The 144,179-nt window shown below is 38.1% G+C and overlaps 7 protein-coding genes, 4 long non-coding RNA genes and 4 pseudogenes across 16 annotated transcripts in view; 10 read left to right on the top strand and 5 right to left on the bottom strand.

Moving 5' to 3' along the window:
• The window catches only part of LOC148195462 (large ribosomal subunit protein cL38-like), an 18,043-nt pseudogene extending 15,680 nt beyond the window's left edge, over nt 1-2,363 (top strand). Inside the window, exon 3 of the transcript XR_015780923.1 lies at nt 2,092-2,363. The product of XR_015780923.1 is annotated as a large ribosomal subunit protein cL38-like (transcript). The remainder of the gene's footprint in view (nt 1-2,091) is intronic.
• Nucleotides 2,364-10,205: 7,842 nt separating this feature from the next.
• LOC148195463 (pentatricopeptide repeat-containing protein At4g38010 pseudogene) lies at nt 10,206-13,653 on the top strand (annotated as a pseudogene).
• A 29,879-nt stretch (nt 13,654-43,532) lies between these two features.
• LOC148195464 (APO protein 3, mitochondrial-like) lies at nt 43,533-46,486 on the bottom strand. Its single transcript, XM_088093785.1, has 4 exons — nt 45,736-46,486; nt 44,932-45,328; nt 44,190-44,620; nt 43,533-44,097 (listed from the first exon to the last, which is right to left on the bottom strand). Exons 2-4 carry the CDS (start codon nt 45,303-45,305, stop codon nt 43,688-43,690), a joined length of 1,215 nt encoding a protein of 404 aa, XP_087949911.1. The 5' UTR covers nt 45,306-45,328; nt 45,736-46,486; the 3' UTR covers nt 43,533-43,687.
• A 1,292-nt stretch (nt 46,487-47,778) lies between these two features.
• Nucleotides 47,779-48,348, top strand: LOC148195465 (uncharacterized). Its single transcript, XR_015780657.1, has 2 exons — nt 47,779-47,848; nt 47,943-48,348. It is a non-coding gene; the product is annotated as an uncharacterized LOC148195465 (long non-coding RNA).
• A 5,003-nt stretch (nt 48,349-53,351) lies between these two features.
• LOC148195466 (uncharacterized) lies at nt 53,352-59,650 on the top strand. The gene is made up of 5 exons (XM_088095214.1): nt 53,352-54,565; nt 54,782-55,172; nt 55,626-56,034; nt 57,076-57,267; nt 59,562-59,650. The coding sequence occupies exons 1-5, from the start codon at nt 53,352-53,354 to the stop codon at nt 59,648-59,650; spliced, it is 2,295 nt and encodes a 764-aa protein (XP_087951340.1).
• Nucleotides 59,651-68,145: 8,495 nt separating this feature from the next.
• Nucleotides 68,146-70,550, top strand: LOC148195467 (pentatricopeptide repeat-containing protein At4g38010 pseudogene; annotated as a pseudogene).
• Nucleotides 70,551-70,974: 424 nt separating this feature from the next.
• On the top strand, nt 70,975-83,852 carry LOC148195468 (large ribosomal subunit protein cL38-like). Of its 2 annotated transcripts, XR_015780869.1 has the most exons (3): nt 70,975-71,436; nt 79,793-79,856; nt 83,659-83,852. XR_015780869.1 is itself a non-coding variant. In XM_088094653.1 (2 exons), the coding sequence occupies exon 1, from the start codon at nt 71,135-71,137 to the stop codon at nt 71,423-71,425; it is 291 nt and encodes a 96-aa protein (XP_087950779.1). In that variant the 5' UTR covers nt 70,975-71,134; the 3' UTR covers nt 71,426-71,436; nt 83,659-83,852. The 2 variants fall into 2 exon arrangements, 1 of the variants encoding a protein (XP_087950779.1); XM_088094653.1 differs by lacking the exon at nt 79,793-79,856.
• On the bottom strand, nt 72,736-78,304 carry LOC148195469 (uncharacterized). Its single transcript, XR_015780951.1, has 3 exons — nt 78,063-78,304; nt 77,854-77,938; nt 72,736-72,990 (listed from the first exon to the last, which is right to left on the bottom strand). It is a non-coding gene; the product is annotated as an uncharacterized LOC148195469 (long non-coding RNA).
• Nucleotides 83,853-84,901: 1,049 nt separating the features above from the next.
• Nucleotides 84,902-87,324, top strand: LOC148195470 (pentatricopeptide repeat-containing protein At4g38010 pseudogene; annotated as a pseudogene).
• Nucleotides 87,325-91,930: 4,606 nt separating this feature from the next.
• LOC148195471 (uncharacterized) lies at nt 91,931-94,095 on the bottom strand. Its single transcript, XM_088095216.1, has 5 exons — nt 94,067-94,095; nt 93,992-93,999; nt 92,582-93,909; nt 92,274-92,497; nt 91,931-92,180 (listed from the first exon to the last, which is right to left on the bottom strand). Exons 1-5 carry the CDS (start codon nt 94,093-94,095, stop codon nt 91,931-91,933), a joined length of 1,839 nt encoding a protein of 612 aa, XP_087951342.1.
• Nucleotides 94,096-99,024: 4,929 nt separating this feature from the next.
• On the top strand, nt 99,025-102,272 carry LOC148195472 (uncharacterized). Its single transcript, XM_088094845.1, has 6 exons — nt 99,025-99,223; nt 100,256-100,314; nt 100,536-100,579; nt 100,672-101,298; nt 101,383-101,517; nt 101,611-102,272. The coding sequence occupies exons 3-6, from the start codon at nt 100,568-100,570 to the stop codon at nt 102,175-102,177; spliced, it is 1,341 nt and encodes a 446-aa protein (XP_087950971.1). The 5' UTR covers nt 99,025-99,223; nt 100,256-100,314; nt 100,536-100,567; the 3' UTR covers nt 102,178-102,272.
• Nucleotides 102,273-104,176: 1,904 nt separating this feature from the next.
• On the top strand, nt 104,177-110,038 carry LOC148195473 (uncharacterized). The gene is made up of 4 exons (XR_015780675.1): nt 104,177-104,401; nt 104,475-104,604; nt 104,730-104,810; nt 109,720-110,038. It is a non-coding gene; the product is annotated as an uncharacterized LOC148195473 (long non-coding RNA).
• Nucleotides 110,039-111,978: 1,940 nt separating this feature from the next.
• On the top strand, nt 111,979-116,309 carry LOC124825847 (exosome complex component RRP41 homolog). Its single transcript, XM_088095217.1, has 12 exons — nt 111,979-111,993; nt 112,242-112,307; nt 113,142-113,188; nt 113,274-113,334; nt 113,503-113,538; nt 113,630-113,697; nt 114,469-114,547; nt 114,633-114,669; nt 114,789-114,905; nt 115,030-115,115; nt 116,072-116,161; nt 116,262-116,309. Exons 2-12 carry the CDS (start codon nt 112,254-112,256, stop codon nt 116,307-116,309), a joined length of 723 nt encoding a protein of 240 aa, XP_087951343.1. The 5' UTR covers nt 111,979-111,993; nt 112,242-112,253.
• A 9,406-nt stretch (nt 116,310-125,715) lies between these two features.
• Nucleotides 125,716-130,292, bottom strand: LOC148195474 (putative glucose-6-phosphate 1-epimerase). Of its 4 annotated transcripts, none has more exons than XM_088094245.1 (9): nt 129,666-130,292; nt 128,914-129,127; nt 128,655-128,729; nt 128,133-128,189; nt 127,887-128,050; nt 127,594-127,728; nt 126,874-126,976; nt 126,550-126,649; nt 125,716-126,434 (listed from the first exon to the last, which is right to left on the bottom strand). In XM_088094245.1, the coding sequence occupies exons 2-9, from the start codon at nt 129,022-129,024 to the stop codon at nt 126,226-126,228; spliced, it is 954 nt and encodes a 317-aa protein (XP_087950371.1). In that variant the 5' UTR covers nt 129,025-129,127; nt 129,666-130,292; the 3' UTR covers nt 125,716-126,225. The 4 variants fall into 4 exon arrangements, with proteins under 4 accessions (XP_087950371.1, XP_087950370.1, XP_087950369.1 ...); XM_088094244.1 differs by having other exon boundaries at nt 128,914-129,351; XM_088094243.1 differs by lacking the exon at nt 129,666-130,292 and having other exon boundaries at nt 128,914-129,659.
• Nucleotides 130,293-140,398: 10,106 nt separating this feature from the next.
• The window catches only part of LOC148195475 (uncharacterized), an 8,395-nt gene continuing 4,614 nt past the window's right edge, over nt 140,399-144,179 (bottom strand). The window contains exons 3-4 of the long non-coding RNA XR_015780686.1: nt 141,435-142,004; nt 140,399-141,343 (exon numbers count right to left, since the gene is read on the bottom strand). This is a non-coding gene — a long non-coding RNA (uncharacterized LOC148195475). The remainder of the gene's footprint in view (nt 141,344-141,434; nt 142,005-144,179) is intronic.

Consider the following 144,179-nt stretch of genomic DNA (forward strand, 5'->3'; position numbering starts at 1 on the left):
GAGCTGGACGAACGCTCAGACCATCAACTGGAGACGCTCGCTCTCGAGCAGAATTCTTTCCAAATGAAGGAATTCCATTCTAAGTTGTTTTAAAGAAAAAAAACCGAACGGTCTAAGACCGTACAGTGACGAGCGTCAATTATCAAGGGGATAATTTGGGTTTTCAGACTTCTCAAACTTAACAAATTTCCAGATTTCAACATCTCAGAATATACTTTATACTTCAAACAATTTTCAAATCTTTAAACTTTATAAATTCTACTTCCAGATTAATTCCCATTCCACAATCAACCTATTAAGAACTCATACATTAACATATTCATCCATCACTCATACGAATCAAACCAACATGCAGTTTCAAACCACCCAAACATATATAATACAGTCAACAGTGCTCGTTCATGACAGATAAATCAAAATCAGAATCACAATCCATAACAGTGGTCCTCCATACAGCTCAAATATCATGCTTCTATCACATGCAATTCAGTTTACACAACATACAAGTATCAATTAAAAATTATAAGCTTCCCTTACCTGGTCTAGCAGTGAACTCCCTATGCAAACACTTGTTAACTTGCCCAAATAAAATTTCCTACCCGCAACGTGCTTTCTCAAGCGTTTCACTAACTCTATCCAGGAAGAACGTAAGAAACTTAGAGTATATTCTAACATGCAGCTGTATTAAGGTCTGCATGCAACTTAGAAAAGGGTTTCTAGGGTTCGAGAGCTTACCAGTCCAGATCTTGGTTCTGTTCGGTTCAGAACGCTGCTCACGGTGCAGGGAACGTTTCTGCAGTATCTGAAATGGATTAGGAGTAAGCTTTGGTAAGTTACAGAAGAGAGAAGCTTGGGAGTTCCTAGAGAGAAGTTGGAGGAGATGAAAGGGTGAATTCGGAGGAAGAAGATGAGTGAGTGCAGGTGAAAGGGTTTTTTTTTTCTAAAATTTAGAGTTTTGTTAATTTCTTGTTCGTTTGAACGAACGTGTCTCAAGCCGACACCTGCACACCAACCTCTGATCAGGAAGCTTCTTCCGCAACACGTGGCGTGCTTGCATGCAAGGATTGGTGCGTTTTTAATGCACTGAGTGCGTGTGACGTGGAGCGGTTTCAGAGAATTATGGGGGCTTGGTTTCAGTGCACTGCAGAGGGATTTATCAGCTTTTGAAAGTGGGTTTTTAACGAGAATAAGCGTTGATTGTGGTGTGGATTAATTATGATGACAGGGAATTACTACTACTAATTATTTAGGGTTTCACATTTTATATATTATTTGAAATTTTATTTCAATTTTATCTTGATAATTTATAAAAATATATTTTTAAAATATTTACAGATATCTGTGGGTATATGCGGGTTTTAAAATATTCGCAAATATTTTTTAAGTAGGTAGAGAATGAATTTTTTTGTGAGGTTGGATTGCGGATAAACTATCTGTGCTCGACTCAACCTGTTGTCATCTAAGGTGATCATGAATATTAAATGTCAAAATAACTATATTTCTATCATCAATTTAATCATTTAGTTAATAGTTTATAAATACACATTAATATTAAAAGAAGTATACATTTAATACTCTTTATTATTATTATTATTGTTTAATTTATTTATTTTTACTTAAGTGAATATGTCTATTTCATTTGGATTTTCATTTTATATTGGACAATGAATCATTGTCAGTCTTCAAAGTGACTACACTATAAAATTGATCTTATTCCTTCTACAACTAGTTCATAAAATTGGCCTTTATTTATGCTAATGTTAGATCATAATTCTAACTTATTAATGAATCATTGGGGGTAAAGAAATGTAGGGACTAATCTTGAGAGGTAACCTAAGATATATTCAAATTAATTGTAAAATACAGGTATACTACTATTGAAATTTTGTCATATTTTAACACTAATCAACTTTCGTTGTGTGTTCTTTTGTACTAACAATTTGCATTCAATTTTGTTTGGCTTTATTAAATTAATGTTAAAACACTTTTTGTCCTTTCATAAGGAAAACAAGTTGTCAGTCATAATAACATCCAGTTTTTAATCATATGCATTTAGGCTGATGGCTATGTATTCTTTCTTGTTTGTTTCAGGTAAAGAACAAGAATATTGGGAGCAGGACAATATAAGAGAAGAGTATGATCCAGTAGCATACAGGTTTGATAAGATTTCAGTCCTATCCATAGTGATTACATGATTACAGTAGTCACTAGTGAACCTTGTAATTTAATTTATTACCATCAGTTTATTTGTGCAATATTCCTTTGATTGTTTCGGTGCCCTGATTCTCTTTTTAGTTCTTACGAAACTATAAACCATTGATATCTATATTTCTTATATTATAAGATATTCATTTTAGTCCTTATACTATTTAAGAAACATCAGGTGTTCTGTAGTAGATGGTTGTCACCTCAAAATTATTAGTTACTGGACATCAAAACCATAAAATAAAATTTGATGGAGATCAAAACCATTAAATTAGTATATTACAGATACAAGAAACATATTTAAGTCTGTTTTTTTTTGTTTCCTTATCTTAGTCGGTTTCAATCTGTTAGTGCACTAGGGATTTTTGAAGCTGCTCTAGTACCTGATCTAATTAGTAATTATTAGAATAAATAGAAGTTTTAAGTTAAGTTATTTCTTGCATAAACTTATGATGTTTTCCAATGTGATACAAAAACATATAAAATTGGCCTTTATTTATGCTAATGCTAGATCATAATTCTATCTGATTAATGAATCATTCGGGTAAAGAAATATAGGGACTAGTCTTGAGAGGCAACCTACGATATATTCAAACTAATTGTAAAATACAGTTGCTGCTATACTATTGAAATTTTATCATGTATTCCAACACTGATCAACTTTCGCAGTGTGTTCTTTTGTATTAACAATCTCCATTCAATTTTGTTTGGCTTTATTAAATTAATGTTAAAACACTTTTTGTGCTTTTATCACGAAAAAAAGTTATGATTACAAGTGTTGTAACATCCCAATTATATAATAACCAATAGGTTTAATCCTTTTCGACATCCCTATTTATGTACGAATGTCTCAATTGGGTCCTCGTTTTTTAAAGTGTATCAAAATGGTCCCTAATTTTGAAAATTGATATCAATTGAGTCCTTTCCGTTAAGTTGGCTGGACGGCGTTAAAAAAATTGATGAGTGGATGCTGAGATGACGAACGAACGCCCGTCCACCAGCGAACGAACGCTCGTCCACCAGCGAACGAACGCTCGTCCACCAGAGAACGAATGCTCGTCGACCTCTTACTACTGGACGACCGTTCGTTCCACACTGGACGACCGTTCGTTCGGTGGTCGACGAGCGTTCGTTCGCTGATGGACGAGCGTTCGTTTGCTGGTGGACGAGCGTTCGTTCGTCATCTCAGCATCCACTCATCAATTTTTTTAACGCCGTCCAGCCAACTTAACGGAAAGGACTCAATTGATATCAATTTTCAAAATTAGGGACCATTTTGATACACTTTAGAAAACGAGAACCCAATTGAGACATTCGTACATAAATAGGGATGTCGAAAAGGATTAAACCTAACCAATATTATATAATAAAGACGTCAACATTCAAATATAGAGAACAGTCAGCATATGACGTGTAATTTAAGTGCAGAATTACAGTCATCCAAAAAAGAAAGGAACGAAAATTTAAACTTAACAGTTTAAATTATTGAACACTACAACAAGTGTTCGAATAGGAAAGTTCTTAGCAGACTAAACCAGAACCTCGGTATCCTCTAGCTCTTGCTCCAAGGGAATCTCCTCGACAACATCTGCTCCCATCCAAGTGGATGATCATCGCCAAAGGAACGAAAATTTAAACTTAACGGTTTAAATTATTGAACACTACAACAAGTGTTCGAATAGGAAAGTTCTTAGCAGACTAAACCGCAACCTCGGTATCCTCTAGCTCTTGCTCCAAGGGAATCTCCTCGACAACATCTGCTCCCATCCAAGTGGATGATCATCGCCAAAGAAACGAAAATTTAAACTTAACGGTTTAAATTATTGAACACTACAACAAGTGTTCGAATAGGAAAGTTCTTAGCAGACTAAACCGCAACCTCGGTATCCTCTAGCTCTTGCTCCAAGGGAATCTCCTCGACAACATCTACTCCCATCCAAGTGGATGATCATCGCCAACGAAACATACCCAAACAGCACATAACAAAAACAATGCAAGGGTGAGCTAGATATAAAAAAAACATGTTATACATATAGCACAGTTAATTCATGTCATCATACGTAGTTATATATATATATATAAGAACAATTCAAGCATACTCATTAAACCACAACTCACACTCACACGACTCATCCGGATTTGTATAACTCTCGAACTAGCAGTCGTCTTTGCACTTGCATAGTTCTGTTGGCACTCTTCAACACTAGCAAGGTGAATCCCCAAGCTGCCTATCTCTGCCATTAAAGGCTATAGACGAGGACCTCCCTCTACTCTCACCACAGACACTGTTCTTCTCTATGTGAGCATGAACAATGCTTTGAGTGTAGGGATAGAGAGACCGAGCCCAAAGTTCACTACAGTTATACAGAACAACCACAACACCACATATCACTTTCATCCATCTCTCCCCGAGATGTCCAAATCATACTCAAACTCATCATTTACATCCACAGTCATCTCTCCCTGAGATGTCCAAATCATACTCAAACTCATCATTTACAACCATAGTCATATTATCAGAGTAATTTATCATATCTCATGCATTCACATGTTTTTCACATAAATCACATCAGAGTACATATTCCAACCACATTGCACACTTAAAACAAGAGCAAATAACCTTGGAACCGAACACTATTTGCCGAGCACTATTTGGACGAATACATTTGGACGAACGCTATCTGCCGAATGCTATTGTTGAATAGGCTTAATTACCTACTTAGTCCCCATGTTCGGAGGTAATTTGCTGTTTAGTACCCGGTTTTAAAAATGTAGGCATTTGATACCTATGTTTTGAAATTTGTATCAATTGAATCCTACCCACTTAACGCCGTTATAAATCTAACGTTTTTCTGACATCAACTTTGAATTGTGGACGAGCGGTTGTGGACGATCGTCCAAACAGAGGAGGACGCTCGTCCAACACTGGAGGACGCTCGTCCAAACAGAGGAGGACGCTCGTCCAACAGTGGAGGACGCTCGTCCAAACAGAGGAGGACGCTCGTCCAACAGTGGAGGACGCTCGTCCAACAGTGGAGGACGCTCGTCCAAACAGAGGAGGACGCTCGTCCAAACAGAGGAGGACGCTCATCCAACAGTGGAGGACGCTCGTCTAACAGTGGAGGACGCTCGTCCAAACAGAGGAGGACGCTCGTCCAACAGAAGAGGACGCTCGTCCAACGATGCTCGGACGCTCGTCCACTACCGCTCGTCCACAATTCAAAGTTGATGTCAGAAAAACGTTAGATTTATAACGGCGTTAAGTGGGTAGGATTCAATTGATACAAATTTCAAAACATAGGTATCAAATGCCTACATTTTTAAAACCGGGTACTAAACAGCAAATTACCTCCGAACATGGGGACTAAGTAGGTAATTAAGCCTGTTGAATACTAGTTGGTTGAATACTATTTGGACGAACGCTATATGACCGAACGCTATCTGCCGAACGCTATATGCCGAACGTATTTGGCCAATGTAAGACCCTTGTAAACTCAAAATTTTACCAAGTTGTAAAAATTTCAAGTTGTAGTGTAAAATAGAATGCTGTCAAAATTTGACATGGTTTACTATTTTATGTATAACTTTTTATACAATTAATATTTTGGGTTAATTCTTTTTCCATTAGAAAGTAGACTCAAAGAGCTTCGATTTGAGTACTCATACGTTTTTTTTCAACATCGGGAAGGGCCTCAACCAAATCAAACAAGTCACGAAAAACGTTATTTTGAGTTTTCTGCTGGTTAATCGATTAACAGCTGTAGTTAATCGATTGTTACAGAGAAAATTCGTGTTTTAGCCTCTGGACTCGAGTTAATCGATTAGCACTTTAGTTAATCGATTAGCTACGTCAGTTATGGAAACATAACAGCCTGGAACACGTTTTTTTGAGCGTGCAAGGTTGGGGAATCTTCCCACAAACCATTCTTTCCGGATTTTGGGGCTGGAAAATGGATTAGTAAGGCCAGATGTCGGTCTTTTATTGCTAAATTACAATATCTTGGGTCCTTGCTTGTCTTGGAGCCATTTCTTTAAATCCAAATCAGACTTGGAAGTTTGGGGAGAGTGGAGAGCTTTTTGGTGTGAGGAGAACGAAACTCTAAGTGTGCAGAGGTATTGGAGCGTGCTTGGTCTACCAGAAGGGAAGAGTTACTCTCTTGGAAGAAGAAGTTAAGATCTTCAAGAGGTAAGGGGAGCTAATCTATGTATTTTACTTTGTGGAAAATTTGTATGAATTGGATGAAATGTTTTAAGCATATGGAGATGATGTTAGATTGATCCTTGATCTTTGGTTTTCTGTTTGAATCTATGGACTTGTTATTATCAATATGATAAGGTGAGATAATTAAATGATGGATTGAGAATTCTGAATATGAAAGAAGCTTGAAGGTAAAGTTGTAAGGGGAGTTAGATTTAATCTATGAATTCTGCATAAGTTGAATGATGAAATAATTGTGTAAGGTGATGAATATATGTGAATTGGATGATGGAAATTCGTTCTAGCATGTTGGTATATGCGTAAATGAAGTTTTGATGGATTTGGGTGTGAATTAGGGTGGTAAACAAGGAAGTTTTAACTCACTTTTCATGAATACGAAAATTGTGTGTTTTGCTTAGTTAATGAATTTTTGGTTGGATGAATTGATGGAAGTATGAGATGATTATTGGAATTGTGTATGTTGGATCTGTGTTGACATGAAAATTCGGTGGTAGTGCTGTTAGAAAGGAAATCAAGTGTCTTTATGGTCAATTTGGGCTATTTTAGAGGAAGTGAGGTAGGAATTTTGAGTAAATGAGGGCTGCAGTGTTCCTGGACTGTTTGGGCAGTCTAGACAAGTCCATTGTGACTTGTTAGAAACATAAAAGTGGTCTAAAACATGTTCCAAGTAGTAGAATCAAATTTGGGTCCCTAAGTTGTTGAAGTTAGTGTTTTGGAGCTGAAAGTGAACTTTAATCACTTAAAAAAATGGTAGTAGAAATGCTTAGAATCATTTGGATAAGTTTAATTAAGTCTAAAACGAGAATTAAGAGTCTAAGAAGTTGAGAAAAGTGGTTAGAAATGGTCAAGGGAGGTTCTGCTACCATTCTGCAGAATTCTGCATGATGTGAAAAACTGACCGTTCGTCCATGTCGGATTTGGACGATCGGTCATGCCATGTGCTGAGTGGCGTTCGGTCAAATGTTGGTTTGGTTAACGTCCATTCTTGGTAGAAGCGTTCGGTCATAATCATGCTTTGGCTTAGGCATTTAGCGTTCGTCCATGTCTGGAGAGCGTTCGGTTTTCGGGGATGATATTAATAGCGTTCGGTCATTGGTTTAAATAACGATCGCTCAAGTTATGGTTTAGTAACGATCGCTCAGGTGTTGGTTAGTAGCGTTCGTTCATTCGCTGGTTTAGTAGTGTTCGGTCAGTTGATGGTTTAATTATCGTTCGGTCTTCATAAGGTTTGATAGTAAAGCGCTCGTTCAAGGAGTGTTGAATTCAATATGGTGTTCGGTTCTGAGCGTTCGGCCTAGTGTTTGATCTCACAGTGTTCGTCCATGAAGCGCTAGCTTTAACAGCGTTCGTCCCAATAGTGCTCGACTAAGAGTAACAACGCTCGTCCCAATAGTGCTCGACTAAGAGTAACAGCGTTCGTCCAAACAGTGTCCGTCCAATGGTTTATGACGTTCGTCCAAATAGTTAACTCGCACCTCCACTTTGCAGAATTTGTTTTCGATAGTTTTGGGGGTTCTGGATGTCCGTTTTGGACGTTCTCTAGGTCGTTTTGGGGGTTCTTGACCCTTCCGGAACTGTTGGTAATGGTTTCAAACCTGTTTGAGTTACCTAAAAATGAGTATTAAAAAGATATTAAAAAGATATAAAGAAAATGTGTTAGGTGTACACTGTTTTGAGTTGTTTGATATATCTATTTGATATAGGAATGTTGGGTGATCTGTTTGAGATTGCAAATTGATAGGAGAATGATGTTTGAATGGTTAAGTACTGTTGAAATCATGGTTGTATATGATTTGATTATAAGTTTCATGTTAAATGAAGAACTTGAATTGTTTAAAATTTGGTATTGTGATGATTATGTGATGATGATATGATATGTGCGTTATGGTATGGTTGGATTGGTATTGTGAGGATTATTGGATATGTGTATTTTTGGCTACTTGGTGTCATTAAATGAGTGGTGGATAGTAAGCGTTGTGGTTGCTGGCCCGGGGAAGCTCTATAGAGTGATGGGAAGTAACCCTATACACGGGTGACGTGTGTAACCGCCCGGGGAATCTCTTACATTTATGTAAGAGTGATGGGGTGACGTGGGGTACTAGTCCGGTGAAGCTCATTACAAAATTTGATTGGCGTCGTGCTTGCGGGCCCGAGGAATCTCTTTAGGCGAGTGATGAAGGGTATACTTGTACTTGTCCGGGGAAGCTCTTGATTAGAGTGATGGAGGGTGACTTGTGTACTTGCTCGGGGAATCTCCCTATAGAGTGATGGGAAGCAGCATTACACATTAGGGTAATGTGTAACGGCCCGGGGAAGCTCTGAAAAGAGTGATGGGAGTGACGCTAGTACAAATTGGTGTATGTATTTTGATTGATCTGTAATATTGGTGGATGTAGTTTGATTTATTTTGTAATGTATATTGGCGTATGCATTCTAATTTGATATTTTGATACATATTGGTATATGCATATGGTTGAAGCATAATTCGTACTTGGGTATATAGTTTGATCTGGTTAAGGTGTGGATGATAGTATGTTATTATGAGTATATTTATGATGTATATGAATTGTATTTTGTTAGCTCACCCTTGCTTGTTTGTGCATGTGAATGCGATGATCGTGTAATGTGTGATGTTATACGGGAGCAGATGTTATTGCAGATGTGATGGCTGATATTTCTGAACATGCATAAAGGATGAAAGAGAGATGGGATAGATGACTGGGAATGTATTTGTTTGTATTCGATCCTGACTATTTAAACGTTTTATTTTCGGAATAATCGGTTTGTAATAAATAACGTACTATTTTTCCGTGGAAGTTGAATATTAAAAATTTGAATTTTTACTTACGTGTTTTACGGAAAAATTAGTCAGCGTAACACAAAATTTCGGGGTGTTACAGCCAACACTATTCACCGCGCTATTCGGACGAACGCTATCTGTCGACAGCTAAATTGCCGAACACTATGCTATTTGGACGGACGCTATAAAATCCATCATAATCAGGCCGAACGCTAAATACCGAGCACCATATTAGATTGAACACTATTTGGCCGTACGTCATGAGATTAAGCACTATTGACCGAACGCTAAACAGGACACCATATTAAATCGAATACTATTAGGCCGAACGCTAAAACCAAACACCTCATTCAAATCGGATACTGCTTGGACGAACGTTAAGATCAATCTCTTGGGCTCAACACTAAAACACCAAACGTTATTAGACCGCATACCATTAGTTCGAACACCAAAAGAACGAACGCTAAGATCAAGGACTTATGCTGGACGCTAAAACTCCAAACGCTGATAGACAGAATACTATTAGGTCGAACACTATTGAACGAACGTTAAGATCGAGCACTTAGACTTAACGCTAAAACAGCGAACTCTATTAGACTGAATACTATTATTTGAACACTGTTTGGACGATCGGTCAAACATCAAACCTCATCTAGATCGAACGCTAAGTTTTTACGAGCATTACCTGAGGACAAACATCATCGAGACCGAACGTTCTCTATGAATGATCACTAACTTAGAATAATCACCATCAGGATCGAACGTTCACTATCAGATCAAGATCAAACGCTAATCATAATTCATACATCAAGACCGAACGCTTACAATCTAAACCTCAAAATACCTGATCCAGGTCGAACGCTATCAATCACTAATACCCAAGACCGAACGCTTATGATCCAAACCTAATAATCCAAATTAAGGACGAACGACTACAATCACTAATGCACCAAAACGAACGCTCAAGATCACTTCCTGAGAATACCAATTTAGGACGAACGCTTATAATCACTATTGCACCAAAACCGAACGCTCTCGATTCAAACCTAAGAATCCAATTTAAGACCGAACGCTCAAAATTACTAATACACCAAGGTTAGAGGGTGTGGGAACGTAAACTCCTTGTGATTTTGATAACCTTGTGTGCCAATAACTAAGCGTGGCTATGTCCACTCATAAACAGTGAAAGATTTTGGATGGATTGTTTGAGCACTGATCACTACCATGAGCAAGGCTGGGCAATCTCTGAAATCGGTTCTCTTGGATTTGATTCACAAGAGCAATGGCTTGAGATCCTTCAAGCAAATTCATGCGCATCTATTGACTTCTGCCCTTGTTGCCAATGACTTGGTTATTTCCAAGGCTGCAATTTTTTTGGGAAAACATGTTACAGATGTTCATTACCCTTGCAATTTCCTGAAGCAATTTGATTGGAACTTGAGCTCTTTCCCTTGCAATTTGCTGATTTCTGGCTATGCCTCTGGCCACTTACCCTGGCTTGCAATCCTGATTTATAGATGGACTGTTAGGAATGGTTTTGTGCCTGATGTGTACACTATCCCAGCAGTTTTGAAATCTTGTGCTAAGTTTTATGGGATTGTAGAGATTAAACAGTTTCATTCCGTAGCTTTGAAGACTGCCTTGTGGTGCGACATTTATGTGCAAAACACTCTTGTCCATGTGTATTGCATTTCTGGGGACACTGTTGGTGCTGGCAAGGTGTTTGATGACATGCTTGTGAGAGACGTGGTCTCTTGGACTGGCTTGATATCTGGGTATGTCAAGGCTAGGTTGTTTAATGAGGCCATCGCATTGTTTTTTAGAATGGATGTGGAACCTAATGTGGCAACCTTTGTCAGCATACTTGGGGCTTGTGGGAAATTGGGTTGTTTAAATTTGAGGAAAGGAATTCATGGGTTGGGTCTCAAATGTCTGTTCGGGAAGGAGTTGGTGGTATGCAATGCTGTGTTGGATATGTATATGAAGTGTGAGTCTGTCACTGATGGAAGGCAAATGTTTGATGAGATACCTGAGAAAGATATTATTTCTTGGACTAGTATGATAAGCGGGTTAGTGCAGTGCCAGTATCCCAGTGAATCGCTGGACTTGTTCTGCCAAATGCAAGGCTCAGGTTTTGAGCCGGATGGAGTTATACTTACTAGTGTGCTTTCTGCTTGTGCCAGCCTTGGGCTTCTTGACTACGGTAGATGGGTCCATCAGTACATTGATCAATGCCGTATCAAGTGGGATGTTCATATAGGAACTACATTGGTTGACATGTATGCAAAGTGTGGTTGTGTAGACATGGCGCAGCGTATCTTCAGTGGAATGCCTTCTAGGAATATCCGTACTTGGAATGCCTATATAGGTGGCCTAGCAATAAATGGACTTGGGAGGGAAGCATTGAAGCTATTTAAAGATTTGATAGTGTCAGGTGCAAAGCCTAATGAAGTGACATTTCTTGCTGTTTTAACAGCTTGCTGCCATTCTGGCTTTGGTCAGCAAAGGCCGAAAGTATTTCAATGAGATGTCAAGTCCCCTCTACAACCTTTCTTCCTGGTTAGAACACTACGGCTGCATGGTTGATTTACTCTGCAGAGCTGGACTGGTGGAGGAAGCTGTGGAGTTGATAAAGACAATGCCCATGTCCCCTGATGTGCAGATCATAGGAGCGCTTTTGAGTGCCTGTAATACATATGGGAATGTTGGATTCACCCAAGAAATCTTGAAATCACTGCAGAATTTTGAATTTCAAGATAGTGGCATATACGTGCTTCTTTCTAATCTGTATGCCTCTAACAAGAAATGGGCTGACGTGAGAAATGTTAGGAGACTGATGAAGCATAAAGGAATAAGCAAGGCTCCTGGGTCTAGCATTATAAGGGTGGATGGTAAGAGTCATGAATTTTTAGTTGGAGACAGTAATCATCCTCAAAGTGAGGATATTTACGTACTATTGGACATCCTTGCCAATCAAATATACTCTGAGGGGCATATTAATACCCTCTGCTAATCAGACAAGCACACTTGACCCTGAGCTCACGTATTTTGTCTATGGACTTGAACAACTTCTAATGGTGCATTCTATAAAGTGTCTCTAAATCATTTTAGACTTGTCTTATTTATTATGCTCAAACCAGGCCAGATTGGGACTTGATATGGAAGTTCATAATAGTTACAACGCGAGAGCACTGCATTTATGGAAAAGATACGGGGTCACTCCTTGCCAAATTAAGCTTAAGCTTATGCATTGAGAAGCAGCTCAGGAGCAAGATGGTTTCATAGGTACCCTCTTTTAGGGGCCAAAGGGAAATTTTGTCTTGCCCGTGACAGTGACAACGTTTAATGTTTATGATTGTGAGCGATCGGTCAATGGTCACCTGAACTTTGACGACAGTAGTTACTATGCCACAAGCTCTGACATGAGACAAACATAATAGAAATAGAAGCCACTTGGGTAAGTTCAGATACGGAATGCGTCAACTCATTCAATGGCACGTAGTCATAATAATAGAAGAACTCTACCATTACTGGTAGTAGTTTTCCTGAAGCATGAGCATGCTGAGTTTTTTATTTTCTTCCAAATGAGATTCCAATTTTATAGAAGATAAATTCTTGAAAATAAACATAATTTATACAACTTGTGTAAATTAAAGCAGTTGTTTGACCAAGTACTTGCATAGTTAGTTAAGTGGTGGTTTCAGAAATGGAAAAGGTTTCTTCGACAACGTCCATTTGACAACGATTTAACAACGACACGTGGTGTTCTCTGATTTGCTGTTGTAATTGGGAATTTGAAAAGGAGAAAACCTGATTTGGAGGGCAGTTTCGGAATAAGCAGTTCGCGCAGTTGGCGCGTAAGAGAGCCATTCACTTTCCCGAAACTGTGCGTCCACCGTTCTAAACTCTGGGCACGACAAAAAAGATGGTCTTTAGGAAAACCTTGGAAATCGTCGTTCGCAATTGTGTTTGCAACTATTGAAGTCCGACATTGAAGTGGTTTGTCTCCGTCGGCCATTGAAGTGGTTTGTCTCCGTCAGCCATTGAAGCATTGAAGTGTTGGTTGGAAGTGTATTGAACGGGCAAGCGTGTTCTCAGATTTTGTCGAAAGGAGTGGTTTTTTGGGTGTGGCAGTAATGTACAAAGTTGGTTGTGTTGACTGTTAATGGGAAGGTATTTTGTATGGCTTTGTTCGCTTTCGCCATTTATGTATGTGGTTGTTTGGTTTTTCCTTTTTTATTATGAGTTAGATTGTGTATGGTATGTTTGATGGCTGAGTTAAGGATTCGTGACTCCATGGTATGGGTACTTGCGATTTCGAAGGTGTTTAACTAATAGTAAGTTTATCAGCCTTTGCTATTGTAGGTGAATATTTGACAGACTCTATTATTAGAGTTCAAAATGGAATCCTGTAATAACAATGTAAGTAGACCGTAAACATGAATGCTTTCTTTGTTGTTTTTGAGAAGTGAATTGATTGTTATGATTTGGAAACTGTTTTATAGTGGCACCTTCGAGCTTGGATAGATATATCGTACATTGCCAACATGAACTCCTTACTGGCAGCGACACATAAGATGCGCATTTTACAAACTCCGTTTAAGTGGTGTTTAGAAATTGTAGATCCTTTAGAGGTGAACCTAAAATTGTTGAAAAAGATGGTTCGTTGATGGGTTCCCCACCATCAATTGTTTAGAGTTAGCCAACATCTGGTGCCTTTCGATGTGCAGGATGTGTTCATGAGTTTAGGGTTAGGAGTAGGGGGTTTGGATGTTCCTTTTGATGAATCAGTTGTGGGTAAAGTTGGTGAATCCTTTAATTCAAAATGTACGAAATTGAAAGACCTCATAGATATGTTCAATGTGCTTGTAGGTAATGATGATAGTGAGGTAGATGTGGTGTGTCGCTTGTATGTATTAGTTTGTTTTGTGGTGTTCTTTTTTCCTAGGAAGGCAAGATATGTGTCGAACATGCCTTGTTTAGTCTTAGATGACTTAGACAGTTTGTCTAGTTATGATTGGAGTAGTGTTGTACATACATATCTTGTAGATAGTCTAAATAGATGTAATAAGAAACTACTTTCTGGATGGATTGCTGATTCATTGAGCATAAGTGGACTGCCGAGGTAAGTAACTTTGTTATGAACTTATGTTGTTATTTTTTATGATTTTTGCTGTTGTTATGTGATTGTTTTATATTTATTGTCATTGTCAAAGGTACAGTTTGATTGGTACAATCCATAAAATTGTACCAATCAAACTGTACCTTTGACAATGACAATAAATATACAACAATCACATAACAACAGCAAAAATCATAAAAAATAACAACATAAGTTCATAACAAAGTTACTTACCTCGGCAGTCTTAAACAAAACATCTATTTTTTTGTTGTATAATTTAACGAAGAAAATCGCCTAACGCGCGGAAATTCCTTGGCAGAACAATCATCATGCAAACCAAGCCGTTCATACGCCCAAAGCTACAGTTAAAACAATCCAACTAATCAGAACAGTTATTACTATGGATTGACTTAATACAACAAACAACCAATATAAATCATACCTGCAAAACAATAGCATTCCCACTTATGCTCAATGAATCAGCAATCCATCCAGAAAGTAGTTTCTTATTACATCTATTTAGACTATCTACAAGATATGTATGTACAACACTACTCCAATCATAACTAGACAAACTGTCTAAGTCATCTAAGACTAAACAAGGCATGTTCGACACATATCTTGCCTTCCTAGGAAAAAAGAACACCACAAAACAAACTAATACATACAAGCGACACACCACATCTACCTCACTATCATCATTACCTACAAGCACATTGAACATATCTATGAGGTCTTTCAATTTCGTACATTTTGAATTAAAGGATTCACCAACTTTACCCACAACTGATTCATCAAAAGGAACATCCTAACCCTAAACTCATGAACACATCTTGCACATTGAAAGGCTAACTCTAAACGATGGATGGTGGGGAACCCATCGACGAACCATCTTTTTCAACAATTTTAGGTTCACCTCTAAAGGATCTACAATTTCTAAACACCACTTAAACGGAGTTGGTAAAATGCGCATCTTATGTGTTGCTACCAGGAGTTCATGTTGGCAATGTACGATGTATCTATCCAAGCTCAAAGGCGCCACTATAAAACAGTTTCCAAATCATAACAATCAATTCACTTCTCAAAAACAACAAAGAAAGCATTCATGTTTACGGTCTACTTACATTGTTATTACAGGATTCATTTTGAACTCTAATAATAGCGTCTGTCAAATATTCACCTACAATAGCAAAGGCTGACAAACTTACTATTACTCAAACTCCTTCGAAAACGCAAGTACCCATACCATGGAGTCACGAATCCTTAACTCAGCCATCGAACATACCATACACAATCTAACTCACAATAAAAAAGAGAAAACCAAACAACCACATACATAAATGGCGAAAGCGAATAAGGGCATACAAAATACCTTCCCATTAACCGTTAACACAACCAACTTTGTACATTACTGCCACATCCAAAAAACCACTTCTTTCGACAAAATCTGACAACGCTTGCCCGTTCAATACACTTCCAACCGACACTTCAATGTCCGACGGAGACAAACCACTTCAATGCCAGACTTTAATAGTTGCAAACACGATTGCGAACTACGATTTCCAAGGTTTTCCTAAAGACCATCTTTTTTGCCGTGCCCAGACTTTAGGATGGTGGACGCCCAGTTTCGAGAAAGTGAATGGCTCTCTTAGGCGTGAACTGCTTATTCCGAAACTGCCCTCCAAGTTTTCTCCTTTTCAAATTCCCAATTACAACAGCAAATCAGAGAACGCCACGTTGTTAAATCGTTGTCGAAGAAACCTTTTCCTTAATTTAAATATGGAAAACGTTTCTTCAACAACAGATTTTTGACAACAATTTGACAACAACACGTGTCTCACTGTCATTGGTTGTTTTTATTAAATTTTGTTTAAAGATTCATTTTGTTTTGGAGGGCATTTTTGGAATAATTTTCAGAAACTTTTTGGCGCTTTTCAGAAACCCTGCAAAAGTCTCTTTCCTCATTTTCGAAACTCTCTCTCTATCTTTTCGAAACTTTCTCTCCCCCTTCACCGAAAGATCCTTCAAAATTCTATCTCCGTCATTGAAGTTCCTTCCTTTGAAACTCTCTCCGTCATTGAAGTGGTGTCTCTGTCCACCGTTGTTCGTCCGTCGCTTGGGTCCACCAGTGTCTTTGGAGGAAGTCGTCTCTCTCTCTCTCTCCGCCATTGAAGTGCTTTCTGTGCGCCATTTCTCCAAAGCTCTCGTTTTTCCGCTGACCCCGTTGTTCCTTCGTCGCTTAGGTGCATTGTTCCTTCCTCTTTGGTTAGCGAGTGGTTTTGTTGGTATCATTTCTCCAAAGGTATTGTTTTTTCGTATAAACAACCTATAAACAATGGTGCAGAACGTCACTTCTCAACCTATAAACAACCTTCGTGGGTCTTCCATCCACATAGGACTCACCAAACTCGAAATTGCTTGTTATGGACACCTTAAACCATGGCCAACAGGGGGATCCATCCATAAAAACTTGAAAACACAGTCGTCAGGACTGTTGGGGAGTGCTTCAGCCATGTCTGGGTAGCACTCCTTAACTTTTGGTACAAAAGGGGATTTTCCACTGGTGCAGGGAGCACACCCAATAACGTTTAACTCACTCACCCATCTCAAAAAATGAAAAATTCAACAAAAATAGAGAATGGGGAGTAGTGTTCATCTAGCTAGGGAGTACAGTTGAAGTTTCTGTACAAAATACCCATTTTCTTTTGGTAATCGATTACAGGGGTCTTGTAATCGATTAGCAGAGGAAAAAGCGTAATTTGTACAGAAACTTCAACTGTACTCCCGAGCTAGATGAACATTGCTCCCCAACTCTGTTTTTCTGACCTTTGCTACTTGTTTTGTTCTTAAATTTCTCCACCGAAATCCAAATGACTTGATTCTTGTTTTGTTGGAATCTAGACTCAAAGATCTTTCAAACAAAACAAGAATCAACTCATTTGGAGTTCGGTGGAGAAAGTTTTGAGGAAAACAACCAGCAAAAGTCAGAGGTGGTAGAAATATATAAAACGTTAACTTTAAGGAATTAACTGCACCTACTCAGGTGTCCAAAAATTATAAATTAGTAGTCATTGGAAAGATATTTGAGTCTAATTTCTAATAAAAAAATAATCACATCATTTGGAGGTCTGTGGAAAAAGTTATGATTAAAATAGTCAGTAAAGGTCAAAGTTGACAGCATGAGTTATGCACATCACCTCAATTGGAGAAAACCACCTAAATGAACATTTTTATTTTGAAGAAATCAATGACCTAACCTCATTATTGGTGCAGAGAGCTCACCGAATAACATTGAACTCACTCACCCATCTCAAAAAAGGAAAAATTCAACAAAAATAGAGAATGGGGAGCAGTGTTCATCTAGCTGGGGAGTACAGTTGAAGTTTCGATACAAATTACCCTTTTTCCTCTGGTAATCGATTACAGGGGTCTTGTAATCGATTACCAGAGGAAAAAGGGTAACTTGTACAAAAACTTCAACTGTACTCCCCATCTAGATGAACACTGCTCCCCAACTCTGTTTTTCTGAACTTTGCTACTTGTTTTATTCTTAACTTTCTCCACCGAACTCCAAATGACTTGATTCTTGTTTTGTTGGAATCTAGACTCAAAGAGCTTTCCAACAAAACAAGAATCAACGCATTTGGAGTTCGGTGGAGAAAGTTATGAGCAAAACAACCAGCAAAGGTTAGAGGTGGTAGAAATATATAAAACGTTAACTTTAAGGAATTAACTGCACCTACTCAGGTGTCCAAAAATTATAAATTAGTAGTCATTGGAAAGATATTTGAGTCTACTTTCTAATAAAAAAAGAATGGTTTAATGTCTCCGTAGGTCCCTATTTTTGTCATGAATTTCAAATAGGTCCTCGTCATTTTCGGCGTATCAATTCTTGGTTGCTTGGGATTCCTTTGTAAATCTGGCCTGGATCTTTGGACAAATTGGTCCTGAAAATGATTGTATCTTAGCCCTGTTTTTTGCCCATCTTTGCATTATGTATACCCTAATTTCTTCCAGCATTGTTATGATTGGTTTAGTCCTGGTGTGAACCAAGACACTGTTGAAAGCCTCACTGATATTGTTGACCAATGTGTCACATTTTGGTGTTGGACTGAATCTGGACCTTGACCAATATCTACAACAGATGATATATGTTAAAACTGCAACTAATATGGACAAACATAAAATAATATACAAAGGGCAAAAATAATTAATACAAATTGTCAACCTTGGAGGGATGGCAATCAAATGCTTGAATGCGTCTTCATTTATATCTTTAATGTTTCTCATCTCCCTTTCCCAGTTTTGTGGATGAGTGGCAGTAGCTGCCCTCCACATCAGCTGTTTAAGATTTTTACCAGGAAACTTTTTCCTAAAGTTTGAATATAAGTGTCTGACACAAAATCTCTGGTCAACACCTGGGAGTAACTGTTGAATGGCTGGTAGTAGACCCTGTGGTGTTAACGTAAATGATTTATCATCATATCAAATTAATGAACCAATATACGAAAGAAGCAATTTAAATATGATTATTACCTTTTGTTGGTCGGAGACAAAAGTAATTGAACAACACACTTCTCCACCACCAAGATCATCAATCAAAAGTTCCATAAACCACATCCATGAATCTTTGTTTTCGACTTCTACCACCGCATATGCAATGGGCAACATTTGATCATTTCCATCCCTCCCAACAGCCGTCAATAGCTCACCACCATACTTCCCTTTCAAAAAGGCTCCATCTAATCCAATTATTGGCCTACAACAGACAAAACTGTCTTTGCATGCCTTCAGACAACAGTAAAATCTCTTGAAAATTAACTCACCCTCATTATTCTCAACATGGACCTTAACTGTAGATCCTGGATTTCTTTCCAACAACTCATGCGCATAATCATATATCCTCTTATATTGCTCATTAAAGGACCCATCAATTTCATTAGAAGCAATAGCTTTGGCTCTATAAGCCATAGACCTTGATATACCTATGTTCCACTTCCTTTGAACTTTTTCACGAATATCAACACCCTTCATCTTAGGATTTTCCTGAACTGTTTTCACCAACTTTTTGCTCAACCACTTGGCGTCAACTAACTTCAGGTTGAACTCCCTGCTGCATGTATGAATGTCTTTTTTAGTTCTCAGCTGCCATGATTTTACAGCCTCCATATAACCAAAGTATATGGTCCATGGGCATTCTCCTTTTGCACCAAAGCACTTCATCCTCAATCTTCTCTTGTCATTTTTTACAAACTTTATATTCCTCCCATTTTCCAAGGCATACCCTTTTACAGCATCTAAAATATCTTGCTTTTCTGCAAAAAAGGTCCCAACTTCCCATGTAAAGTCTACCATACTTTTTGGCATACAAAAAATACCAAACCTCCCATAACCTTCACTGTCATTAACCTCTTCATCACTATCTGTTGCACTAAGAAATTCCTCAGATTTCCACTCAAAATCTGACAATCCTCTATCGTCATGATCATCACATTCAACACTGACATTATCACGGTCATCATCACTATCATAAAGACTTTCTACTTCTACTTCTACTTCGACATTACAATCTACATCACCATCTATATCACATTCAACACTCACATCTACTAGGCCCTCTAAGCACTCATTAATTCCATGTACATCACCTTCTTCAGTAGATGTACTCCAACTACAAAGATAAACTTCATCCTCCACGACTCCTTCACACACATTCAACTCTTGCTCTTCTTCAACCTCATGCAACTCTTGTACGTGACCATGACCTTCAACCTCTACTTGAACAGCACCACCATCTTCTTCACCCTCGTTCACCTCTTCTAAGTCACCATCAACTACATCATTTACTTCAACACCGTCACCATCTTCTTCACAAACATTCACCTCTTGTAAGTCACCATCAACTACATCATTTACTTCAACACCGTCACCATCTTCTTCACAAACATTGACCTCTTGTAAGTCACCATCAACTACACCATTTACTTCAACACCCTCACCATCTTCTTCACAAACATTCACCTCTTGTAAGTCACCATCACCTTCACCATTTACTTTAACAGAATCACCATCTTCTTCAACCTCTTTTTGTACTGTACCATTACCTTCAACTTCTCCTTCATCATTAGTAATGTCTTCAAGCATATGAATGACTTCGGGATCAGAAACTACATGGACAACGTATAAGTGAACTTCACCATTAAGCCTAGCTAAGTTAGCCATATGCATGGCACCTCTGTCATCAATCAATTGTTCCAACCTATTTTCCAACACTAAACCCCCTCCTAAACAGTACCATAAATCTTTAAAATTCTCATATCCTAAACTTTTGACTACACTGACAACCACAAAAAAACTCCACGTGTCAGGGTCAAAGGACAAAGTTGTTGTCTCCCCTTCATACTTTACGGTACTATCATTAATGAACTTTCCTCCATGGTGGAACACACATACAATAGCGTCCTCCATTACGCACAACACAACATAAATATATCTACAGACCTATTATGAAAACATATCACGACAAAAAAAATATATATTAAAACAGGCACAGAGATCAAATAACTTTAAACATACGCACTCAGACAAAGTCAAATAACTTTAAACATACATGGGGGACCACCAAAATGCAATCAAAACCAGAGACCAAACCATACATCAATGGGGGACCACCACCGAATATTGTAGTTTCGATTGAATAAAAACGAATACAATAAAGCACAAACACTTACCTTCATTTAGATGAACCTCCACTGACCACGTGCTTCAGCTTCTTGCTTCCAACAACAAAAGGACCCACAGACACCGCCCACTGCATGCACTCTGCCGCTTCAGCTCGAACTTACGATCGCGATTTTTGGCCTCTCACGAATAATAAAAACCCTCAAATTCTTTCCCCAATCTCAGTTGCCCTTTAATTTTTTCAAATTTCCTACTTTGCCCTTACCCAAAACTGAATAAACATACGTGCATACCAATTATTTAATACAATAATCGTTTTAAATGCCACGTCTGCACTCAACCATGCCACCTAACCAATACCGTAATGGGCGTTTGTCCAAATTAACGGCAGGCCTGTAATTGATTCAATTTTACAAAAACAAGGACTCAATTGAGACGCCGAAAATGAAGAGGACCTATTTGAAATTCAAGACCAAAATAGGGACCTACGGAGACATTAAACCAATATTTAAATTTAAATTTTATTTTTTGTACACTTGAAATTATTATTTTTATATATAAGATTGCTAAATTGAATTTTATCTTTAATAACAAAATCCCTATGATTAATTAACATAATTAATATATAATTTAACTGGATGAATATATATATATATATATATATATATATATATATATATATATATATATATATATATATATATATATATATATATATATATATATATAACATGGGTTATGGCATAGAAACTCTCCTAGATCCAACATAAATGCATTTTAGACTCTCTAAACACATCATGCTACAACCAATCAACGAATAATACACAATTGAATGAAAGAAAAAAACTTGTACTTCTTTTTTGGAACAAAAAAAGTGCCTATTATTGTCAGAACAAGGCAAAAGCTTAAGAAATTTCACAATCGTGTCAGATAGTGTTACAAGAGGATTTTAAAAGACTAAGAAATACTATGTTTTTATCAGAAGGGTTAATACGATAGCAGAGGAAGGAAGATTTATACTCACATATGATAAGGATATTTAAGTGAAAGAAGTTATAGTGAGTCACATGGAACCCACCAACATTGGTTCGACAACATCCTTTATATATAGGCTCCCCATCTACAAACTGGAAATATATATTTGAACAAATTATTATTAAGAGTTGTCACAGTTCATACACATGATGAGGTTATCTATATCTAAATCAGCAACTATGCAATAAAGCAGAATGGTCATTGAATTTATTTAAATATTTTGATGAATACTTTTCCAATTTATTCAACGGTATTCTTATACATGATTTTATTCCCCCATAGAGGGACATGTCCCTTACCCCATGGGCTACCTTTTGAGGTTAAGTATGAATCAGACTCAAACTCAAATTCCTATACTTACAATTATAGAAAGCATGTTTTTATTTTATTTTTGTAAAATGTAGTGATAGTTTTTTATGAAAAAGTTAGTCAAGGTTATTTCTCATATTAATAAAAAATGTTTTTTTCCGGTTATGATGTTTTAAAAATAACGTTATTTTTCATAAAAATAAACTATAACAAAAAGCTCTACATCTGTAACATCCCAAAATATAGTAATACCATAATTCAGAATTAATTACAATTAACAGTGAACAGTAAACAGTCTTAATATTAACAGGAAACCAAGGTTCAAAGCCTAACGGCTGGTGTACAATTAACGAGCGTATCCAAGTGCAGAGAAAATAAAGCAGAACAACTTAAGGTTTCAGAGTTACAAATTTCAGCTCAAAAATAACGAGCACTAATAACGAACGGTTTTACAAAAATGATAACCGAACGTTCCAAAATGAACTAATATATATACAGTACTAAACTAACGAGCGCTCTAAGGCTCGGCTTTAACTTCAACTTCCACCAGATTTGCATCCTCCAAATTTTCTTCTTCCAGCATGACTTCAAGGGATGCATCACCATCTGCTCACATCCACAACGGATGATCATTGCATTTTGACAAGACGAAAGCACATGGACAGTAGACAACACAAATGGAAAACGCAAGGGTAAGCTTATACTGTTTAATTAATACAACACACATACAGTTCGTAATTCGATTCACACATACATCAAGTAACTTAATCATGTAATTTAACATAGAAAGATATATATGACAGACCGTCCGGACTGTATGAACCATGTAGTTACAGGCGTCCTTGCACCCAAGTGGTGTAATAGCCGGGATATACCTAATCAGCTTCCACTTGAGGTTAATCCTTCGCCCCTGCTAAGTGAGGGATACGAAAGACCTCCTGCCATTCCCACACATGACTACCCCCTTCTACGTGAAGATGAGCATCACGGAATATCAGGATGGACCAAGCCAGCATTAACTAACCACAGTCATACTTTACCAATTCAATATTCAATCATATAAGAGACGTTCCTCCCTGGAACGCTCATCCAATATCCATAATCATAGATTCGATCCATATAGTATTCACACTGTAATTCAATACGATGTAACATCAATTTCATCTTTGACTGTAAAAGAATAACATAACGAACGTAATTTCTGTGGATTCGGTTATATGAATATGACTCGACTTGAGGTGTATTGGTACTTAGAAAATAATCATGATAGAAACTTGAACCAGATTTAATTTACAAAGAAGGGTCAAGAACACTTAGAATTATTTTTCAATAGATTTACATATGAATCCAATTCCAGGAATGGGACGAACGCAAAGAAAATGAATATTTAAATACTTTGAACGAACGCTATTTTATCAATTGAATATTCACTTAGTACGAACGCGAGGTAAGAGACCTAGCGAGATTCAGAACGGACGCTCGTGATAAGACCGAGCGCTTATTGAGAACGGACGCTCGACATAATGCCGAACGCTACAAATGACGAACACTCGACATAAGGTCGAACGCTTATGAAAAACGAACGCTCAACATAAGGACGAGCGCTATCAGGGACGAACGTTCAACATAAGGCCGAACGCTAATTAGGACGAACGCCTCGGTATAAGACCGGGCGTTACTTATTCATAAAGTTTTAAATATTTAAATATTGCTGAGCTAGACGAACGCTCAGACATTCAATTTGGGACGCTCGTTCATGAGCAGAATTCTTTCCAAATGAAAGAATCCCAATCTAAGTTACTTTACTGAAATGCCGAACGGTTTAAGACCGTACAGGGACGAACGTCATTTATCAGTGGGAAAGAATGAAATTTCAGATTTCTCAACCTTAGCAAAATTTTCCAGATTTCCAATTTATAACTTTATAACTTTCATTCCAGATTTAATTCACCTTAAACATCATCATCATACCGATTTCAACATTTGAATCATTCCAACTATACAATCACCATACTCCATTTATACATGATCAGATCAACATGCATTTAATCAAAATCAAAAACAACATATATAATACATACAAGCAGTATTTGTTCATGACAGATTAAACCAACATCAGAAATCATATCCTATATCAGTAACCGTTCACAACAGCTCAAACATCAGACTTTACATACATTCAACTCATATCACAAAATCAAGCAGTATGAATTAAACTTATAAGCTTCCCTTACCTGATCTAGCAGTGCACTTCCAAAGGCTTAGAGTTTCTCTCGTGCTCTCACGGCTTTCTATCAGAAATTCACTCAACCACTTCAACTTAATCTAACACACCAAAACCGTAAACAGATCAGACTTCTAACTCATGCATGCAACCAGAATTTTGGTTTGCAGGAACTAAATGGACGAAAGTGCAAAGACGAGAACTTACCAGTTCAGTTCTCAATTCTGTTCGGATCAGAATGATGTTCACAGTGCAGGGAAGGTTTCTATGGTGTCTGAAATGAGATCAGAGGTTTGATAGTGAGTTATCTTAGAGAAAAGATGAAAACGGTTTAGAGAGAGGGCAGAGAATTTGGATGCAGAAATTCTGAGAAGAAGATGAAACATGCAGGAGGAAGAGGGAGAGTTTTTCAGAATTATTTTTCTCTTCCCAATGCAGAATAAACTCCCCAACCTCCACACGCCACTTGTCTCCCCCTAACCTTCTCAGAATGCTCCAACCGTGACACATGGCAGGCGCATGCAGTGGAAGTGTGAGTGCATTTTGACGTGTCACGGTGCATTAAAATAGTGATCAGAGAATGAATTAGTGTGTATTAATTTATCAGGTTCTCACATTCCCCCTAACTACAAAAATTTTCGTCCTCGAAAATTCTAAAGCTTACCAGGGAATAGATGAGGGTACAATTTCTTCACAGCCTCTTCCACCTCCCATGTTGAGTCACCAGTCTTGGCATTCCACACCACTTTCACAAGACGAACATCTCTGCCTTTGTAGAGTCTGGTGCGGCTGTCTTCCACACAAACAGGTTGCATCTCCAGTGTCCGGTCTGGGCGAATTTGGATGTCTTCTAACTCCAGTACGTGTGATGGATCAGCTATATACTTCCGGAGTTGTGAAACGTGAAAGACTGGATGAAGGTTGGACAGTTGAGGAGGTAAAGCCAGCTCATACGCCACTGATCCAATCTTCTTCAGAATCTGATAAGGTCCTACGTACTTTGGTGAAAGCTTCTTTGGACGAAGAACTCTTCCCACTCCAGTGATTGGATTCAACCTTAGAAAAACATGATCACCAGCAGAGAACTCTAAGGGTCTTCTTCTCTTATCAGCATAAGATTTCTGCCTGCTTTGAGACGTTTTCAACCGTTCCTGGATCAGTTTCACCTTCTCGGTTGTTTGCTGGATCAAGTCAGGTCCGGTTAACACATTCTCACCTTCTTGGAACCAACACAAAGGAGTTCTACACTTCCTTCCATAAAGAGCTTCAAACGGTGCCATTCCTATGCTTGCTTGAAAGCTGTTATTGTATGTGAATTCAACAAGCGGCAGAACTTCATCCCATACTCCCATATGATCTATAACGCAAGTCCTCAACAAGTCTTCAAGAGTCTGGATGGTTCGCTCAGATTGGCCATCCGTCTGAGGGTGATAAGCAGAACTCATTTGCAGTTTGCTTCCCAATTCTCCTTGCAATGACTGCCAAAAACGAGATGTGAATCTCGTGTCCCGATCTGATATAATACTTGAAGGAACTCCATGCAGTCTAACAATCTCCTTAATGTACAATTTGGCCAAGTTTGACATGGACATCTTTAAATTAACAGCCAAGAAATGGGCGCTCTTAGTCAATCTATCCACAATTACCCAAATTGAATCATGGTTTCGGACTGTACGTGGCAGATGAGTCACGAAATCCATGGAGATGCTATCCCACTTCCATTCTGGAATCTCCAATGGCTGCAGCAATCCTCCTGGTCTTTGATGTTCAGCCTTGGCTCTTTGACAGGTTAAACAAGATGACACAAAACGTGCAATGTCACTCTTCATCCCAGGCCACCAGAATGACAAACGAAGGTCCTGATACATCTTAGTCATGCCAGGATGCATGCTAAGACGGCTGTGATGTCCCTCCTCCATTATGATTCTCTTCAGCTCACTGTCATTTGGAACACACGTTCTCCCCATATATCTCAGTAGACCATCCGTTCCAGCATTGAACCCCTTAGCCTGATCTGTACCGAGCACGCTCAAGATTTTCACCAATTCTTCATCCTCACGTTGCTTCATCCAAATTCTGTCAAACACATCACTGGAAATTCTAAGATTACAACACTTTATAACGTTCGCTCCTAAATCAAATTGTAATCTTAGATCTCTAAAACTTTCCACCAAATTCAGCTCCTTCACCATCATTGCAGAAACTCTTACGGCCTTCCTACTCAAGGCATCAGCCACCACATTAGCTTTTCCAGGGTGATACAACAGTTCGAATTCATAATCCTTCAAGAATTCAAGCCACCTCCTTTGCCTCATATTCAATTCCTTTTGATCAAAGAGGTACTTGAGACTCTTGTGATCACTAAACACTTGAAACGTTGCACCATACAGATAATGCCTCCAGATTTTTAATGCAAACACGACTGCTGCTAGTTCCAGGTCATGAGTGGGATAATTCTTCTCATGAATTTTCAGCTGTCTGGAAGCATAAGCCACTGCCCTCCTTTCCTGCATCAGCACACAGCCCAAACCTTGATATGATGCATCACAATACACTTCAAAAGGTTTGGCTGTATCTGGAATGACCAACACAGGAGCGCTTGTTAATTTCCTCTTCAATTCCTGGAAGCTCTCCTCACATTTATCTGTCCAAGCAAACGGCTGGTCCTTCCTGGTAAGGTAAGTCAGAGGGGCTACTATCTTAGAAAATCCTTCAATAAACCGCCTATAGTAGCCCGCAAGTCCCACAAAGCTCCTAACCTCCGTGACAGAGCGTGGACTCTCCCAATCCAGCACTGCCTTCACCTTGGCTGGATCTACTGCAATACCACCAGCAGAAACAACGTGCCCCAAAAATTGGATCTCCTTCATCCAGAATTCACACTTTGAACGCTTGGCATACAGCTCTTTCTCCCTCAACACGGTCAAGACAATTCTCAAATGGTCTTCATGCTCTTCAAAGCTCTTGGAATAAATGAGGATGTCATCAATAAACACCACAACAAACTTATCCAAGTACGGTCTAAAGATTCTGTTCATGTAATCCATGAAGATTGCAGGTGCGTTTGTCACTCCAAAGGGCATCACCACATACTCATAATGACCATATCGAGACCGGAATGCAGTCTTCTGAATATCCTCCTCTTTCACTCTAATTTGATGATAGCCCGAACGTAAGTCAATCTTAGAAAACACACACGCACCATGCAACTGATCTAGAAGATCGTCTATCCTTGGCAGTGGATACTTGTTCTTGATGGTCAGCTTATTAAGTTGCCTATAATCAATGCATAGCCGTGAGCTGCCATCCTTCTTCTTAACCAACAACACAGGTGCTCCCCATGGTGAAGCACTTGGACGGATGAACCTCTTGTCCATCAATTCTTCAATCTGTTTCTTGAGTTCGGCCAACTCAGCTGGTGCCATTCTATATGGTTGAACCGAGATGGGTGCAGCAGTGGTTACCAAATCAATTGTGAATTCTACCTCACGGATGGGAGGTAGACCAGGTACTTCATCCGGAAAAACATCTGGAAATTCATCCACTACTGTTCGTCCTCCACTGTTATCAACATTGGATGAACGCTCCATCTCATTGCCTTCATACGTCATGATAAGGAAACAGCTTGCCCCCTCCATGATGTCCTCCTTAAACTGCCCAAGAGTGATTGACAGTTCTTCCTCTTCTTCATTTGGAAAGACTAACTCCTTCTTCCCACAATCTATAATAATATGGTTGGTAGCCAACCAATCCATTCCTAGAATTATTTCCAAGTCCTTCAAAGGTAAACAGATTAAGTTCACCTTATAACTATGCCCCTCAACCACAATAGGACATCTAATGCACACGGTAGATGTCCTAATCTCTCCAGCCGCTGGTGTTGATACCACCAAGTCAAACTGCATATCCCTCTCCACTATTCCCAGCTTTTCAACACACGCCTTCGAGATGAAGGAGTGCGTCGCCCCAGAATCAAACAGTACATGACAAGGCATTCCAAACAGCAAGCATTCACCAGTTATAAGATTACCTGCGCTTGCTGCCTCCGCTCCAGTGATAGCGTACACACGACCTACTGCTTGTGCTCGTCCCCCCCTGGGCTGACTTCTTCCAGCGTTTGGTGGTCTCATCACTGCTCTTCCACTCATGTTACACTCGTTCCCCACGTGTCCGTTTCGTCCACATCGGTTGCAGTGTTTTCCTCCCACTAGCTGAGGGCAGGACGAACGATAATGCGGCCCCCCACATTGAAAGCAAGTTACATTTCCTTGTCCAGTCTGTCCGACAGGAATCAATGCTTGAGAACCACTCGTATTGGCTGATTGATTCGGACGAGAGTAAGGTAGTCTCCTTTGAACAGAACCTCCCCTGGACACCATTGGTCCCCTACTAACTTGTTGTTGCTTCTTGTGTAGTTCCGCCTCTGCCAAGTTCTTCTCCAACACCTTGGCCCTCTCAACCATAGCAGGGAACGTTCTGATACACAAACTGGAAATCACAACCTTTAGATCACTGCGTAGACCGTTCTCAAATTTTCTGCACTGCCACTCCTCACTAGCGGCCATTGTATTGAAGCGAATCAAGTGTTTGAACTTGTTCGTATATTCAGAAACTGACATTCCCCCCTGAACCAGCTGTAAAAATTCAACCTCCTTTGCAAAACGGACACTGTCAGGGAAGTACTCTTCATAGAATTTGTTTCTGAACACTTCCCAAGTAATCTGCTGGTGAGCGTCTGTTAAAATGGCTCTGACGCTTGCCCACCAGTGGCTCGCCTCTCCAGTTAGCAAGTACTCTGTATACGCCAAGCGGTTTTCATCCAGACATCTCTTGGCGTTGAAAATTCTCTCCATGTCCCTCAGCCACTGATCAGCTTCATCCGGTAGACCCTTCCCACTGAACTTGGCAGGGTGATGCTGAAGGAAACTCTCCAGACTCCATTCAGCGTTCGGTTGAGCAGCGTTTGAAGAAGATGCTCCAGGCGCACCTCTAGTTGCAGCCAAGATCTCCATCAACTGCCTTTGCGTGTTTTCAGAATTGACACGCGAGGCCTCCAAACCTTGCATAGCAGCTTGGTTTTGCTGCATCAGAGTGGCGTTCTGCTCCAGCAACGTTGTGTTCTGTTGATGTAGCCTTTCAACCACAGTTTCCAACAACCTAGTGTTGCTGGACGTATCTGACTCACTCGGTTGGGGAGGAGGAGGAAGTCTAGGCGCCATTAGTTCTCTGGATCAGAGAAAAACGAGCGTTAGTAAAGTTCAAGAGTTAAAACAATAACTCCTTAACACATAATAAGCACACAGCAAAAACGTAGTGCACTCATAACCTACAGTGTTCCTTAAAAGAACAAAACTGCTCTGATACCACTAATGTAACATCCCAAAATATAGTAATACCATAATTCAGAATTAATTACAATTAACAGTGAACAGTAAACAGTCTTAATATTAACAGGAAACCAAGGTTCAAAGCCTAACGGCTGGTGTACAATTAACGAGCGTATCCAAGTGCAGAGAAAATAAAGCAGAACAACTTAAGGTTTCAGAGTTACAAATTTCAGCTCAAAAATAACGAGCACTAATAACGAACGGTTTTACAACAATGATAACCGAACGTTCCAAAATGAACTAATATATATACAGTACTAAACTAACGAGCGCTCTAAGGCTCGGCTTTAACTTCAACTTCCACCAGATTTGCATCCTCCAAATTTTCTTCTTCCAGCATGACTTCAAGGGATGCATCACCATCTGCTCACATCCACAACGGATGATCATTGCATTTTGACAAGACGAAAGCACATGGACAGTAGACAACACAAATGGAAAACGCAAGGGTAAGCTTATACTGTTTAATTAATACAACACACATACAGTTCGTAATTCGATTCACACATACATCAAGTAACTTAATCATGTAATTTAACATAGAAAAATATATATGACAGACCGTCCGGACTGTATGAACCATGTAGTTACAGGCGTCCTTGCACCCAAGTGGTGTAATAGCCGGGATATACCTAATCAGCTTCCACTTGAGGTTAATCCTTCGCCCCTGCTAAGTGAGGGATACGAAAGACCTCCTGCCATTCCCACACATGACTACCCCCTTCTACGTGAAGATGAGCATCACGGAATATCAGGATGGACCAAGCCAGCATTAACTAACCACAGTCATACTTTACCAATTCAATATTCAATCATATAAGAGACGTTCCTCCCTGGAACGCTCATCCAATATCCATAATCATAGATTCGATCCATATAGTATTCACACTGTAATTCAATACGATGTAACATCAATTTCATCTTTGACTGTAAAAGAATAACATAACGAACGTAATTTCTGTGGATTCGGTTATATGAATATGACTCGACTTGAGGTGTATTGGTACTTAGAAAATAATCATGATAGAAACTTGAACCAGATTTAATTTACAAAGAAGGGTCAAGAACACTTAGAATTATTTTTCAATAGATTTACATATGAATCCAATTCCAGGAATGGGACGAACGCAAAGAAAATGAATATTTAAATACTTTGAACGAACGCTATTTTATCAATTGAATATTCACTTAGTACGAACGCGAGGTAAGAGACCTAGCGAGATTCAGAACGGACGCTCGTGATAAGACCGAGCGCTTATTGAGAACGGACGCTCGACATAATGCCGAACGCTACAAATGACGAACACTCGACATAAGGTCGAACGCTTATGAAAAACGAACGCTCAACATAAGGACGAGCGCTATCAGGGACGAACGTTCAACATAAGGCCGAACGCTAATTAGGACGAACGCCTCGGTATAAGACCGGGCGTTACTTATTCATAAAGTTTTAAATATTTAAATATTGCTGAGCTAGACGAACGCTCAGACATTCAATTTGGGACGCTCGTTCATGAGCAGAATTCTTTCCAAATGAAAGAATCCCAATCTAAGTTACTTTACTGAAATGCCGAACGGTTTAAGACCGTACAGGGACGAACGTCATTTATCAGTGGGAAAGAATGAAATTTCAGATTTCTCAACCTTAGCAAAATTTTCCAGATTTCCAATTTATAACTTTATAACTTTCATTCCAGATTTAATTCACCTTAAACATCATCATCATACCGATTTCAACATTTGAATCATTCCAACTATACAATCACCATACTCCATTTATACATGATCAGATCAACATGCATTTAATCAAAATCAAAAACAACATATATAATACATACAAGCAGTATTTGTTCATGACAGATTAAACCAACATCAGAAATCATATCCTATATCAGTAACCGTTCACAACAGCTCAAACATCAGACTTTACATACATTCAACTCATATCACAAAATCAAGCAGTATGAATTAAACTTATAAGCTTCCCTTACCTGATCTAGCAGTGCACTTCCAAAGGCTTAGAGTTTCTCTCGTGCTCTCACGGCTTTCTATCAGAAATTCACTCAACCACTTCAACTTAATCTAACACACCAAAACCGTAAACAGATCAGACTTCTAACTCATGCATGCAACCAGAATTTTGGTTTGCAGGAACTAAATGGACGAAAGTGCAAAGACGAGAACTTACCAGTTCAGTTCTCAATTCTGTTCGGATCAGAATGATGTTCACAGTGCAGGGAAGGTTTCTATGGTGTCTGAAATGAGATCAGAGGTTTGATAGTGAGTTATCTTAGAGAAAAGATGAAAACGGTTTAGAGAGAGGGCAGAGAATTTGGAAGCAGAAATTCTGAGAAGAAGATGAAACATGCAGGAGGAAGAGGGAGAGTTTTTCAGAATTATTTTTCTCTTCCCAATGCAGAATAAACTCCCCAACCTCCACACGCCACTTGTCTCCCCCTAACCTTCTCAGAATGCTCCAACCGTGACACATGGCAGGCGCATGCAGTGGAAGTGTGAGTGCATTTTGACGTGTCACGGTGCATTAAAATAGTGATCAGAGAATGAATTAGTGTGTATTAATTTATCAGGTTCTCACAAAGGACTTATAAGAGAACAACTAAGAAAAACAAATAAACTAATTAACTTGTCAAAATTAGGTTATACAAACTAATTTGTAAAAGTTTTAACTTGTCTTAAAGTAATTATTTTAAGTTGAGTACAGAAGAATTTTAGTCTATCAAAAAATTATAGGCTTAATTACCTACTTAGTCCCCATGTTCGGAGGTAATTTGCTGTTTAGTACCCAGTTTTAAAAATGTAGGCATTTGATACCTATGTTTTGAAATTTGTATCAATTGAATCCTACCCACTTAACGCCGTTATAAATCTAACGTTTTTCTGACATCAACTTTGAATTGTGGACGAGCGGTTGTGGACGATCGTCCAAACAGAGGAGGACGCTCGTCCAACACTGGAGGACGCTCGTCCAAACAGAGGAGGACGCTCGTCCAACAGTGGAGGTCGCTCGTCCAACAGTGGAGGACGCTCGTCCAAACAGAGGAGGACGCTCGTCCAACAGTGGAGGACGCTCGTCCAACAGTGAAGGACGCTCGTCCAAACAGAGGAGGACGCTCGTCCAAACAGAGGAGGACGCTCATCGAACAGTGGAGGACGCTCGTCCAACAGTGGAGGACGCTCGTCCAAACAGAGGAGGACGCTCGTCCAACAGAAGAGGACGCTCGTCCAACGATGCTCGGACGCTCGTCCACTACCGCTCGTCCACAATTCAAAGTTGATGTCAGAAAAACGTTAGATTTATAACGGCGTTAAGTGGGTAGGATTCAATTGATACAAATTTCAAAACATAGGTATCAAATGCCTACATTTTCAAAACCGGGTACTAAACAGCAAATTACCTCCGAACATGGGGACTAAGTAGGTAATTAAGCCAAAATTATTTTGTTTTATTTTTCTTACTTTTCTCTAGTAAAAGTTTTTATATTAAAATTTATTCAAATAAATGTGGGCAAAATTTGGATTTGACCAAAATTATGAATTATATGAAATAGGTGACTAATTGTCTTTATTATTTAAAATAGAATCAAAATCGTACAGACCGAATAAAATAGAGAAATCAAAATTCTACGACATAAAACTAAGGTTTAATCATTCACTAAGTCCCTATTTTCGCATGGAATCTCAATTTCGTCCCTTTCTTTCTGAAAATCTCAATTGGGTCCCAATTTTATGAAAATTGCAACAAATCGATCCTTTCCGTTAATTTGGCTGGACGGCGTTAAAAAAATTGATGAGTGAATGCTGAGATGACGAACGAGCGCTCGTCCAGCAGCGAACGAGCGCTCGTCCATCAGCGAACGAGCGCTCGTCCAGCAGCGTACGAACGCTCGTCCAGCAGCGAACGAGCGCTCGGCCACCGAACGAATGGTCGTCCAGTGTGGAACGAACGGTTGTCCAGCAGTAAGAGGTCGACGAGCGTCCGTTCTCTGGTGGACAACCGTTCGTTCCACACTGGACGACCGTTCGTTCAGTGGACGAGCGCTCGTTCGCTGCTGGACGAGCGCTCGTTCGCTGCTGGACGAGCGCTCGTTCGTCATCTCAGCATTCACTCATCAATTTTTTTAACGCCGTTTGACACTATTTAACGGAAAGGATCGATTTGTTGCAATTTTCATAAAATTGGGACCCAATTGAGATTTTCAGAAAGAAAGGGACGAAATTGAGATTCCATGCGAAAATAGGGACTTAGTGAATGATTAAACCTAAAACTAATAAGGCTTACTGTAGTAAATATATGAAACTTTCAATTAATATTTATCATAATAAAATCAATGATATTCATAACTGTCGAGTTATTATGTTATTTAAGTATATCTTTTAAGAGTTTAGAGTTTTTGATGAATGAAAAAGTATTTATTAATTTTTTAATAATTTCCACCAATGATTACTGTCGTGATATTTTAGTGAACCGAATAAAATATTTTACTAAAAGAATTTGGGTATCATTATTTTTATTTATTTATTTATGACTATTATTATTATTATTATTATTATTATTATTAGTATTGTTGAAATATATTGTATTGTATAATGGGCTTTTAGGGCTGGTCCATTGTTCCTTATATAGGACTTTTCTGTGTAATAGAAACTTGAACACAGTAATAATATTTTTACCATCTTTCAAACTTTCACATGGTATCTAGAGCTGGTTAGGGTTCGCCGCTGCTCACTGCCCGCGCCGTCGTTCTCCGTCGCTTTCCGCGCCGCTGCCGCCGTCCGCCACCGCCGTCCGCCGCCGTCCGCCGCCGCCGTCGCTGCCTTTTCTCCGGCGAAGTTAAGGGTTCGGTTCGCCTCGACGAGCGCGACCCATCCCTGGTGGTCGCCGCCTCATTCTTCTCTCGACGCGCCGTCACGCGCCGTTTCTCTCTGACCACTCTCGGGCGCGTGGGCTTCACGCGCCGCCTCTCCCGTGCCGGATCTTCACCGCGCCACTGCCGGTCGTTTCGCCGCCGTCTCCTGAGTGTATTGTGGTCTCTGATTTGCTGTTCCGTTGAGGGTTGCTCCGTTTAGGGTTTCTTCCCACACCTTTTTCCCCTCTTTTCTTGTTTGGCTTTATAATGGCTGGTCTTGGAACACCGTCTCTCTCTGCTACTCCAACCATTACTTCTGCAAAACTCAATTGGAAAAACTATCTATCTTGGTCTTCTTCCGTGGAGTTATGGTTTCTTGGTCAAGGACACCATGATCATCTTGAACAAGATGTTTCCACCGTTCCTGAAGAAGAGAAATCTCAATGGCAAAAACTTGATTTTCAACTATGTGCTGTCCTATGGCAATCTGTTGAACCAGAAGTGTTAGAAATTTTAAGACCTTACAAATCGTGCTCTTCCTTTTGGAGAAAAGCTCAAGATATCTTTGCTAACGATGTGCAACGTCTCTTTGATGCAACTCAAAGAGTGACTTCCCTTAAACAAAACAATCATGATATGGTTACTTACATAGGAACGGCCCGTGCTGCTGTAGAAGAATTGAAGAATTTCTTTGTGGCTGATTCTTTAGAAGGCTTAAACAAGAAGCTTGATAAGTTTTATATGGTCTTAATTTTGAGAGGTCTACATTCAGATTTTGACCATGTTCGTGATCAAATGTTAGCTGGTGATCAAGTTCCATCAATGGACAGCTTAGTTACTCGACTTCTTCGGGTACCTTCATTAGTTAAAGACGAAAGTTCAATTGGTGGTATTGAAACATCAGCTATGGTAGCACCACAAGGAAGAGGAGGAGGCAGAGGCAACCGAGGAGGACGTGGTGGCTGTGGTATGCGTCCTCAGTGCACATATTGTAAGAGGATAGGCCATACTCGAGAGAAATGTTATGCCTTACATGGATATCCTGACAAAGTCGCTCATGTTTCGAAATCTGATGATCTCGAACCCAAAATTTCAAATGAAGAATACCAAGAATTTTTGAAGTATAAGTCTGGAAAATCTTCTCATCCTGACCAATCCTCTTCCATGTCCAATGTGTCAACTGCCTGCATATCTCAATCTATGGAAGGTCACAATCCATGGATCCTTGACTCAGGTGCCTCAGACCATATCTCTGGTACTATTTCTTCATTTTCTTCCATGTCCTCTCAGAAAATTCCTCATTTAATTACTGTTGCCAATGGATCCAAAGTTGCATCTCAGGGAATTGGCAGAGTTTCCTTATCTCCTTCACTAAATTTAAATTCTGTTTTGTATATTCCTCATTGTCCTTACAATTTAATCTCCTTGAGCCAATTGACTCGTTCCTTAAATTGTTCTGTAACCTTTACGGCTAATTCCTTTGTTATACAGGAACATGGTACGGGTCGCCTGATTGGAGAAGGACATGAGTCTCGAGGACTTTATTTTTTGAAACATAGCTCTTCAGTTTCCTGTTTTACCACTTCATCTCCAAAACTTTTGCATGATCGGTTGGGCCATCCAAGTTTATCCAAGTTGAAGATGATGGTTCCAAGTCTCAAGAACATTCAAGTCTTAGATGGTGAGTCGTGTCAATTAGGAAAACATGTTAGATCTTCTCATCCTAAAAAGTCTAAGACACTATGTAATTCTCCTTTCTCAACTATTCACTCTGATATTTGGGGACCAAGTCGTGTTACTTCTTTTGGTTTTAATTATTTTGTAACCTTCATTGATGAATTCTCTCGATGTACTTGGGTTTATTTAATGAAAGAGAGATCTGAACTTTTGTCCATATTTGTGTCTTTTATTAATGAAATTAAGAACCAATTTGGGAAGACAATTAAAATCCTTCGTAGTGATAATGCTAAGGAATATTTTTCTTCAGCGTTTTCTTCATTTTTATCTTCCCAAGGAATTTTACATCAGTCAACATGTCCTCACACTCCACAACAAAATGGTATTGCAGAGAGGAAGAATAGACATCTCATTGAAACTGCACGCTCCTTGATGTTGAATACTAATATCCCTGTACATCACTGGGGCGATGCAGTCCTCACTGCCTGTTTTCTAATCAATAGGATGCCTTCTTCCTCTCTTGAAAATAAAATTCCTCATTCTGTCATTTTTCCAAATGACACTCTATATCATATCTCCCCACGTGTATTTGGGTGTACATGTTTTGTCCATAATGTTTCTCCAGGTCTTGATAAGTTATCCGCAAAGGCTATTAAGTGTGTCTTCTTGGGATATTCTCGTCTTCAGAAAGGGTATAAATGTTATTCTCCCTCCACCAAGAGATATTATATGTCTGCTGATGTCACATTCTTTGAGGATACACCGTTTTTCTCGTCCTCTGTGGAGGATCGTTCATCTGTTCAACAAATGTTTCCTCTACCATCGTGTGATCCCTTGGTTATTCCTGCTTCTATACCTCAAACTCAAAATGTGAATGACATTGTTCCTCCACCTCTTATCACATATCAGCGTCGGAGACAATCTCAAGCTCAGAACAATGAATATCCTCTAGACTCATCTCCTCCTCCCTCAGCTCACCAGACCATGGATCCTTCATCCTCCTCGTCTTCTACTGACTCAGATGATAATTTGCCCATTGCCCTTCGAAAAGGTATTCGTTCTACTCGTAATCCATATCCTGTTTATAATTTTTTGAGTTATCATCGTTTGTCTTCTACCTATTTCTCTTTTGTTTCTTCCTTATCCTCCCTTAAGACTCCTAATAATATTTATGAGGCACTTGATCATCCTGGATGGCGTCAAGCCATGATTGATGAAATGCAGGCCCTTGACCACAATGGTACTTGGGACCTTGTTCCTCTTCCTCCTGGTAAGAAGCCTGTTGGCTGCCGATGGGTTTATGCTATTAAGGTTGGTCCTACTGGTGAAATTGATCGTCTAAAAGCTCGTCTAGTAGCTAAGGGATATACTCAAGTTTATGGCATTGATTATTGTGATACTTTTTCTCCTGTGGCTAAAACCAGTACAGTTCGTATTTTACTTGCTATGGCTGCCATTCGTCATTGGCCACTTTACCAGTTGGACATTAAAAATGCCTTTCTTCATGGTGATCTGGAAGAGGAGATATACATGGAGCAACCTCCTGGGTTTGTTGCTCAGGGGGAGTCTGGGTTAGTTTGTAAATTACGTCGTTCCCTCTATGGCTTGAAACAATCACCCCGTGCTTGGTTTGGTAAATTTAGTCGGGTTGTGCAAAATTTTGGATTGAAACGATGTGAGGCGGATCACTCAGTGTTTTATGGTCATTTTTCTCCTGACAAATGTGTTTATCTCATGGTGTATGTTGATGATATTGTTATTACAGGGAATGACAACACTAAAATTACTCAATTAAAGAATCATTTGTTCAACCACTTTCAGTCTAAAGATCTGGGTCGTCTAAAATACTTCCTTGGTATTGAAGTAGCACAGTCAAAAGAAGGTGTCATCATTTCACAAAGGAAATATGCTCTTGATATTTTAGAGGAAACAGGCTTGACAAATTGCAAGCCTATTGATAGTCCTATGGACTCAAATCAAAAGCTAATGAGAGATCAAGGTGAACCTTTCTCAGATCCAGAGAGATATAGAAGGCTGGTTGGAAAACTCATATATCTTACAATAACAAGACCTGATCTTTCTTATCCAGTGGGAGTTGTGAGTCAATTTATGCAAAATCCACATGTTGACCATTGGAATGCAGTGATTCGAATTCTCAGATACATAAAAGGAAATCCAGGACAGGGATTGTTGTATGAGGACAAGGGAAGCACTCAGATTGAAGGATATTGTGATGCAGATTGGGCTGGTTCTCCAATTGATCGAAGATCTACTACAGGATATTGTGTTCTACTTGGAGGGAACCTTATATCTTGGAGAAGTAAGAAACAAAGTGTTGTTGCTAGATCTAGTGCTGAAGCTGAATACCGATCTATGGCTTTGACTACATGCGAACTTGTGTGGATCAAGCAACTTCTCCAAGAGTTGAAATTTTGTGGAAATGAGTCTTTGAAACTGTACTGTGACAACCAAGCAGCCCTTCATATTGCCTCCAATCCAGTGTTTCATGAGAGAACAAAACATATAGAAATTGATTGTCATTTTATTAGAGAGAAGTTGTTGACTAAGGAACTTGTTACTGAGTTTGTCAATTCTAATGAACAACTCGGAGACATTATGACCAAATCTCTAAGGGGGCCTAGGATTCAATGTATATGTTCCAAGCTTGGTGCATATGATCTATATGCTCCAGCTTGAGGGGGAGTGTTGAAATATATTGTATTGTATAATGGGCTTTTAGGGCTGGTCCATTGTTCCTTATATAGGACTTTTCTGTGTAATAGAAACTTGAACACAGTAATAATATTTTTACCATCTTTCAAACTTTCACAAGTATTATTGTAAGGACCTTGTTTTCTTAAAGTGGTGGGTAAGCATTTAAGGCTGGGGGACACTAGCTGCCATAGGGGGAGGTGGGGTTTTGTTTTATTTGGAAAAATGGGGAGCATGGGTGTTGAAAAACAGCAGCAAAGGGGGAGCAACGTCCGGGTTTTTTTTCTCTCATGATGGGCACCATTCAACAAAGCTGCAGGACGTAGGAGATAAAAGGGGGATACTGGGTTCTGAAATGGGGGGAGTTCTTGCTGCAAAGTTTGTGAAAGAGGTGAAGCTTAGAGTTGCTGGAAATTGCTGGGTGCTGCAAAATCTTGAGGGGGATAGATTCAAAGATTCACAAAGGAAGTCTTCAAGAGGTAAGGGGAGCTAGATTTTTCGTTTTGATTGTTGAATTATGCTGTGTTTGATGCAAATCTGGGAATTTTGGGGATGAAAATGGGTTTCTGCGTTTTCTGGAAAACTGTTTGCGATTCTGCAGAATTCTGCAGAAACGCGCGTTCGTCAAATTTGGTCAGCCCAATTGGACGCTCGACCAAATGGCTCGACCAAATTTCTGAACGTTCGTCCAAAATAACCAAATTCTGAACGTTCGGTTTTTGTTCTGAGCGTTCGTCCGGATCGGCCAATTCGGGACGTTCGTCCACGTAGCTCGGCCATAATATGCTGAGCGTTCGCTTTTCAGTTCGACGAGCGTTCGCGTTCGTCCTGAGTGTCGCGTTCGGTCTTCAGTTTGACAAGCGTTTGCGTTCGTTTTTAAAGTGTAGCGTTCGTTCTTCCATATGAGTGTATCGTTCGTCCTTCAATTTGAGCGTAGCGTTCGTCCAGAGAAGTGTTCGGCCTCTTGTTGAGCGTGCGTCCTCCCATAGGAATGTAGTGTTCGTCCTACCATATGAGTGTAGCGTTCGTCCAAAGCCAATATATCCTGCACGTTCGGTTTTGCTTAAAATTTGATATTCTTAAGTGTCAGTCTCGACCGTTCGGTCTTAGTAAATTAGTGTTGAGTGTTCGTCCAAATCATCCACATTGAGCGTTCGTCCAAATCATCCAGTGGCCGTTTGTCCGTGCAGTGTTCGAAAATGGTAGGCTAAATAACCGTTCGGTTTTTCCAGTAACGAAGGTTAGTGTTCGTTCTGGGTTTGTTTAGTGAAGATCGGCGATCGTATCCTTAGATTGTAGCGTTCGGCCTTAATTTAATTCTGAATGTGAGCGTTCGGCTTTAAGTTAGCATCTTAGATTCCCATCTTGAGCGTTCGGCCTGGTTCTCATAGTGTCCGTCCAGTTCGTTGAAAATAACGTCCGGTCAAGAAATGTTTAATCTAGAGCGTTCGGTTTTGGCGTTCGGCTACCTACTGGAAATGTTCGGTTTTAGCGTTCGGCCTGGTTTCATTAGATCTCTTAGCGTGCGTTCGGCAAGATAGCGTTCGGCAAGTTGCGTTCGACATTCGGTTTTGAGCGTTCGACCTAGTAGCGTATGATTTGAGGACGTCCGTCCAAATAGTGCTCGACCTGTCAATTGGAAATGGCGTTCGTCCAGTGACGTTCGTTCCAGAATGGGTTAAGTGAATAGTGGTCTTCCAAATAGTATTCTACAAATTATGTTGTCTAAGTTTATTTTTCTTTTGAGTTGAATTATGTGTACTAATATTTGGAATATATATATATATATATATTGAGAAGTGATATGAGTGAAAGTATGTGAATGAATGAGAAATATGATAAATTACTGTGATGATACGATTGTAAATGTAAATGATGTATGTGAGTATGAAGTGGACATCTCAGGGAGAGATGACTACAAGTGACTATGTGATGTTGTGGTTGTTGGGTATAACTGTAGTGAACCTAGGATCGGTCTGTCTATCCCTATACTCAAAGCATTGTTCATGCTCACCTAGAGAAGAACAGTGTCAGTGGTGAGAGTAGAGGGAGGTCCTCGTCTATAACCTTTAATGGCAGAGATAGGCAGGTTGGGGATTTACCTTATATAGTGTTGCGAAGTGCCAGCAGAACTATACAAGTGCAAAGACGACTGTTGGTTCGACAGTTATACAAATCCGGATGAGTTGTGTATGTGGATTTACCTTGCATAGTGTTGGGGAGTGCCAGCAGAACTATGCGAGTGTAAAGGTGAGTCGTATGTGTGGATTTACCTTGCATAGTGTTGGGAAGTGCCAGCAGAACTATGCGAGTGTAAAGATGTGTGAGTTGTGGTTCAATGAGCATGCTATAATTGTTCTTTTATATGAATCTATGTATGATGCCATGAGTTAACTGTGATATTGGTATAACATGCTTTTTATATCTAGCTCACCCTTGCATTGTTTGTGTTGTGTGCTGTTTGGGTATGTTTCTCTGGCGATGATCATCCACTTGGATGGGAGCAGACGTTGTTGAGGAGAACCCTTTGGAGCAAGAACTGGAGGATACTAAGGTTGCGGAGTAGTCTTCTTAGGAGTTTCCCATCTGAACACATGTAGTGTTCGAATCTTTAAACTGTTTAAGTTTGAATTTCCGTTTCTTTTATTTCTGGATGACTGTAATTTCACATTTAATTACACGTCATGCTCTGACTGTTCTCTTTATTGGAATGTTGACGTCTTTATTATGTAATAATTGTTATTATATAATCGGGATGTTACAATTATTATTAGGTTTAATCCTTTAGTACATCCCTATTTATGTACGACTGTCTCAATTGGGTCCTCGTTTTTTAAAGTGTATCAAAATGGTCCTTAATTTTGAAAATTGATATCAATTGAGTCCTTTCCGTTAAGTTGGGTGGACGGCGTTAAAAAAATTGATCAGTGGATGCTGACATGACGAACGGACGCTCGTCCACCAGCGGACGAACGCTCGTCCATCAGCGAACGAACGCTCGTCGACCACCGAACGAACGGTCGTCCAGTGTGGAACGAACGGTCGTCCAGCAGTAAGAGGTCGACGAGCGTTCGTTTTCTGGTGGACGAGCGTTCGTTCTCTGGTGGACGAGCGTTCGTTCGCTGGTGGATGAGCGTTCGTTCGTCATCTCAGCATCCACTCATGAATTTTTTTAACGCCGTCCAGCCAACTTAACGGAAAGGACTCAATTGATATGAATTTTCAAAATTAAGGACCATTTTGATACACTTTAAAAAACGAAGACCCAATTGAGACATTCGTACATAAATAGGGATGTACTAAAGGATTAAACCTTATTATTATTATTAATGGCCAAAATATGAAGTTATAAGTGTTTTAAAAAGATGTTATAAGTTTAAAGAAAATGTGTGGACAACTAAAGTTGTCATTAAATAATGCAGAAGCCACCACCTTAAAATCTCTGACACATGGCACAACAATTTTCCATTTTTGCTTCCACGTGTTACCTCTTATTAATATAACTTTCTTTTTAGGTTTTAGCCTACCTTAGTTTTCGTTATAGATATAAAAATGGCCTTCTAGTTAAAAAAAATAATATTATATTAGGTAAAAAATTAACCTAAATTGAATCGTTGTATATGGTTAATTTCAATGTAAATAATTTTGAGTTATGTTTTATAGAATAATTATTGAAAAAATTAATCATATGCATAGACTATGAATATGAATACTCTATTGTTTAAATCAAGTTAAAATTGAAACATTTCATTTAGATTAATTTTGCAAAACTTGCCTAGAAGTCTTAACATGAGAAAAGTATTTCCAAAAGTTGGAAACAATACTAACAACATTAGAGGGAAAAAATCAACGACTTTGACTAAATGTGGTAGCATGTAGAAATTTGTTGGAATTTTTTTTTATCAGTTGGACTTGTATTTAATACTACAATCTTTTCACAATATAAATGAAAAGGTCATAATTCTTAAAGACCGTGATAGTTTCACACTTAATCGCGACAGTGATTTTTGTCTGATTATCCAGAATTTTTTTTTATTGATCAGAAAATAATTAAAAATGAGAAGAAAAAGATAAACCTTTGACACGCGTGACATATACACGAGTCCTAAAAAAGATATGTTTTGTGTCTGTGTTCTGCTGTGTTTCTTGTATTCAACTTCCATCCATATAGCATTTATATGGATAATTGCAAAGCTTCTATGCATTATGTATTTTGATTTTGAGTGGTAACATAGTTAGGCTAACTTAATGTAGCATATTTGGGGGAAAAAAGAAAAATGAAAACCTATAGACTAATATAAATTAGACCCTAAATATAAGATTGATTTGGTTTAGCTTGAGATATTATATTATATGTCTTGATACAAATTTTTACAAAAAGAGTGGTAACACATGATTAAGAAGTGTTCGATTGTGTCCATGCAGAAGAAGTCACTGAATCCAATGATTTAAACAACCCATTTTTCCTCATCCATTTCAGGGATTGCAACATCTTCCCTCATCATAGATGCATAATTCTTTCCAACCGGTGCTCCAGCCTGAGCAAATAGCTCAACCACTGCTGGCAGCATACCGTAGTACCTTTTCAACTCATTTACCAAAGGTTTATTTCCTTGCTGATCTCGAATGTGATAGACACACACTGGAGGTGCCAGATCATTAATTGTTGCCTTCTGCCATGCATGTTGTCCATCCCTCATCTGGTGTTTGAAAGCTTGACAATTTTGAACTCTATGACCTTTGGGCCCCACTTGTACCTCTGGACAATATCCACAAGTTTGGACATCATACTTCTCCATAAGTTTTGAAGCTCCTGTGCACATTTTTTCCCAGGCTTTCATGCCCAGAACAGCAATAGCTGCACAGAAGCAAGCACATAGTCAATACAGTTAACAAAGGATACAACTTAGTAATGTCTGGGAAAAGAAAAAAGTATTTGTTTCCAAAAACCTTGGATATCGTCAGAATGCATCACCATGGAATTTGTGCCTTTATTGAACTTTTTTTTCTTATGCCAAAATCCATGTGCTTCTATATCTGCCCCAAGAGACATTTCTTTCGGAAATCTTTTCTCAAAATCTATAATCCTACCAGCAACACAGTAAACAGGGAAGGTCCTTCTCCTGGTAGGGTACTCTGGTATGTCAAAACCTGCCTGGACACACAATTCCACAATTGCTGGAATTCGGTCGACTTCAAGCATTTCATTATGTGAAACAGCCCTCCCTATTCTATCATACAGATGAAATGATTCTACAAGTGGCAGAACATGTTCAACACCACCTTTGACCCAACTATGTTCTTTGCTTGATGGGCTTCCTCTAACATCACATGTTTTAATTTTATGTGGCGGATGACCAACATGAACTTCTCCACATAAGCTGCAAAGCATCTAACATTAAAGCAACAATAATGCACATTTAAACCAAGTGATGAATCATTTTAACATTATTCACATTATTCATGTTATAAATCTTGTTCACATTATGAATTCTTCTAAAACCCAGAATGCATTGAAAAATGGTATAATATTACTTAGTTGACAAGTTAAAAATACAAGTCAATTCCAAAAATACCAGAAAAAGAAAAATACTTCTGATTGGAACTCGATCGTACTTGAATGGAAGTTTTGTAGGCAAAATGCTAAATGCTTAAACAACCACAATGAAAAATACTAGGGTTACAGCACTACCTGCATACATAAATAGCAGTATAGTTGACGAGTCTTGAAACACAGGATAATAGTTCACATCTGGCAGCAAAAACTTCATGAGCAACAGGAATCAGATTCTTAACCAGCATGCCATTTTCAGGAGGTTGTAATATAGTCTCATGCACCTTTTGTCTCTCCTTTTTCTTTAGTCTAGCTTCTCGCTTAAGCTCGTTAAAACTTGTCACTAGCGGTTTCCGCTCAAACTTGTTGAGCTTTTTTGGCATCTCATTGCAAGTCGACAGAGTGGAGTACCAAAGACAAAAATGTCCATGTATACCTCTGAGTTTTGAAAATCGAACAAGTGTAACTCTCTCAAGGAGATCACTAAGAGTTTGAACATGTCTTGACAGCATCACTGCTCATTACAAGAGGATACCTACATACATGGACAAATTTATATATACGTTAAGCAAACTAAAAATTTGTGGCAATTATTTATTTTATATTTTTATAAGTAAAATCCAATTCGTTGAAAAAACATGCATTATGATTTAATGTCTTCATGTTGGCTTTCCAACAAAACAGAAGGTTGTTAAATCCAAACTTTACGGCCGAAGTTACACATGTAACAGAATCATGACTACAGCTAGGAAAAAACACCCACACAAATATGAGCTTCAGCAGTTAACTTCATACACATAACCTACTTAGATTATGAAAATTGTAAACTCAATCAACAAGCAATTATTATTCACATGCTTGGATCGAAACCATTTAATCATGCAGCTTTTGGGGCAACCAACATTCTCTTATTTCTAGGTCACGATTTATGCAGAAAAGCACCTAGGTAACAATTTCGTGGTTCACCAGTTCACTCTTGCAAGTTTCTGTCGTTTTGTGTTGATGTTGCGTTCTCCAATTTCACGGACATTGATGCCTTGTGAGCCCAATCAAAGTACAAATGGTGGGAGGAAAAGAAAGGAGAAAGCGTGAGTGACTATGGAAGGCAACGCGGCGGAAGGAGCGATGTCTGTCGCGAATGGTGAGCATCGCGCCACCAGCGAGCTTGAGAAGTGGGATCAGTACTGTTGACGTACGACTGGATTCTTGACTGTGGCGGAAGACCGACGATGGACTCGTCGCTATCGCGGCGGCGACCTCCAGGTTGCACGGTGGTGTTCTCGGGGAAGGGGTATGTTCATTCCCAATTTGAGTTTCAGAATAGGAAGGGTGAAGGAGAAGATGGAGCCGCTGAAAGCTACGGCGGTGGCTCGAGTTTCGAGGGCTGTGATGGCTCCGGCGTCGCCGGAGAACTTAGCTGGTTAGGGAGGTGCAGCCGTGAGTGGATGTTGTGTCCTTGAACCTGTGCAGGCGAAGGAGGAGACACGTTGAAAAGATGAAGTTAGGGTTTGGGCAAGCCCAACCCATTTATGTGTCTTCTTGCACCACCTCTATTTTTATTTTACTTCATGCACTTCCATAATTGTTAACTCCACGTCCCTTATGTATTTTATTCTGTTGTATAGTTAAAGCATGCTTTGACTACAATATCTGTTTTAATATTTCCTGATTTAAAAGAACCTTTCACATTTGAAATTGATCAGATAATAGTATTTTTTACTGTAAGTTCAAAATTCACATATTGAGAATGGTATTTTTGAAAAAAAAAATAATAAAAGAAGATACGTTAATGAACAAAAGACAAACAAAAATAATAATCATCTTTATTTTTTAATACAACATAAACTTTTATATAAATCTTCACTTGTTACCTAACCTAGCTCTCAGAACATCCCCTCTCCCGATCAACATATATTTGAATGGTAAATTTAGAATTTTTAATAAATTCAAATATATTGAATTTAAGTTATTTTTATTTTAAATTATTTATTTTTAAAAATACGTTAGTTATATAAAATAATTTAAATTTATTAAATTTTAATTTTTATAGAAAATGTTTATACTACCATGTAAAAAATTGTCCCCGTTATTTTACTATTTTATCAATTTAATTGATTTTTAAACTAATTTACCATAAAAATAACAATATATTTCAACTTTATAATATAATATCTAATAAATTATTATTTTAGTTTTTAATTATTTTCTCAATTTTAAAATTTTCATATCAATATCCAAAATGTCAATTATGTATAAAATTTGAATTATATTATTAATTGATTTAATTATGATATATATTCCTAAAAGTTATTTTAAAAATTTGTTAATTTTAAAAATAAATAGATAATTACTTATTTTAATGTGTGCCCTTAAACACATTTTAATCATCTTAAAAAAATTTCTAATATATTTTTAATATATTTATTATTAAAGAATAATTTGTATTAAAAACATTAACTCATATGTTCTATATTTTTTATTTTTAGTTTTATTACCTTACAATTTCTAATTACTTAGTCATTTAATAAATTATTAAATAATAACTTATATTAAAATATTAATTATTTTTAATTTTGTTTCTTAATAATTTCTAATTATTTGATTGGTCATTTAATAAAGTTAAATTTAGAGAAATATATTTTATTTTTACTTATTAAAATATTATCATTTAAAAAATAATATATATTTATTAACCATACAAACTGTTTATATTGTCATATAAAAAATTATCTTCCATATAATTATATTGGTCATTTAGTAATTATTTTGACTTTTATTTAATTGTTATTTGATATTCTTATTTAATATTTATAAAATTATAATGTTTATTTCATATTTGACATTGAAAAAAAGAATATGTATTTTTTTTTACATTGGATATTATATGTTTCTTGATCAGATTTTTTATTTTTGTAAAAAAATAATAATTAACATTTGAAACAATAAAAAAACAGAACGGAATAGTAGGGTTTATCTATAAATAAGAAAGATTAGGTTAAGAAAACCAGAAAGAAAAGCAAAGAAAACAGAGAACGTAAAGGGGAAGCTCATCCGGGTAACGTTCAAACTTGGTTTCTTGGTGATGAAAATCTGTTTCTTTTGCTATTTGTTTGGGTTTTAATCTTTTGCTATTGTATTGTGGCATACAGGGAATTATGTTTAAAGATTTTCATTATGATAGGAATTCAGCTTCAGCTTTCTTAGAGCAACTGGAGTTGCAGAAAGAATTCATTCCTGTGTTCTCGTTATCCCTCCCTCCTTGAGAACAGGACGAGGAAAAGTAAATGTTTTATTGAATGTTCTCTCAATTCACTGGGTTAAGTTCTTTTTTTTCTGAAGACTAAGAAGATTAAAGACATTGATGATCTCCAACGTGCATGGGAACAGGTTCAGTGTTTTGAATTTGACCTGAATTGGCTCAAACCTTTTGTTGAGTCTGTCCTAGAACTTGGTGAAAAAAAAATCTTTATAAAATTAGATATGGATGCAGTACTTGGATTTCCTTGAATAATTTTTAGTTTTTGTTTTCAATTTAAAAAACTGAACTTTTATATCCGTAGTTAACTGCTTCAGTAACTGCTTGCTTGCTTTATAATATAAAAACTTAAATAAAATTTAATTGCATAATTTACATAAAAAAATTGATCAGAAAAACCTTAACAAAATCTATCCATTTATAAATTGCAATAATATAATAATTTTTAGTAAAAATAAATACTTAAATGAAAAATAATAATAAATTAGTATGATATATAATTATGAAAAGTATGATATATATAAATATAAATTCATACAAATGACTAATTTACATGTTTTATTAGAAAAAAATAATTCATACCAATTTGTAAATACTATTAAATGTGTCTTTTCTTTTTTGTCTTAACATTTTTTTAGAATAAGTTTTGAAAATTTATCTGATTTAATTTATGATTTCATTATTTTAATAATGTCTTATAAATAGTATATAAGTTTTTCCTTCCCCAATTTCGTCTTCCTCATCTACAACCTGCAACGTCAATAAAGTTTTGCATATGTTAACCTGGACTTGAGTTAGAATTATATAACTTGCAAAGACTAAACTAAACATTGTATGATAAATTAGTTAAGGTTAAATAGTTGTTGTTTAGGTGTATAATATTTATATTATATAAATTCTCATGAAATAGTAATTATATATTTTTCAAAAATTTAGTTTTGATTTTTTTTCTTAAGGAGAATTTGTAAATACATTTTATATAATTATAAATTAGTTTTTAATTTTTTTATCAACTATATAATGCTTTAAATTAGCAAAGTCATTTTACTAGATTGGGTGTTAAACTCCTTCCTTGTGTTTCCACTTGTTGATTTTTCACTCAAGTGTATTTCCTCCTTTAACCTTAACTTTGAATGGTGCCAATTTTCCTCACCATATTCCTCCTATCAAGTTCATAGGAAGCGCAACCAATAAAAAAACAAAAATAAGAGGGATTGATTTAAGAAAGCGGAGAAAAGGGGATTTGAATGATAAGAAAATTGAGGAATGAAAATTATAGTGTCTGGAGAGGAAAAAAAATCGCTAAAAAAGAAAAGGCAAAATACCCAATGTAATTTGTCATTTGCAAGACCGAAAGGTGAATGTAAAATCTACTGTCCTTTGCAAGACCGAAAGGTGAATGTAAAATTTCACCAATGTAATTTGTCATTCATCAAGTTTACAACATCTAAATTTACCTTCATTGGTCCTTGATCAATGGTCATAATTTAACCATATTAGTGTAAATGTAGATTAGGGATGACAAAAATATCTGGTCTGCGATATCTACGGATAAAACCTGCGACGGATAGTTAATATTTGTGGATATATAGATAGCGGATATTTTAATACTCGCTTATAAATGGGTTGGGTGTGGGTATTATACTATCCGTACTTGCGGATATCCACTATTCCAAAAAATAAAAATAAAAATTTAATTTATATTTTATTGAGTTAAATTTAATTAAAATTAACATTAATTTATATTTTATGAGGTTAAATTTAATTAAAATATAATTTTAATTTGTATTTAATTTAATTTATATTATATTTTATATATTATTTGAAATTTTATTTCAATTTTATCTTGATAATTTATAAAAATATATTTTTAAAATATTTACAGATATCTGTGGGTATCTGCGGGTTTTAAAATATTCGCAAATGTGAGACCCCGAAAAATTAACTCTGTAAATTACATGTCATATCACCATTAATGCACACCACAATCCATGCTTATCTCTTTCAAAAAAAAACCCACTCCCAACTCTGATTTTCATCTCTGTTGTGCACGGAAAGCTGAGCCAAATCATTTCTCTGAAAACATTAAAAACGCACCTAGCCTTGCATGCACACACGCCACGTGTCACGGGAGAAACTTCCAATTCAGAGTTTGGTGTGCAGGTGTCAGCTTGGGACACGCTCGTTCAAACGAAACGAGTTTAACAAAACCAGATTTTTCTGAAAAACTCTCTCACCTGCATCACTCATCTTCTTCCTCGCGAAACACACCCATTCATCTTCTCCAACTTCTCTCTTGAACTTCCAACCTTCTCTCTACTGTAAAACTCACATCTATTCTCCGATCACGTTTGCAGCACCGTAGGAGTGTTCGTTCTGCTGTGATCTTCCTTTTGGACCGAACAAAATTGGAATCGAAGCTGGTGAGTCCCCTTTCCGTAGTTCGTCCTTAGGTTCTGGAAAAATAGGGTTTTTAGTTTCAGGCAAGATTGTATTCTAAGTGTTCTGTATTCCGTGGTTAGATTTTGTTTTGGAAGAGTCAAGAATATAAGAAAAGCTTGTTGAACGAAGCCACTTTTACATCTAGGACAAGTTTGGTTGCCAATCCGGGTAAGGGAAGCTTTTATGTTTAATTTATACTGCATGTTGTATGATCTGGTCTGGATGTATGAAAATATGATGTTTGAGCTGTTATGAACGAACCCTGTTGCGCTGTATGAATCTGCTTTTGATTGTATGTACTGCATGCTGATTTTGATGAGTATGAAGGATAAATGAGTAGTGTATAGTTGGATTTGATGACGTGAATTAATGTTATAAAGTATGAAAATTATGTGCATATGAAATTTCAGAGTTTGATTCATGTGAAAAATGTTAAAGTTAAGATATTTGAAAATCTGGATCTGAGAAATTCCCTATGATAATAGACGCTCGTCATCGTACGGTCTTATACCGTTCGGTTTTTCTGGAAAATAACTTAGAATGGAATTCTTTCATTTGGAAAGAACTCTGCTCGAGAACGAGCGTCCCCATTTGAATGTTTGAGCGTTCGGTTCAGCTCAACTATATATAAATATTTGAAACTTTATAAATACGTAAAGTTCGGCCTTATGTCGAGCGTTCGTCTTTGATAGCGTTCGGCCTTGTGTCGAACGTTCGTCTTAAACGGCGCACGGTATTCTACCAAGCGTTCGTCCGAAATAGCGCTCGGTCCTATAACGAGCGTCCGTTCTAAATCGCGCAAGGTCTCATATCAAGCGCTCGTATTAATTGAATAATTATTTGATAAAATAGCGTTCGTTCTAAAGTATTAGACATTCATTCTCTGTAAGTCCGTTAAATCTCTGGCCTTAGTTTTCATCATGCAACCATCTTCAAATATGATTCTAAGTATTCTTGACACTCCATTGTGTATTAAATCTGGTTCATGTTTTATTCACAAATATTTTCTAAGTACCAGTACACTTCAAGTCGAGTCAGTTCATCTAACTGGCCAAATAGAAAATTACGGTTGTTGTATATTTCCCTGAGTATCCAGTAACTTTATTTGGACGTTCGTCCTACTTCTTCAATGGATTGAGCGTTCGTCATTTTTGACTCCTGAACCTAATGATGTAAAAGATGATGGAATATGATAAGTTAAAGTGTGAACACTATGAGAACTGAATTTATGATGTTGGATTTTGGACGAGCGTTCCAGGGAGGAACGTCTCATATATATATATATTGAAAGATTGAATTGGTAAAGTATGACTATGGATAGCTAATGCTGGCTTGGTCCATCCTGATATTCCGTGATGCTCATCTTCACGTAGAAGGGAGTAGTCATGTGTGGGAATAGCAGGAGGTTCTATTCCTTAGGGGTACTTTGGATAGAGCTAACCTCGAGTGGCAGCTGTTGAGGGTATCCCAGTTACTACATCACTCGGGTGCAAGGACGCCTGTAGCTACACGGTTCATACAGTCCGGACGGTCGTCTATTATACTTATAAATTACTATAATGAATTATGTTAAATTGTATGTTGTGCGTGTGCATTGAAATGTTTAATGTGTATGTTGGATGTATGAATTAAATATTATAAGCTTACCCTTTCGTTTTTCCTTGTGTTGTCAATTGTCCATGTACGTTCGTCCTGTCTTGCAATGATCATCCGTTGTGGATGTGAGCAGATGGTGGTGCGTCTCTTGAAGAAATACTGGAAGAAGAAGATTTGGAAGACGCAAATCTGATTGAAGTAGAAGTAAAGGCCGAGCCTTAGAGTGCTCATTATATTAGGTTGTAAATGTTTAGTTTATTTTTGGACGTTCGGTTAAATGCTTTGTAATATCGTTCGTTATTTTAGCGTTCGTTATTCGAGCTGTAAAATGAAACGCTGTAGCTTAAGTCGTTCGGCTTTTAACTCTGTTAATTTTAAAGACTGCACGGTTTACTGTTAATCGTAATTAATTCTAATTTATGGTGATTACTGTATTTTGGGATGTTACATTAGTGGTATCAGAGCAGTTTTGTTCTATTAAGGGACACTGTAGGGTTATGAGTGCACTGTGTTTTTGCTATGTGCTTATTGAATGTTTAATGAGTTATTATTGTTTTAACTCTTGGACATAACTAACGCTCGTTTGTTTTTCTCTGCATCCAGAGAACAAATGGCACCTAGGCTACCTCCCCCTCCTCAACCAAACGAGTCTGATACGTCCAGCAACACTAGGTTGTTGGAAACCGTGGTTGAAAGGCTGCATCAACAGAACACAACGTTACTGGAGCATAACGCCACGCTGATGCAGCAAAACCAGGCTGCTATGCAAGGTTTGGAGGCTTCACGTGTCAATTCTGAAAATACGCAAAGGCAATTGATGGAGATTCTTGCTGCCACCAGAGGTACACCTGGAGCATCCTCTTCAAACGCTGCTCAACCTACTGCCGAGTGGAGTTTGGAGAGCTTCCTGCAGCATCACCCAGCTAAGTTCAGTGGAAAGTGCCTCCCTGATGAGGCTGATCAGTGGCTGGGAGATATTGAGAGAATTTTCAACGCCAAACGCTGCCCAGATGTGAACAGGTTGGCGTACGCTGAGTATTTGTTGACTGGTGAGGCGAACCACTGGTGGACGAGCGTGAAAGCTCTCTTGACAGACGCTCAAACTCCTATTACTTGGGAAGTGTTTAGGAGTAAATTCTATGAAGAATATTTTCCTGATAGCGTCCGGTTTGCAAAAGAGGTGGAGTTTCTTCAACTGGTCCAAGGAGGGATGTCTATTTCTGAATATACGAACAAGTTCAAACACTTGGTTCGTTTCAACACGATGGCCACAAACGAAGAATGGCAGTGCCGTAAGTTTGAAAACGGACTGCGGAGTGACTTGAAGGTTTTGATCTCCAGCTTGTGTATACGGACGTTTCCTGCCATGGTGGAAAGGGCCAAGGTTTTAGAGAAGAACATGGCAGAAGCGGAAAGGCACAAGAAGCAACAGCAAGTGAGTAGAGGACCTATAGTTTCCAGGGGCAATGTTACTCCAAGAAGAGCCCCGTACGCTCGTCCAAACCAGCCATCTAATGCGAGCGGTTCTCAAGCTTTAGTTCCTGCTGGACGAGCTGGACAGTATGGGAATGTTACGTGTTTCCAGTGTGGAGGACCACACTACCGTTCGTCCTGTCCTCAATTGGTGGGAGTGAAGCACTGTAATCGTTGTGGGCGAAACGGACACTTGGATAATGAGTGTAACATGGGTGGACGAGCAGTGATGAGACCACCAAACGCTGGCAGAAATCAACCTAGAGGAGGACAAGCCCAAGCAGCAGGACGAGTGTATGCCATAACGGGTGCAGAGGCAGCCAACTCAGGTACACTCATCATCAGTACATGCCTTGTGTTTGGTACATCTTGCTGCGTGTTATTTGATTCGGGAGCAACGCATTCCTTCATCTCGAAGGCGTGCGTTTGCAAGCTGGGATTAGAAGTGAGTGAGATGCCGTTCGATCTGGTGGTGTCAACACCAGCGGCTGGAGAGGTTAGGACATCCACTATGTGCGTCCGGTGTCCTATAGAATTGGAAGGGCGTAAGTACAAAGTTAATCTCATCTGCCTACCTCTTCAAGGGTTGGAGGTGATTCTAGGAATGGATTGGTTGGCTACCAATCACATCCTCATAGATTGTGGGAAAAAAGAGTTGGTGTTTCCGGATGAAGAAGAAGAAGAATTTTCAGTAACGCTCGGTCAATTAAAGGAGGATATAATGGAAGGAGCAAGTTGTTTCCTGATCATGACACATGAAGATCAGGAGTTCGGAGAATTGGGAAAAGAACGAACGTCCAGGGAGGGCGGTATTGAACGAACGGTCGTGGACGAGTTTCCAGACGTCTTTCCGGAAGAGATCCCTGGACTGCCTCCTGTTCGTGAAGTTGAATTCACCATAGATTTGGTGACGACAGCAGCACCTATCTCGGTTCAACCGTACCGAATGGCGCCTGCGGAGTTGGCCGAACTGAAGAAACAAATTGAAGAACTCTTGGACAAGCAGTTTATTAGACCGAGCGTGTCACCATGGGGAGCGCCTGTACTATTAGTGAAGAAGAAGGATGGCAGCTCTCGGTTGTGCATAGATTACAGGCAGTTAAACAAGCTGACCATCAAGAACAAATACCCATTGCCGAGGATAGATGACTTGCTAGATCAACTGCATGGGGCTGCAGTATTTTCAAAGATTGATTTGAGATCCGGATATCATCAAATCAGAGTTAAGGAGGATGATATTCATAAGACAGCGTTCAGGTCTCGGTATGGGCATTATGAATATGTGGTGATGCCATTTGGAGTGACGAACGCTCCAGCCGTGTTCATGGAGTATATGAATCGCATCTTCAGGCCTTATTTGGATAAGTTTGTAGTCGTCTTCATAGATGATATTCTTATCTATTCCAAGACAGAAGACGAGCATGAGGAACATCTTAGACTTGTACTTGGAGTATTACGTGAGAAGGAATTATATGCAAAGCTGTCCAAGTGCGAATTCTGGATGAAGGAGGTGCAGTTTTTGGGGCATGTGGTGTCGGCTGGAGGCATCTCAGTAGATCCAGCTAAAGTGCGAGCGGTGTTGGATTGGAAGAGTCCGCGTACGGTCACTGAGGTTCGTAGCTTTGTGGGACTCGCGGGCTACTATAGGCGTTTTATTGAAGGATTTGCTAAGATAGTAGCCCCGCTAACTCAGTTGACTAGGAAGGATCAACCGTTCGCCTGGACTGATCTGTGCGAGGAACGTTTTCAGGAGCTGAAAGTAAAATTAACGAGCGCTCCGGTATTAATCATTCCAGACACGTCCAAGCCCTTTGAAGTATACTGTGACGCATCTCATCAAGGGCTTGGCTGTGTGCTTATGCAAGAGAGACGAGCGGTAGCGTACGCGTCTCGCCAACTGAAGATTCACGAGAGAAATTATCCAACGCACGACCTGGAATTGGCAGCGGTCGTTTTTGCACTGAAGATTTGGAGGCACTACTTGTACGGGTCTACATTCCAAGTCTTCAGTGATCACAAGAGCCTCAAGTATCTATTTGATCAAAAGGAGCTGAACATGAGGCAGAGGCGTTGGTTGGAATTTTTGAAGGACTATGAATTTGAGTTGCTCTATCATCCTGGAAAGGCTAATGTAGTGGCGGACGCTCTAAGCAGGAAGGCAGTACATGTGTCGGTGATGATGGTGAAAGAGCTCGGTTTGGTTGAGAGTTTTAGAGATCTAAGGTTACAGTTTGAGTTGGAACCGAACAGTATTAAGTGCTGTAACCTTAGAATATCTAGCAATATCTTTGATCGAATTAGAATGAAGCAACGAGAGGATGAAGAGTTGGTAAAGATTCTAAGCGCGCTCGGTTCGGATCAGGCCAAACATTTCAATACAGGAACGGACGGCCTACTGCGTTACATGGGTAGGACGTGCGTTCCCAATGATGGCGAGTTGAAGCGGATCATACTGGAGGAAGCACATCACAGTCGTCTTAGCATACACCCCGGTGTGACTAAGATGTACCAAGATCTTAGAAGCTCGTTCTGGTGGCCTGGAATGAAGAGTGATGTCGCTCGCTTTGTGGCATCTTGCTTGACCTGTCAACGTGCAAAGGCTGAACACCAACGACCAGGCGGTTTACTTCAACAATTGGAGATCCCTGAATGGAAGTGGGACAGCATCTCCATGGACTTTGTGACTCATCTACCACGCACGGTCAGGAATCATGATTCAATCTGGGTGATCGTGGACAGATTAACGAAGAGCGCCCACTTCCTGCCCGTTAACTTGAAGATGTCAATGACAAATTTGGCTAAGTTGTACATCAAGGAGATCGTTCGTCTTCATGGAGTGCCTTCAAGCATAATTTCTGACCGAGACACGAGATTCACATCTCGGTTTTGGCAATCGTTACAAGGCGAGTTGGGAAGCAAACTGCAGATGAGTTCAGCGTATCATCCTCAAACGGACGGTCAGTCCGAACGTACCATCCAGACGCTGGAAGATTTACTGAGGACGTGCGTCCTAGATCACTTGGGCGCCTGGGATGAAATACTGCCGCTAGTGGAATTTACTTACAACAACAGCTTTCAAACTAGCATTGGGATGGCGCCGTTTGAAGCTCTCTATGGAAGGAAGTGCCGAACGCCACTTTGCTGGTTCCAGGAAGGAGAGAACGTGCTAACCGGACCTGAGCTCATCCAGCAAACGACTGACAAAGTTAAGTTGATCCAGGAGAGATTGAAGACGTCCCTGAGCAGACAGAAATCATATGCGGATAGGAGAAGAAGACCTTTGGAGTTTGCTACAGGAGATCACGTATTTTTGAGACTTAACCCAATCACTGGAGTAGGCAGAGTCGTTCGTCCAAAGAAGCTATCTCCCAAGTTCATAGGGCCGTACCAGATTTTGAAGAAGATTGGACCAGTAGCTTATGAACTCGCGTTGCCCCCTCAACTAGCAAATCTTCATCCTGTTTTCCACGTATCCCAACTCAGAAAATACATAGCTAATCCCTCTCATGTCTTAGAACTGGAAGACATTCAACTACAACCGAACCGAACGCTGGAGTTGCAACCAGTCCGCATTGAAGACGTTCGCACCAAGCTACACAAGAGAAAAGACGTTCGTTTAGTGAAGGTGGTGTGGGATGCCAAGACTGGAGATTCAACGTGGGAAGTGGAGAGTGCAATGAGGGACTTGTATCCGCACTTATTCACGGGTAAGTTCTAAATTTTCGAGGACGAAAATTTTTGTAGTTAGGGAGAATGTGAGACCCTGAAAAATTAACTCTGTAAATTACCTGTCATATCACCATTAATGCACACCACAATCCATGCTTATCTCTTTTAAAAAAAAACCCACTCCCAACTCTGATTTTCATCTCTGCTGTGCACGGAAAGCTGAGCCAAATCATTTCTCTGAAAACATTAAAAACGCACCTAGCCTTGCATGCACACACGCCACGTGTCACGGGAGAAACTTCCAATTCAGAGTTTGGTGTGCAGGTGTCAGCTTGGGACACGCTCGTTCAAACGAAACGAGTTTAACAAAACCAGATTTTTCTGAAAAACTCTCTCACCTGCATCACTCATCTTCTTCCTCGCGAAACACACCCATTCATCTTCTCCAACTTCTCTCTTGAACTTCCAACCTTCTCTCTACTGTAAAACTCACATCTATTCTCCGATCACGTTTGCAGCACCGTAGGAGTGTTCGTTCTGCTGTGATCTTCCTTTTGGACCGAACAAAATTGGAATCGAAGCTGGTGAGTCCCCTTTCCGTAGTTCGTCCTTAGGTTCTGGAAAAATAGGGTTTTTAGTTTCAGGCAAGATTGTATTCTAAGTGTTCTGTATTCCGTGGTTAGATTTTGTTTTGGAAGAGTCAAGAATATAAGAAAAGCTTGTTGAACGAAGCCACTTTTACATCTAGGACAAGTTTGGTTGCCAATCCGGGTAAGGGAAGCTTTTATGTTTAATTTATACTGCATGTTGTATGATCTGGTCTGGATGTATGAAAATATGATGTTTGAGCTGTTATGAACGAACCCTGTTGCGCTGTATGAATCTGCTTTTGATTGTATGTACTGCATGCTGATTTTGATGAGTATGAAGGATAAATGAGTAGTGTATAGTTGGATTTGATGACGTGAATTAATGTTATAAAGTATGAAAATTATGTGCATATGAAATTTCAGAGTTTGATTCATGTGAAAAATGTTAAAGTTAAGATATTTGAAAATCTGGATCTGAGAAATTCCCTATGATAATAGACGCTCGTCATCGTACGGTCTTATACCGTTCGGTTTTTCTGGAAAATAACTTAGAATGGAATTCTTTCATTTGGAAAGAACTCTGCTCGAGAACGAGCGTCCCCATTTGAATGTTTGAGCGTTCGGTTCAGCTCAACTATATATAAATATTTGAAACTTTATAAATACGTAAAGTTCGGCCTTATGTCGAGCGTTCGTCTTTGATAGCGTTCGGCCTTGTGTCGAACGTTCGTCTTAAACGGCGCACGGTATTCTACCAAGCGTTCGTCCGAAATAGCGCTCGGTCCTATAACGAGCGTCCGTTCTAAATCGCGCAAGGTCTCATATCAAGCGCTCGTATTAATTGAATAATTATTTGATAAAATAGCGTTCGTTCTAAAGTATTAGACATCCATTCTCTGTAAGTCCGTTAAATCTCTGGCCTTAGTTTTCATCATGCAACCATCTTCAAATATGATTCTAAGTATTCTTGACACTCCATTGTGTATTAAATCTGGTTCATGTTTTATTCACAAATATTTTCTAAGTACCAGTACACTTCAAGTCGAGTCAGTTCATCTAACTGGCCAAATAGAAAATTACGGTTGTTGTATATTTCCCTGAGTATCCAGTAACTTTATTTGGACGTTCGTCCTACTTCTTCAATGGATTGAGCGTTCGTCATTTTTGACTCCTGAACCTAATGATGTAAAAGATGATGGAATATGATAAGTTAAAGTGTGAACACTATGAGAACTGAATTTATGATGTTGGATTTTGGACGAGCGTTCCAGGGAGGAACGTCTCATATATATATATATTGAAAGATTGAATTGGTAAAGTATGACTATGGATAGCTAATGCTGGCTTGGTCCATCCTGATATTCCGTGATGCTCATCTTCACGTAGAAGGGAGTAGTCATGTGTGGAAATAGCAGGAGGTTCTATTCCTTAGGGGTACTTTGGATAGAGCTAACCTCGAGTGGCAGCTGTTGAGGGTATCCCAGTTACTACATCACTCGGGTGCAAGGACGCCTGTAGCTACACGGTTCATACAGTCCGGACGGTCGTCTATTATACTTATAAATTACTATAATGAATTATGTTAAATTGTATGTTGTGCGTGTGCATTGAAATGTTTAATGTGTATGTTGGATGTATGAATTAAATATTATAAGCTTACCCTTTCGTTTTTCCTTGTGTTGTCAATTGTCCATGTACGTTCGTCCTGTCTTGCAATGATCATCCGTTGTGGATGTGAGCAGATGGTGGTGCGTCTCTTGAAGAAATACTGGAAGAAGAAGATTTGGAAGACGCAAATCTGATTGAAGTAGAAGTAAAGGCCGAGCCTTAGAGTGCTCATTATATTAGGTTGTAAATGTTTAGTTTATTTTTGGACGTTCGGTTAAATGCTTTGTAATATCGTTCGTTATTTTAGCGTTCGTTATTCGAGCTGTAAAATGAAACGCTGTAGCTTAAGTCGTTCGGCTTTTAACTCTGTTAATTTTAAAGACTGCACGGTTTACTGTTAATCGTAATTAATTCTAATTTATGGTGATTACTGTATTTTGGGATGTTACAGCAAATATTTTTTAAGTAGGTAGAGAATGAATTTTTTTGTGAGGTTGGATTGCGGATAAACTATCTGTGCTCGACTCAACCTGTTGTCATCTAAGGTGATCATGAATATTAAATGTCAAAATAACTATATTTCTATCATCAATTTAATCATTTAGTTAATAGTTTATAAATACACATTAATATTAAAAGAAGTATACATTTAATACTCTTTATTATTATTATTATTGTTTAATTTATTTATTTTTACTTAAGTGAATATGTCTATTTCATTTGGATTTTCATTTTATATTGGACAATGAATCATTGTCAGTCTTCAAAGTGACTACACTATAAAATTGATCTTATTCCTTCTACAACTAGTTCATAAAATTGGCCTTTATTTATGCTAATGTTAGATCATAATTCTAACTTATTAATGAATCATTGGGGGTAAAGAAATGTAGGGACTAATCTTGAGAGGTAACCTAAGATATATTCAAATTAATTGTAAAATACAGGTATACTACTATTGAAATTTTGTCATATTTTAACACTAATCAACTTTCGTTGTGTGTTCTTTTGTACTAACAATTTGCATTCAATTTTGTTTGGCTTTATTAAATTAATGTTAAAACACTTTTTGTCCTTTCATAAGGAAAACAAGTTGTCAGTCATAATAACATCCAGTTTTTAATCATATGCATTTAGGCTGATGGCTATGTATTCTTTCTTGTTTGTTTCAGGTAAAGAACAAGAATATTGGGAGCAGGACAATATAAGAGAAGAGTATGATCCAGTAGCATACAGGTTTGATAAGATTTCAGTCCTATCCATAGTGATTACATGATTACAGTAGTCACTAGTGAACCTTGTAATTTAATTTATTACCATCAGTTTATTTGTGCAATATTCCTTTGATTGTTTCGGTGCCCTGATTCTCTTTTTAGTTCTTACGAAACTATAAACCATTGATATCTATATTTCTTATATTATAAGATATTCATTTTAGTCCTTATACTATTTAAGAAACATCAGGTGTTCTGTAGTAGATGGTTGTCACCTCAAAATTATTAGTTACTGGACATCAAAACCATAAAATAAAATTTGATGGAGATCAAAACCATTAAATTAGTATATTACAGATACAAGAAACATATTTAAGTCTGTTTTTTTTTGTTTCCTTATCTTAGTCGGTTTCAATCTGTTAGTGCACTAGGGATTTTTGAAGCTGCTCTAGTACCTGATCTAATTAGTAATTATTAGAATAAATAGAAGTTTTAAGTTAAGTTATTTCTTGCATAAACTTATGATGTTTTCCAATGTGATACAAAAACATATAAAATTGGCCTTTATTTATGCTAATGCTAGATCATAATTCTATCTGATTAATGAATCATTCGGGTAAAGAAATATAGGGACTAGTCTTGAGAGGCAACCTACGATATATTCAAACTAATTGTAAAATACAGTTGCTGCTATACTATTGAAATTTTATCATGTATTCCAACACTGATCAACTTTCGCTGTGTGTTCTTTTGTATTAACAATCTCCATTCAATTTTGTTTGGCTTTATTAAATTAATGTTAAAACACTTTTTGTGCTTTTATCACGAAAAAAAGTTATGATTACAAGTGTTGTAACATCCCAATTATATAATAACCAATAGGTTTAATCCTTTTCGACATCCCTATTTATGTACGAATGTCTCAATTGGGTCCTCGTTTTTTAAAGTGTATCAAAATGGTCCCTAATTTTGAAAATTGATATCAATTGAGTCCTTTCCGTTAAGTTGGCTGGACGGCGTTAAAAAAATTGATGAGTGGATGCTGAGATGACGAACGAACGCCCGTCCACCAGCGAACGAACGCTCGTCCACCAGCGAACGAACGCTCGTCCACCAGAGAACGAACGCTCGTCGACCTCTTACTGCTGGACGACCGTTCGTTCCACACTGGACGACCGTTCGTTCGGTGGTCGACGAGCGTTCGTTCGCTGATGGACGAGCGTTCGTTTGCTGGTGGACGAGCGTTCGTTCGTCATCTCAGCATCCACTCATCAATTTTTTTAACGCCGTCCAGCCAACTTAACGGAAAGGACTCAATTGATATCAATTTTCAAAATTAAGGACCATTTTGATACACTTTAGAAAACGAGAACCCAATTGAGACATTCGTACATAAATAGGGATGTCGAAAAGGATTAAACCTAACCAATATTATATAATAAAGACGTCAACATTCAAATATAGAGAACAGTCAGCATATGACGTGTAATTTAAGTGCAGAATTACAGTCATCCGAAAAAGAAAGGAACGAAAATTTAAACTTAACAGTTTAAATTATTGAACACTACAACAAGTGTTCGAATAGGAAAGTTCTTAGCAGACTAAACCAGAACCTCGGTATCCTCTAGCTCTTGCTCCAAGGGAATCTCCTCGACAACATCTGCTCCCATCCAAGTGGATGATCATCGCCAAAGGAACGAAAATTTAAACTTAACGGTTTAAATTATTGAACACTACAACAAGTGTTCGAATAGGAAAGTTCTTAGCAGACTAAACCGCAACCTCGGTATCCTCTAGCTCTTGCTCCAAGGGAATCTCCTCGACAACATCTGCTCCCATCCAAGTGGATGATCATCGCCAAAGAAACGAAAATTTAAACTTAACGGTTTAAATTATTGAACACTACAACAAGTGTTCGAATAGGAAAGTTCTTAGCAGACTAAACCGCAACCTCGGTATCCTCTAGCTCTTGCTCCAAGGGAATCTCCTCGACAACATCTACTCCCATCCAAGTGGATGATCATCGCCAACGAAACATACCCAAACAGCACATAACAAAAACAATGCAAGGGTGAGCTAGATATAAAAAAAACATGTTATACATATAGCACAGTTAATTCATGTCATCATACGTAGTTATATATATATATATAAGAACAATTCAAGCATACTCATTAAACCACAACTCACACTCACACGACTCATCCGGATTTGTATAACTCTCGAACTAGCAGTCGTCTTTGCACTTGCATAGTTCTGTTGGCACTCTTCAACACTAGCAAGGTGAATCCCCAAGCTGCCTATCTCTGCCATTAAAGGCTATAGACGAGGACCTCCCTCTACTCTCACCACAGACACTGTTCTTCTCTATGTGAGCATGAACAATGCTTTGAGTGTAGGGATAGAGAGACCGAGCCCAAAGTTCACTACAGTTATACAGAACAACCACAACACCACATATCACTTTCATCCATCTCTCCCCGAGATGTCCAAATCATACTCAAACTCATCATTTACATCCACAGTCATCTCTCCCTGAGATGTCCAAATCATACTCAAACTCATCATTTACAACCACAGTCATATTATCAGAGTAATTTATCATATCTCATGCATTCACATGTTTTTCACATAAATCACATCAGAGTATATATTCCAACCACATTGCACACTTAAAACAAGAGCAAATAACCTTGGAACCGAACACTATTTGCCGAGCACTATTTGGACGAATACATTTGGACGAACGCTATCTGCCGAATGCTATTGTTGAATACTAGTTGGTTGAATACTATTTGGACGAACGCTATATGACCGAACGCTATCTGCCGAACACTATATGCCGAACATATTTGGCCAATGTAAGACCCTTGTAAACTCAAAATTTTACCAAGTTGTAAAAATTTCAAGTTGTAGTGTAAAATAGAATGCTGTCAAAATTTGACATGGTTTACTATTTTATGTATAACTTTTTGTACAATTAATATTTTGGGTTAATTCTTTTTCCATTAGAAAGTAGACTCAAAGAGCTTCGATTTGAGTACTCATACGTTTTTTTTCAACATCGGGAAGGGCCTCAACCAAATCAAACAAGTCACGAAAAACGTTATTTTGAGTTTTCTGCTGGTTAATCGATTAACAGTTGTAGTTAATCGATTGTTACAGAGAAAATTCGTGTTTTAGCCTCTGGACTCGAGTTAATCGATTAGCACTTTAGTTAATCGATTAGCTACGTCAGTTATGGAAACATAACAGCCTGGAACACGTTTTTTTGAGCGTGCAAGGTTGGGGAATCTTCCCACAAACCATTCTTTCCGGATTTTGGGGCTGGAAAATGGATTAGTAAGGCCAGATGTCGGTCTTTTATTGCTAAATTACAATATCTTGGGTCCTTGCTTGTCTTGGAGCCATTTCTTTAAATCCAAATCAGACTTGGAAGTTTGGGGAGAGTGGAGAGCTTTTTGGTGTGAGGAGAACGAAACTCTAAGTGTGCAGAGGTATTGAAGCGTGCTTGGTCTACCAGAAGGGAAGAGTTACTCTCTTGGAAGAAGAAGTTAAGATCTTCAAGAGGTAAGGGGAGCTAATCTATGTATTTTACTTTGTGGAAAATTTGTATGAATTGGATGAAATGTTTTAAGCATATGGAGATGATGTTAGATTGATCCTTGATCTTTGGTTTTCTGTTTGAATCTATGGACTTGTTATTATCAATATGATAAGGTGAGATAATTAAATGATGGATTGAGAATTCTGAATATGAAAGAAGCTTGAAGGTAAAGTTGTAAGGGGAGTTAGATTTAATCTATGAATTCTGCATAAGTTGAATGATGAAATAATTGTGTAAGGTGATGAATATATGTGAATTGGATGATGGAAATTCGTTCTAGCATGTTGGTATATGCGTAAATGAAGTTTTGATGGATTTGGGTGTGAATTAGGGTGGTAAACAAGGAAGTTTTAACTCACTTTTCATGGAATACGAAAATTGTGTGTTTTGCTTAGTTAATGAATTTTTGGTTGGATGAATTGATGGAAGTATGAGATGATTATTGGAATTGTGTATGTTGGATCTGTGTTGACATGAAAATTCGGTGGTAGTGCTGTTAGAAAGGAAATCAAGTGTCTTTATGGTCAATTTGGGCTATTTTAGAGGAAGTGAGGTAGGAATTTTGAGTAAATGAGGGCTGCAGTGTTCCTGGACTGTTTGGGCAGTCTAGACAAGTCCATTGTGACTTGTTAGAAACATAAAAGTGGTCTAAAACATGTTCCAAGTAGTAGAATCAAATTTGGGTCCCTAAGTTGTTGAAGTTAGTGTTTTGGAGCTGAAAGTGAACTTTAATCACTTAAAAAAATGGTAGTAGAAATGCTTAGAATCATTTGGATAAGTTTAATTAAGTCTAAAACGAGAATTAAGAGTCTAAGAAGTTGAGAAAAGTGGTTAGAAATGGTCAAGGGAGGTTCTGCTACCATTCTGCAGAATTCTGCATGATGTGAAAAACTGACCGTTCGTCCATGTCGGATTTGGACGATCGGTTATGCCATGTGCTGAGTGGCGTTCGGTCAAATGTTGGTTTGGTTAACGTTCATTCTTGGTAGTAGCGTTCGGTCATAATCATGCTTTGGCTTAGGCATTTAGCGTTCGTCCTTGTCTGGAGAGCGTTCGGTTTTCGGGGATGATATTAATAGCGTTCGGTCATTGGTTTAAATAACGATCGCTCAAGTTATGGTTTAGTAACGATCGCTCAGGTGTTGGTTAGTAGCGTTCGTTCATTCGCTGGTTTAGTAGTGTTCGGTCAGTTGATGGTTTAATTATCGTTCGGTCTTCATAAGGTTTGATAGTAAAGCGCTCGTTCAAGGAGTGTTGAATTCAATATGGTGTTCGGTTCTGAGCGTTCGGCCTAGTGTTTGATCTCACAGTGTTCGTCCATGAAGCGCTAGCTTTAACAGCGTTCGTCCAAACAGTGTCCGTCCAATGGTTTATGACGTTCGTCCAAATAGTTAACTCGCACCTGCACTTTGCAGAATTTGTTTTCGATAGTTTTGGGGGTTCCGGATGTCCGTTTTGGACGTTCTCTCGGTCGTTTTGGGGGTTCTTGACCCTTCCGGAACTGTTGGTAATGGTTTCAAACCTGTTTGAGTTACCTAAAAATGAGTATTAAAAAGATATTAAAAAGATATAAAGAAAATGTGTTTGGTGTACACTGTTTTGAGTTGTTTGATATATCTATTTGATATGGGAATGTTGGGTGATCTGTTTGAGATTGCAAATTGATAGGAGAATGATGTTTGAATGGTTAAGTACTGTTGAAATCATGGTTGTATATGATTTGATTATAAGTTTCATGTTAAATGAAGAACTTGAATTGTTTAAAATTTGGTATTGTGATGATTATGTGATGATGATATGATATGTGCGTTATGGTATGCTTGGATTGGTATTGTGAGGATTATTGGATATGTGTATTTTTGGCTACTTGGTGTCATTAAATGAGTGGTGGATAGTAAGCGTTGTGGTTGCTGGCCCGGGGAAGCTCTATAGAGTGATGGGAAGTAACCCTATACACGGGTGACGTGTGTAACCGCCTGGGGAATCTCTTACATTTATGTAAGAGTGATGGGGGTGACGTGGGGTACTAGTCCGGTGAAGCTCATTACAAAATTTGATTGGCGTTGTGCTTGCGGGCCTGAGGAATCTCTTTAGGCGAGTGATGAGGGGTATACTTGCACTTGTCCGGGGAAGCTCTTGATTAGAGTAATGGAGGGTGACTTGTGTACTTGCTCGGGGAATCTCCCTATAGAGTGATGGGAAGCAGCACTACACATTAGGGTAATGTGTAACGGCCCGGGGAAGCTCTGAAAAGAGTGATGGGAGTGACACTAGTACAAATTGGTGTATGTATTTTGATTGATCTGTAATAGTGGTGGATGTAGTCTGATTTATTTTGTAATGTATATTGGCGTATGCATTCTAATTTGATATTTTGATACATATTGGTATATGCATATGGTTGAAGCATAATTCGTACTTGGGTATATAGTTTGATCTGGTTAAGGTGTGGATGACAGTATGTTATTATGAGTATATTTATGATGTATATGAATTGTATTTTGTTAGCTCACCCTTGCTTGTTTGTGCATGTGAATGCGATGATCGTGTAATGTGTGATGTTATACGGGAGCAGATGTTATTGCAGATGTGATGGCTGATATTTCTGAACATGCATAAAGGATGAAAGAGAGATGGGATAGATGACTGGGAATGTATTTGTTTGTAGTCGATCCTGACTATTTAAACGTTTTATTTTCGGAATAATCGGTTTGTAATAAATAATGTACTATTTTTCCGTGGAAGTTGAATATTAAAAATTTGAATTTCTACTTACGTGTTTTACGGAAAAATTAGTCAGCGTAACACAAAATTTCGGGGTGTTACAGCCAACACTATTCACCGCGCTATTCCAACGAACGCTATCTGCCGACAGCTAAATTGCCGAACACTATGCTATTTGGACGGACACTATAAAATCCATCATAATCAGGCCGAACGCTAGAAACCGAGCACCATATTAGATTGAACACTATTTGGCCGTACGTCATGAGATTAAGCACTATTGACCGAACGCTAAACAGGACACCATATTAAATCGAATACTATTAGGCCGAACGCTAAAACCGAACACCTCATTCAAATCGGATACTGCTTGGACGAACGTTAAGATCAATCTCTTGGGCTCAACACTAAAACACCAAACGTTATTAGACCGCATACCATTAGTTCGAACACCAAAAGAACGAACGCTAAGATCAAGCACTTATGTTGGACGCTAAAACTCCAAACGCTGATAGACAGAATACTATTAGGTCGAACACTATTGAACGAACGTTAAGATCGAGCACTTAGACTTAACGCTAAAACAGCGAACATCTATTAGACTGAATACTATTATTCGAACACTGTTTGGACGATCGGTCAAACATCAAACCTCATCTAGATCGAACGCTAAGTTTTTACGAGCATTACCTGAGGACAAACATCATCGAGACCGAACGTTCTCTATGAACGATCACTAACTTAGAATAATCACCATCAGGATCGAACGTTCACTATCAGATCAAGATCAAACGCTAATCATAATTCATACATCAAGACCGAACGCTTACAATCTAAACCTCAAAATACCTGATCCAGGTCGAACGCTATCAATCACTAATACCCAAGACCGAACGCTTATGATCCAAACCTAATAATCCAAATTAAGGACGAACGACTACAATCACTAATTCACCAAAACGAACGCTCAAGATCACTTCCTGAGAATACCAATTTAGGACGAACGCTTATAATCACTATTGCACCAAAACCGAACGCTCTCGATTCAAACCTAAGAATCCAATTTAAGACCGAACGCTCAAAATTACTAATACACCAAGGTTAGAGGGTGTGGGAACGTAAACTCCTTGTGATTTTGATAACCTTGTGTGCCAATAACTAAGTGTGGCTATGTCCACTCATAAACAGTGAAAGATTTTGGATGGATTGTTTGAGCACTGATCACTACCATGAGCAAGGCTGGGCAATCTCTGAAATCGGTTCTCTTGGATTTGATTCACAAGAGCAATGGCTTGAGATCCTTCAAGCAAATTCATGCGCATCTATTGACTTCTGCCCTTGTTGCCAATGACTTGGTTATTTCCAAGGCTGCAATTTTTTTGGGAAAACATGTTACAGATGTTCATTACCCTTGCAATTTCCTGAAGCAATTTGATTGGAACTTGAGCTCTTTCCCTTGCAATTTGCTGATTTCTGGCTATGCCTCTGGCCACTTACCCTGGCTTGCAATCCTGATTTATAGATGGACTGTTAGGAATGGTTTTGTGCCTGATGTGTACACTATCCCAGCAGTTTTGAAATCTTGTGCTAAGTTTTATGGGATTGTAGAGATTAAACAGTTTCATTCCGTAGCTTTGAAGACTGCCTTGTGGTGCGACATTTATGTGCAAAACACTCTTGTCCATGTGTATTGCATTTCTGGGGACACTGTTGGTGCTGGCAAGGTGTTTGATGACATGCTTGTGAGAGACGTGGTCTCTTGGACTGGCTTGATATCTGGGTATGTCAAGGCTAGGTTGTTTAATGAGGCCATCGCATTATTTTTGAGAATGGATGTGGAACCTAATGTGGCAACCTTTGTCAGCATACTTGGGGCTTGTCGGAAATTGGGTTGTTTAAATTTGGGGAAAGGAATTCATGGGTTGGGTCTCAAATGTCTGTTCGGGAAGGAGTTGGTGGTATGCAATGCTGTGTTGGAATGCCTATATAGGTGGAATGCCTTCTAGGAATATCCGTACTTGGAATGCCTATATAGGTGGCCTAGCAATAAATGGACTTGGGAGGGAAGCATTGAAGCTATTTAAAGATTTGATAGTGTCAGGTGCAAAGCCTAATGAAGTGACATTTCTTGCTGTTTTAACAGCTTGCTGCCATTCTGGCTTTGGTCAGCGAAGGCCGAAAGTATTTCAATGAGATGTCAAGTCCCCTCTACAACCTTTCTTCCTGGTTAGAACACTACGGCTGCATGGTTGATTTACTCTGCAGAGCTGGACTGGTGGAGGAAGCTGTGGAGTTGATAAAGACAATGCCCATGTCCCTTGATGTGCAGATCATAGGAGCGCTTTTGAGTGCCTGTAATACATATGGGAATGTTGGATTCACCCAAGAAATCTTGAAATCACTGCAGAATTTTGAATTTCAAGATAGTGGCATATACGTGCTTCTTTCTAATCTGTATGCCTCTAACAAGAAATGGGCTGACGTGAGAAATGTTAGGAGACTGATGAAGCATAAAGGAATAAGCAAGGCTCCTGGGTCTAGCATTATAAGGGTGGATGGTAAGAGTCATGAATTTTTAGTTGGAGACAGTAATCATCCTCAAAGTGAGGATATTTACGTACTATTGGACATCCTTGCCAATCAAATATACTGAGGGGCATATTAATACCCTCTGCTAATCAGACAAGCACACTTGACCCTGAGCTCACGTATTTTGTCTATGGACTTGAACAACTTCTAATGGTGCATTCTATAAAGTGTCTCTAAATCATTTTAGACTTGTCTTATTTATTATGCTCAAACCAGGCCAGATTGGGACTTGATATGGAAGTTCATAACAGTTACAACGCGAGAGCACTGCATTTATGGAAAAGATACGGGGTCACTCCTTGCCAAATTAAGCTTAAGCTTATGCATTGAGAAGCAGCTCAGGAGCAAGATGGTTTCATAGGTACCCTCTTTTAGGGGCCAAAGGGAAATTTTGTCTTGCCCGTGACAGTGACAACGTTTAATGTTTATGATTGTGAGCGATCGGTCAATGGTCACCTGAACTTTGACGACAGTAGTTACTATGCCACAAGCTCTGACATGAGACAAACATAATAGAAATAGAAGCCACTTGGGTAAGTTCAGATAGATACGGAATGCGTCAACTCATTCAATGGCACGTGGTCATAATAATAGAAGAACTCTACCATTACTGGTAGTAGTTTTCCTGAAGCATGAGCATGCTGATTTTTTTATTTTCTTCCAAATGAGATTCCAATTTTATAGAAGATAAATTCTTGAAAATAAACATAATTTACACGACTTGTGTAAATTAAAGCAGTTGTTTGACCAAGTACTTGCATAGTTAGTTAAGTGGTGGTTTTAGAAATTGTCTATTCCGGAATGCGTCGTTTTCATCGAAAAGTACACGTATGTTTTGAGTTTATTTTTTATGACTATTGCTGAAATGAAACAAGAACTAGCAGCCTCCTCTCCCTTGAATCTTGTACAGTTCACTTTTGGCAACTCTATGTAAGGCCGTTCGGTCAAGAGCGTTCGCTTGTTTAATATAAAACTGAATTGGTTTATCATTTAGTGTAATTAATTCTATTATATGATTTTACTGTACTTTTGGGATGTTACAGGTGTTACACTAGTTAATAAGAAATGATTAAATTAATTTCAGAGAGACCACATTAATATTAATTAACATTTTGGAAATAATTTTTCTTGTCTATCAGTGTAAAAAACAAATTTAATTCATCATTATAAATTTAGAGATTAAATGGTTCATGCTTCTGTACTTTTATCGAATCATGGATTAATTTCAGCAAAGGTGTCTGCAAAAGGGGAGCCCAAAAGGTATAGAAAGAAAAGACCAGGCCCAGTAAAGTTCGTGAAAAGGGAGGATGTTTCTTTCTGTACCCTGTCAATTTTCTTTTTACACTCTTCAAAACATTCCAGAATAATGTCGTGTAAGGAAAAATTTAATGGATGGAGGAGGAAACTATCGAAGAGGGAAAAAGCAAATAACCTTTGGGCCTTGTACCTCCGAACCAAAATTCGAAGGGTAAATTGGGAAGTTTTGGAAAAATATCTGAGAGGGATAAACCGGTAAGAGATGAGTGTTTGAGAAACAATAGAAGAGAAAAGAGAAAAGCGAGAAGAGAGAAGGATGTCGTCGTTGTCAAGCATGTTTGGGTGTGGAGTGGTGATGGCGCCACCACAAGCACTGGGAATTGGAAAGAGAAGTGATGGAGGATTGACGATAGTGTGTTCGTCTCGGCCGCAGAAGAAAGCGACTGCGCATCACATGAAGACTCGGCCACGGAAGACGCAGCCATGGGATATAAACCGCAAGCCAACTGTGTACGATCCTATGCCTCCTCTTCCTCCGGATTGGACTCTCGTTATTCCTGCTGACGCTTCTTCTGCTTCCGCTGCTCCTCCGCCTCCCTCTGCCTAGCCACTCACTCGGTACTGCGTCGTCGTTTTCATGCTTTCTCTGTTTTCTTCAAGCCATTATTCGCTACTCTTTAAACATTTTATCTTATATTTCTTGTTTAAATCTCAAATGAAACTTTTTATCTGTGCAATTGTTTTGGATGAATTCACTTTCTTAGGTACGGTGAGCACGAGAATTCGATTAATTTGCGAACTGATGGTTAGGTTTTCTGAATGCGTCTAGTATACGTCAATTTTTAGACTAAAACTAGACACTCTCCCTACACACTCAGGAACCCTTTGCAACTTCCTTTACCTTTATATTTCTGAATTCTTGTAGATAGATGTTCTTTCTGCACTACTCTTCTTACAGTTTTCTTTTTCACATTTTTTTTTGTCCCTTATTTCTTTTCTCCACTTAGCTATGTTCTCGCATGTATACATATACTAGAGAAATTAAAGAAAGAGGCATAAGTGGACCAATATCGAACACCTTCAACTTAAAACTAAGGCAGTAGGAAAAATATTTGAATGTACAGTCTGAAAAAGGATTAAACCTTAAATTTTTCCTTTCACTACATTATTCTGGAAAGTTTTGAAGAGTGTAAAAAGAAAATTGACAGGGTACAGAAAGAAACATCCTCCCTCTTCACGAACTTTACTGGGCCTGGTCTTTTCTTTCTATACTTTTTGGGCTTCCCCTTTTGCAGACACCTTTGCTGAAATTAATCCATGATTCGATAACAGTACAGAAGCATGAACCATCTAATCTCTAAATTTATAATGATGAATTAAATTTGTTTTTTACACTGATAGACAAGAAAAATTATTTCCAAAATACTAATTAATATTAATGTGGTCTCTTTGAAATTAATTTAATCATTTCTTATTAACTAGCATTATTAAATAATGCCAAAAGGTACTGAAATAAAAATCTCATTTTACTTTCTCTATTTCTTTCTTCTTATTCGTCCCTTAGTTATGTATTATCTCATAATTTATCCATTTAATTAGTAAACACTTTCAAAATTTTAAGTATAAACTTGGACAAACTTTTCCCCAAAAAAAAACATTTATAGAAGATGAAAATAATAAAATAAAAAAAATAAGAACATTTCTTGCAAACTAAAATTTTTGCATAAATTAATAAATTACAAATAATTTCTTTTTCTTTCGATTCTAGGTCCATCGAGATACATAATTAGCATTAGTGACCATAATTATCTATTCTATATATTTTTTTTAAAATTTAAACAAAGATTAATATCCCTTGTCCGTTAACTCAGGAGCTTAACTGTTATTGTGACATCCCAATTATATACATCATGCATATATAATAAAGACATCATCATGCATAATATAAGAAAGCAGTCAAGAGTAATTAAGGATTACAGTCATTCTCAGAATAGTGCGGAATTGACAACTAGAGTATTAGGATTTCTCCGTGGGGATTACGGAGAATTCAAAACTTAAAATACACAAAATGTCCTTCCAAATAAAACGAGTTTACGAAATAAAAACTAGCTGTCTAAGCTGCAGCACTGCCGTCTCCATCAAGAGCTGCTCCCAAAGTTTCCTCCTCAACATCTGCTCCCATCCAAGTGGATGATCATTGCCAAAGAACATACCCAAACAGCACGTAACAAACAATGCAAGGGTGAGCTAGATATAAAAAGCATGTTATCATACATAGATTCATATAAAAGAACAATTAAAGCATACTCATTAAACCATAATTCACACACTCACACGACATGTAAACATTCATCCAAACATGGTAAACTGACATCACAAGACTTGTTACTTTATACCCCGACTTGTTACTTTATAGACCGACTCGTCCGGACTAGAATGATTACCGAGCTATGGCGGGTCTTGCACTCGTGGTGGCTTTATGAAATTTGGGCACTCCCGCCCTGGCACTACTGCCTTGTGAAACTTGGGCACTCCCCTGACATCACAAGACTTGTTACTTTATACCCCGACTTGTTACTTTATAGACCGACTCGTCCGGACTAGAATGATTACCGAGCTATGGCGGGTCTTGCACTCGTGGTGGCTTTATGAAACTTGGGCACTCCCGCCCTGGCACTACCGCCTTGTGAAACTTGGGCACTCCCGCCCTGGCACTACCGCCTTATGAAACTTGGGCACTCCCGCCCTAGCACTACCGCCTTGTGAAACTTGGGCACTCCCACCCGGCCACAGTCACGAGGTTAAACCGTTATCACTCACCTTGGATCATATGGAAGCATCCAAGACTAAGACCTCCGGCCACTCCTCACCACATGTTCAATCCTCTCTACATGAGAAGAAAGACCATTGGAGTTTCAGGATGACCCCAAAACTGAGCTATCATGTAATCATTCTATACAACCCCAAAACACCACCATGTATCCTCTCCTTGAGGATCATGGAATTACGTCCATGAATCATACTGTTACTTTGAACCTTAACCCAAGTCATGAATAACCAGATACCACCATATTATCACAACAAATCCAACATATCTCATACATTCACATATTTTCACATAATTCACGTTACAGCATATATTCCAAACATTGGTACACATAATTCAACCCAAGAGCAAAGGAACTTAGAACCCATCACCATACCATTAGATGGACGAACACTTTTCACCGAGCGTTATAAGCCGAACGCCATTATGCCAATTGGACGAACGCTAAGAGATTTAACACAATTGGACGAACGCTAAAACCGAACACTGAACACAATTAGGCCGAACGCTAAAACCGAACACCATATTCAATGAAGCACTATTGGGGCGAACGCTATGATCGAGTACCTAGGCCGAACGCAAAAACCGAACACTGATCACAATTAGGCCGAACGCTAAAACCGAACATCATATTGGATTCAACACTATTTGGCCGAACGCTATGATAGAGTACTTAGGCCGAACGCTAAAACCGAACAGTGAACACAATTAGGCCGAACGCTAAAACCGAACATCATAATGGATTCAACACTATTTGGCCGAACGCTAAAACCGAACCATATTCAATGAAGCACCATTGGGCCGAACGCTATGATCGAGTACTTAGGCCGAACGCTAAAACCGAACATCATAATGGATCCAACACTATTTCGCCGAACGCTAAAACCATCGAACACCCTAATGAAGTAAATACTGTTTGACAAGCGCTCAAAGATCAAGGCCGAACACCTAGATCATTTTGACGAACACCTAAAATACCGCCCGAACGTCTTGAACTGAGGACGAATGATTTAAACTTAACCGAACGGTACTAATCAAAACTGGACCGAACGCTACTAAATCCATTCTGACCGTTCGGTACTAAATCAACTCCTGGGAATACTAATTCGATCTGAACGCTACAATTTCTAATACTCCAATACCGAACGCTCAAAATCACTTCTCCAGAATTCTAATTTAAGAACGAACGCCTACAACTACTATTATTCTAAACCGGAACGCTCCAGATTGAAACCTAAATATATCAATTTATGGTCGAACGCTCAAGATCACCAGCTGAGATTACCAAATTAAACCTAACGCTATTAACTAGTACATCAAAACCGACCGTTTAAGATCCAAACCTTAGAATGTCAGATTGATACCGAACGACCGTGATTGAAACATAAAATACCACATCAAGACCGAACGCTTACTAATACACTCAAAACCGAACGTGCAAGGCTCTTACCTAAGAATATTAAATTTAAGGCCGAACGCTATACGGGCGAACGCTCGTTCTATTTTGCCGACCACTATTGGTCGAGCACCATTGACGTACGCTCGTTCTGCAGAGTTCTGCAGAAACGCAGCAGATTTCCAGATTTCCCAGAAACCCCATTTTTCATTGCCTTTTTCCCAGATCCACGTTCAACAGCACAATTCAACAACCACTCATACAGATTCATACACCACAAAGTCACTCTAAATATAAAATTTATTCATCCACGGCAGTATATTATTTATTTCAGTACACGCATAGTTCATACAATCCAGAGAAAAGGATCTAGCTCCCCTTACCTCTTGAAGACTTCCTTGAATCTACTTCCAAAGGATTTGATCTCCTTCCAACTCCAAAAGCTCTCCACTTCTTCTCTTCCAGAGCTTGCAGCAACTCTTCCAATCCATCTACGAACCCATGGCTCTTCTCTTTAAGAGGAAAACTCTGCACTCTCAGCCACTCCTTTTCATTCTTAGTGCCAAGCACACTAATTGATGGAAAAATAATGGTGTTTCTTGGTGGCTGGGCATTTCAAAGTGGGAAGACCCACCACCCACGCTGCTACCCACAAATGCCGAACGTGCAGTCGCCCCCCCCCCCCCCCGATTTCTTTTTTTTTTTTTTTTAACGTGCGGTTCCTTACAGTTATCAACAATGTTTAAAAGGACGCAAACAAAATCCATTTAATAGGGAACATGGCAACAAAAACACGAAGACACTCCTTTGTTACTACTCAAACCCAAATTCGTACTTAGGTGTGAGCAATTTCTTCTGGCAATACACAATGCATATAGTTGTAAACCTTCCTTTGCCTAGTGGAGACAGGCATTCCGGCGGTGTAGGCTAATAAAGTTTTACTATTTTAAATTCTACTGTCCTTTGCAAGACCGAAAGGTGAATGTAAAATTTCACCAATGTAATTTGTCATTCATCAAGTTTACAACATCTAAATTTACCTTCATTGGTCCTTGATCAATGGTCATAATTTAACCATATTAGTGTAAATGTAGATTAGGGATGACAAAAATATCTGGTCTGCGATATCCACGGATAAAACCTGCGACGGATAGTTAATATTTGTGGATATATAGATAGCGGATATTTTAATACTCACTTATAAATGGGTTGGGTGTGGGTATTATACTATCCGTACTTGCGGATATCCACTATTCCAAAAAATAAAAATAAAAATTTAATTTATATTTTATTGAGTTAAATTTAATTAAAATTAACATTAATTTATATTTTATGAGGTTAAATTTAATTAAAATATAATTTTAATTTGTATTTAATTTAATTTATATCATATTTTATATATTTTTTGAAATTTTATTTAAATTTTATCTTGATAATTTATAAAAATATATTTTTAAAATATTTACAGATATCCGTGGGTATCTGCGGGTTTTAAAATATTCGCGAATATTTTTTAAGTAGGTAGAGAATGAATTTTTTTGTCAGGTTGGATTGCGGATAAACTATCTGTGCTCGACTCAACCTGTTGTCATCTAAGGTGATTGTGACATCCCAAAAATACAGTAATAAACCATATAATTGAAAAATCACTTCAATAATAATTCAAAACAGTTTTTACTAAACATAACGAACACTCAAGGACGAACGTCCTTGAGTACAGTCTTACAATAACAAAGAACGAACGCACAAAACCGTACGTCCATACATAAGGTTTCAAATTTAAAGTCGAACGTACATAAATCCGACCGAACGGTTTACAAATGAAATACCGAACGGTCGTAACAAAAAAATGAAAACATAAGGTGGTCGAACGACCAATAAATCCCATCACTACGCTACCAGCCGAGCGTCTCACTGTTCGATCTTCCCATCACTACGCTACCAGCCGAGCGTCTCACTGTTCGATCTTCACTTCAACGTCCACCAGATTCTCTTCGTTCAGTGCCTCTTCCAAACGCTCGTCTCCTTCTGCTCACATCCACACGGATGATCATTGCAATGACAAGACGGACGCTCAGTGTGAGACCGAGCCCCAATTTGAGCGAGCGTTCGGTATAAGACCGAACACCATTTTGAGCGAGCACTCATTATGAAACGAACACCAAACAGAACGAACGTTCAGTATAAGATTAGGACGAACGCTTAGTGGGAGACCGAGCACCAGGACGAACGCTCAGCGTGAAACCGAACGCTAGTAGCCTTAAAATAATAGACTTTGATTTCGAAGAAGTGTTTACGAACGGTAAAATACACTATTACATATGTGCATACAACAGAAGGGATTTTATCAAAGAATACCAAACACAGTACTTGACCGAACGCTCAAACAAAGCATTTTAACATGAGGACGCTCGTCCTCGACCAGGGATCGATCCAAATGAACGAATCCCATTCTTGACTATTAAAAAGGGAGACCGAACGGTCAAAGACCGTTCAGCACGAACGTTCAATCTGAAGGGAAACTCTTTTTCAATTCATTTACATTCCAGTTCATTTCTCATCATACAGTTTCATAAATTCCATTCGTTCATGTCATGGTACAATTTACAATCTTCATATAATTCATATCATCCAAATCTCATGTATTTCATACAACATACGTAAACTTAGTCATATATCATTTTCAATCAGTAAACAACGAACGTTCATGTAACTCAAATCACAGCAACATCATGCATTATATTCATACAGTAATTAATGAACGTTCAAACGAAGCACACAACATGAATTAAATCAAATAAGCTTCCCTTACCTGGAAAATGACCGAACGTCCACAAATACTCAAAACACTCTCTTCCACTACAGATCTCCCGCTCGTCAACGCTCGTCAATTCAGACTACAACGAACGAGCCCCAAAACCAAATTAGAACTACTCTACTCTAAAATGATAACGAACGCACAACTCAGAATTGAGTTTGCATGTACGAAAAATGAACGTTAGAGAGGAAGGAAGGGCTTACCAGCTCAGTCTTCACAAACCGAACGTTCTTCTGGAAGCTCTTGAAGTCGTGCATCTTTCTATGGTACTGGAATACAGAAAGGAGGAGGTGAACGGTGGTTTCTTTTGAGAGAGAAGGTGCAGAGAAGGTAGAGAGAAGGAGGAGAAAATTCTCAGGAATTAGTCAGGGGAGGTGCGCGCAGAGGGAGTGGGGGAATGAGTTCAAAATCTCAGATTTGTTTCCACTCCCGTCCAGCGCACGTCCAGTTTGGCATCCACTTTCCCAAGACGGCGCACGTCCCCACTCTGCGGCGCACTCCACGCTCCTGTCGGCCATTCCGGACGGTCGTCCACTCTGAGCCGGACACGTGTAATCCACTACCGCCGGACGCACGTTCACAGCCTGGCATCCGACAGGCGCTGCTGTCTCCGCGTACGCAGCTGATGTGGCTCGTTCTGCGGTCGCCACGTGGACTCCACTAGCGCACGTTTTTTTTTTTTTTACAGTCCTGACAGTGATCATGAATATTAAATGTCAAAATAACTATATTTCTATCATCAATTTAATCATTTAAGGTTTAATCATTCACTAAGTCCCTATTTTCGCATGGAATCTCAATTTCGTCCCTTTCTTTCTGAAAATATCAATTGGGTCCCAATTTTATGAAAATTGCAACAAATCGATCCATTCCGTTAAATTGGCTGGACGGCGTTAAAAAAATTGATGAGTGGATGCTGTGATGACGAACGAACGCTCGTCCACCAGCGAACGAACGCTCGTTCACCAGCGAACGAACGCTCGTCCACCAACGAACGAACGTTCCACACTGGACGACCGTTCGTTCCACACTGGACGACCGTTCGTTCCACACTGGACGACCGTTCGTTCGGTGGTCGACGAGCGTTCGTTCGCTGGTGGACGAGCGTTCGTTCGCTGGTGGACGAGCGTTCGTTCGCTGGTGAACGAGCGTTCGTTCGCTGGTGGACAAGCGTTCGTTCGTCATCTCAGCATCCACTCAAATTTTTTTAACGCCGTTTGACACTATTTAACGGAAAGGATCGATTTGTTGCAATTTTCATAAAATTGGGACCCAATTGATATTTTCAGAAAGAAAGGGACGAAATTGAGATTCCATGCGAAAATAGGGACTTAGTGAATGATTAAACCATCATTTAAATACTAAGTTAATAGTTTATAAATACACATTAATATTAAAAGAAGTATACATTTAATACTCTTTATTATTATTATTATTGTTTAATTTATTTATTTTTACTTAAGTGAATATGTCTATTTCATTTGGATTTTCATTTTATATTGGACAATGAATCATTGTCAGTCTTCAAAGTGACTACACTATAAAATTGACCTTATTCCTTCTACAACTAGTTCATAAAATTGGCCTTTATTTATGCTAATGTTAGATCATAATTCTAACTTATTAATGAATCATTGGGGGTAAAGAAATGTAGGGACTAATCTTGAGAGGTAACCTAAGATATATTCAAATTAATTGTAAAATACAGGTATACTACTATTGAAATTTTGTCATATTTTAACACTAATCAACTTTCGTTGTGTGTTCTTTTGTACTAACAATTTGCATTCAATTTTGTTTGGCTTTATTAAATTAATGTTAAAACACTTTTTGTCCTTTCATAAGGAAAACAGGTTGTCAGTCATAATAACATCCAGTTTTTAATCATATGCATTTAGGCTGATGGCTATGTATTCTTTCTTGTTTGTTTCAGGTAAAGAACAAGAATATTGGGAGCAGGACAATATAAGAGAAGAGTATGATCCAGTAGCATACAGGTTTGATAAGATTTCAGTCCTATCCATAGTGATTACATGATTACAGTAGTCACTAGTGAACCTTGTAATTTAATTTATTACCATCAGTTTATTTGTGCAATAAAGTTTGATTGTTTCGGTGCCCTGATTCTCTTTTTAATTCTTACGAAACTATAAACCATTGATATCTATATTTCTTATATTATAAGATATTCATTTTAGTCCTTATACTATTTAAGAAACATCAGGTGTTCTGTAGTAGATGGTTGTCACCTCAAAATTATTAGTTACTGGACATCAAAACCATAAAATAAAATTTGATGGAGATCAAAACCATTAAATTAGTATATTACAGATACAAGAAACATATTTAAGTCTGTTTTTTTTGTTTCCTTATCTTAGTCGGTTTCATTCTGTTAGTGAACTAGGGATTTTTGAAGCTGCTCTAGTACCTGATCTAATTAGTAATTATTAGAATAAATAGAAGTTTTAAGTTAAGTTATTTCTTGCATAAACTTATGATGTTTTCCAATGTGATACAAAAACATATAAAATTGGCCTTTATTTATGCTAATGCTAGATCATAATTCTATCTGATTAATGAATCATTCAGGTAAAGAAATATAGGGACTAGTCTTGAGAGGCAACCTACGATATATTCAAACTAATTGTAAAATACAGTTGCTGCTATACTATTGAAATTTTATCATGTATTCCAACACTGATCAACTTTCGCTGTGTGTTCTTTTGTATTAACAATCTCCATTCAATTTTGTTTGGCTTTATTAAATTAATGTTAAAACACTTTTTGTGCTTTTATCAGGAAAAAAAGTTATGATTACAAGTGTTGTAACATCCCAATTATATAATAATCAATAGGTTTAATCCTTTTCGACATCCCTATTTATGTACGAATGTCTCAATTGGGTCCTCGTTTTTTAAAGTGTATCAAAATGGTCCCTAATTTTGAAAATTGATATCAATTGAGTCCTTTCCGTTAAGTTGGCTGGACGGCGTTAAAAAAATTGATGAGTGGATGCTGAGATGACGAACGAACGCCCGTCCACCAGCGAACGAACGCTCGTCCACTAGCGAACGAACGCTCGTCCACCAGAGAACGAACGCTCGTCGACCTCTTACTGCTGGACGACCGTTCGTTCCACACTGGACGACCGTTCGTTCGGTGGTCGACGAGCGTTCGTTCGCTGATGGACGAGCGTTCGTTTGCTGGTGGACGAGCGTTCGTTCGTCATCTCAGCATCCACTCATCAATTTTTTTAACGCCGTCCAGCCAACTTAACGGAAAGGACTCAATTGATATCAATTTTCAAAATTAAGGACCATTTTGATACACTTTAGAAAACGAGGACCCAATTGAGACATTCGTACATAAATAGGGATGTCGAAAAGGATTAAACCTAACCAATATTATATAATAAAGACGTCAACATTCAAATATAGAGAACAATCAGCATATGACGTGTAATTTAAGTGCAGAATTACAGTCATCCGAAAAAGAAAGGAACGAAAATTTAAACTTAACAGTTTAAATTATTGAACAATACAACAAGTGTTCGAATAGGAAAGTTCTTAGCAGACTAAACCAGAACCTCGGTATCCTCTAGCTCTTGCTCCAAGGGAATCTCCTCGACAACATCTGCTCCCATCCAAGTGGATGATCATCGCCAAAGGAACGAAAATTTAAACTTAACGGTTTAAATTATTGAACACTACAAGTGTTCGAATAGGAAAGTTCTTAGCAGACTAAACCGCAACCTCGGTATCCTCTAGCTCTTGCTCCAAGGGAATCTCCTCGACAACATCTGCTCCCATCCAAGTGGATGATCATCGCCAAAGAAACGAAAATTTAAACTTAACGGTTTAAATTATTGAACACTACAACAAGTGTTCGAATAGGAAAGTTCTTAGCAGACTAAACCGCAACCTCGGTATCCTCTAGCTCTTGCTCCAAGGGAATCTCCTCGACAACATCTGCTCCCATCCAAGTGGATGATCATCGCCAAAGAAACGAAAATTTAAACTTAACGGTTTAAATTATTGAACACTACAACAAGTGTTCGAATAGGAAAGTTCTTAGCAGACTAAACCGCAACCTCGGTATCCTCTAGCTCTTGCTCCAAGGGAATCTCCTCGACAACATCTACTCCAAGCGTTCGGTCATAATCATGCTTTGGCTTAGGCATTTAGCGTTCGTCCTTGTCTGGAGAGCGTTCAGTTTTCGGGGATGATATTAATAGCGTTCGGTCATTGGTTTAAATAACGATCGCTCAAGTTATGGTTTAGTAACGATCGCTCAGGTGTTGGTTAGTAGCGTTCGTTCATTCGCTGGTTTAGTAGTGTTCGGTCAGTTGATGGTTTAATTATCGTTCGGTCTTCATAAGGTTTGATAGTAAAGCGCTCGTTCAAGGAGTGTTGAATTCAATATGGTGTTCGGTTCTGAGCGTTCGGCCTAGTGTTTGATCTCACAGTGTTCGTCCATGAAGCGCTAGCTTTAACAGCGTTCGTCCCAATAGTGCTCGACTAAGAGTAACAACGCTCGTCCCAATAGTGCTCGACTAAGAGTAACAGCGTTCGTCCAAACTGTGTCCGTCCAATGGTTTATGACGTTCGTCCAAATAGTTAACTCGCACCTCCACTTTGCAGAATTTGTTTTCGATAGTTTTGGGGGTTCTGGATGTCCGTTTTGGACGTTCTCTAGGTCGTTTTGGGGGTTCTTGACCCTTCCGGAACTGTTGGTAATGGTTTCAAACCTATTTGAGTTACCTAAAAATGAGTATTAAAAAGATATTAAAAAGATATAAAGAAAATGTGTTAGGTGTACACTGTTTTGAGTTGTTTGATATATCTATTTGATATGGGAATGTTGGGTGATCTGTTTGAGATTGCAAATTGATAGGAGAATGATGTTTGAATGGTTAAGTACTGTTGAAATCATGGTTGTATATGATTTGATTATAAGTTTCATGTTAAATGAAGAACTTGAATTGTTTAAAATTTGGTATTGTGATGATTATGTGATGATGATATGATATGTGCGTTATGGTATGGTTGGATTGGTATTGTGAGGATTATTGGATATGTGTATTTTTGGCTACTTGGTGTCATTAAATGAGTGGTGGATAGTAAGCGTTGTGGTTGCTGGCCCGGGGAAGCTCTATAGAGTGATGGGAAGTAACCCTATACACGGGTGACGTGTGTAACCGCCCGGGGAATCTCTTACATTTATGTAAGAGTGATGGGGGTGACGTGGGGTACTAGTCCGGTGAAGCTCATTACAAAATTTGATTGGCGTCGTGCTTGCGGGCCCGAGGAATCTCTTTAGGCGAGTGATGAAGGGTATACTTGCACTTGTCCGGGGAAGCTCTTGATTAGAGTGATGGAGGGTGACTTGTGTACTTGCTCGGGGAATCTCCCTATAGAGTGATGGGAAGCAGCACTACACATTAGGGTAATGTGTAACGGCCCGGGGAAGCTCTGAAAAGAGTGATGGGAGTGACGCTAGTAAAATTGGTGTATGTATTTTGATTGATCTGTAATATTGGTGGATGTAGTTTGATTTATTTTGTAATGTATATTGGCGTATGCATTCTAATTTGATATTTTGATACATATTGGTATATGCATATGGTTGAAGCATAATTCGTACTTGGGTATATAGTTTGATCTGGTTAAGGTGTGGATGAGAGTATGTTATTATGAGTATATTTATGATGTATATGAATTGTATTTTGTTATCTCACCCTTGCTTGTTTGTGCATGTGAATGCGATGATCGTGTAATGTGTGATGTTATACGGGAGCAGATGTTATTGCAGATGTGATGGCTGATATTTCTGAACATGCATAAAGGATGAAAGAGAGATGGGATAGATGACTGGGAATGTATTTGTTTGTATTCGATCCTGACTATTTAAACGTTTTATTTTCGGAATAATCGGTTTGTAATAAATAACGTACTATTTTTCCGTGGAAGTTGAATATTAAAAATTTGAATTTTTACTTACGTGTTTTATGGAAAAATTAGTCAGCGTAACACAAAATTTCGGGGTGTTACAGCCAACACTATTCACCGCGCTATTCGGACGAACGCTATCTGTCGACAGCTAAATTGCCGAACACTATGCTATTTGGACGGACGCTATAAAATCCATCATAATCAGGCCGAAGGCTAAAAACCGAGCACCATATTAGATTGAACACTATTTGGCTGTACGTCATGAGATTAAGCACTATTGACCGAACGCTAAACCGGACACCATATTAAATCGAATACTATTAGGCCGAACGCTAAAACCGAACACCTCATTCAAATCGGATACTGCTTGGACGAACGTTAAGATCAATCTCTTGGGCTCAACACTAAAACACCAAACGTTATTAGACCGCATACCATTAGTTCGAACACCAAAATAACGAACGCTAAGATCAAGCACTTATGTTGGACGCTAAAACTCCAAACGCTGATAGACAGAATATTATTAGGTCGAACACTATTGAACGAACGTTAAGATCGAGCACTTAGACTTAACGCTAAAACAGCGAACTCTATTAGACTGAATACTATTATTCGAACACTGTTTGGACGATCGGTCAAAGATCAAACCTCATCTAAATCGAACGCTAAGTTTTTACGAGCATTACCTGAGGACAAACATCATCGAGACCGAACGTTCTCTATGAACGATCACTAACTTAGAATAATCACCATCAGGATCGAACATTCACTATCAGATCAAGATCAAACGCTAATAATAATTCATACATCAAGACCGAATGCTTACAATCTAAACCTCAAAATACCTGATCCAGGTCGAACGCTATCAATCACTAATACCCAAGACCGAACGCTTATGATCCAAACCTAATAATCCAAATTAAGGACGAACGACTACAATCACTAATTCACCAAAACGAACGCTCAAGATCACTTCCTGAGAATACCAATTTAGGACGAACGCTTATAATCACTATTGCACCAAAACTGAACGCTCTCGATTCAAACCTAAGAATCCAATTTAGGACCGAACGCTCAAAATTACTAATACACCAAGGTTAGAGGGTGTGGGAACGTAAACTCCTTGTGATTTTGATAACCTTGTGTGCCAATAACTAAGCGTGGCTATGTCCACTCATAAACAGTGAAAGATTTTGGATGGATTGTTTGAGCACTGATCACTACCATGAGCAAGGCTGGGCAATCTCTGAAATCGGTTCTCTTGGATTTGATTCACAAGAGCAATGGCTTGAGATCCTTCAAGCAAATTCATGCGCATCTATTGACTTCTGCCCTTGTTGCCAATGACTTGGTTATTTCCAAGGCTGCAATTTTTTTGGGAAAACATGTTACAGATGTTCATTACCCTTGCAATTTCCTGAAGCAATTTGATTGGAACTTGAGCTCTTTCCCTTGCAATTTGCTGATTTCTGGCTATGCCTCTGGCCACTTACCCTGGCTTGCAATCCTGATTTATAGATGGACTGTTAGGAATGGTTTTGTGCCTGATGTGTACACTATCCCAGCAGTTTTGAAATCTTGTGCTAAGTTTTATGGGATTGTAGAGATTAAACAGTTTCATTCTGTAGCTTTGAAGACTGCCTTGTGGTGCGACATTTATGTGCAAAACACTCTTGTCCATGTGTATTGCATTTCTGGGGACACTGTTGGTGCTGGCAAGGTGTTTGATGACATGCTTGTGAGAGACGTGGTCTCTTGGACTGGCTTGATATCTGGGTATGTCAAGGCTAGGTTGTTTAATGAGGCCATCGCATTGTTTTTGAGAATGGATGTGGAACCTAATGTGGCAACCTTTGTCAGCATACTTGGGGCTTGTGGGAAATTGGGTTGTTTAAATTTGAGGAAAGGAATTCATGGGTTGGGTCTCAAATGTCTGTTCGGGAAGGAGTTGGTGGTATGCAATGCTGTGTTGGATATGTATATGAAGTGTGAGTCTGTCACTGATGGAAGGCAAATGTTTGATGAGATACCTGAGAAAGATATTATTTCTTGGACTAGTATGATAAGCGGGTTAGTGCAGTGCCAGTATCCCAGTGAATCGCTGGACTTGTTCTGCCAAATGCAAGGCTCAGGTTTTGAGCCGGATGGAGTTATACTTACTAGTGTGCTTTCTGCTTGTGCCAGCCTTGGGCTTCTTGACTACGGTAGATGGGTCCATCAGTACATTGATCAATGCCATATCAAGTGGGATGTTCATATAGGAACTACATTGGTTGACATGTATGCAAAGTGTGGTTGTGTAGACATGGCGCAGCGTATCTTCAGTGGAATGCCTTCTAGGAATATCCGTACTTGGAATGCCTATATAGGTGGCCTAGCAATAAATGGACTTGGGAGGGAAGCATTGAAGCTATTTAAAGATTTGATAGTGTCAGGTGCAAAGCCTAATGAAGTGACATTTCTTGCTGTTTTAACAGCTTGCTGCCATTCTGGCTTTGGTCAGCGAAGGCCGAAAGTATTTCAATGAGATGTCAAGTCCCCTCTACAACCTTTCTTCCTGGTTAGAACACTACGGCTGCATGGTTGATTTACTCTGCAGAGCTGGACTGGTGGAGGAAGCTGTGGAGTTGATAAAGACAATGCCCATGTCCCCTGATGTGCAGATCATAGGAGCGCTTTTGAGTGCCTGTAATACATATGGGAATGTTGGATTCACCCAAGAAATCTTGAAATCACTGCAGAATTTTGAATTTCAAGATAGTGGCATATACGTGCTTCTTTCTAATCTGTATGCCTCTAACAAGAAATGGGCTGACGTGAGAAATGTTAGGAGACTGATGAAGCAGAAAGGAATAAGCAAGGCTCCTGGGTCTAGCATTATAAGGGTGGATGGTAAGAGTCATGAGTTTTTAGTTGGAGACAGTAATCATCCTCAAAGTGAGGATATTTACGTACTATTGGACATCCTTGCCAATCAAATATACTCTGAGGGGCATATTAATACCCTCTGCTAATCAGACAAGCACACTTGACCCTGAGCTCACGTATTTTGTCTATGGACTTGAACAACTTCTAATGGTGCATTCTATAAAGTGTCTCTAAATCATTTTAGACTTGTCTTATTTATTATGCTCAAACCAGGCCAGATTGGGACTTGATATGGAAGTTCATAATAGTTACAAAGCGAGAGCACTGCATTTATGGAAAAGATACGGGGTCACTCCTTGCCAAATTAAGCTTAAGCTTATGCATTGAGAAGCAGCTCAGGAGCAAGATGGTTTCATAGGTACCCTCTTTTAGGGGCCAAAGGGAAATTTTGTCTTGCCCGTGACAGTGACAACGTTTAATGTTTATGATTGTGAGCGATCGGTCAATGGTCACCTGAACTTTGACGACAGTAGTTACTATGCCACAAGCTCTGACATGAGACAAACATAATAGAAATAGAAGCCACTTGGGTAAGTTCAGATACGGAATGCGTCAACTCATTCAATGGCACGTGGTCATAATAATAGAAGAACTCTACCATTACTGGTAGTAGTTTTCCTGAAGCATGAGCATGTTGATTTTTTTATTTTCTTCCAAATGAGATTCCAATTTTATAGAAGATAAATTCTTGAAAATAAACATAATTTACACAACTTGTGTAAATTAAAGCAGTTGTTTGACCAAGTACTTGCATAGTTAGTTAAGTGGTGGTTTCAGAAATGGAAAAGGTTTCTTCGACAACGTCCATTTGACAACGATTTAACAACGACACGTGGTGTTCTCTGATTTGCTGTTGTAATTGGGAATTTGAAAAGGAGAAAACCTGATTTGGAGGGCAGTTTCGGAATAAGCAGTTCGCGCAGTTGGCGCCTAAGAGAGCCATTCACTTTCCCGAAACTGTACGTCCACCGTTCTAAACTCTGGGCACGACAAAAAAGATGGTTTTTAGGAAAACCTTGGAAATCGTCGTTCGCAATTGTGTTTGCAACTATTGAAGTCCGACATTGAAGTGGTTTGTCTCCGTCGGCCATTGAAGTGGTTTGTCTCCGTCAGCCATTGAAGCATTGAAGTGTTGGTTGGAAGTGTATTGAACGGGCAAGCGTGTTCTCAGATTTTGTCGAAAGGAGTGGTTTTTTGGGTGTGGCAGTAATGTACAAAGTTGGTTGTGTTGACTGTTAATGGGAAGGTATTTTGTATGGCTTTGTTCGCTTTCGCCATTTATGTATGTGGTTGTTTGGTTTTTCCTTTTTTATTATGAGTTAGATTGTGTATGGTATGTTTGATGGCTGAGTTAAGGATTCGTGACTCCATGGTATGGGTACTTGCGATTTCGAAGGTGTTTAACTAATAGTAAGTTTATCAGCCTTTGCTATTGTAGGTGAATATTTGACAGACTCTATTATTAGAGTTCAAAATGGAATCCTGTAATAACAATGTAAGTAGACCGTAAACATGAATGCTTTCTTTGTTGTTTTTGAGAAGTGAATTGATTGTTATGATTTGGAAACTGTTTTATAGTGGCACCTTCGAGCTTGGATAGATATATCGTACATTGCCAACATGAACTCCTTACTGGCAGCGACACATAAGATGCGCATTTTACAAACTCCGTTTAAGTGGTGTTTAGAAATATAAAACAATCACATAACAACAGCAAAAATCATAAAAAATAACAACATAAGTTCATAACAAAGTTACTTACCTCGGCAGTCCACTTATGCTCAATGAATCAGCAATCCATCCAGAAAGTAGTTTCTTATTACATCTATTTAGACTATCTACAAGATATGTATGTACAACACTACTCCAATCATAACTAGACAAACTGTCTAAGTCATCTAAGACTAAACAAGGCATGTTCGACACATATCTTGCCTTCCTAGGAAAAAAGAACACCACAAAACAAACTAATACATACAAGCGACACACCACATCTACCTCACTATCATCATTACCTACAAGCACATTGAACATATCTATGAGGTCTTTCAATTTCGTACATTTTGAATTAAAGGATTCACCAACTTTACCCACAACTGATTCATCAAAAGGAACATCCTAACCCTAAACTCATGAACACATCTTGCACATTGAAAGGCTAACTCTAAACGATGGATGGTGGGGAACCCATCGACGAACCATCTTTTTCAACAATTTTAGGTTCACCTCTAAAGAATCTACAATTTCTAAACACCACTTAAACGGAGTTGGTAAAATGCGCATCTTATGTGTTGCTACCAGGAGTTCATGTTGGCAATGTACGATGTATCTATCCAAGCTCAAAGGCGCCACTATAAAACAGTTTCCAAATCATAACAATCAATTCACTTCTCAAAAACAACAAAGAAAGCATTCATGTTTACGGTCTACTTACATTGTTATTACAGGATTCATTTTGAACTCTAATAATAGCGTCTGTCAAATATTCACCTACAATAGCAAAGGCTGACAAACTTACTATTACTCAAACTCCTTCGAAAACGCAAGTACCCATACCATGGAGTCACGAATCCTTAACTCAGCCATCGAACATACCATACACAATCTAACTCACAATAAAAAAGAGAAAACCAAACAACCACATACATAAATGGCGAAAGCGAATAAGGGCATACAAAATACCTTCCCATTAACCGTTAACACAACCAACTTTGTACATTACTGCCACATCCAAAAAACCACTTCTTTCGACAAAATCTGACAACGCTTGCCCGTTCAATACACTTCCAACCAACACTTCAATGGCCGATGGAGACAAACCACTTCAATGCCGGACTTCAATAGTTGCAAACACGATTGCGAACTACGATTTCCAAGGTTTTCCTAAAGACCATCTTTTTTGCCGTGCCCAGACTTTAGGATGGTGGACGCCCAGTTTCGAGAAAGTGAATGGCTCTCTTAGGCGTGAACTGCTTATTCCGAAACTGCCCTCCAAGTTTTCTCCTTTTCAAATTCCCAATTACAACAGCAAATCAGAGAACGCCACGTTGTTAAATCGTTGTCGAAGAAACCTTTTCCTTAATTTAAATATGGAAAACGTTTCTTCAACAACAGATTTTTGACAACAATTTGACAACAACACGTGTCTCACTGTCATTGGTTGTTTTTATTAAATTTTGTTTAAAGATTCATTTTGTTTTTGAGGGCATTTTTGGAATAATTTTCAGAAACTTTTTGGCGCTTTTCAGAAACCCTGCAAAAGTCTCTTTCCTCATTTTCGAAACTCTCTCTCTATCTTTTCGAAACTTTCTCTCCCCCTTCACCGAAAGATCCTTCAAAATTCTATCTCCGTCATTGAAGTTCCTTCCTTTGAAACTCTCTCCGTCATTGAAGTGGTGTCTCTGTCCACCGTTGTTCGTCCGTCGCTTGGGTCCACCAGTGTCTTTGGAGGAAGTCGTCTCTCTCTCTCTCCGCCATTGAAGTGCTTTCTGTGCGCCATTTCTCCAAAGCTCTCATTTTTCCGCTGACACCGTTGTTCCTTCGTCGCTTAGGTGCATTGTTCCTTCCTCTTTGGTTAGCGAGTGGTTTTGTTGGCATCATTTCTCCAAAGGTATTGTTTTTTCGTATAAACAACCTATAAACAATGGTGCAGAACGTCACTTCTCAACCTATAAACAACCTTCGTGGGTCTTCCATCCACATAGGACTCACCAAACTCGAAATTGCTTGTTATGGACACCTTAAACCATGGCCAACAGGGGGATCAATCCATAAAAACTTGAAAACACAGTCGTCAGGACTGTTGGGGAGTGCTTCAGCCATGTCTGGGTAGCACTCCTTAACTTTTGGTACAAAAGGGGATTTTCCACTGGTGCAGGGAGCACACCCAATAACGTTTAACTCACTCACCCATCTCAAAAAATGAAAAATTCAACAAAAATAGAGAATGGGGAGTAGTGTTCATCTAGCTAGGGAGTACAGTTGAAGTTTCTGTACAAAATACCCATTTTCTTTTGGTAATCGATTACAGGGGTCTTGTAATCGATTAGCAGAGGAAAAAGCGTAATTTGTACAGAAACTTCAACTGTACTCCCGAGCTAGATGAACATTGCTCCCCAACTCTGTTTTTCTGACCTTTGCTACTTGTTTTGTTCTTAAATTTCTCCACCGAACTCCAAATGACTTGATTCTTGTTTTGTTTGAATCTAGACTCAAAGATCTTTCAAACAAAACAAGAATCAACTCATTTGGAGTTCGGTGGAGAAAGTTTTGAGGAAAACAACCAGCAAAAGTCAGAGGTGGTAGAAATATATAAAACGTTAACTTTAAGGAATTAACTGCACCTACTCAGGTGTCCAAAAATTATAAATTAGTAGTCATTGGAAAGATATTTGAGTCTAATTTCTAATAAAAAAATAATCACATCATTTGGAGGTCTGTGGAAAAAGTTATGATTAAAATAGTCAGTAAAGGTCAAAGTTGACAGCATGAGTTATGCACATCACCTCAATTGGAGAAAACCACCTAAATGAACATTTTTATTTTGAAGAAATCAATGACCTAACCTCATTATTGGTGCAAAGAGCTCACCGAATAACATTGAACTCACTCACCCATCTCAAAAAAGGAAAAATTCAACAAAAATAGAGAATGGGGAGCAGTGTTCATCTAGCTGGGAGTACAGTTGAAGTTTCGATACAAATTACCCTTTTTCCTCTGGTAATCGATTACAGGGGTCTTGTAATCGATTACCAGAGGAAAAAGGGTAACTTGTACAAAAACTTCAACTGTACTCCCCATCTAGATGAACACTGCTCCCCAACTCTGTTTTTCTGAACTTTGCTACTTGTTTTATTCTTAACTTTCTCCACCGAACTCCAAATGACTTGATTCTTGTTTTGTTGGAATCTAGACTCAAAGAGCTTTCCAACAAAACAAGAATCAACGCATTTGGAGTTCGGTGGAGAAAGTTATGAGCAAAACAACCAGCAAAGGTTAGAGGTGGTAGAAATATATAAAACGTTAACTTTAAGGAATTAACTGCACCTACTCAGGTGTCCAAAAATTATAAATTAGTAGTCATTGGAAAGATATTTGAGTCTACTTTCTAATAAAAAAAGAATGGTTTAATGTCTCCGTAGGTCCCTATTTTTGTCATGAATTTCAAATAGGTCCTCGTCATTTTCGGCGTATCAATTCTTGGTTGCTTGGGATTCCTTTGTAAATCTGGCCTGGATCTTTGGACAAATTGGTCCTGAAAATGATTGTATCTTAGCCCTGTTTTTTGCCCATCTTTGCATTATGTATACCCTAATTTCTTCCAGCATTGTTATGATTGGTTTAGTCCTGGTGTGAACCAAGACACTGTTGAAAGCCTCACTGATATTGTTGACCAATGTGTCACATTTTGGTGTTGGACTGAATCTGGACCTTGACCAATATCTACAACAGATGATATATGTTAAAACTGCAACTAATATGGACAAACATAAAATAATATACAAAGGGCAAAAATAATTAATACAAATTGTCAACCTTGGAGGGATGGCAATCAAATGCTTGAATGCGTCTTCATTTATATCTTTAATGTTTCTCATCTCCCTTTCCCAGTTTTGTGGATGAGTGGCAGTAGCTGCCCTCCACATCAGCTGTTTAAGATTTTTACCAGGAAACTTTTTCCTAAAGTTTGAATATAAGTGTCTGACACAAAATCTCTGGTCAACACCTGGGAGTAACTGTTGAATGGCTGGTAGTAGACCCTGTGGTGTTAACGTAAATGATTTATCATCATATCAAATTAATGAACCAATATACGAAAGAAGCAATTTAAATATGATTATTACCTTTTGTTGGTCGGAGACAAAAGTAATTGAACAACACACTTCTCCACCACCAAGATCATCAATCAAAAGTTCCATAAACCACATCCATGAATCTTTGTTTTCGACTTCTACCACCGCATATGCAATGGGCAACATTTGATCATTTCCATCCCTCCCAACAGCCGTCAATAGCTCACCACCATACTTCCCTTTCAAAAAGGCTCCATCTAATCCAATTATTGGCCTACAACAGACAAAACTGTCTTTGCATGCCTTCAGACAACAGTAAAATCTCTTGAAAATTAACTCACCCTCATTATTCTCAACATGGACCTTAACTGTAGATCCTGGATTTCTTTCCAACAACTCATGCGCATAATCATATATCCTCTTATATTGCTCATTAAAGGACCCATCAATTTCATTAGAAGCAATAGCTTTGGCTCTATAAGCCATAGACCTTGATATACCTATGTTCCACTTCCTTTGAACTTTTTCACGAATATCAACACCCTTCATCTTAGGATTTTCCTGAACTGTTTTCACCAACTTTTTGCTCAACCACTTGGCGTCAACTAACTTCAGGTTGAACTCCCTGCTGCATGTATGAATGTCTTTTTTAGTTCTCAGCTGCCATGATTTTACAGCCTCCATATAACCAAAGTATATGGTCCATGGGCATTCTCCTTTTGCACCAAAGCACTTCATCCTCAATCTTCTCTTGTCATTTTTTACAAACTTTATATTCCTCCCATTTTCCAAGGCATACCCTTTTACAGCATCTAAAATATCTTGCTTTTCTGCAAAAAAGGTCCCAACTTCCCATGTAAAGTCTACCATACTTTTTGGCATACAAAAAATACCAAACCTCCCATAACCTTCACTGTCATTAACCTCTTCATCACTATCTGTTGCACTAAGAAATTCCTCAGATTTCCACTCAAAATCTGACAATCCTCTATCGTCATGATCATCACATTCAACACTGACATTATCACGGTCATCATCACTATCATAAAGACTTTCTACTTCTACTTCTACTTCGACATTACAATCTACATCACCATCTATATCACATTCAACACTCACATCTACTAGGCCCTCTAAGCACTCATTAATTCCATGTACATCACCTTCTTCAGTAGATGTACTCCAACTACAAAGATAAACTTCATCCTCCACGACTCCTTCACACACATTCAACTCTTGCTCTTCTTCAACCTCATGCAACTCTTGTACGTGACCATGACCTTCAACCTCTACTTGAACAGCACCACCATCTTCTTCACCCTCGTTCACCTCTTCTAAGTCACCATCAACTACATCATTTACTTCAACACCGTCACCATCTTCTTCACAAACATTCACCTCTTGTAAGTCACCATCAACTACATCATTTACTTCAACACCGTCACCATCTTCTTCACAAACATTGACCTCTTGTAAGTCACCATCAACTACACCATTTACTTCAACACCCTCACCATCTTCTTCACAAACATTCACCTCTTGTAAGTCACCATCACCTTCACCATTTACTTTAACAGAATCACCATCTTCTTCAACCTCTTTTTGTACTGTACCATTACCTTCAACTTCTCCTTCATCATTAGTAATGTCTTCAAGCATATGAATGACTTCGGGATCAGAAACTACATGGACAACGTATAAGTGAACTTCACCATTAAGCCTAGCTAAGTTAGCCATATGCATGGCACCTCTGTCATCAATCAATTGTTCCAACCTATTTTCCAACACTAAACCCCCTCCTAAACAGTACCATAAATCTTTAAAATTCTCATATCCTAAACTTTTGACTACACTGACAACCACAAAAAAACTCCACGTGTCAGGGTCAAAGGACAAAGTTGTTGTCTCCCCTTCATACTTTACGGTACTATCATTAATGAACTTTCCTCCATGGTGGAACACACATACAATAGCGTCCTCCATTACGCACAACACAACATAAATATATCTACAGACCTATTATGAAAACATATCACGACAAAAAAAATATATATTAAAACAGGCACAGAGATCAAATAACTTTAAACATACGCACTCAGACAAAGTCAAATAACTTTAAACATACATGGGGGACCACCAAAATGCAATCAAAACCAGAGACCAAACCATACATCAATGGGGGACCACCACCGAATATTGTAGTTTCGATTGAATAAAAACGAATACAATAAAGCACAAACACTTACCTTCCTTTAGATGAACCTCCACTGACCACGTGCTTCAGCTTCTTGCTTCCAACAACAAAAGGACCCACAGACACCGCCCACTGCATGCACTCTGCCGCTTCAGCTCGAACTTACGATCGCGATTTTTGGCCTCTCACGAATAATAAAAACCCTCAAATTCTTTCCCCAATCTCAGTTGCCCTTTAATTTTTTCAAATTTCCTACTTTGCCCTTACCCAAAACTGAATAAACATACGTGCATACCAATTATTTAATACAATAATCGTTTTAAATGCCACGTCTGCACTCAACCATGCCACCTAACCAATACCGTAACGGGCGTTTGTCCAAATTAACGGCAGGCCTGTAATTGATTCAATTTTACAAAAACAAGGACTCAATTGAGACGCCGAAAATGAAGAAGACCTATTTGAAATTCAAGACCAAAATAGGGACCTACGGAGACATTAAACCAATATTTAAATTTAAATTTTATTTTTTGTACACTTGAAATTATTATTTTTATATATAAGATTGCTAAATTGAATTTTATCTTTAATAACAAAATCCCTATGATTAATTAACATAATTAATATATAATTTAACTGGATGAATATATATATATATATATATATATATATATATATATATATATATATATAACATGGGTTATGGCATAGAAACTCTCCTAGATCCAACATAAATGCATTTTAGACTCTCTAAACACATCATGCTACAACCAATCAACGAATAATACACAATTGAATGAAAGAAAAAAACTTGTACTTCTTTTTTGGAACAAAAAAAGTGCCTATTATTGTCATAACAAGGCAAAAGCTTAAGAAATTTCACAATCGTGTCAGATAGTGTTACAAGAGGATTTTAAAAGACTAAGAAATACTATGTTTTTATCAGAAGGGTTAATACGATAGCAGAGGAAGGAAGATTTATACTCACATATGATAAGGATATTTAAGTGAAAGAAGTTATAGTGAGTCACATGGAACCCACCAACATTGGTTCGACAACATCCTTTATATATAGGCTCCCCATCTACAAACTGGAAATATATATTTGAACAAATTATTATTAAGAGTTGTCACAGTTCATACACATGATGAGGTTATCTATATCTAAATCAGCAACTATGCAATAAAGCAGAATGGTCATTGAATTTATTTAAATATTTTGATGAATACTTTTCCAATTTATTCAACGGTATTCTTATACATGATTTTATTCCCCCATAGAGGGACATGTCCCTTACCCCATGGGCTACCTTTTGAGGTTAAGTATGAATCAGACTCAAACTCAAATTCCTATACTTACAATTATAGAAAGCATGTTTTTATTTTATTTTTGTAAAATGTAGTGATAGTTTTTTATGAAAAAGTTAGTCAAGGTTATTTCTCATATTAATAAAAAATGTTTTTTTCCGGTTATGATGTTTTAAAAATAACGTTATTTTTCATAAAAATAAACTATAACAAAAAGCTCTACATCACTGTACCTTTTTAATGAAAAATTGTGTTCTTCATAAGCATTTTAGTTAGAAAAATATCATCTGGCAATGATATGAAGGACTTGGAAGTTAATACATACATTAATGTGGTGTCTTTTTCAAGGGTTATACCGTGTAGCTTGCTTTAATTTCAGGTTTGGTCCATTCGGAGATGAAGTTTGCAGAGTGCTTGGTGGTGGTCTCGTACCAGGTAAATTCCAATTTCTTAACTATATTGATATACATGCAACTTTTTTCATTGAGATTTTCTTTTTGCTTTTTCCTACCTTTTTGTTCTACATGTTTTAAGAATTTTTCAACTGAATTTTTTTTATGCATTTTTGTAGCAAGGGTGTTTATCACCATGGTCTCTTGATTTGGATTTTTACTTTTTTCACTGGTTTTTAATTATATATTTTTTGCTGCAAACTATATTAACATATCACTTTATTTATTTCCATAAAATGTGGCTTTTCTATTCTGAATGTAGAGATCAATTACAACTCTAATTAATTCATGCTTAGTTTGCAAAAAAAAAAAAATTGTAGTATCCTTATACACTGGTTCACCCCATTTTTCTCAAACGTTTTGTCTTGATCATGTTTCAGTTGATGGGTGTAGACTTGTTTAAAAAGATGCAACTTCTGGTGATTTTTCTAGGTGAATGGATGGTGGTTATTGTTGTGTTATTTATGGATTCTTGTTTTGGTGTTTTGCTCTTGGTGTTTTCATGATCCTAATATTTGAATTCTCATTTTAATGCTTCTAGTTATATATATTAAGCTATCATGTTTCTCTTGATCCAACTACACTTGAAGCCTCCCTATACTAATTGCTTTGAGTGGCTAGCACATGTGGTTTTTGAAGGCTCCTTGACTTTAATTGGTGGTGATCTAGTGTTGCAAAGAGTACTCTTTTGCTGCAAGTACGAATTATACACTAGCCAATGGTATGTTTAATTTTAACATTTGGGTTGGAAGATAGCTTCAATCATTACGTAACGTACCATGATGGTAAAGCATCTCTAATTGAATATGTCAGGATTAGTGATATGGTTAGGGTCAAGAAAAATATTAGGTTATTATTTTGGTCAAAGTCTAGGTCAGGATCAGAGTTAAAGTAAGAATCATGGTTAGGGACATGATAAGGGTTAAAGTTAGGGTCAAGGTTATGGTCAAAGTTATAATCGGGGTTAGTGTCGAGGTTAAGGTTAGGGTGAAGGTTAGGTTGAAGGTTAGGTTGAAGGTCAGGGTGAAGGGAATGGTCGGGGTTAAGGTTAGTGTTAGGGTTGAGATTAGGGTTAGAGTTATGCTTATGGTCATGGGTAAGATAATAGTTAGGGTTACATATAAGATCGGGGTAAGGGTAAAGATCAGGGTGAGGGTGAAAGGCAGGGTTATGGTTATGGTTACAGTCAGGGTCAGGGTCATGGTTAGGGTCAGGATCCGGGTGATGAGTGCATATTTATGTTCACATTTAAGGTTTTAATTCAATTTTTTTATGACATTTTTGTGCTTAAATGGTTAACTTAAAGTGAATTTGTAACAATTCGATTTATCGGGTTTGGGAATTAAAAATGCTTTAAATGTGATTTTTTTAGTTACATAAATTATGTTGGATAATCTAATGTTTATTTGTGCTCCTGAAGTTAGAGTTTTATCATTTAGAATGAGAATTAAAAGATGCTGAATTAAGGCCAAAAAACATAATTTTATAAAGGAATATACAAGACGCTAAATGCACCCTTGTTTTTACAAATGTATACCCTCTTTTCTAAACGAGACCCACGAGTAAGCATTTTCTCCTGCACTCTTAATTCCCTATACAGACCCCTCCTATCATTAACATCCCATTTTTGGGATGTCGATTATAAAGAAAAGTAACCTTTTCAATAAAATAAATTATGATTTCAACCTATTTAGACATTTATTTAAAAAATTGAAACAGAAAAAAAATTGTTTTTTATAACTAAGGTACAACAGAGACAAACTTAATTTTTTTTCATACAATATATCAAGTTTTTATATGAATATTATAAAAATTATTAAAAAAATAATCAAAATAAATAATAATAATTATATAAAAATAAGATAAAGATATAGATAAAGATTAGGAAAGTGAAATAAATAATAACAAAAATATAATTCAATTATAATTTAAGAAAATAATAAAAATATTTTGGATTGAAATACGTAAAAAGTTATTTTAGAGAGAAAACATTTTTATTACATAGAATAAAACAAAATTATTTACATTTTTCTTCTAAAATATATCAATCAAGTATAGTGAAAAATCTCTCAATCTTTTAAAGACAAATATCTTAAAAGACAATATATAATTGAAGATTAAAAAAAAATTATGAGTAAATGCGTGTTACATATTTTCTCATATATGTGATATAAGTAGTATTTATATTGTAGAAATGATCAAAATTATATTAATGTTTTGCAAATGTGAGAAAATTCCTTAACTTTTACTTTTGTAAAACATTTATAATATATGATTTCATAACTTAACTAATTAATCGATGCCAAATTTATTTATAAATATGTTTTGTTGATTTTATTCTAATAGATATCAAAAATGATTCTTTGACACGGTTAAAGCAAATTACATTCATTTGACACGCGGTGGGACCCGATAATTGTCAACATCATGAAGGATAGCTTGGTCATTTCAGTTTATGGGCTGGTGCTGAGTTGGATTGTAAAAAAGTAAATGAAACGTTGCGTTTCACTTGCTGCGTTAGGATCGTGTGTGGGATTTGAAATTTCGAAAGTTGGAGCTAGGGTTAGGATTGAGAGAGAACGAGAGATAACGAGAGAACGAGAGAGATCGAGGGAGAAAAAAAAAGGAGAACTCCTTTGCTGCCACCGGAGGCTGGACGTGATCGGAAAAGTTTGTACCAGCGAAGGTGAAGCCGAAGGCAAAGTTCGTACCGGACGTGATCGATGTGGAGCGCGGAAGGTTTGTCCCCTTTGTAATTTCTCCCCTTTGTACCGTTTGAAGAATATAAAGTATGAGTTTCTCCTTCCTTTCTTCTGTTCTCATAATTTGTCTATCTTTATTTTTATTTTTGGTTTATTTTCGGATACCCTAGACTAAAGGGGGAAATGTCGTGAGAGATAGAATTCTCGATTGGGCAAACCTGTAGGATTATTTACTGTCCTTAGTGTTTTTGGGCTTGCTTTGGTTATTTGCAAAAGGGAATATTGCAATAAATGGATAAAGTGTGAGATGATTAGAAGAAATGGAAAAAGGGTAGTTTGCAAAATGGCACCCACCCAGCACGGTTATTCTGCTCAGCAGCAGCACGAAATGCAACGCAAACGTTTCTAACTCTCTTCGCGCCAATGCTGGAGCTACTTCCCATGAACTGATTCAAATGATTCCCCATTTTCGTATAGTCCGAAAACTCCCTCTCCATGCTGCATTCGCTCCCTCTATGTTCCTTCATTGTTTTCTGTTTGATGATATTTTTTTTGCGTTAGAAAAAGGGAAATATTGTCATGAGAGTTGAACATCAGTTTAAGGTGTCCTGAATTTTTCATAGATTTGGTTCTGGCACCATATTATTTTTAATTTATGTATTCTATATGTTATTTACCAGCATCCAATGTTTTTTACTCAGTGATAAATTTGCTTTGGAATACATCACATATATTTTATTTGTATCAGTACTAGGTTGCCCTTTCTTGGTCAGTTGTATTAGCATTGTGCATTGTGCCCTCTTTGCCTCTAGATATATTGCGTGATTATGTTGTTTGTGGTCTGTATATGGTGTTTTGCCCACTGTTATTTTTAACTCCTTGGATTTTATGTAGAGAATAGTTTCATCTAATTTATGAATTTAAATATAGATTATTCTTTCATAGAGCTAAGTGCTTGATTAACACCAAAAGTTTCTTTCTCCATTTTTTCTGTTTCTAGTGTCCTTGTGGAATCAGCTCTTACGAAATTAATTGTTTTGCATGTATTACCCTATGACAATTGATGCAGGAGTTAGATTTGAGAAATGTTCGTGAACTTGAAGATTGCATGATTACCCTATGACAAATGTATGTATTCCCTTCCAGAGAGTATTTAATGCTTTCCTACTATCCACACAATCATTATTACCACTATTTTATTTTTTATCCTGTCTTTTTGTAGAATGTTTGATATAATTAGGTTAATAAATTGGTTGGTTGAAACGATATTTGATGAATGACAGACAAGATTTTTAATTTTCTAGCTTTTATGGCTTGAAGTCTAACTTGTTTATTTTATGGACATTCAGTACAAACCATAGAGATAGTTGGAAGAGTCATTATGGAGAAACAGGTTTGAATACACATGATGATTTATTATGTATTTAAAATTAATTTGGTGAAATGCTTTGTCTGACTTATTCAATTGTATACTTTGATGTATAGGTTTATGTACGACATTCATGCAGGACAAAATACTTGGCACATGTGAACACATTATTAACATATGTGCAAAAGACATTGATACAAACAACTCCTTTTGCATGGCTATTGTCCATTGATGTGGATGCCAAAATGAGTAGGACACTACTTTTAGAATTGTGTAGTAGATGGTCAGAGAGGAGGGGCGGGTTTGAAGTTAGGTCTGTCTTTATTCCATTCACCAAGTTAGACCTTTATTTAGGTTTAGGGGTTAGGGTTAATGGAGAGATGTTTAAGTTGTTTAAAGACGAAGTTGATTGTCATACTAGGAGATTGTTTGACACAGTTGATGTAAGTGTTCATAATGTTTATGAAGAAATTCAAAAGCATATAAAAGGGGATGAAGTAAGTGATGTTTGTAGATTATATTTATTGTTAGGGTTGAGTGAGTTTTTCTTCCCAAATAGAGGTGGAAAAGTTCACTTAGGTTTATTTGAATTATTAGATGATTTATCCTGTATTCGAAAATATAACTGGGGGCGTGTTATTTATGAGTATTTGGTTTCTAGTTTGTGTGATGCTGCATTGTGTGTGGGAAAGAGACAAAACAGATCACACTGTCATGTGGTTGGTTGTGTATTTGCATTACAGGTATATTTTGATGTTAGTTACAAAAGTTATTGTGTTATAACTTACAATTGTTATTTTTTTGAAATTTAAGTTTGTATGTAACAGATCTGGGCAATGGAACATGTTTTATTTGGTCAGAAGAAGTTGGCTAAAACAAATAGTTGTTTACCTAGAATCCTTCATTGGATACATGTTAAAGTTGGTGAAGCAGAAATTGAGAAAGCCTTTCTGTGTAATGAAGTGAGATTAAATTAATATGTGTTATACCAATTGGATGTTTTGTAATTTGTATTGATTTTAATATGTTTTTTGTGGTTATTTTGTTTTGTATAGGTGATTACCGAGGTATATGTAAGCAATGAAGAGATGTGTACTGAAATAGTCAAAGAAGGCTTAGATGGTCATCATAATGCTGGATTGAAGGAGAACTTGCAAAGGCGATCTATGGCTGATATTGTGGCAGAAAATGAAGCTTTGGTTGCTATCATTGTTGACCAAGAGGCATCCATTGGCAAGCTGGAGAAAATGGTTGACAACCTGGCAATGTTTGTTGCACAAAAGCGGCAACAGTTTGATGATGTTACGAATTCAAATTGGAATAAAAAGTGTGACATGTTAGTTCATGAATTTGGGACCAGTAGTTCACAGGAACATTATGAGGTAGTAGTATCATCTATTGGGAAGTCAAATTCAAAGAAAGAGTCAGAGATCGAAGGTGATCGTGTGGAGAAGTCGAATTCTGAGAATGCTTTTGATGTTACACCTGCTGTTGGAAAAAGTTTCATTGAAAATGGTGATGTTTTAGGTCATGCAGAGATGCCTACTGAAAAATCTGACATGTACACGCGTTTAAAAGCTCAACCTAGGAAGCGTGTTAGAAGTGTTCTTCTGAAAATTTAACAAAACAAAATAAAATTGATTGTATAATACTATGTATCTCAGTTGACAGTCACATGTTCAAATTAATAAATTGGTTAAATACAATGTATCAAACTAATGCATGCATAAAGTGGAATCGTGATATTAAAATTTTAACATTGACCACTTACTGTACCAAAAAATACAATGTATCTAACTAATGCATGCATAACTAACCATAACACCACTTATTGCACTTTCAAATGTGGACATTGATATTGTATATAAAAACTGCTACAGATGTACACAAACCGATTTACAAATAACCACATCCGACTAACAAGATAACCAGCTACTGCAGGGAGAATATTGCAATCTGATTTCGTTTGGGAGTGGAAACAAAAGGTTGTCCTGCAAGCTCACTGGCTTAGCAGGTTGTGAAGGGTCTCATTGTTTCTAAGGCTCTCATTGTCTCATTGAATATAAAAAACTTCTACGGCAGTACAAAACCAGATTTACAAATAACCACATAGGATTAACAACATAACCACTTACTGCAACTCATTACTCAACTCATGCATGCATAAAGGGTCTTAAAAACCCACCTCAGTCAACAGCATAGCGACAAAAACAAACTCAAAAGTCTAAAAAACCACCTCCCCAATTTTAAACCAAATGGACCCCGTATCACGCCTACACCCTAGGGTCAAAATGAAACTCAAAAGTCTCAACCTTTTTACTACTCTGCTTCCTGTCGCACCACACATAAAGCTCCTACATAAAACACGTTACCAGCAAAGCAACCCCAACCCCACCTCCAACATAGAACACATCACCAACAAACCAACCCCACCTCCCATCAACCCAAAAATCAGAGATTGGTCCCCCACAACCCCACATCAATAAACCGATGTAGCAAAAAATTACATTGCGACAAAAACTACACAGCCTAAGACAGAAAATAAAAAATCAAAAACCTGTACCGTAAAATCCGAAGACGAAACGCACGACAGAAATCGATACACCAAGCACACGCCTCCACAATAAACCAATGAAGCGCCTCAATAACGTTCACAACAAACGACTAAGGTGTCTGAAAGATGAAACTGAGAACCATATGACAGTGGTGGAAATCGAGTTTCTTAAGAAAACTCAAATGGGGATTTCGATTCTGAAAAAACAAACCCTAGTAGGTGTTTTTCCACTTTTACCCTCCATCACTTTGCAGTTTTTTTTCAAAAAAGCTGACGTGGACCGTGTCAAATGAGTGTAAGTGACACGTAGGCGTGTCACCCTATTACTACTCAATAGATATAGATGGTATAAAATATTAGTATTTTCTGACATCAAATTAGATATATTATTTTTAAATTTAAATTAAATGAATTAAATATTATATATATAATTAGGTTTGGTTGAATTGGCTAACATTTTATTTTGTTTTTAGGCTTAATTACCTACTTAGTCCCCATGTTCGGAGGTAATTTGCTGTTTAGTACCCGGTTTTAAAAATGTAGGCATTTGATACCTATGTTTTGAAATTTGTATCAATTGAATCCTACCCACTTAACGCCGTTATAAATCTAACGTTTTTTCTGACTGTGTATGTGATTTGTGGACGAGCGTCCTCTTCTGCCTCGTTGGACGAGCGTCCTCTTCGCTGGACGATCGTCCTCGTCGCTCGTCCACAAACGCTCGTCCACAAATCACATACACAGTCAGAAAAACGTTAGATTTATAACGGCGTTAAGTGGGTAGGATTCAATTGATACAAATTTCAAAACATAGGTATCAAATGCCTACATTTTTAAAACCGGGTACTAAACAGCAAATTACCTCCGAACATGGGGACTAAGTAGGTAATTAAGCCTTGTTTTTATAATTAAAGACTAAGAAATTTACACTAGCATATCTGTTGAAGTGGAAATGTTTCATTATCTTCTACTGAAAGAAATTTAATATCTCCTAATCCAATAAATGAATAAAGAAATCTAAAGATAGATTTAGGTAAAGAGTCTTTAATCATTCAAATAAGGGAGTTTTTCATTTTTCGAGCCAAACACATTCTCTTTCTTTCTTCGAGAGTTCGATTCCTCACCAGCATTCCCCCTTCGTTCACCAACATTTCACCAGCATTTCACCAGCAGAGGCCCTCTCCATCAGCTAGCGTGACCGTCAGCCACCGTATTGGTGATTGGCTGTGTCGAAATCGCGTGTCCGTGATTGGGTGTGTCGCAATCGCCATCGGAGTTCGTCCATCGTAAAGGTAGGTTCAGCGCTTGGCTTCGCAGTTAAACGGTGAGTTTCCACTTGCTGTGACGTGTGTGTTCTTCTTGCAGGATTGTTGTTCGAGGGTTGGAGGGTTGTTCTTGGAGGGTTCTTGCTGGAGTGTGGTTTGTGCGTGTGAGCGAGCTTGTCTAAATCCTCTTGGTAGAGGTTTTGGATTGTCTTTCTTCCCCTGTCGTTGAGGTAAGTAGGTTTCTAATCGAACCTGAATGTGTTTAGCCCCTTTTGCTAGGTAACAGGGTGCTTTTGATGATTAATATTTGTTCCTGTTAGGTTTTGCTAATGTCATTTTTCCATTAATTTACAAGGTTTTGGGGCTTCGATCAGGGTCTGAGGCGTGTCATTGCTGAAGGGCTGCACTGAAGTGTCCAAGAGTTCATCATTTCCAGGTAGGTGAAGTTCGTGCTCTTGTGTTTGGCTTGCTTTATTTTGGGTTTTAATTGCGTTTAAAATGGGGAAGTTGAAGTTTTGTTAAGATGGAGCTGATTTTGGTCACTGGTTTATGTGTTTGAATGCTTGATATCCATGAGTGAATGCCCATGATTGTGATGCTTATAATTTTTTGGTGTCCTTCGTGGTTTATTTGTGGAATTATGCTAGCTGTTTTGGGCAGATCATAAGTGGTTTTTGATGAGAAATTTTATGAGCATGTGTTGATATTAGTGTAGGATACATGTGTTGAATCTTGTAATAAAAGAGAATAATTGTTAATTAAATTACCTTCCCAATATTCACATCATTCAAACTACTTGATGTTATTATGCTAGATTGACCAGTATTTACAGTGACCCTGCATCCCCTCAAAATAGTTGGAACTTTCATATTTAGTCATATCATAAAAGATACACTTCAGCTTCAACCACAAAAAGAAGTGGAGCAAAATTGACTAAACTTTGGGTTACATAACCACAATAGTTGAGACAAACATTGTGACAGTCATCCTTGCGCTCAAAATCTTCAATTTCCCACAACTGGGAAAGAAAAAAATAGAAGAAAAAGGATGTTTAGCATTATTAAATATATATATATATATATATATATATATATATATATATATATATATATTATAACTGGTATGAGGACAGAACTATATTTAAAGTCACAAGACCTTCAAATTCTGGCGTATAGACTTGCAAGGCATTCTCTTCCTCAAATAACCAGAAACAGCTTTCACAGTGTCAGTAAAGCTTTGGTCTCCTTCCATCTTGCAGTGACTCTGTAAGAATTCACTTAAGGATTTTGCTTTTGATTCCAAAGATTCAAGTTCCTGCTTCTTTTCCAATACTTTTTGCAAGAAACCTAGCAATGAACAATAAAATATTGCCAATTGAAATGCAATGGAACAGCACAACAGGTTGATCCTTTCATGATCAAGTGACACCATCAAGCATTCTACACAATATTGGTTGATCAGAACAGAATTATTTATCATTATTGATTATTGCAAGGTTAATGATGGTTGTATATTTAAAATATCAAAACTTAAGCATAAATTGTTATAATGTTCTTACCATCCATCATTTGTAATAGAAATCGTTTACATTTTGTTACATATAAAGAAGAGGATAACAAGTCTTTGAAACAAGCAAAAAACAAAAGTTACAAATCTTTAAGATTGTATTGGTTTCTCCCATAACCAAAAGGAGGAGAAATGTTTAATATGAAGTTAGTAACCAATGCTAAAAAAAGCTTAAAGAAATCTCTACCTATTTACAATACAGCAGTGAAAGTTAGGTTAGATATTAAAGTTTGACAACTTAAAAAACAGAGGAGATTAATGCAAAGAGACTGGGTGTAGCTTTCAAAAATTGAGAGTGAACCAGTATAAAAGGATTGTGTGATCCTTTCTCTATCATTACTATTCTTTCATGAATATTTTGATATGAAGGCTTGGGAATGTTTGTACCTCAACATCTGAAAAGAAAAGTGATGATATAGAAGTTAGCACATGACAAGGTAGTGGCTAGTGTAGTCCTAATCAAATTTGTTAGAAACGAATTCCTAGCACATCCCTTCCCTAACGATAGTATAAAAATCACAGCACAAGTGCTTGATCTATTCTGAACTTTTCAAAACATCCACATATGACTGATCCTCTTGAAGAGAGTCTCAATCATGAGCAAAATTAGTTCAGAAAAATCTGTTTCAGCAACTTGTTTTTTACCAGAAACATGCCTAAAAATCTGTTTCCATCAAGCTTTTTCACCGTGATTGCTTTCTTTGACTGTGTCTTAGGTGCTTATAATCTTCTAGCTGATTATCTTCAGTTAGCTCTAGTGCATTAGGCCTTCCTAGAGTCCTGGTTGCTGTTATCCTCTTTTTCATTCTCTCAAATCTGATTCGTGGTGCTGTTTTTGGTGCATTTTGCTGCATATTTGACTATAACAAGAGTGATTTGTTGAATCTTACTGTCTTTGTGCATTTCCAACGTTTGAGCAAGTTTAAATTGCCATTTCAAAGTTGTTTGCACTGATCCTTTGGTCATTTTTCAGCCTATATGCAGAATCACCTTTTAAACCATCAAAATTTGATTTAAATGGAAGTGAACCAGTGATTTTTCATTGCAATTTGTTTCTTGGCTGTGTAAGTGGTTGCACAACTTCAAATTGATGACATAAACTTGCTTGAAGCATCACTTGAGCTGTTGAAACACTTCCAAGCCCCCACACACCCATCCCTAAATTACTGTAGGCTAAGCACGCTTAACCATGGAGTTCTTATGGGTTAGGCTACCGAAAAGCAAATGCATTTTGGTGATATGATTAGCCAAATCAATTCCTTTCAGCTATCCTTCAACTGTATAGTCTCATACTTATACAGTCTTTAGATCCCTCTCATTCCGGTGTATGTTCGATTCATCCATGTGTCCCTTCCACTAGAAGTCTGCCAGGAGCCGCTCCTTGTCAGTGCCCCTTGCACTTCGTGCCTCTTGCACCGGCGATCACTCCCCGCCCTCGTCAGTGCCCGGGTGTCACATGCCCATCAACTTCCGCTTGGTTCGTCCTCGAACCACATCGTACTGGGAGAGGCTAGGCTCTGATACCACTTGTGTGCATCCAAATATATAATAACCACAATCATATAACTTACGCGTCCACATTCCAATAAAAGAACAGTCATAGTAGAATAGTAGTTCAGTAGCTGATATTACAATCATCCACAAAAGGACAGAACTTAAAACTTAATCAGTTTAGAGTATTTCAAAATAACACCAACTTAAATTTAGAAATCCTAAAAATATTATACTGCATCATCAGCATCCTCCAACTCTTGCTCCAAGGGAACCTCCTCAACAACATCTGCTCCATCCAAATGGATGATCATCGCAAAGGAAAGCATACACAAGCAGCACACAACAAAGAAGCAAGGGTGACAATTTGGTGACAAAGCTCGATTGGGTAATGGGGTGGATGACAATTGGATGTCGCTAGCATACAATAACATTCTCGACCACCTACACTAATCTAATTTAGTTGGGTTAAACAAAAATAATATAAAAAATAGACAAAAGGTGTAGAAGGATAAATGGCAAAAGATTCATGACATATTTAATGGATTAAGTGGATTATCTTGGAATGGCTCAACTAAGCATTTTTATGTTAAAGATGAGCATGATAATGATAAAGCCATAGAGACTTTGCATGACAATTTCCTTTTTGAAACGAGTAAGTTTTATCTATCCAAGTATTGTTTCTTTTTTGAAGTATTAAATAAATTATGGTCTTTGTGCCTGGTTATATGAAATGGAAAGATTCATGGAAAAGTTCTGCCAGTGTTGAAAATATTTCTTGCCATGGCTCAATTTATGTTGAAGGTTGGCTATACTTATGGAACATATGTTGTTTTTGATTTGCCCATTACCGTTTTGGATCATTAGCTGAGATATTGGGAAATGTCGGCCTTGTTTCTAATTTGTTGCTCTATTGTAAAAACGAATGTGTTTGTACTTTTTTTAAAGGGCATCAATTGATTTGTAAATAAGAGATTTTGAATTTATGTTAACTGCAGGTGTGATAGTGCTTTTGATTAGTTCATTAAGGATATGTGTGTGCGCATGTATGCCATGACCTTTGTTCCTTTTTGAGTGTCTTTTATGGTTGATATAGTAAATGAGAAGTACAATTAATGTTCTCATTACTATTAAAATCATTATCTGATTTCATATTATACCATTTACCCCTCTAATTAAATAAATAAATTTCTCCATCTCTTATTATTCGTCTTTTGTGGCAATTTCATGATAAATGTGTAAAATAATTAAAGATTATATTTTATAATTTTCAAAATATAGTAATGAATATTGTATTGAACTTTTAAAATTATAAATAACAGGGAACAACGTTTTACTAAAAACTGATAGTAAATGGCTGGTGAAATCTCATCCATTTAAACAAAAATTTTCATAAATGAATTCATTAACAGTGCCAGTGAACTTTAATATCTGTAAAATGAATTCAAAACAAAATGAGTATCTCATGATTATGCTAAACTCACTAAAAACTAAAAACACTGGCAATAACAAAGGCTAGAAAAATTTATTCTGGATATTCAAGTTCTCCGTCCATATCCAATTCGACATACCCTTCTTTTTCTTGTCGCCATCTCTTTTTTCATTATTTCAAGGCTTAGACTTATGTCAGAAATCCTTTTCTTCAATATATTTTGTTGCTCCTCTAAATCATTCTTTCGGTTCTCCAGTATGTTGATATTTGCTTCCATTTCTTTTACCTTGAAACTTCTTAACGTGATTTCTCATCTCCAGAGCAGAATCAACAGATGGCTTGTGTGGCATCCCAAATATATAATAACCACAATCATATAACTTTGGCGTCCACATTCCAATAAAGAGAACCGTCAGAGTATAATAGTAGTTCGGTAGCTGATATTACAGTCATCCACAAAAAGACAGAACTTAAAACTTATAAGAGAATGTTGGTTGTCCCAAAAGCTGCATGATTAAATGGTTTCGATCCAAGCATGTGAATAATAATTGCTTGTTGATTGAATTTACAATTTTCATAATCTAAGTAGGTTATGTGTATGAAGTTAACTGCTGAAGCTCATATTTGTGTGGGTGTTTTTTCCTAGCTTTAGTCATGATTCTGTTACATGTGTAACTTCGGCCATAAAGTTTGGATTTAACAACCTTCTGTTTTGTTGGAAAGCCAACATGAAGACATTAAATCATAATGCATGTTTTTTCAACGAATTGGATTTTACTTATAAAAACATAAAATAAATAATTGCCACAAATTTTTAGTTTGCTTAAAGTATATATAAATTTGTCCATGTATGTAGGTATCCTCTTGTAATGAGCAGTGATGCTGCCAAGACATGTTCAAACTCTTAGTGATCTCCTTGAGAGAGTTAAACTTGTTCGATTTTCAAAACTCAGAGGTATACATGGACATTTTTGTCTTTGGTACTCCACTCTGTCGACTTGCAATGAGATGCCAAAAAAGCTCAACAAGTTTGAGCGGAAACCGCTAGTGACAAGTTTTAACGAGCTTAAGCGAGAAGCTAGACTAAAGAAAAAGGAGAGACAAAAGGTGCATGAGACTATATTACAACCTCCTGAAAATGGCATGCTGGTTAAGAATATGATTCCTGTTGCTCATGAAGTTTTTGCTGCCAGATGTGAACTATTATCCTGTGTTTCAAGACTCGTCAACTATATTGCTATTTAAGAATCACGATCGCACGAACACTCACACGAGCACTCACCAGAATGATTACCGAGCTATGGCGGGTTATGCACTCGTGGTGGCCTCTACTGCTTTGCAAAGCCATTGCCAATGGGTTCCACCCTACCACCCTCACGAGGTTAGTCCGTTCCGTGCCCTGGAGCATACTGGAAGCCTCCAAGACTAGGACCTCCTGCTACTCCTCACCACATGGATCAATCCTCTCTACTTGAGAATGAAAGACCATTGGAGCGTCAGGAAAACCCCTAAGACTGAGCTACCATGAAATCATTCTGTACACCCTAAATCACCACCATGTATCCTCTCCTTGAGGATCATGGAATTACATCCACCACCATGTATCCTCTCATGAGGATCATGGAATTACGTCCATGAATCATATTGTTACTCCCGAATCACTACATATCCATTTTATCACAGTAAATCCAACACACCTCATACATTCACATAAATCACTTCACAATATATATTTTCCAAACCTTGCACGTAATTCAATTCAAGAGAAAATGAATTTAAAATCAAACATTTGCAGAATACTATTTGGACGAGCACTGTTCACCGAGCACAGTGGACGAACGTTACTGAACGAACACTACCTTCCAACCACTAGGCCGAACACTATTTGGACGTACGTTCGTTATCAATCAACAGGCCGAACGCTGTTGGACGAACGTTATCAAATCCTACACTATCAGGCCGAACGCTAAACCATCGAACACCAGTACTAAATTCAATACTTGGACGAACGCGCAACGCTTGGAACCTAAGAATACTACTCAAGGCCGAACGCTCAACATTGCTATCAGAACAGGTTTAAACAAGTGACCTATTAAACCTATTTAGTGACCTATTTAAACACCGAACAGCGGAACCCTGCCTAGACTAGGCTCGTTTGCAGTGCGCGGACCAACTTCCGTTCTCGCCGTCGCCACACAGAGCGTAACAGCCACCGTCAAATCTCGCCGTCAGTCAGGTACTTTTCCTTTTCTCTCTCTCTGGTCATCAAAGTTCAAACCCTTTCAATGTTTGCGTTGTCATGTGTAGTGCCTTGCAGTGTCACCACTCACCACCCAATCCCTATTTTCTGTTAAACTCGTAAAAGTTGCTATGCTTTTCTAATTTAATCAATTCAACATTTACAACCAAGAAAAATGGAGTTTACGACAGCTTTGTATAAGCTTCAAACATTGAACATCTTGATAACCAATTACTCCTATACTATATCGTTCTCTCAATCAAACTTATAACCTTTCCTTGCCCTTTGTATCGATCTCACAAAAGCTCTTCTTAAAAATCCTGCACCTTGAACTTGCATACCACTCAACCATAAAATTGATCTATAGCATAACCGAGTCACTAAAATCATTGCTCTGTGTTATTAGTTTATTAAGTGGGAAGGGAACACTGTCCTTCTCATATATAATTGACCCAAATCTTTCTTCTGTAACTATTAAACTAAAAGCCTGCTCATTCTCCTTTAGAAATTTGTTGAAATTCGGGGAGTGCTAGAATAAAATAAAAATAATAACAGTATGCAGATTGAATTTGCTTCGAGAACCACCCCTTTACAATATCTTTCTGTCCGTGGTGTACTTTCCTCTTTTTCTTTGCTTGCAGTAAGATTAAGAGCAAACTTAAACGTTTAAAAGGGTAGGGACACGACCAGATTTATTTTCTTCAAATGCGTTGTTATTTTGTTGTTTGCTGATTTCTAATATTTATTTCTGCAATATTATTTACCTAGTGCCCCACTTATTGGGTAAATGTTTGTTGTTGTCTATATGATATTCATTCAAAGTTCAGATTGCTTGATTTTTTGTAACCTTGTTTTTATCCTAATCTTTACAGAGCAACTGGAGTTTGTTCGGTATGTTTTCAATTGAGCAGTGTTATTAATTCGAACTGCCCTCTCACTCATCTCACTGCATGACCCACAAACTACTTGAGCCAACACAAACTTTTAAATGGCTCAGATTCTGCAAAATCTCACCATTTTGTTTCAATAACTTTAGTAGAAAATATCATTTTTTTTTGGAAGCCAAGAATATAAAGCAAAATAAAACAAAATCCAACTGCTTATGTCTCATCTTTGTCTCCTTTTTGTCTCTGCCATAGATTGACCTGAGGATGGAATACGTCAGCCCAGAAGGACTTCGACTGGATGGTCGCAGACCCATGGAGGTACAGCTATTATTTTTTTCTTGGGCTTTTTTTTTTCCTCCTTTTTTCTTCACTTAATATTCATTCCAAAAAAGGTTCCTTTAGATCTTTCAAGAATACTCATGAAGCGTATGAAATGCGGAGTATTAATAAATAATAATATCCTACATGAATTCTTACATAGTCATGAATTACTGAAGCTTTATGTTAATTAGTATATATAAGATCTGCAGATAGTTCTGCATATGGGTTATACATAGATGAGCCATGCCATGGGTAATGGAAATGTGTAAGGGCACATTTTGAACTGCAAAAAAACATATAAACAGATTAGAAGCAGTCAATAACCTTAGTTCTGATAAACATTAAAACCTATCACTTAAAAGCTACAAATGTTGTAGTTTGCCAAATGATAAAAGTAAGAAAATGGAGGGTTCTAACCCTAAGGATGTCTAACCAACCTTTTTTAGTGAGATATATGAACTTGGTCCTATGACAAAATGAGCTAATTGAAAGCAGCATTTTAAGGTCTGGCCTATGGAATTCAGTCCTATTTAACAGCTGTGATTTGGACATGATTTTGGGATTCGACTATTTAAAATGAGGAGATGCACTTTAGAGGATAAGGTGAAGTTATTACTATGTATTAAAAATTTAGTATTTAAGAGTGTGATAAAATATATGTACATGTATAAGAAACTATGAAGTTATTAAAATCTCAATGACTATTACTGCAGTTTATCCTCTAAAGTGTTATTCCTTCACTGCAGAGGATCTAAATCTATGATTTTATATTTCTTTCTCTACTGATCTTTTGCCTTTAACTTTTTCTCCTCTCTTTATGGTATATTGTAGATGCGACAAATTCGTGCAGAAATTGGTGCTGTATCCAAAGCAGATGGGTAAATGAATTTTAGCTTTTTAGAAAATTAAGTTGTGATATCATTTGAAGCATTTGACCATAAAGTTTTTTTATTTTGAAAACAGTTCTGCCATGTTTGAGATGGGTAATACAAAAGTTATTGCTGCTGTCTATGGCCCTAGAGAGGTACTGTTTAATTATTTACCTTGCTAATGAAAATTTGTCTATGTAAGTTAAGGATTGTTAACTATCCTTTTTCAGTGTTAGTTGGTTTAGACATTTAAAAAACTTTGATGTTGTAGTTGAGCTTTAGATGATTTGTTGTTTTTCTTTAGTAAGTTCTCTGCATTTCAGGTGCAAAATAGAAGCCAAATAACCAACCATGCTCTGGTAGTTTTTTTTTTTCTAAGTTATGTTGTCTGTATTTATATGAATTGTAACAAAAACTTAATTGTTGCTTATGTGCAATGTATGTCTATAGGTTCGGTGTGAGTACAGCATGGCTAATTTTAGCACTGGAGATCGCATGAGGAAATCAAAGGGTGAAAGGTTTTGCTCATTTACTTGCTTTTGTTTAACTTCCTATTCTTTTTGACCTTTCACTTATTTTTTATATATTCTTAGTTTTATACCTATCAAAATGGTATTGGAGCATAGACTACTAGGATGATAGTGAATGTTGCATTAGTAGAATCTATCTTAAGAGTGCCTTGTAATTTGTAAATTGGACTTTTTGATCTTTTTACTGAGGTAAGAATTTAATAGCAATGGTGGTAATGCATGTTTAGACTTTTAGAGTATAAATTTTGATTATTAATTAGTAATATATATATTATTAATTAGTAATATATATATATATATATATATATATATATATTGCATTTGTTCATGTGATACAGTATAATTTTTTTTTTAATCTTGCATTCATAATTTTCTATGTAACAACTATCTTGCTATCCACTAACGTATTGTAGTGTTTTTGGGGCTGGCTGCTCCATGCCTGTGATATAGCTGACTACAGGCTCAGCAATGGGTTATGTATCATAAAACAATGAAAAGCTTAACCCCATGCACCCTTTTACTGCCTTTTCTCATTTTTAATCTTTTTTGCAAGCTTTGACTTTTTTGAGTAATCTTTGGCCAAAACTCACTGAATAGTTTTGAATGGCTTAACCATCAATGTTTGCAGATATAAATGTTATCCTGTTTTGCTTTTCCTTCATAGTTTTAATATGGTTCTCATTGTAAGGTTCTCTTACAGAAGGATAATAGGATCACTTCTTATTTTTTACTACGTGATTTGAAGTTCTCATTCTACAGGAGATCAACTGAAATTTCCCTGGTTATTCGGCAAACCATGGAAGCATCTATATTGACACATCTATTGCCTCGATCTGAGGTTTTATTACACATTAAGAACTTATTTTGTCATGTGCTTTGCTTTCCCCTAGTCCTCCCTAATGTTTTACTTATTAAATTTGCAGATAGATATATATGTCCAAGTTCTCCAAGCAGATGGAGGTAACTAAGACTTGATAATGGGATCTTGTGATTCTCTTCTGTCATTGCCATTTTATTTTCTCTCTTTACTCATTTAATATGTACATTAATTTTGGGTGATGTTGACATGTCTTTTACAGGAACTAGATCTGCTTGTATAAATGCTGCAACTTTGGCCCTTGCCGATGCTGGGATCCCTATGCGTGATCTTGTAACATCCTGCAGTGCCGGATACCTTAACAGCACAAGTCTGCTTGGTATATATCTGTTTTTACTCTAAATTTGAACTGGCTAAATACAAGTGTGGTATGTCTGTTTTGTTTCTGTCTACTTCTGATGCACGGGCTGCCCTAATTATTAAAGGTTTCTGAATGTGTACAGATTTGAACTATGTAGAAGACAGTGCTGGAGGTCCTGATGTAACCCTAGGAATTCTGCCAAAGTTGGATAAAGTAACACTGCTTCAGGTTAATTCATGTCTTGTTATTTTCTCTGTATCTATTGTGTAGTCAACCAGGTAAATTAGTTCAACAGAAAGGAAAACTTTTTATTGCTCTCTCAGTCATTGATACTCACGTAGTAAAGAGTCTGGTGGTGTTGAAGCTTTAATTCCTCTTCCTTCAAAAACTGTTCTTGTTATTAGAGATTTTGGAGAGAACAGTAGAGTTTTAACCCTTGATTACTCGAGGGAATAGGTGCATGTTCGGAAATCCCCAAAAGAAGCTTATCTAAGCTCGCCTCAGATTTAACAACTTAATAGTTTGCTGTACACATGAATCTTTTTTCAAATATCAGTTGTTTTTTAATCAACAGATACTTCTTACGAAGGTTCCTGATAGAGTGATTTGCTGTTGTACCCTTTGATGGAGTTATGTCATGACAAATCTTCTTTTTAGTCTGAGTTAATGTTTGATCAAGTGTAACTTAATTTTCACTAGTATCATACTTGGTAACTCTTTATTTGGAATTCCAGTTCAGCATCTTTTACTTTTTTAGTTGCAGATCTTTTGTTGATACTTTAAATTTTGACTGAAGAAATATAGTTGATATATTCTTTCCGCCACCTTATTATAGGATGAAATTCATGTATGGTCCACAAAACAGAGAGGGAGGGTAACTTCATTTGGTGGGGCTGGCATAGATTTTTTCCAATGACACTTTATTGCTCCCATTCTTAGATTGATATTATGGAGTTAAATTTGTTTCGAACACGTGCCACTATGTAAAGGCTGGTTGAGATTGTGAACCTTCAAAGTTTTAATCAGAAATTTACTACTATCATTATTATGAAAAGCATGCAATGCTTTTCTTTTCTCATCCAGCTTATTTCATTCGTTCACTCCCTGCCATATTCCGTAGTTTAGAATGGAAAAGCTCCTAGTCTAATTTTATTTGCACTAATTTCTGTTGTTACTGTCTATAGATGGATTCTAAACTACCAATTGACATTTTGGAAAATGTTATGCAACTGGCAATCGAAGGCTGCAAAGCAATAGCAAACTACATTCGAGAAGTAAGAACCTGCTGACACTTTTGTGATTATACTAAGAGGAGTCCAAACAAGTTTTACATTAATTTCACTGCTTAAATCCTGTTTCTTTGTTGGCTGGCAGATTTTGCTGGAGAACACAAAGCAACTGGAGTATCGACGAGGTGTATAGTTTTTATAGCAGAAATGATGCTATGATTATTATTACCTGTGGTCACGGTTTTCCAGATTTGTAGGTCCGTTCTTTCAGCATTTGTGCTTTTTTTTGGTTATGGAGGAGAATTCTCTTGTATTTACGTGGAACAATTTTGTTTTTAGCATACGGTGCTGAATAAAACGGAAAATTGTTGTAGAATTCGTTTCTCATTTCTGTCACCTTATCACTATGAATAAAAGGTAGCAAAATTATGATTTATTTTGGGACCACTTTCTGAATTTCCACCAATCCCCCAAAATAAGACGTGTAGAATGGAACTAATGATCTGACACTTCAACGAATGAAGAATTAATGATTGAAGTTAGAATCAAAATAATCAGTGGGTTGGTTGAGTGTGTGTACATGGTGATTGCATCCTCAGAAAAAGCAATGACATCAGTATTGACAATTTAATTGCTAACTAATTTCAATGGTTAGTTTCCTAAATTTCCTTTTTGGGTACGATACAGTTTGATAAAGACAGCTTTGGTGTTAAATGTTTGTATTGTGTGAGAACCTGATTTAATTAGCACACAAATCCATTCTCTGATCATCATTTATTGCACCGTGCCACGTCAAAACCCACTCACTTCCACTCTGCATGCGCCTGCCAAGTGTCAAGGCTGGAACCTTTGGAAATTTGTAGTGGAAGACAAGTGGCATCCGTGAATTGGATACACGTCCTACGTGAGAAGGGAATTGATTTTCTGAAAAACCTTCTCCCCATTCACGCATACACCTTTCTTCTTCCTCTGAACCAAACGTTTCAAATTCTCCAACTTCTCTCTAAACCATTTTCATCTTCTCTCTAAGATAACTCACCGTCATTCTCTCCAATCTCATTTCAGACACCGTAGAAACATTCTCTGCACTGTGAGCATCATTCTGAACCGAACAAAACTGAGAACTGAACTGGTAAGTTCTCGTCTCTGCACCTTCATCTATTTAGTTCATGCGGACCAAATTCTGGTTGCATGCATGAGTTATAGGTCTGAACTTTGTGTCATTTTTGGCATCTTAGATTTAGTGAAAATCGTGGAGTGACTCGTTGGGTAGAAAGCCGTGAGAGCACTAGAGAAACCATAAGCATTTGGAAGTGCACTGCTAGACCAGGTAAGGGAAGCTTTAGTAATTTAATTTAATACTGGTTTGATGTCTATGACAGTAATGAAGTGTACTGGTTGTCTAAAATGTATGAAATATATGAATTTTGATTGTGCCTGAATAAGCATGGTTGCCCTGGATGTATATTATGAATGTTGTTTGAACCGTATGCAGAGAATGAGATGTATGATTTGGAATATGATTGAATTTCTGCATGATTTGGAATGATAATACTTGGAACTGGATGTTGATGATGATATGTTTGAAACTGGAAAATGGAAGATTCTGTATTGATGAAATGATAATATGAATTCTGTAATGTATGAGATTTATGTTAAAGAAAAATTCTGAGTTATGGATCGTATGAAAATTTTGAAGTTAATGTGAATGAAAAATCTGGAAATCTGATCTTTTCTGATTGATGATGTACGCTCGTCATCGAACGGTCTTATACCGTTCGGTTTCCCTGGAAAATAACTTAGAATAAGATTTCTTTCATTTGGAGAGGATTCTGATTAAGAACGAGCGTTATTTGTGTGAAGAGCTAGTGTTGAGCGTTCGGCTCAGCTTAGAGTGTCCAACCATTTAAAATAAATTGAAGAGTATGTAGGACGCTCGGTTTTGTTACCAGCGTTCGTCCTAAGCAGCGCTTAGTATTAGACTGAGCGTTCGTCCAAATGAGCTCTCGGTCTTAGATTGAGCGTTCGTCCTAAGTTAGTGTTCGGTCCAATACCGAACGTCCATTATAAATGCACGTCCGTGATAAATGTACGTCCGTCCTATTTAGTGCTCGGTCATTGACTTAGCGTTCGTCCTAAGCAGGGTTCGGTTCTATAACTGAACGCTCGTCCTTATCATTGCTTCGTGAGCGAACGTAACTAGCGTTCGTCCAAATTCTTAATTTACGTTCGGTCATTGACTGGCAGTGTTTGCTTCCGAATTTAATAATACTCTGATTCTTTATTTAAATATATTTAAAATCTATTTATCCTTTTGATTCAACCTAAAGTCTTTATACTTAGAATTTTCCTAAGTATTATTCTGATCTTTTAGTCTCAATCTCAATTAAATTATTAATTGTTCTTAAAGTCCGTGAATGGATAAGGGTTCGTTTCTTTTGTTCAGGAACGAGGTTGCAGTGTACTGTAATTCGTTCGTCTTTGTTTATTAAAAGATGGTCGTTCTTTAAATTAAGAGAGTGGAACATAGAATGAAAATGTGAATAAGAGAACTGGTTAATATGTGCGAATGGTATTTGAATGAACTTTATTGAAGTGAATTGTGAATGAGCGTTCCAAGGAGGAACGTCTCCATGATGTGAATGTTAGAAGTTATGTAGTATGACCATGGTAAAGCTGCTGATGGCTGTTCATCCTGATATTCCGTGAGTGCTCATCCTCATGTAGAGGGGAGTAGGTCATGCGTGGGAATGGCAGGAGGCCCTAGTCCTACTGAGTACTTTGGACTGATAGGGTTAACCTCGGGTGGCAGCTGTTGAGGGCATCCCAGTTACTACACCACCCGGGTGCAAGAACGCCTGTAGATACATGGCTTCATACAGTCCGGACAGTCGTCATTTATGAGAATTTGGATGAGTTATATTATGCTTTGTGTATGTACTGTTATTGATTTGTACGATTGATTTTATATGTTAAAGTTTATGTTGGTGATATGAATTAAATTACCTAAGCTTACCCTTGCAATTTCCTTGTGTTGTCTACTGTTTTTGTATGTCCGTCTTGTCAATGCAATGATCATCCGTTGTGGATGTGAGCAGATGGTGAGGCACCCCTTGAAGCAATGCTGGAAGAAGAAAATTTGGAGGATGCTAACTTGGTAGAAGTAGAGGTTAAAGCTGAACAGTAGAGTGTTCGTTCTTTAGGAATTGCTAGCGTTTATGTGCTGTATTTTGAGACGTTCGGTTATTTATTTTGTAAGGCCGTTCGTCCAGATTTGTGAAGCCTGGTAGTTAGAAAACTGAACGCTGTGTAACTTTGTACGTTCGGTTTTTATTTTGAGCAGCTGTTGTAAATATTAAGACTGCACTGTAATTTCTGTAAATGTGATTAGTTCTGATTAATAGTAATTACTATTTATTGGGATGTTACATATTGCAGTTAAAGTCTTGATATAGCGAGTTAAACTGATTAATTATGTAAATATAAAAAGTAAATAATTTATAGTAATTTCTAAATCCTGGTAAATATAAAGTAGTTTAATTAAGTTAACATTTTTTTATTTCTTTTAAATACGTATGCTAGAGCGGAATACTGAAGTTTTTTGGTAGAGTTGAATACAGTATGTGAGAACCTGAATAATTAACACACCTAAATCCACACTCTGATCATCTTTTAATGCACCTGGCCACGTCAAAACTCCACTCACCTCCACTCTGCATGCGCCTGCCATGTGTCACGGTTGGAGCATTCTGAGAACGTTAGTGGGAGACAAGTGGCGTGTGGAGGATGGGGAGTTCATTCTGCATGGGAAGAGAAAAATAATTCTGAAAACTCTCCCTCTTCCTCCTGCATGTTTCATCTTCTTCTCTGCAATCCTAATTTCAAATTCCTTGCCCTCTCTCTAAACCGTTTTCATCATCTCTCTAAGATAACTCACCATCATCTCCTCCGATCTCATTTCAGACACCGTAGACACACTCCCTGCACCGTGAGCATCATTTTGAACCGAACAGAACTGAGAACTGAACTGGTAAGTTCTCGTCTCTGCACCTTCGTCCATTTAGTTCATGCGAACCAAAGTTCTGGTTGCATGCATGGGTTAGAAGTCTGATCTGTTTATGATTTTGGCGTATTAGATTAAGTGGAAGTGGTTGAGTGAATTTCTGGATAGAAAGCCGTGAGAGCACTAGAGAAACCATAAGCATTTGGAAGTGCACTGCTAGACCAGGTAAGGGAAGCTTTAGTAATTTAATTTAATACTGGTTTAATGTCTATGACAGTAATGAAGTGTACTGGTTGTCTAAAATGTATGAAATATATGAATTTTGAGTGTGCCTGAATAAGCATGGTTGCCCTGGATGTATATTATGAATGTTGTTTGAACCGTATGCAGAGAATGAGATGTATGATTTGGAATATGATTGAATTTCTGTATGATTTGGAATGATAATACTTGGAACTGGATGTTGATGATGATACGTTTGAAACTGGAAAATGGAAGATTCTGTATTGATGAAATGATAATATGAATTCTGTAATGTATGAGATTTGTGTTAAAGATAAATTCTAAGTTATGGATCGTATGAAAATTTTGAAGTTAATGTGAATGAAAAATCTGGAAATCTGATCTTTTCTGATTGATGATGTACGCTCGTCATCGAACGGTCTTATACCGTTCGGTTTCCCTGGAAAATAACTTAGAATAAGAATTCTTTCATTTGGAGAGGATTCTGATTGAGAACGAGCGTTATTTGTGTGAAGAGCTAGTTTTGAGCGTTCGGCTCAGCTTAGCGTGTCCAACCATTTAAAATAAATTGAAGAGTATTTAGAACGCTCGGTTTTGTTTACCAGCGTTCGTCATAAGTAGCGCTTAGTATTATACTGAGCGTTCGTCCAAATGAGCTCTCGGTCTTAGATCGAGCGTTCATCCTAATTCGCGTTCGGTCTGATACCGAACGTTCGTTCTAATTGAGCGTTCGTTCTATTTTAGTGCTTGGTCATTTACCTAGCGTTCGTCCTAAGCAGTGTTCGGTTTTGTAACTGAACGCTCGTCCTTATCATTGCTTCGTGAGCGAACGTAACTAGCGTTCGTCCAAATTCTTAATTGACGTTCGGTCATTGACTGGCAGTGTTCGTTTCCGAATTTAATAATGCTCTGACCATTTCTCTGAATATATTTAAAACTGTGTTTGTCCTTTTGATTTAACCTCAATTCTTTATACTTAGAATTTTCCTAAGTATTACTCTGATCTTCTAGACTCAATCTCAATTAAATTACTCATTCGTTTTAACGTTCGTGAATGGATAATGGTTCGTTTCTTTTGTTCAGAAACGCGACTGCAGTGTATTGTAATACATTCATCTTGATCTATTAGATGAAAAACTTTTGTCTAAATTAAGAGAGTGGAACACAGAATGGAAATCTGAATAAGAGGAATGGTTAATAATGTGCGAATGACATTGTGAATGAATTTTATTGGATTGGATTGTGAATGAGCGTTCCAAGGAGGAACGTCTCCATGATGTGAATATGAGAAGTAGTGTAGTATGACCATGGTAAAATCGCTGATGGCTGTTCATCCTGATATTCCGTGAGTGCTCATCGTCATGTAGAGGGGAGTAGGTCATGCGTGGGAATGGCAGGAGGCCCTAGTCCTATTGAGTACTTTGGACTGATAAGGGTTAACCTCGGGTGGCAGCTGTTGAGGGTATCCCAGTTACTACATCACCCGGGTGCACGAACGCCTGCGGTTACATGGATTCATACAGTCCGGACAGTCGTCATTTATGAGAATTTGGATGAGTTATGATATGCTTTGATATAGTGCTGTATGACTTGTATGATTGATTATGTATGTTAAAGTTTATGTTGTGTGTATGAATTAAATTACCTAAGCTTACCCTCGCAATTCCTTGTGTTGTCTACTGTTTATGTATGTCCGTCTTGTCAATGCAATGATCATCCGTTGTGGATGTGAGCAGATGGTGAGGCACCCCTTGAAGTAATGCTGGAAGAAGAAAATTTGGAGGATGCCAACCTGGTAGAAGTGGAGGTTAAAGCTGAACAGTAGAGTGTTCGTTCTTTAGAAATTACTAGCGTTATTAGGTGCTGTATTTTGATACGTTCGGTTATTTATTTTGTAAGACCGTTCGTCCAGAATTTTGAAGCCTTGTAGTTAGAAATCTGAACGCTTATAGCTTCGTACGTTCGGTTTTTATTTTGAGCAGCTGTTGTAAATATTAAGACTGCACTGTATTTTCTGTAAATGTGATTAGTTCTGATTAATGGTGTAACATCCCAAAATATAGTAATTACCATAATTTAGAATTAATTACAATTAACAGTAAATAAACAGTCTTTACAATTAACCAAGTTCAAAAGCCGAACGGCTTAAGGTTGCAGAGTTTCAATATACAACTCAAAACAACGAGCGCTAAATAACGAACGGTTTTAGATACAAGTAACGTACGCTCAAAATAGTGTTCAGAGATAATTAGGACGAACGGCTTTACAAAATATTTAGCCGAACGTCCAACTAAGCTAACAATTTATAATTCTGATCTATCGAGCGCTCTAAGGCTCGGCCTTTACTTCTACCTCCACCAGATTAGCTTCATTCAAATTTTCTTCTTCCAGCATTTCTTCAAGGGACGCACCACCATCTGCTCACATCCACAACGGATGATCATTGCAAGACAAGACGAACGTTCATGGACAATTGACAACACAATGAAAACGAAAGGGTAAGCTTATAATATTTAATTCATACATCCAACATACACGTTCAACATTTCAATGCACACGCATAACATACAATTGAACATAATCCATCATAGTAATTTATAAATATATATATATTAGACGACCGTCCGGACTGTATGAACCGTGTAGCTACAGGCGTCCTTGCACCCGAGTGATGTAGTAACTGGGATACACTCAACAGCTGCCACTCGAGGTTAGCTCTATCCAAAGTACCCCTAAGGAATAGAACCTCCTGCCATTCCCACACATGACTACCCCCTTCTACGTGAAGATGAGTATCACGGAATATCAGGATGGACCAAGCCAGCATTAGCTAACCACAGTCATACTTTACCAATTTTAATATTTAACACATCTGAGACGTTCCTCCTTGGAACGCTCGTTCAAATTCCATAATCATAAAATCACTTAATATAACGTTCGCACTGTAATTTATCATAATTCATAATCAATCTCATCTTTAACTTTAAGAGTACAAAAGGACGAACGTCCAGTCCTTTGAAGAAAATAGGACGAACGTCCAAATACAGTACTGGATGGACGGACGTAACTCTCTGGTTGACCAATTAAATGAACTGATGCCAGTATTTGAACGAACGTAAGAGGATAAATATTCAAATGTTGGAACGAACGCTATTTTGAACGTACGCTTCGGTATCAGACCGAGCGCTGTTTAAGACGAACGCTTCGGTATAAGACCGAGCGCTGTTTAGGACGAACGCTTTGGTAGAATACCGTGCGTCACTTAAACGAACGTTCGGTATCAGACCAAACGTTACTAAGGACGAACGTTCGACATAAGGCCGAACGCTATCAAGAACGAACGTTCGACGTAAGGCCGAACGCTATCAAGAACGAACGTTCGACGTAAGGTCGAACGCTATAAGGGCGAACGCTTCGGTTAAAGACCGAGCGTTACGTATTTATAAAGTTTCAAATATTTATAACAGCTGAGCTGAACGAACGCTCAGACATCCAAATGGGGACGCTCGTTCTCGAGCAGAATTCTTTCCAAATGAAAGATTTCCATTCTAAGTGATTTTAAGGGAAACCGAACGGTCTAAGACCGTACGATGACGAGCGTCATTTATCAAAGGGGATGATTTAAGTTTCAGATTTTCTCAAACTTAACAAATTTCCAGATTTCAACATTTTAACCTATACTTTATACTTCAAATGATTCTCAAGTCTATGAACTTTATAACTTTCACTTCCAGATTAATTCACATTCAAAAATCAACATATTAAAACTCATATATTACAATATTCACCCATCATTCATACGTATCAAACCAACATATAGTTCAACAACCCAGAAATCATATCCAATATCAGAGAACGTTCATAACAGCTCAAACTTCATAATTTTCATGCATACAACTCAGATCATACAACATGCAGTATAAATTAAACATATAAGCTTCCCTTACCTGGATAGCAGTGTTCGTTCTAATAGTATCACTTGGACTTGCCCAACTTATGGTTTTCTACCCTCCAAGATCTTTCTTATTCTCTTCAACTAAGTCTAACCAAAGAAACGTAAACGATATCAACTTAAGCCCTTGCATGTAACTGAATCTGGGTTCGAAGGAATTCCAGAAACGAGCTTATGAGTTGGAAATCTTACCGTCAACAGAATCTGAAGTTGTTCGGACCAAAATGAAGTTCACGGCGTAAGGAACGTTCCTACGGTTCTGAATGTTAAACGGAGAAGAGATGAATGAGTAACAGTAGAGAGAAGTTTTAGGGTTTCTAGAGAGAGGTTGGAGAAGATGAAGGATTTGAGTTCTGAGGAAGAGGATGAGTGGTGCAGGTAAGAGAGAGAATTCTAGGAAATCCAGTTTTGTGAAATTCACGTTCGTTTGAGCGAACGTACCCCAAGCTGACACGTGCCCACTAAATTCTGAACTGGAAGCTTCTTCTGCAACACGTGGCGTGTGTGCATGTGAAGCCATGTGCGTTTTCAGAGAATGAGGGGCGCGGTTTCAGTGTATGTCAGAGAGTTTATCAGATTTGGAGATGGGTTTAAAATGAGATAAGCATGGATTGAGGGGTGCATTAATGGTGATGTGACAGGAAATTTACAGAGTAATTTTCAGGGTCTCACAAATGGTATTTACTATTTATTGGGATGTTACACAGTAAGTTTGAAACATCACTAATACAGATTTAGAAGAAAAAAAAGTATTTGAAGTAATAATATTGTATGGAAAAATGTTAATTTTTCTGGGAAAAAAATTTCACAGAAAAAGTTAACCTGAAAGTTAATGATCAAGAGAATTTTAGGATTATTTCTATGGTAAAGGAAAGTATTTTGGTGCTTGAGTTTGTTTTCAACTAATACCAGACTTCATTAAAAAATATATTATAATACTAACTATTTATAAAAATAAGTTTGAAGTTATGAGAATTATGACTGGAGAGTGATATAACGAGAATATAATTGAACACAAAAATTTTACCTCTTAAAAGAAACCACTGGTAAATGATGAAAAAATTAAGATAATTATAAGTGCAGATGAACATATGAAGCTCAGTTGGAAAAAAGTAAATACCGATTCATAGTTTGAATAACCAACCGCAATGTCTCGAATCTCAGCAACTTCAACCTTTTAATGCACAGCCCATCGGTCCCATTTGTACAAAGCAGGAGAAGTGCTATTGCTTTTTGACGCACCACTTTTGACCCACTTTATTGAATACAGACATGAATTCAATTACATCACAGTCAACATCAGAATTCTTGACAATGTCATTCAATTGTAAACATCATTTATAATAAAAATATTGACTTCTAGATTACTTTAAAAGCCATTTATAGCATAATTCAGCCAACTAACCATGAAATAAAAACAGTGATAGTATACAAAATTTATGTGAAGGTTATTGAATTATGCACGTATCACTGTAAAATGGAAAATGCCAAAAAAAGATGCATGATCACATTGTCCACTAATCACTCGTTTTATCTCTGTCATGAGAGGCAGATCATAGCCGTAACCATCCAATATAAGCAAATTGGAACACCAAAGCTAAATTATCCATGCCGTGGAACATATCATCAAATCCATGGAGAGAATAAACTCGGCACCAACTCAACAAATCTAATGCTTAAAGAAGGAGCATCCATAGCAGAACGGAAGGAACCAACTGACTAATGACCTGGTAACACTTGAAAGCCATTCTCACACAAAACATAGGCCTCTATAAAGCACTATTTCTAGCCTAAGATCATAACAACATAAAACCTGACACTCCTACTGAACAGCACTATTTCTACAACTAGATGCTGCTACATTGCTGGATGTAGTAGCAGCATTAACTCAGACCCATTTTGTACAATTCCTCAAAGACCACTTTTGTCAAGACCAAGACGGTCACTGCAAAAACTTGATGGCACAACTGATAGCTGCAGCCGACCGGTCCATTCCTCTCCTGGCTTCAAGCTCACCGGTTTCTCTATCACCGCCCCGTCAACACAAAGCATCTGTTTGTACTCTTCATCACCAAAATCTACCATGGATTTTGATTTCTTTTCCCATGGATTCCACACAGCTGAACACACCATAAAAGTTAAGATGAAAAGGACTGATTTTATATTTTCTACAACTCGAAACCTTATCTACGTTTGTATTTTGTTTGTGGAAAAAATTTGCTACTTAGAGCTTACCAACATCAGGGAGACCTTCCTTCCTTATAACAAATGTTCGCTTCTTCTCATGATCTAGCACTGCAATTATGTTTGGAGAGCTAAGATAAACTCGATCCGCCTGCCATGAAGGAAGTATGGATATTAAAAACATCTTCATTAGCCTTCATTGTGTCAAAACCAAAAGACTTTAGTAGTGGATACTGTGTGTGATTGACAAAACTGCAGCATAGGCCAGGAATATAGTGCTCTATTTATCTCAACCTGAAGTAATAGCTTAAATTGCAGCATGGAACTATAAATGTCTACATTTTGTTAACATCAATATAACCTAGAAGGGTTTACCTCAGATTCAAATGTTATTGCATCTCCTTGTTCAGTAAATCGTTCTTTTTTGAAAAGGTTGTCTAGGTAGTCCAGTGTCTCCAGACCTTCAATCCTTATCTCACTATAAAAATTGTTAATGTGACGTTAATAATGATTGTCAATCTTAAAATAAAATTTCCTGTTCTAAAACAATCAAAAGAGAGGTAGTTCAAGTAAAAATATGTAAACAAGAATCTATATAGGTAACAAGCATTGCAAACAGTAGTTTGCTTCAAATGCTTACAAATTCTATAGGCTGTGTAAGAACTTTGTACTTTCATTACGACTGATCACTTGTTTACATATTTCCCGATAACTGACATGAATAAAACTCATAATTCCAGTATTCGGAGAAGAATCCACCTAATATATAGAGTATCCATGCTAGTTTCAAATGATTAGAGTGTAAGTTGTTATTAGTTTCTAAAGAAGAGAAACAGTCCTCTAAGATCTGCTTGAATGTTAAAATCCCACAATTTAAAGCATTCAGCAAATGCAGAAACTACACGTTTCAGAACAAAAACCAAATATATTTGTCTACTATAAATATTGAACAAGGAAGTACCATTAGTGCTAATAAAACTCCGATCAAGTGTTCAGCAATCAATTTACTATGGAAAAGAAAAATGATGGTTGGACATCATCCCACACACTCAGAAAAGGGAATGCAGACCAAGTACAACAAAGAATTATCCATACCTAATGTCAGAAACCAATAAGTATGTGTGATCCGCGAATGAGAAACTAAATGGCTTGCCATTTATATTCCTGACTCTAGATATCAAAGTCAGGTCCCCATCTGCTGCAAGAGACACCCGAAGACGGAATTCAAAACTGGTACAATTATTAAACAATCGTTAGATTACTACTGCTTGAAATTTACTGCCAAACACAGGAAAAAGTAATATCGAGTGCATATATGCCAGATTCAAATTATCAAACACATGGAGAGTGGATATCCCTGTTATACTGTCACATCATGCTATTCATACCTGTGTGGCCAGCACTTCATATCTTCTTCAGATGATTTTAGCACCAGGTCAATGAAGGATTTCCCACTGGAGTCATTCCCAGGAAGAGGAGGAGGGTTTTCATCAATTGCCCACATTCTATTTCTTGCAAAACCATGCTGCTCCAGCGATCCACAGTTTCCAAACTGTGAAACAAATTCAGCTCAAGATATGTAAGTATGCATGTTACAAGTTATATAAAATGAACGTAAAAAGGAATAAGCTTGCCTGTGGAAAACACATGGGAATTCCTCCTCGAATTGCTTTTGGAGCCTTGAAAATTGCCTACAGATAATGGAAAATGAAACAAAACAGTTAGTTATTACTACTTGCCTCTTTAAAAAGTATAATTGATTAAAGTTCTGTGTTCCTACAAAAGCATCAGTTAAGAAGTTGGTTTTGCCGTCAAAGTTTTTCATTATACCAGTATTCAACCCCAGTGGTTCCAAAGGACAAAAGCACTACAATGCACCATTCTTCCCTGTTTTTCTCTTGCATCGATGTGATTGATGGACAGCATAGAATACTATGATTCATCAAAATCCAAACTCTTCTTAAATTTATTGATTATTTGGGCCAATGCCCTTCACATGCCAGTTGCAATATAATGCAGATTATCCCAAAATGAAAATTTTCAGAAAGCAAGATTATGAAATATTGACATGTTTTCCTTATCAGCGCTGACAACTAACAAAATTCATATAATTTAAAATGTACAAATTGATTTTCAATCAAAATTGAAAGACATACCTTGCTGCTTGTGAATAGAAGTTCTTCCCCGTGCTCATTCCGCCATGAAGTGACCTGCGCCCCATGTAAGCTTACCTAATTTCGAGAAAAAACAGTTAATCTAAGTAATCGTAGTAATTAAATTACTCAAACTACAAATATCTTTACAGACCAAGTTATCCACATCAAGAATTCGCATTGGATGTCATAGTAAATTTTAAAATCATAACTTTACCAAATGTTAAAACCGACACCAGTTTTGCAATGAACAATTACTCACCCGTGCCGAAGAACCCCTTGGGGTCCGAAGCAGAACTTGATCAATTCCATTCCAGTCCTTTGTAATTTCAGTTGCTGCTCTATAGTCCCATACGGCTGCAGAATGCCCCATTCAAATTAATGCAGATCCTAAATTTCTTCAGCAAAATCCTATTAAGCTTCTCAAATTCGGAACATGCAAATGCCAGAGGATTGAAGGGGTCTCCACCTCACACCTATACCGTAACAAACACGTGAATTAGCCTCCTCGTCAGTTAAATCCAAAATCCCAACACCCAATTTCACTCAAAATTTCTTCTCACTGGTATGATTCAGATCTACGGAACAATAAACCTATTTAAACAAGAATCTGGAATGTGTGATAGAATTCCACGAAAACTCCAGAAAGCCAAGAGCAGAAACATTACACTGAACATTTAGCAATTGAATACCAATCTACCTGGTACACATCCAAACATGTCCTTAAAACTTGTCAGATTCACAGCAGAAAAAGACAATTAAACACTGAAAAAACATAATAACTATCAGTAAATAAATAAATCACGCACGCATACATACATATACATACACACACATACATATATTACAGCTGTAATAAAATTAAAATTTTCTTTAATATAAGCAGAATACAATAACCATAATTTCTTCAGGAAAATTCAAATTAAGGAAGAAAAACCAAACACTAATAAATCTCAAGAGAATACTGAATAATAAATCTCCCATTAACCAAACACTGGTAATAAGTTTACTTACTTCAACAATCCGGAATCAGGAATTCTTAAGTCTAAACCGACACCAGGTCTTGGATGCAGAGAGAAGCAGCAGTAGGAGCCAGAATAATGCATGACCTCTGTGAAATGAGTTAAGAAAATTCACACATCCAATGACACGAGGCAGCACATGCTCATCAAGTACATAGATACATACATGACGAAGAAGAAGCGTTCAAAAAGTTGAAAGGTACCCTTTTCTTAGAAGTATGCATTCAAGACCATACTTGCAATTGAATCAAGAAAGTTCAGAACTTTCAACAACCCCAAGATTTGAAAAACCAAAAAAACTACAGCAAATGGTAGGTGGCAATGTTGTGTGAAGGCGAGATAAAACTTTTACAGAAGCTTAAGATAAGGAGCAAAAACCGGTCTTGTAAATTCTGTGTCTGTTGGCTGCTGAAGAGATCTAGTTCTTGGACGTGGAGATACGAAAAGTAAATGTACACATGTACAAACCGTTAAAAAATTTAAACATTTTTTAATGACAATTAAACTACATTAATTTTGTGTACAAGATTTAAAACCAGAATAAAATATACACCATTCCAGTACAGGGTTGAAAGCTACTTTTTCTTTGGACTGTGGTGGACAGAATCAAGAGTCACTGTGAAACCCTGATAAATTAATATATACAAATCCATTCTCTGATCACACTTTTAAATGCACTGTGCCACGTCAAATTCCACTCTTTTCCTCTCTGCATGCACTAATGCCATCTGTCACGTTGGAAGCTTCCAAAAGCTGTAGTGGAAATCAGGTGGCAGTATGTGAGTGCACCATTGTTTGACGAGGAAGAGAAAAACAATTTCTCTTAAAACACTTCTCTCCCTTCCATGCAATCTTCTTCTTCCTCAAGAAATTCTGGCCTTCCATCTTCTCTGTATTCTTTCTGAACTCTTTCATATTCTCTCTAAGATACCTCACCTTCATCTCCTCCAATCTCATTTCAGACACCGTAGGAAACCTCTCTGCACCGTGAGCATTCTTCGGAACCGAACAGAACTGAGAACTGAACTGGTAAGTTCTCGTCTCTGCACCTTCATCTACTTAGTTCATGCGAACCAATTTCTGGTTGCATGCATGAGTTATAGGTCTGAACCTTATGTCATTTTGGTTTATTAGATTTAGTGAGAATCTTGGAGTGACTCGTTGGGTAGAAAGCTGTGAGAACACTAGAGAAAACCATAAGCATTTGGGAGTTCACTGCTAGACCAGGTAAGGGAAGCTTTAGTAATTTAATTTAATACTGGTTTGATGTTCATGACAGTAATGAAGTGTACTGGATGTTGGAAATGCATGAAATATTTGATGTTTGAGTATGTATGAAAGAGCTTGTGGCACTGGTTGTATATGAATGACAATGTGTGAAAATGTATGTTGATGCTAATATGTCTGCACTTGAAAATGGATAATTCGGGTTGATGAGATGATGAATATTGTTGGATTTTATGCAGAATGTGTAATATATGATTTGGAATATAATTGGAGTCTGGATTTAGGAGATGACAATATGAATTCTGTAATGTATGAGATTTATGGTGAAGATGAAATTTTAAAGTTCTAATCATATGAAAACTGTGAAATTATCTGTTTGAAAAATCTGGAAATTTTTATCTTCTCTGATTGATCTTGTACGCTCGTTATCGAATGGTCTTATACCGTTCGGTTTCCCTGGAACATCACTTAGCATGAGAATTCTTTCATTTGGAAAGGACTCTAATTAAGAACGAGCGTTATTAGTGTTAAGAGTTAGGCGTGAGCGTTCGGCTTAGCCTAGCGTGTTCAATTATTGAAAATAAAGTGAAGTATAGTTAGGACGCTCGGTTTTGTTTACCAGCGTTCGTCATAAGTGGCGCTTAGTATTATACTGAGCGTTCGTCCAAATGAACTCTTGGTCTTAGATTTAGCGTGGTCCTAGTTAGCGTTCGGTCTGATACCGAACGTTCTTTCAAAAGCGCGTTCGTTCTATTTGGTGCTCGGTCATTGACCTGGCGTTCGTCCTAAGCAGTGTTCAGTTTCTACTGAACGCTCGTCCTTATCATTGCTCGTGAGCGACTTCACAGCGTTCGTTCAATTTATTAGTTAACGTTCGGTCTTTGACTGGCCGTGTTCGTTTCCGAATTTTATTTATTTGAAATCATTTAAACTGTGATGGTCCTTTTCATTTAACCTCAAGTCTTTATACTTAGAATTTTCCTAAGTGTTATTTGGATCTTTTAGACTCAATTTCAATTAAATTAGTCAATTGTCTCAACGTCTGTAAATGAATAATGGTGCGTTTCTTTTGTTCAGAAACGTGATAGCAGTGTACTGTAATACAATCATCTGAGTCTATTAAATGATAAACTTTGTTTAAATTAAAAGAGTGGAACATAGAATGAAAATGTGAATAAGAGAACTGGTTAATATGTGCGAATGGTATTTGAATGCATTTTATGGGATTGGATTGTGAATGAGCGTTTCAAGGAGGAACGTCTCCATGATTGAATATGAGAAGTAGTGTAGTATGACCGTGGTAAAGCTGCTGATGGCTGTTTATCCTGATATTCCGTGAGTGCTCATCCTCATGTAGAGGGGAGTAGGTCATGTGTGGGAATGGCAGGAGGCCCTAGTCCTATTGAGTACTTTGGACTGATAGGGTTAACCTCGGGTGGCAGCTGATGGATGTTTCCAGTTACCACACCACCTGGGTGCAAAAACGCCTGTAGATACATGGCTTCATACAGTCCGGACAGTTGTCATTTATGAGAATTTGGATGAGTTATATTATGCTTTGTGTATGTACTGTTATTGATTTGTACGATTGATCTTATATGTTAAAGTTTATGTTGGTGTTATGAATTAAATTACCTAAGCTTACCCTTGCAATTTCCTTGTGTTGTCTCCTGTTCTGTATGTCCGTCTTGTCAATGCAATGATCATCCGTTGTGGATGTGAGCAGATGGTGAGGCTCCTCTGGAAACAATGCTGGAAGAAGAAAATTTGGAGGATGCAAACTTAGTAGAAGTTGAAGTTAAAGCTGAGCAGTAGAGTGCTCGTTCCGTAGTAGCTGATAGGTTTTCTGTACTGTATTTTGGAAGTTCTGTATGTAGTTTTGCAGTACTGTTCACCCAGAATTTGTTATAGTTTTGATAGATCCTGAATGCTGTAATTATAGTACGTTCAGTTTTAAATTTTGAGAGCAGCTGTTGTAAATATTAAGACTGCACTGTAATTTCTGTAAATGTGATTAGTTCTGATTAATGGTAATTACTATTTATTGGGATGTTACATTTATTGGTATCAGAGCAGTTTTGTTCTTTTAAGGACATGTAGGGTTATGAGTACACTATACTTTCGTTGTGTGCTTATTGTGTGTTGATGAGTTATTATTTTTAACTCTTGAACATAACTAACTTACGTTTTCTCTGATCCAGAAAACTAATGGCGCCTAGACTTCCTCCCCCACCTCAGCCAAACGAGGCTGACACTTCTAGCAACACCAGAATGTTGGAGACAGTCATCGATAGGCTGCAACAGCAGAACACAACCTTAATTGAGCAAAATGCTGCCTTAATGAGGCAAAACCAGGAAGCACTGAATAGTTTGGAGGCATCACGTATCAGCTCTGAAGCAACTCAGAGACAGTTGATGGACCTGCTGACCTCTACTAGAGGCACCCCAGGAGCTTCTTCTTCTAACGCTGTACCTCCTGCAGAATGGAGTTTGGAAAGCTTCCTGCAACACCATCCTGCCAAATTCAATGGAAAGGGGCTTCCGGATGAAGCGGATCAGTGGCTAAGAGATATGGAAAGGATTTATGATGCCAAGAGGTGTCCAAATGAAAACCGTTTGGCATTCACAGAGTATTTGTTGACGGGTGAAGCTAGCCATTGGTGGTCCAGTGTGAAGATGTTGTTGACAGAATCCCAAAGTCCAATTTCTTGGGAAGTTTTCAGAACTAAATTTTATGAAGAGTATTTCCCAGACAGTGTGCGTTTTGCTAAGGAGGTGGAGTTCCTTCAATTGGTGCAAGGCAGTATGTCCGTCTCAGAATACACCAACAAATTCAAACATCTTGTCCGTTTCAATACCATGGCTACCAGTGAAGAATGGCAATGCAGGAAGTTTGAGAACGGGTTGAGGAGTGATATGAAAGTATTAATATCCTGCATGTGTATCAGATCTTTCCCTGCTATGGTTGAGAGGGCAAAGGTGCTTGAGAAGAACATTGTTGAGGCCGAAAAACATAAGAAACAACAAGTGAGTAGGGGTCCGGTTTTGTCCAGAGGTGCATCAAATGTGAGAGGGTCCCCATATACTCGTCCCACTCAATCCTCTGGCGGATCACAAGCTTTGGTCACTGTTGGCCAATCTGGACAGCCGAGGAGCTTAACCTGTTATCAGTGTGGAGGACCACATTATCGGTGGGCTTGTGCACAGTTGTCAGGAGGAAAATATTGTACTCGTTGCAGACAGAATGGCCACTTGGAGAACGAGTGCAATATGGGAGGACGTGCTGCAATGAGGCCACCAAACACTGGGAGAACCCAACAAGGGAGAGGTGGACGTGCGCAAGCCACAGGAAGGGTGTACGCAATCACGGGTGCTGAGGCTGCTCGTTCAGGTACACTCATCACCAGCACTTGCATGTTGTATGGAAAGCCTTGTTGTGTACTGTATGACTCAGGGGCAACTCATTCCTTCATCTCGAAGGAGTGTGTTGAGAAACTAGGAATAGTGGAGAGTGAATTACAGTTTGACCTGGTGGTGTCAACCCCAGCGGCTGGTGGGATCAAGACGTCTACAGTTTGTGTAAGATGTCCTATAGAAGTTGAGGGGCGTAGATATAAGGTTAATCTCATTTGTTTACCCCTTCAAGACTTAGAAGTAATTTTGGGGATGGATTGGTTGGCTACCAATCGGATCCTCATTGACTGTGGGAAGAAGGAGTTAGTCTTTCCAGATGAAGAAGAGGAAGAACTGTCAATCACTCTTGGGCAGTTTAAGGAGGATATCATGGAGGGGGCAAGCTGTTTTCTTATCATGACGTATGAAAGCAGTGAGATGGAGCGTTCATCCAATGTTGATGACAGTGGAGAACGAACAGTAGTGGATGAATTTCCAGATGTTTTTCTGGATGAAGTACCTGGTCTACCTCCCATCCGTGAGGTAGAATTCACAATTGATTTGGTAACCACTGCTGCACCCATCTCGGTTCAACCTTACAGAATGGCACCAGCTGAGTTGGTGGAACTTAAGAAGCAAATTGAAGAGTTAATGGATAAGAAGTTCATCAGGCCAAGTGCTTCACCATGGGGAGCGCCTGTATTGTTGGTCAAGAAGAAGGATGGCAGCTCACGGCTATGCATTGATTATAGACAACTTAATAAGCTGACCATCAAGAACAAGTATCCTCTTCCAAGAATTGATGACCTGCTGGACCAGTTGCATGGTGCGTGTGTATTTTCTAAAATTGATTTACGTTCGGGCTATCATCAAATTAGAGTGAAAGAAGAGGACATTCAGAAGACTGCATTTCGGTCTCGTTATGGCCATTACGAGTACGTGGTGATGCCCTTTGGAGTGACAAACGCACCTGCAATCTTCATGGATTACATGAACAGAATTTTCAGGCCGTACCTTGATAAATTTGTTGTGGTATTTATTGATGACATCCTCATTTACTCCAAGAGCTTTGACGAACATGAAGAACATTTGAGGATCGTCTTGAGCGTGTTGAGGGAGAAAGAGCTGTATGCCAAGCGTTCAAAGTGTGAATTCTGGATGAAGGAGATCCAATTTTTGGGGCACGTTGTTTCTGCTGGTGGTATTGCAGTGGATCCAGCCAAGGTGAAGGCAGTGCTAGATTGGGAGAGTCCACGTTCTGTCACGGAAGTTAGAAGCTTTGTGGGACTTGCGGGCTACTATAGGCGGTTCATTGAGGGATTTTCTAAGATAGTAGCCCCTCTGACTTACCTCACCAGGAAGGATCAGCCGTTTGCTTGGACAGATAGATGTGAGGAGAGCTTCCAGGAATTAAAGAGGAAATTAACGAGTGCTCCTGTGTTGGTCATTCCAGACACGGCCAAACCTTTTGAAGTGTATTGTGATGCATCATATCAAGGTTTGGGCTGTGTGCTGATGCAGGAAAGGAGGGCAGTGGCTTATGCTTCGAGACAGTTGAAAATTCATGAGAAGAATTACCCCACACACGATTTGGAGCTGGCAGCAGTGGTGTTTGCTTTGAAAATATGGAGACATTATCTGTATGGTGCAACATTTCAAGTGTTTAGTGATCACAAGAGTCTCAAGTACCTCTTTGATCAAAAGGAATTGAATATGAGGCAAAGGAGGTGGCTTGAATTCTTGAAGGATTATGAATTCGAACTGCTGTATCATCCTGGAAAAGCCAATGTGGTTGCTGATGCATTGAGTAGGAAGGCAGTAAGGGTCTCGGCAATGATGGTGAAGGAGCTGAACTTGGTGGAGAGTTTTAGAGATCTAAGGTTACAGTTTGACTTAGGAGCGAACGTTATCAGATGCTGTAACCTTAGAATTTCCAGTGATGTGTTTGATCAAATTAGGAGGAAGCAACGTGAGGATGAAGATCTGGTGAAGATTTTGAGCGTGCTTGGTTCGGATCAAGCCAAAGAATTCAATGTTGGAACGGACGGCCTATTGCGATACATGGATAGGACGTGCATTCCAAATGACAGTGAGCTGAAGCGGATTATAATGGAGGAGGGACATCACAGCCGTCTTAGCATGCATCCTGGCATGACTAAGATGTATCAAGACCTTCGTTTATCCTTCTGGTGGCCTGGTATGAAGAGTGACATTGCACGTTTTGTGTCTTCTTGCTTAACTTGTCAAAGAGCCAAAGCTGAACATCAAAGACCAGGAGGATTGCTGCAGCCATTGGAGATTCCAGAATGGAAGTGGGATAGCATCTCCATGGATTTCGTGACTCATCTGCCACGTACAGTCCGAAACCATGACTCAATTTGGGTAATTGTGGATAGATTAACTAAGAGCGCCCACTTCCTGGCCGTTAATTTGAAGATGTCCATGACCAACTTGGCCAAGCTGTACGTCAAAGAGATTGTTAGATTACATGGAGTTCCTTCAAGCATTATATCAGATCGAGACACGAGATTCACATCTCGTTTTTGGCAGTCGTTACAAGGAGAATTGGGAAGCAAACTGCAAATGAGTTCTGCTTATCACCCTCAGACGGATGGCCAATTTGAACGAACCATCCAGACTCTTGAAGACTTGTTGAGAACGTGTGTGATAGATCATATGGGAGTATGGGATGAAGTTCTGCCGCTTGTTGAATTCACATATAATAACAGCTTTCAAGCAAGCATAGGAATGGCACCGTTTGAAGCTCTTTATGGAAGAAAGTGTAGAACTCCTTTGTGTTGGTTCCAAGAAGGCGAGACTGCATTAACCGGACCTGAATTAATCCAGCAAACAACTGAGAAGGTGAAACTGATTCAAGAACGTTTGAAGACTTCTCAAAGCAGGCAGAAATCGTATGCAGATAGGAGAAGAAGACCCTTAGAATTCGCTGCTGGAGATCACGTATTTCTGAGATTGAATCCAATCACTGGTGTGGGAAGAGTTCTTCGTCCAAAGAAGCTATCACCTAAGTTCGTAGGGCCATATCAGATTCTGAAGAAGATTGGATCAGTGGCGTATGAGCTGGCTTTACCACCTCAACTGTCCAACCTACATCCAGTCTTTCATGTTTCACAACTCCGGAAATATATAGCTGATCCATCACATGTACTGGAGTTAGAAGATATCCAAATTCGCCCAGACAGGACACTGGAGATGCAACCTGTTTGTGTGGAAGACAGCCGCACCAGACTCTACAAAGGCAAAGATGTTCGTCTCGTAAAAGTGGTGTGGAATGCAAAGACTGGTGACTCAACATGGGAGGTTGAAGAGGCTGTGAGAGAATTATACCCGCACCTATTTACTGGTAAGCCTTAGAATTTTCGAGGACGAAAATTTTTTTTAGTTAGGGGGAATGTGAAACCCTGATAAATTAATATATACAAATCCATTCTCTGATCACACTTTTAAATGCACTGTGCCACGTCAAATTCCACTCTTTTCCTCTCTGCATGCACTAATGCCATCTGTCACGTTGGAAGCTTCCAAAAGCTGTAGTGGAAATCAGGTGGCAGTATGTGAGTGCACCATTGTTTGACGAGGAAGAGAAAAACAATTTCTCTGAAAACACTTCTCTCCCTTCCATGCAATCTTCTTCTTCCTCAAGAAATTCTGGCCTTCCATCTTCTCTGTATTCTTTCTGAACTCTTTCATATTCTCTCTAAGATACCTCACCTTCATCTCCTCCAATCTCATTTCAGACACCGTAGGAAACCTCTCTGCACCGTTAGCATTCTTCGGAACCGAACAGAACTGAGAACTGAACTGGTAAGTTCTCGTCTCTGCACCTTCATCTACTTAGTTCATGCGAACCAATTTCTGGTTGCATGCATGAGTTATAGGTCTGAACCTTATGTCATTTTGGTTTATTAGATTTAGTGAGAATCTTGGAGTGACTCGTTGGGTAGAAAGCTGTGAGAACACTAGAGAAAACCATAAGCATTTGGGAGTTCACTGCTAGACCAGGTAAGGGAAGCTTTAGTAATTTAATTTAATACTGGTTTGATGTTCATGACAGTAATGAAGTGTACTGGATGTTGGAAATGCATGAAATATTTGATGTTTGAGTATGTATGAAAGAGCTTGTGGCACTGGTTGTATATGAATGACAATGTGTGAAAATGTATGTTGATGCTAATATGCCTGCACTTGAAAATGGATAATTCGGGTTGATGAGATGATGAATATTGTTGGATTTTATGCAGAATGTGTAATATATGATTTGGAATATAATTGGAGTCTGGATTTAGGAGATGACAATATGAATTCTGTAATGTATGAGATTTATGGTGAAGATGAAATTTTAAAGTTCTAATCATATGAAAACTGTGAAATTATCTGTTTGAAAAATCTGGAAATTTTTATCTTCTCTGATTGATCTTGTACGCTCGTTATCGAATGGTCTTATACCGTTCGGTTTCCCTGGAACATCACTTAGCATGAGAATTCTTTCATTTGGAAAGGACTCTAATTAAGAACGAGCGTTATTAGTGTTAAGAGTTAGGCGTGAGCGTTCGGCTTAGCCTAGCGTGTTCAATTATTGAAAATAAAGTGAAGTATAGTTAGGACGCTCGGTTTTGTTTACCAGCGTTCGTCATAAGTGGCGCTTAGTATTATACTGAGCGTTCGTCCAAATGAACTCTTGGTCTTAGATTTAGCGTGGTCCTAGTTAGCGTTCGGTCTGATACCGAACGTTCTTTCAAAAGCGCGTTCGTTCTATTTGGTGCTCGGTCATTGACCTGGCGTTCGTCCTAAGCAGTGTTCAGTTTCTACTGAACGCTCGTCCTTATCATTGCTCGTGAGCGACTTCACAGCGTTCGTTCAATTTATTAGTTAACGTTCGGTCTTTGACTGGCCGTGTTCGTTTCCGAATTTACTAATGCTCTGATTATTTATTTGAAATCATTTAAACTGTGATGGTCCTTTTCATTTAACCTCAAGTCTTTATACTTAGAATTTTCCTAAGTGTTATTTGGATCTTTTAGACTCAATTTCAATTAAATTAGTCAATTGTCTCAACGTCTGTAAATGAATAATGGTGCGTTTCTTTTGTTCAGAAACGTGATAGCAGTGTACTGTAATACAATCATCTGAGTCTATTAAATGATAAACTTTGTTTAAATTAAAAGAGTGGAACATAGAATGAAAATGTGAATAAGAGAACTGGTTAATATGTGCGAATGGTATTTGAATGCATTTTATGGGATTGGATTGTGAATGAGCGTTTCAAGGAGGAACGTCTCCATGATTGAATATGAGAAGTAGTGTAGTATGACCGTGGTAAAGCTGCTGATGGCTGTTTATCCTGATATTCCGTGAGTGCTCATCCTCATGTAGAGGGGAGTAGGTCATGTGTGGGAATGGCAGGAGGCCCTAGTCCTATTGAGTACTTTGGACTGATAGGGTTAACCTCGGGTGGCAGCTGATGGATGTTTCCAGTTACCACACCACCTGGGTGCAAAAACGCCTGTAGATACATGGCTTCATACAGTCCGGACAGTTGTCATTTATGAGAATTTGGATGAGTTATATTATGCTTTGTGTATGTACTGTTATTGATTTGTACGATTGATCTTATATGTTAAAGTTTATGTTGGTGTTATGAATTAAATTACCTAAGCTTACCCTTGCAATTTCCTTGTGTTGTCTCCTGTTCTGTATGTCCGTCTTGTCAATGCAATGATCATCCGTTGTGGATGTGAGCAGATGGTGAGGCTCCTCTGGAAACAATGCTGGAAGAAGAAAATTTGGAGGATGCAAACTTAGTAGAAGTTGAAGTTAAAGCTGAGCAGTAGAGTGCTCGTTCCGTAGTAGCTGATAGGTTTTCTGTACTGTATTTTGGAAGTTTTGTATGTAGTTTTGCAGTACTGTTCACCCAGAATTTGTTATAGTTTTGATAGATCCTGAATGCTGTAATTATAGTACGTTCAGTTTTAAATTTTGAGAGCAGCTGTTGTAAATATTAAGACTGCACTGTAATTTCTGTAAATGTGATTAGTTCTGATTAATGGTAATTACTATTTATTGGGATGTTACAGTCACATACACAACACACAGCACAACACAATCGAAGGTGATGGATGAATCCATCTCAAGATGTAAACCAATAGAAAAAACAAAAAAAACACTTTTGTCTTAAACACAGAACACACAACACAGAGGCATCACATCACTTCAGCATACTACTATAAGGGCATGCGTAGATGTTCGGTATTTCTTCCAATGAGGTGTGCAAAATGGATTTGTCACCGCAATTCCGGGCTTATCTTTCAATTTCTCTTTCTTTTTTCTTTTAGCACGGAAACACTGACCATTTTCTTTCTTTTTAATATACTGAGACAGAGCACACAAAAAAAGAAATTGAAATTCCCACAATAAAAATAGGTTTAAAAATAGGATGGTCACTTCTCGCCTTCAAAATTTGCCAAATTGTTTGATCCTGAAGCTGGGACAAGGTTTGTTCTTTCAGTACATCCTTCATATATCCATTCCTGGACGAGAAGGAGAAGGCGTGGCGGTTGAGGAGGTTGATGTAGAGGGCATAGGCGGTTAAACCCGTCATCCCTAATTTCTCATACTTCCCTTCGGTGTGCAAGTTCAACCTGTCATCCTCGCCCTGCGACGAAGACACTTCCCTAAAGTCCCTCAAAAACCTGTGAATAGCATCGTTCACGTCTTCCACCCTTATGTTAGTGCCCCACACAAAGGTGGGCCTGGCGTCGTCCATGTCGTAGCCATCGCCGCCGTCAGACGAGGCCGCCGCGTCATATGTTGTGGATGTAGGTGTGACGGGAACGCGCCCACCTCCGCCGACGCCTTAGCGGGAGCGCGGCGCGGTTGGGGTGGCTTCGGAGGAGGCGAATCGAGATCAGCGCTCCGACGGAGTGGCGAATGCGGAGGGAGTGGAGGAGCGGCGGCGGCGGCGCCTACTTCCCGGAGAAGAGAAGGTGTTGCTGATGGGGCTGGAAAGGGAGTCGTCGGGGGAAGAAGGACCTATCAGAAAGGAGGTTTGAATAAATTAACAAATCAGAAAATTCGGAAAATGAAAACCGAAAGAAGAGACAGAGAGAGGAGCGGCACGAACCGTTGTTGAAATTCGGAGAAGAATCGGAAGCCATAGATTTGGTTGTCGGAGAAAATCAGATACAGAAGCAAGAGTGAGTGATATAGAAAGGGCGGTAACTCACCCGTCATCCTCACCCTTCATACATCCTTCATATATCCTTCATAGAGGTCGATGTATTCAGGTCAGACTCTGCCACCTGCAAATAAAATGATACGTGAGCATGTCTCCTGTTTAAAAAATTAACGCCGTTCATTGTATTTAAAAGAAAAGATATTATTATTTAATTATGTTAAATTAGGGATTCAATTGATCATTTCTAAAATTAAAAGATTCAATTAAAACGAACCCGTAAATACAGGAACTTCCGAACCTATTAAAAAAAAATATTAGCTGCACTGAACCGTTTCGGCCTACATGGAAAGATTCATTTTAATATTGGTAAAAGAAAAGAAAATAGAAGATCATAGGAAAAGGAAAGATTCATTTTAATATTGGTAAAAGAAAAGAAAATAGAAGATCATAGGAAAAGGATTTGTGGCTGTATTTGTGACATCCCAATTATATACGTCATGCATATATAATAAAGACCTCATCATGCATAATATACCACGAGCCTCCCAAACTCTTCCCTCTTCCCCTCTTCTTCTCTTTCCTTTTCTTGTTTTCTTTTGGTTTTGTTTTCAAAGGGGAAGCAACGTTCACTGCCCCTTTGTGGCAGCGCACGTCCCTTCCTCCCCGTTCTCTTTTTATTTTTATTTTTTTTCTTTTAAATTATGATTCCTTACATTCTCCCCAACAACAAAAATTTTCGTCCTCGAAAATTAAGTCTCCCGGAACAAGTCGAAAAATTTTCTCTTTGTTCAAACCATCTGTTAACATAACCTTACCTCTAGATTGCCACTATAACTCAAAACCACAGCTCAAATAGTCTCCTTCGCCCATTGACCCACTCTTCCCATTCCAAAGCCATTAATACTTTTCACTTTAAAGTTGATCCTGTAGCTTGCAACCGAAGGCTCACTTATCTTCCTTGCCTGATACATGTTTCTTTCACACCTAAACTTACTTCTGACTCCTGAAGATTACTAAACACTCCTAACTCATGCTCATAAGACAACACCAATATTGTTTCAAAGAATTCGTCCCTCACAAACTACTAATCCACAATTTTGAAAGCTCTTCATGCATACCTATTTCTGACAATAACATGCTCAGCATCATCTGCTGCGCTACTCTGCTCCTCATACTTCCTTACTAACCAATTTACTTAAAATGACACTTCCTTCATGACAACTGTAACCAGCAAAAGATCACCCTCGAAGAACCTTTCTCAGGACTTTTATGGCCTTACCAAAACTCTGAGAACTCTCCCTTTGCATAATAGCCTTGTCATTCCATTTCCTCAACACTGCTTTCTACTCCACAAAACGACCATGCCTGAAATCACTCCTGATTGTCAAGACTTATACTAGACTATGCCAACATGTCCTCTATTTCTCTTCTGCGATTCCTCAACCTTGTAGTTCTCCTTATGATTATATTGAGTCTAAATATTATTGCTCTAACTCAACCTCCATCTTCCTCTTACACTACACGACTTAAACAGGAACCACCCAAAAATTTCGGACGCAGATGTTGCCTAAGACCCCACTCCAAAGTGAATTCCACTTCTTCAAGTCATAAAATCCCATACTTGTTGCAGAAAACCAATCAAAACCCTTCCCTTGAATCACACCTCAAACTTACGAAAGAACAACATCATCTCTTCTTCATTTACAATTTGCAGACATCTTGAATTCTCATAATAACACTTGCTTCGATCTTTCGCTCAACTACACTTGATGCACCACCTTCGTTCTCCTTCCTTGTCAAGGAAGCACTCCATATAAACTTCAAACTTGAGCTCTTAGATTAACTCCACAAACGCCACATCACTCATACTTCTTCTTGTACTCATCCCGTCCAAATTAACTTAAAACCTTCTTCTTCAAGGATTGTCCTCTTCAACTCGGAGTCGTCAAAATATAAACCCTATCTTTAATCCTCTAAACCTCAAGATAATCTTAACCAATAATACCAATCCTCTGACCTTATCTGAACTTACTAACTTACTGCCTTCTGCATTCCATCATTCAATATCCACTTCTCTCTTGATCAAACTCAGTCGAACACTAAACATCACCATAAAACCATACCCAAAGAAAATTAACTTTATCACAACATACAACTTCATAACTCTAAACATCTCAACCAACCCAAACTTCTCTGATCATTCTCGATACCCTCTTTAGCAACTTATACTACAACCACCCTTTATCATCTGTTCTAAAACCTTTCTTCTCCTTAACATATAGTTGAGCCAACTTTGTCGTAGACATTCTCAAATCAATTGCTAATAAGTGAGCACTCTTGGTTAATCGGTCCACTATTACCCATATTGCGTCATGTTTTCGAATAGTGCGTGGCAAATGGTAACGAAGTCCATCGCGATGCTATCCCATTTCCACTCGGGAATCTCTAACGGTTGCAACAAACCTCCAGGTCTTTGATGTTCCACTTTTGCCTTTTGACAAGTCAAGCAAGAAGCCACAAACTGTGCCACGTCCCTCTGCATACCCGACCACCAGAAGGACTTCTTGAGATCTTGATACATCTTTGTCATGCCTGGATGCATGCTAAAACGGCTTTTGTGACCCTCCTCAAGGGTTAACCTCTTCATTTCTGAATTGCTAGGGATACATACTCTGCCTTTGAACCTTAAGA

This window comes from Vigna umbellata, chromosome 7, assembly GCF_029865625.1.
Source record: "Vigna umbellata cultivar VRB3 chromosome 7, Vumbellata_1.0, whole genome shotgun sequence".
Classification (NCBI taxonomy): domain Eukaryota; kingdom Viridiplantae; phylum Streptophyta; class Magnoliopsida; order Fabales; family Fabaceae; genus Vigna; species Vigna umbellata.

Bases quoted from the DNA above. Each gene is read 5' to 3' on its own strand.
- LOC148195464 (XM_088093785.1), bottom strand. From the start codon at position 45,305: ATGCTGTCAAGACATGTTCAAACTCTTAGTGATCTCCTTGAGAGAGTT. The intron at 44,621-44,931 runs GTAGTGCTGTAA...GATGCTTTGCAG, and splicing joins ACTGCTATTTATGTATGCAG to CTTATGTGGAGAAGTTCATG. The intron at 44,098-44,189 runs GTTTTTGGAAAC...GCTTCTGTGCAG, and splicing joins GCATTCTGACGATATCCAAG to CTATTGCTGTTCTGGGCATG.
- LOC148195466 (XM_088095214.1), top strand. From the start codon at position 53,352: ATGGCCACAAACGAAGAATGGCAGTGCCGTAAGTTTGAAAACGGACTG. The intron at 56,035-57,075 runs GTCTTAGCATAC...CTCATGTCTTAG, and splicing joins GGAGGAAGCACATCACAGTC to AACTGGAAGACATTCAACTA. The intron at 57,268-59,561 runs GTAAGTTCTAAA...GGATGTGAGCAG, and splicing joins GTATCCGCACTTATTCACGG to ATGGTGGTGCGTCTCTTGAA.
- LOC148195468 (XM_088094653.1), top strand. From the start codon at position 71,135: ATGTCGTCGTTGTCAAGCATGTTTGGGTGTGGAGTGGTGATGGCGCCA.
- LOC148195471 (XM_088095216.1), bottom strand. From the start codon at position 94,095: ATGGTGAAGGTGATGGTGACTTACAAGAG. The intron at 92,498-92,581 runs GTAATAATCATA...TTAACACCACAG, and splicing joins TTGTCTCCGACCAACAAAAG to GGTCTACTACCAGCCATTCA. The intron at 92,181-92,273 runs GTTGACAATTTG...CATCTGTTGTAG, and splicing joins TTGATTGCCATCCCTCCAAG to ATATTGGTCAAGGTCCAGAT.
- LOC148195472 (XM_088094845.1), top strand. The intron at 101,299-101,382 runs GTATATTTTGAT...TGTATGTAACAG, and splicing joins GTTGTGTATTTGCATTACAG to ATCTGGGCAATGGAACATGT. The intron at 101,518-101,610 runs GTGAGATTAAAT...TGTTTTGTATAG, and splicing joins AAGCCTTTCTGTGTAATGAA to GTGATTACCGAGGTATATGT.
- LOC124825847 (XM_088095217.1), top strand. From the start codon at position 112,254: ATGGAATACGTCAGCCCAGAAGGACTTCGACTGGATGGTCGCAGACCC. The intron at 113,335-113,502 runs GTACTGTTTAAT...TCTGCATTTCAG, and splicing joins CTGTCTATGGCCCTAGAGAG to GTGCAAAATAGAAGCCAAAT. The intron at 116,162-116,261 runs GTAAGAACCTGC...GTTGGCTGGCAG, and splicing joins TAGCAAACTACATTCGAGAA to ATTTTGCTGGAGAACACAAA.
- LOC148195474 (XM_088094245.1), bottom strand. From the start codon at position 129,024: ATGGGGCATTCTGCAGCCGTATGGGACTATAGAGCAGCAACTGAAATT. The intron at 128,730-128,913 runs GTGAGTAATTGT...TCTCGAAATTAG, and splicing joins CAAGGGGTTCTTCGGCACGG to GTAAGCTTACATGGGGCGCA. The intron at 127,729-127,886 runs GTATGAATAGCA...TAATTGTACCAG, and splicing joins ATGAAGTGCTGGCCACACAG to TTTTGAATTCCGTCTTCGGG.